Source organism: Pinus tabuliformis, chromosome X (genome assembly GCF_031772625.1).
Source record: "Pinus tabuliformis cultivar Carrire ecotype Pingquan chromosome X, CPIR1, whole genome shotgun sequence".
Taxonomy (NCBI): Eukaryota; Viridiplantae; Streptophyta; class Pinopsida; order Pinales; family Pinaceae; genus Pinus; species Pinus tabuliformis.
Genome location: NC_142308.1, coordinates 529,928,688 through 530,072,866, shown reverse-complemented (window position 1 = coordinate 530,072,866; position 144,179 = coordinate 529,928,688). Strand labels below are relative to the sequence as shown.

The 144,179-nt window shown below is 40.8% G+C and overlaps 1 protein-coding gene across 2 annotated transcripts; it reads right to left on the bottom strand.

Moving 5' to 3' along the window:
• Positions 1-64,509: 64,509 nt before the first annotated feature.
• On the bottom strand, positions 64,510-125,504 carry LOC149141054 (uncharacterized). Of its 2 annotated transcripts, XM_089450197.1 has the most exons (11): positions 125,288-125,504; positions 124,368-124,709; positions 123,606-124,195; positions 123,305-123,397; positions 122,921-123,025; positions 122,601-122,753; positions 122,407-122,505; positions 122,089-122,217; positions 76,184-76,363; positions 65,058-65,174; positions 64,510-64,853 (listed from the first exon to the last, which is right to left on the bottom strand). In XM_089450197.1, exons 2-11 carry the CDS (start codon positions 124,402-124,404, stop codon positions 64,689-64,691), a joined length of 1,668 nt encoding a protein of 555 aa, XP_089306323.1. In that variant the 5' UTR covers positions 124,405-124,709; positions 125,288-125,504; the 3' UTR covers positions 64,510-64,688. The 2 variants fall into 2 exon arrangements, with proteins under 2 accessions (XP_089306323.1, XP_089306322.1); XM_089450196.1 differs by having other exon boundaries at positions 123,606-124,709; positions 125,288-125,503.
• Positions 125,505-144,179: the final 18,675 nt, after the last annotated feature.

The window sequence follows — 144,179 nt, the reverse complement described above, 5'->3', positions numbered from 1 at the left end:
CTCAAAATTTCCCCTACTGGAGGTCTCTACATGAGTGGATGCCTCCACTCGGTCTCCTCTCAACTTCTCCAATTGTGGTTGCTCCAAAATTGTTCGACACTTCTTCTAAGGCTGCTTCTTCTCTGCTTGAGTGGATCTCTCCACTTGGTCTCCTCTCAGCTTCTCCAATTGTGGTTGCTCCACAATTTCCTGAAGTTACTTCTGAGGCTTCTTTTGGGGTTGCATGTTGATAGGTGTTAGGGTCCTACAATAATAGGATTCATAATTTTGAATTGGCTATGGTTAGTCTTGTGATATTGTACATACTTTTGCTTTCTACAAAATGTTTTCCCATATTAAAAATAAAAAATGTAAAGAGGGTAATTCCTAAAAGAATAATCAAAGGACTAAAAGAAAGAAAAAGATCAAAAAAGTATAAGATATGAACCCGCAAAAAGAGATCAAAATAGATTCTGAAAGTGTGTAAATTCAAATGCCACTCCTTTTACTTTACTTTGCAAAATAATATTCTGTGAAGCTTGTCAAAAATGCCACAATTCCATGATGGTCAAAGTAGTTTAAACTTGATTCATTCATGCTTTAAATTTCATGTTAATAGATAGAGAATAAAGATCTAGCCAAACTATTTAAGCTTAGCAGATCAGTAGTTAGGTAGAGAATAATAATGAGCTCATCAATTTAATCTAAGCCATTGGAAGTTATAAGCTTAGAATTAGATAGTTTGTTTATCAAAGAAAAATAAATGAAGGGTCAACAAGCTCAAATGCACCCAATGGATGAAGAGAAACTGCTAGGGTAAATAAAGAGTAGGTAGAAGAAGCTTTGAAAAAGCACAAGGTTGCTAGCTCAAATGCACCTTCATCATACTTGATCCTATGTTTCATGTGCAGGAGGAATTATTAAAGGCAAAGGTCAATTCACTAAAGCTTATTCACTAATTTCCCCTCATTTCACTAAACCCCTTTATTAATTTCCCTTCATTTTCCCCTTCATTATTTTTCATTTTCAAAAGAGGTATTTTCCCTTGTAAAAATATCCCCTCCCCTTCATTCCACTTTCCCCCTTATTTCATTCCATTTCCCCTTCCCAAAACCCCTTTCCCTAGTGTGAAAACCATTCCCATCACAAATAATACCCCCCCCTTATTAATTTCCCTTTTTCCCTTAAAAACCCACTAAAACCCCTTTATCCTAAGTTTGAAAGGTTAAATGTGTCGGGCCCCATTAAAAACCCTCCCTGATACCCTTTAAACTTAACCCCTATGTTATTTTCTAACCCATAGTCCCGTTGTATATATTTAACCCCCCATTTTTATAATTCCCTGATACCCTATTAACCCATCTCATATATCAAAATCCCCTAATTACTTTCTAATTAATTACATTTCATTGTAATTAAACTCAACCCCACTCCCCAACTCCGCCCTCGCAACTCCACCGCGTGATAGCCCTCCAATCTCCCACCTCCAGATCTGACGGCCCATATCCATATCGCGTGCTCCCATCGTCCGACACTTAAAATCCCAAAAGCACGCGAGATTCGCAGTTTTGGCCGATCACTATTTCGCTACGTGGCAGCACCACATTGTATCGCGTGCTCTCGAAAAATACCGCCCTCCACCCAAAAGCGGTGCGATATGGCATAAAACCACCTCCCCGTGTAAAATCAAATCGCTCATTGTTCATTCGTTAATCCTGTGCCAAAATTTAACCATTGTTAGTTAAAAGCCGAAAAAGCCCCCTTTTCACTCTTTTCACTGATTTTTCGTTGCAAACGCCTCTGTCAACCAATTCCAATGCCCAGAAACCCTGTTCAACTATTTTCAACCCATTTACAACCTGAAGACCCTACAGATTCCAAATTGAAGCAACACACAGACAATTCAAGCTTCAGAAACCTCTGCTACTACCATACAACCCTGATTGCACACCAAATCTTCGTTTTCCAGGTATTCTTGAAAGAACCAGAACGTCCCTCTATTTAAAGCTTTGCATAGTAATTAATGAAAGGTTAATTAATTAAATTAATTAAAAGACCTTTCCAAACTAGAATAAACCCACTGTGCATCCAAAGGCCCTTTTTCTGCAGATTATATTCACCCTTCCTACTATTCCAAAGCCCCTAAGCTTACTCCTAAGCCACAGAAAGAATAATTCAATAGAATAAACCAAATTATGGCTTCCCAAAGAATTCTGAGTGAAAAACCCTTGCAAACCCCTCACCTGGACATTGACCACCTCCCATTGGCAGACATAGATTTCCAAATTAAAGACACATCTACCTCTAGCCACCTATTAAAGCTCCACTATTGGAGTAAAGATAAATTCCTAAACCAAAATGATGACATTCATCTATGGGAATCAAATTTTCCCAAATACTTGTTCCCACAGGTATACATGTTCCCAGAAATCATCCACTTTTGCCAAGCTTGCTATATCCCAAGTCAAAGAGCCATAGTCTCTCCTGACCAACAAATTTTATTTACAATCACTGTTGAGTCCATAAATCAAATGCTGCAGATCCATCCAAGCCCAAATGAAACCCCCTCTTCCATTGAAGCCTTACTTGAATTATACTCTGGACCTTCCCAAGAGGGCTCAAATGTTTTAGACTTTCATCCTAAAAGAGTCTCATACTCCTACAGACAGTCCTCCATACTCTGCCACCATTTTCTCTGAAAAATCCAGAAAAATTGTAACCATGTTGTCTTGTATCCTAGGGTATACTACTGATGAGTTTGTAGATGAACCTGTACTAGATTTCCTCTCTATTTTTTGCCCAGGAAAGCCTCCAGCTGCAATTTTCAATTTTGCCCAGTTCTTGGCAGATAGAATCCATGATCAATTGATCAGACTGTCAAATGAAATAGTATTCAAATACTCTTCAATATTGTTCCACATGTTCCTGTATTTCCAGTCAGACAAGTTTCCAGTTAGCATCCAAAAGTTGGACACTAAGGGCCATCCAAGATCTCTCATCTTTTGGACACCCTTAATCCAAAAATATTCCATTGTTTTCAGTTATAAAGAGTGTAGAGCTTTGAAATTACACCTCTCCTACACATTTTCCCAGACTTTTTTCCCTCACCAGCACTCCATAAGCTATCAGAGATCATTGCATATTGATTCTAAAAGAGCATTTAAGTGGTTTTCTGACTATGTTTTTGTGTTTTTTGTTTGAACTAGATTTTGCTCATTAGCTGTGGAATCCAGTCACTTTCCGCAACTGATTCAACTTTCCGCAGCTGTTTTTGTTAAACTCTAGGTTGCAGGTGTCATCAGGCAAAACAAGCCACATGGGCAAGTTAGAAATGACCTGGACATGGATCAGGTCCTATTGGTTTAGCCGGATTCATCAAGGAAATTTGTGGTCAACGGTGGTCAAGCGGTGGTCAAACAGAGGAATCCTACAAGAACAGGACTCTGTCTTCAAGCACGTGAAGGATTCGTGGTCGTTCCTAGATCTTGGAGTCATGTCGACAGCTGTAGACTGCCCCACGATGCGAATCCAATAGCCACAGTTGATAGATTTAATAATCTCGGCAACCATTATGCTAAATCCATGGATGTTGTCTTTTATGTGTCCTATGTTCACGTAGCTTTATAGGAAAACAGTTATGTAACCTTTGTTATAAATAATGTGTTTCTATACGCGTAGAGTTAGTCTTTTTGGAATGTAATTTTGCTGTTCAAAGTTCATTGTGCCATGACACTAGTCTTATTGTTGTAACTGTGTTTTGAAATATACAAGAAGACTCTGTTTCCACATGATTGCGTGAACGTAATTTTGGATTGATAGCCTGTTGACCGAGGCTGTGTAGAGGGCCCCTGTACGCTGAGGTTTCGTTTTCGTTTTTGTTGTACAGTTTCTATGTATCGTTTCTTTATTTTCACTGCACATGTTTCATAGTTATTCACCTGTGTATATATTTCCTCTGCTATGGTACTAACATTTCATGCCTGTTTATGATTTTACAAGCTTTTTATATTGTTGTTAACACTGATCAGTGTGTGTATGTTTCAGGATACAATAGGCTCGGGCATTTGCATATAATTTTCACAATAACTAGTGACATGGAATTAGCCTCTCTGTTGACTTTGCTTTTCTTAGTTTTTTTTAATTCTAGTTATGCTTTGATTCCAGTCTTGTTCACTTGCTTTAGTTAGTTTAGATATCAGATTTCTCGTGTCATTGATGATTATCTCCGAAAGTCGTAGCTTAGACTAACTGGCGAGGAATCCGATTATGAATGTTATGATTTGATTTTAGTTTTACTTTTCTGTAATTAGATATCAGATTGCTCATGTCATTGACGATTATCTCCGAAAGCCATAGCTTAGACTAACTGGCGCGGAATCGGATTATGAATTTTGTGATTTGATTTTAGTTTTACTTTTCTGCGATTAGATATCAGATTTCTCATGTCATTGACGATTATCTCCGAAAGCCATAGCTTAGACTAACTGGCGAGGAATTAGATTATGAACATTATGATTTGATTTTAGTTTTACTTTTCTGCAATTAGATATCAGATTGCTCATGTCATTGACGATTATCTCCGAAAGCCATAGCTTAGACTAACTGGCGAGGAATCAGGTTATGAATGTTGTGATTTGATTTTAGTTTTACTTTTCTGCAATTAGACATCAACTTGCTCATATCATTGACGATTATCTCCGGAAGCCATAGCTTAGACTAATTGACGAGAAATCAGATTATGAATGATGTAATTTGATTTTAGTTTTACTTTCTTTGCAATTTTTTATTTCTTTGAGTGCAGTAGCTTAATTCATTTTTCTGTATTTAGACAGCAGCAGAGAAAATAGTTTCACGATCAGTAGTTCATTATTTGCTTGTTTTAAATAGCAGCACATTTTTCATTATTGTTCAAGTATTACTGTCATCACTAGTATATTCTAAGACCTTCTGAAGTGTTAAGTGTTGGAAACCATTATAGAGGACATAATTGCCTAAAATCTATATCCATACTTGCCTTCTAAACACTTAGGAATAGGATTTTCATTCACATCAGGAGATAAACGAAGATAAAAACCCCCAAAAAAAAATAAAAATTGAAAACGACAAAAAGGTAAGAAAGAGGTTGTCTTGCACATATAGTGCACCACACTTCCTCAGTTACGACTCCCGCATTGATAATTAATGTAGCAATTTAGGACACACTAAATTGACCAAACTTTTTGGCACCGTTGCCGGTAAAGTGTAACTAGGTAGCCAATTTCTTAAAAAAAGGGGAAAATTTGATAACTTCTTGAAGTATGCTCTCCTCTTGCACCTAGTGTGATCTGGAGGATCAGAAAAGAGAGTTGTCAGTTCAATAATTTCTTGATTATGCTCTCTTCTTGCACCTAGTGTGACCTGGAAGATCAGAAAGAGAATTATTAGCCCGACTTGAAAAAATAAAAATAAAAATAAAAATGGCATGCATAGAGCAAGAGATTCTAGGGGAAGGTTTATAGCTAGGGCCAAAAGTTCGATTTTCACAACTCTAGCTACTTCAAGGCATAGGCAAGATACACCTCCATCATCTTCGACTCACACTCCCAGCCTTAGGATTCCTGGAATTCAAGGGGCAGCATCTGAATTAGGAGATTCTTCCACACTATCTACTAAATCTGATCTAGAAGAAGAACCTTTCTTCACTTCTACAGGGAAACATATTGTAATCACAGAAGTAGAATCACCTGAAGAAGAGGAGGGAGAAATTCTTCCTCATTTTCCATTAATAGAAGAACCAGAAGAATCTGAGGAAACTATCATGACAGAAAAAGTAGTAGATGGATTCAGAGGAGGGGGTAGAGGTAGAGGTAGAGGAGGAGGAAACAATGGAGGAGGTAGAGGTAACAATGGGGGAAATAGAGATGGAGATAACTCATTTTGATTCCCTATAGCCGATGAGGAAACCCATACAACAATGAGAAACAATTCACCATCTGTCCTCCCAAACTTTTATGGGTTGCGAAGTGAGGATCCTAAAACATTTCTATTTGAGTTTGAAGTCTTGTGCCAAACCTATGACTATATGGAAGACTCTCAAAAACTGAAATTGTTTCCTTCAACATTGAAAGGAGCTGCTTTGAAATGGTTCATGGGATTAGTCACTCAATCTATTAGGACTTGGAATGATATGAAACAAACATTTTTGGATAGATACTTGGATTATTGTATGCACACCAATCATAAGGATGAGGTATTCAAGATGATGTAAAAAGAAGATGAAAACTTGGAGGATCTACTTGAAAGATTTCAATACAACTTAAAGAGAGCAAAAATGAGTAATTTAGATGAGGAAACCTTGAAATCTCTTCTATTGAAATCCATTAAAGAAGAATGGATAGATATTTTAAACATGATGGGGAAGGGAGATATTTCTCAACTTCCACTCAATGACATAGCAGAACTATGTGTCCATCTCTCAGGAAAATCTAAAACTGGAAAAGAGCCTAGAGATCCTTCTCTTATTAGAGCAAACAAATCTGCAACTGGATCAGTAAGTAGGGCAGAGATTGGCAATATGCTTGATGAGTTCAAAACAGATATTCTAGGGAGCCTTAGTGAACAACTAGACACCCTTAAAATACAAAACAAACAAAAATCAGAAGCTGAAGCCTTAGCCATCTTTGTGCAAAATGTAGAAAGAAACATGCTTTAAGGGAATGTCCCTTGGATGCAAAAGTTGTAGACACGTGTGATTTTCTCAGAAAGCCATGAGACCAAGGATTTTCCTTCAATTCCTGGGCTCAAAGTTGTCTTTCAGGAAGATCCAAATTCAGTAGAATCCCTTTGTTTTGTTTCAAGAAGACCATGGCAAGGGCCACAAAATCAAGGATTTAACAATCCTATGAACTTTCAGCTCCCACCAAATTGGAATTCTTGGCAACAACCTTGGCCCCAATCTCAAAATCCATACCAATCATGGGCATAAGGGATGCAAAATCCTTATGGGAGATTTGCTAAATTTTATCATTATCCTCCATCTTTTCAAAATCCACAAATTCCAAATCAAAACCCACAGCTTTCATTACCATTTCCGCAACAACAACCTTCTCAACAAAATCCAAATTCTCAACTCTTGCTTCCATTTCAAGAAAAGACAAATCAACTACCAGCCCAGTCATTGCCAAATCCCAATAACAAAAATCCTCAGAATGCTTACATGGTAGAAGGACAACAATTTCCTACCTATATGATTGTTCCTCTTAATGATGTACAACTCAGGTCTGGTAGAGTTTTAGAAAAACCTTCTATAGATGTTCAAAAGCAAGATACCTCTGAGGACGATCCTCTTAAAGCCAATAAAAGTTCTGAGGAAGCATCTCTTCAAAACACACACATTCAAAAAGAAAAAGAAAAAGAGTCAACCCCCACAACTCATATAGTTGAGTAACCTGCATCTTCATCCACACCTCCTTTCCATGAAAGATTACAAATTGACAAAGGGGTGGAAAAACAAATCTTGTTTCTTGACTATGATTTTCTAAATGAATTAAAGAATGTCTGTATCAAGATTCCCTTGCTACAAGCCATTAGAAAGATTCCTATTCTAGCAAAAACAATAAATGAGTTGAGTCTTAAAAGACCAGGAAGGAAACCAAGAGATACAAGAAGAATCCACCTAGTAGGAAAAATTGCAGATATCATGATGGGAAAAATTACCATGCAGAAATATGTAGATCCAGGTAGTCCAATTGTCAAGACACATATAAATGGGATAGAAATTCCAAATACTTTGATTGACTTAGGGGCTGCTATCAACATTATGAGTAGACAGACTATGGAACGGCTTAAACTTCCTAATCTTCTTTTTACACCCACCTTACTGCAACTTGCAGATAGATCAATAATCAAACCAGATGGTGTATTAGAAGACATTTCAGTCGCCTTAGATTCTTGGGAATATCCAGTAGATTTCATGATTTTGACTCCCAAGAGTAATTTAGGAGGGCACCCACTCATCTTAGGAAGACCTTGGCTAGCCACAGCTGATGCTTTCATTAGTTGTAGATCTGGAGATATGTACATTTCTAATGGTAGTTCGACAAAGAAATTCAATTTGTATCCTCCAGCGAAAGCAGTTACAGAAGTAGGAGACAATGAATGGGTCGATGATGAGGACAATATACAACCTGTCTTTACCATTTCTAAAATTAGTGAAGATAGTCAAATTCTGAACACATTAGAAAATTTTGAAACATCTTCAAAGTATGACTACACACAATTTCAGTTAGACTCTGACATTGAGTATTTCTCTTTACTCTATGGAAGAGTTCGGTAGTTCTACTATTGAGATTTTTCCAGGCAATACATTGAACATCAACAAAAATTTGGAAAAGTCACAACATGAAGAGCTAAGCAAAATCTTGCAAAAACATTCTACTGCATTTGCATGGGAGTATATTGATATGAAAGGTATTGACCCTAAGACTTGCATCCATCATATCTATATCGAGGAAAACAGTAGACCAATCGGACAACCTCAGAGAAGGATGAATCAAAATCTTATGGAGATAGTGAAAGAAGAGCTCCAAAAACTACTCAATGTAAACTTCATTTATCCAATTTCAGATAGTCGATGGGTTTCTCCTTTGGTTATAGTACCCAAAAAGAATGGTAAATGGAGGGTATGCATTGATTACGAGGAATTGAACAAAGCAACTTTGAAGGATCACTTTCATTTTCCCTTTATCAATCAAGTATTAGATACATTAGCAGGCAAAAAGTACTTTTCATTTCTAGATGGTTTCAGTGGTTATAATCAAATTCAGGCAGCACCTGAGGATCAGGATAAGACCACATTTACCTGTCCATGGGAAACTTTTGCTTATCGAGTGCTTCCTTTTGGATTATGTAATGCACCTGCAACATTCCAAAGAGCAGTACTAGGAATTTTTTCTGATCTAATCCATGATTGTGTAGAGGTTTATATGGATGATTTTACAGTTTATGATGATTCGTTTGAAGAGGCATTAGAAAATTTGGAAAAAGTCCTTATAAGATGTAAAGAGACAAACCTTTCATTAAGCCATGAAAAATGCTTTATGATGTTTACTGAAGTTATTGTTTTAGGACATCATATTTCAGGGTATGGGATTAAAGTTGATAGATCAAAAGTTGAAGTCATCTCCAAATTGCCTATTCCAAATTGTCAAAAAGATGTTAGAAGTTTTCTAGGATTTATTGGATACTATAGAAGGTTCATAGAAAACTTCACTAAAATAGCATCTCCACTCTTCAAACTGCTTACAAAAGACTGTGAATTCAAATCGGGTCCTGATTGTCAATCAGCATTTGAAGCTTTGAAAACAAGAATATCTGAAGCGCCTATCTTGAGAGGACCAAATTGGAAACTTCCTTTCCATATTTCTACAGATGCTTCAGATACAGCTTTAGGAGCTGTGTTGGGTCAAAAAGATTATTTCCTTATGCCATTTACTATACCAGTAAAAATTTGACTTCCACTGAGTTGAACTATATTGTAACTAAAAAAGAGTTCTTAGTTGTTGTTCATGCAATCAATAAGTTTAGACATTATATAACAGGATATGAAACTTTTATTCATACTGATCATTCTGCAATTAGATATCTAATGAAAAAACCTATTACTAATGGTAGAGTTACAAGGTGGCTCCTACTTTTACATGAATTCAATATTATTGTGTTGGATAGACCAAGGAAACAAAATACAGTAGCTGATTTCTTGTCTAGGATTCAGAATACTAAAGAAAATTCTCCTGTAGAGGATAAGTTTCCTGATGAATACTTATCTGCAGTAACTACTAAGACCCCTTGGTATGCAGATATAGCTAATTATTTGGTTACAGGGAAACTACCTCCACATTCATTTCCTGGTGAAAGAAGAAAGATTATTCAGGAGAGTTCAAAATATTAATGGATTTCTAACAAATTGTTTAAAACAGGGACAGATCTTGTGATCAGAATATGTGTTAGGGAAGATGAAATGTCTGATATCCTTAAAGCATGTCATGATGAACCATGCAACGGACACTTTGCTGACAAAAGGACAACCTATAAGATCCTCTCTTTAGGATATTGTTGGCCATCCCTCTTCAAAGATGCAAAATGTCAAAAGGTGTGACAGCTGCCAAAGAGTAGGGAAACCTACCCTTTCAAATGAAATGTCATTGCAGCCACAGGTACTCATCGAACCCTTTGAAAAATGGGCTCTAGATTTCATTGGACCTATTAACCCACCATCTAAACAAAGAAAGTATATATTGGTATGTACTGATTATGTCACTAAATGGGTAGAAGCCAAAAAATTATTTTCTGTTACTGAGAATTCAGTTGTTAGTTTTCTTTATGAGGATATTTTTACTCGCTTTGGTGTTCCAAAAGAAATTGTGACAGTCAGGGAAGTCAACTCACATCCAACCTGGTAGAGAAGCTAATGAAAGAATACAAAATCAAGCATAGAAAATCTACTCCTTACCATCCGCAAGCAAATGGTCAAGTGGAGTCTACAAACAAAGTTATTGAAGGCATCATCACCAAGATTGTTCATCTACACAGAAGAGATTGGGCAGAAAGGCTTCCTGAAGCCTTGTGGGCCTACAGAACTACATGGAGAAATACAACAGGACATTCTCCCTATGAACTTGTTTATGGGAAAGAAGTCCTGCTCCCCATTGAGTTCCAAGTCAAAACTTTCAAGATGGCAGTTCAGTTGGGGATGGATCTATCAGAAGCCCAAAAGCATAGAATGGAGCAGTTGAATGATCTAGATGAGATCAGAAAAGAGGCAATCCTAAGAACTGATCTAGTTCAATATCAAAGAGCTAAGTGGCATAACAAATACATCAAGGAGAAGAAGTTCCAAGAAGGAGATTGGGCATTGCTATTTGATTCCAAGTTTAAAGATTTTAAAGGAAAATCTCAAACTCATTGGCTTGGGCCATATGAAATTGACAAAATCTTTAGCAATGGAGCGGTAAGAATCAAAACCATTGATGAACATCAAACTCCTCTTATTGTGAATGGCCATAGATTAAAGATCTATCATAAGCCACTCTCAAAAGAGGAATTTGTCAAAATCTTTCAAGATAGTTCTGCAATAAGACTGGTGAAGAAGAATCATTTTTCTCCACCAGCCTAGCCTTTGTTCTTTTTTGTTTCTATATAAAATAAATAAATAAATGTATAAGCCTGAAAACCAATCACTGACTGGCAGTCTTATACAGAAAATACAGAGCGAAAATCAGAACCTTCTGATGCCCTATATTTTCAAAAAAAAAAAAAATCTCTCTCATTTCACAGTTTCATGACACTCCACTTCATTTCATTCCACTCCACTTCATTCATTTCATTTCATTCCGCCAATAAAAGTTTTTTTTTCATGACCATCTTCATTCATTCAGTCATCATTTATCCATCTCCATTCATTCATATGATCACTGTTCCAGTTTCCGCAGTTGAACCCAGTTTCCACAGCTAGAAGCAGATTCCGCAGCCATCACTCTTTTTTTCAACACTGATAGTCAAATGTTAGTTAAAATATCATGAAAATCAGATGCAGGTATAACCAAGCACATATTTTGAAGACATGAGGCACTTATAAGCATCAACAAGGAGCAGCTGATCAAAGGTTAATGGACGAAAAGTGGCAAAAATTCCAAGGTATGAGTAAGATTTATTTCAAATAGCATTTAGAGCACATTTTATATAGTTTTGAAACCACGGCTCCATTATATGCAATGATTGGCATTGATAGCTCCATAACCGTTCCACGACCTTTATATGATTCCTCCACAAACCTTGCATTTATTTTCAAACGGCCTCATGATCAAGCCTCCGGATTTAACTCATGTATGGTTGTACTTTGATACTCCATCTGTAATTATGGGGACGTGGTTGATTTGATCACGGCTCTTCTCCGCCGCACAAATTCCACAGCCATTTCGTGAGCATGTTTACGTCTACTTCGTAGCCATCCAGTTTAAAATTCTGTCGGGCTCACTTTACTCCCCTACTATTCTATTGAAGTCACGTTTGCATTCCTACCTTGTTCACATAAGTCTCCGCTCCATGAACTCACTCCCACTACCTGTTCTCTGTTTTCCATTTACATTCACTGGTTTTTCTCCATAAATCTTGACCAGTTCCCGCTAACCCAGTCGTCTCACCTCCGTTTATCCAATACCCACGCAGACATACTTTAAAGCAAGGGAAAGAATGGGTCCTCTGTTGAGAGCAGAACTGGAAGGGCCCAAATTTATGGAAGGGTATCCACAAGTGAAAAGCATGCTAAGGAAGGCCCGGTGGCTACAATTTATTCAGAAATTCAGAGGCTACAACAAGGAAGTTACGAAGACTTTTGCGAGGTCCTTTGACGGAGTGGAAGCTGAGGTAGGAGACCTTAAATTCTCAATCACAGAGGCATCCATAGCAGCTGCAACCGAACTCCCACAGGAGGGAGAACGGTGGTTCAAAAATAAGAGCTTTGACAAGAGAGCATGGAGGGTTATCCTACGAAATCCAAGTATGGATGTAACCATCTTTAATCGAGGAATCCCTATCTCTGCTTTACAAGAAAAGTGGGCTAGTTTGTTGTTAATAATCCAGAAATTCATTACCTGTGAGGGACGATTCGGGTCAATGCACATGTACCACACCCGGTTGCTGATGAATTATCTAGAAAACCAAACTATTAATTTGCCCTACTTCTTGTTAAATAGCCTAAAGAAAATGTCCACCACCATCCAAAATAATCTGGGGGACGTAGAACCCCATTTGTATCATCACGGCCTTGTGAAAATTTTGATAGTAAAAACAATTAAAAGAAAAAAGGACACATGGGAGCAGTTTTTAATTAGAAATTTCTTTAAAGATCCACAAGAAACCCCTGAAAGCAACACATTAAGGAGAAGCAGAAGAAAGAAAACAAGTGATAGAATTCAGGACACTCCTACTAACATAGTTGAAGAAACTAGTAGGGAAGAAAAACTATCTGAAAGTAGGAAGGAAAGAACTGAGCGTAAGAAGCCAAGAAAATCAAAAGGGAAAATAAATATTGAGGTCTATCAAACCCTAGAACCTTCCTCAGAAGAGGACCACCAAATACTGTCTGAAAGACTAGTTTACCTTCAGGAACAGTCAGCTGCAGCAAAGAAGAAAGGCAAAGAAAAACAGAGTTCTAGCCCACAAAATTTGAGGAGAAGTTCCAGACTTAAAGGGAAATTGAGGAAAATACAAATTAAAGGGCCCCACTTTATTGATTTAGGAGGGGAAACACTGGAAAAACCTTCAGCAATCCCTCCTGGCCGTGGCCCCCACCATACTCCTATTTCTCAGCCAGATTTTGACATGAGTCCTTCTCGGCCAGATTTTGAGATCAGTCCTTCTCAACAGGATTTTGGGGTCAGCCCAAGAAAGACTACACCTGAGATAGACCCGAACCAGCAAGAAATGTATGATTATATAGAATCCTTGGAGAAAACGGCCACAGATCTAGGCACTTCATCTGCCCAGCCTAATACAGCTCAAGAAGCTCAAATCCAATCACTAAAACAGGAAGTTTTTGAGCTGGAGGTCTTAAATAGACACATTAAAAGAGAAAATGAAACATTGAAAGAACAGAGCGGGCTAGATAAGATTATTCACGACAACACCATGTTGCATCTTGGGCTATGGCAGAAGAAGAATAGAAAATTAAAGAAAAAGAACAGAAGGTTGAATAGGGCTCTCATCAACCTCAAATTCAGGTGTCTAATGAGGAAGCTGAGGATGATAGTGGTCCCAAGAAAGAAGAAAAGAAGGTTGGATGTATTGGCAGAGGTCTCAGAACACATGAACTGAAAGGAGGATGATCAAAATTTTGGTTGCATGGGGACATGCAACACCTTCACAGTGGGGGTATGTAGAGCTTTGAAATTACACCTCTCCTACACATTTTCCCAAACTTTTTTCCCTCACCAACACTCCATAAGCTATCAGAGATCATTGCATATTGATTGCAAAAGAGCATTTAAGTGGTTTTCTGACTATGTTTTTGTGTTTGCTGTTTGAACTAGATTTTTCTCATTAGCTGCGAAATCCAGTCACTTTCAGCAGCTAGTTCAACTTTCCGCACAGCTGTTTTTGTTAAACTCTAGATTGCAAGTGTCATCAAGAAAAACAAGCCACATGGGCAAGTTAGAAATGACCTGGACATGGATTAGGTCCTATTGGTTTAGCCGGATTCATCAAGGAAAGTTGTGGTCAACGGTGGCCAAGCAGTGGTCAAACAGAGGAATCCTACAACAACAGGACTCTGTCTTCAAGCACGTGAAGGATTCGCGGTCGTTCCTAGATCCTTGGGATCATGTTGACAGTTGTAGACTGCCCCACGATGTGAATCCAACAGCCACAGTTGATAGATTTAATAATCTCGGCAACCATTATGCTAAATCCATGGACGTTGTCTTTTACGTGTCCTCTGTTCACATAGTTTTACAGGAAAACAGTTATGTAACCTTTGTTATAAATAACATGTTTCTATACGCATAGAGTTAGTCTTTTTGGAATGTAATTTTTCTGTTCAAAGTTCACTGTGCCGTGACACTAGTCTTATTGTTGTAACTGTGTTTTGAAATATACAAGAAGACTCTGTTTCTACATGATTGCGTGAACGTAATTTTGGATTGATAGCCTGTTGACCGAGGCTGTGCAGAGGGCCCCTGTACATTGAGGTTTTGTTTTCGTTTTTGTTGTACAGTTTCTATGTATCGTTTCTTTATTTTCACTGCACATGTTTCATAGTTATTCACCTGTGTATATATTTCCTCTGCTATGGTACTAACATTTCATGCCTGTTTATGATTTTACAAGCTTTGTATATTGTTGTTAACGTTGATCAGTGTGTGTATGTTTCAGGATAGAATAGGCCCGGGCAGTTGCATATAATTTTCACAATAACTAGTGACATGGAATTAGCCTCTCTGCTGACTTTGCTTTTCTTAGTTTTTTTTAATTTCAGTTATGCTTTGATTCCAGTCTTGTTCACTTGCTTTAGTAGTTAGTTTAGATATCAGATTTCTCATGTCATTGACGATTATCTCCGAAAGCCATAGCTTAGACTAACTGGCGAGGAATCTGATTATGAATGTTGTGATTTGATTTTAGTTTTACTTTTCTGCGATTAGATATCAGATTGCTCATGTCATTGACGATTATCTCCGAAAGCCATAGCTTAGACTAAGTGGCGAGGAATCGGATTATGAATGTTGTGATTTGATTTTAGTTTTGCTTTTCTGCAATTAGATATCAGATTGCTCATGTCATTGACGATTATCTCCGAAAGCCATAGCTTAGACTAACTGGCGAGGAATCGGATTATGAATGTTGTGATTTGATTTTAGTTTTACTTTTCTGCAATTAGATATCAGATTGCTCATCTCATTGACGATTATCTCCGAAAGCCATAGCTTAGACTAACTGGCGAGGAATCGGATTATGAATGTTGTGATTTGATTTTAGTTTTACTTTTCTGCAATTATACATCAACTTGCTCATATCATTGACGATTATCTCCGAAATCCATAGCTTAGACTAACTGGCGATTGGATTATGAATGATGTAATTTGATTTTAGTTTTACTTTCTTTGCAATTTTTTATTTCTTTGAGTGCAGTAGCTTAATTCATTTTTCTGTATTTAGACAACATCAGAGAAAATAGTTTCATGATCAGTAGTTCATTATTTACTTGTTTTAAATACCAGCACATTTTTCATTCTTGTTCAAGTATTACTGTCATCACTAGTATATTCTAAGACCTTCTGAAGTGTTAAGTGCTGGAAACCATTATAGAGGACATAATTGCCTAAAATCTATATCCATACTTGCCTTCTAAAGACTTAGGAATAGGATTTCCATTCACATTAGGAGATAAACGAAGATAAAAACCCCCAAAACAAAATAAAAATTGAAAACGACAAAAAGGTAAGAAAGAGGCTGTCTTGCACATATAGAGGCTGTCTTCATCAGTTTACGACTCCCGGATTGATAATTAATGTAGCAATTTATGACACACTAAATTGACCAAACATAGAGTTCATTGATTCCTTTGCTCATCCAGTTGTACACATGCTAACCAGTAGCAATCAACCCAGAATCAATGACAAGATAAAAAGAGTTTTGCAGTTGTCTAAGAACAGTAGAGTAGGAGACTGGTATCTATACCAGGACCACATTGAAATCAGGATATATGGATGCCAGCTCACTCTTTACAAGCTGCCCAAATACCTCCCCATGAGGATATTTTCATTAGAGCATTTCAGAGAGATCATAAACTCATATGAGATCAATTTTCTGTCAGCTAGGAAGAAAACACAGTTCAAAATAAAAAACCAACTGGGCCCTTTTATTTGTAATAATAGGGAAGTTGGACAAGAAGCAGATAAAATTTTACAGCAAATGAAGTTCAGCAACAGTTTTATGTGGCAGTATGACCCTAATGGATTCATAAACAAGTTAAGACTCAAGTTCAAATTAAGCCCTTTTATGCATGAGTCCAGGCCAGACATTGAAAGATATGCCAACCAGTCAGAGTGGTTGGAAAATACCTTAATAGATGTGGAAAATACCTTATTAGATGTGGAAAAGCAGATAGATACTAGTTCCTTTCTGCAGGTTCCAACCCTACAGGAACATATGGGTATTATTCCCATTCTACAGACTCCAACCATGTAGGACAGAAATGTAAAAAGAACCAGGGAAGAAGGTTCTAGCTCTAAAATGGATACTACAGATGACATGTTTGAAATTAGTTACAGGAAGAAGCCCAAGCCTAATCTTGAAACTGAGTGAGAAGACACCATTGAGATAGTTGAAATCATTGATACTGACACAGTTGTTGAAAAGAGTAAAGCTCGAGCAGTTTCAGAGGAAACTCATCAACCTTCCAACTCAAATACTCAAATTATTGAAAAACGGATTACTATTGAAGTCTCTTCATCCAGCAAACCAATGGATAAAGAGAAAGATATAAAAGAGAAGTATAAGGAAATCAAGTTGAGAAATGAGGCATTGAAGGCTGAAACATATGCCCAGTACTTCAAACAGACTCCTAGCAATCAGAAGAGGTTGATGTCAGCTTTTGACATTAAAACTGGTAAAATGCAAATGACCTTTTTGCAACCTACAGTCCAGCAGCCTAAAACATTAGTAGATTATAGGAAGACAGAGTTTTAAGTTTTGGTCAGGGATGTTCACCCTATTGATCAAATTGAATTTCATAAGCAAGCAGGTGAAATGATTTACTCGAAAATGACTAATAAAGAAATAGTTGTGCAGAAACTTCAAAGTTCTCTAGATAACATCACAGCACAGTTTAAGCTAGAAAGGCATCCTCACAAGCCAAGGATAACAGAATCAAGTCACTAGAGAACTTGGTGATTGAGATTGGATATAATCCAAATGACATACAGGTAGCAAAAAAGCTCATAAAGAAGAAAAATGAAGACATTTCTACTTTGAAGAAACAACTAAAGTTGCCTCCTTATGAACATCTACAGACCAAGGAGGTCCTAGAGAGTCAAACCCAGCAGGATAAAATGATGGATCTCATTCTTCACCTAAATGCTCAATTGAAAGAAATGGAGAATGAATTGGATAGTTTATGTTATGGAACCAGCTCAAGAAAAGATAGAAAAGATAGATCAACGCCTTAGAATTCAGCCTCTTCGAGGGGGCAACCTCCTTTACATTACATAAATGAACAATTCTTGGATGATACAAATGACAAAACCTCCTTTCTATACATAGGAGTCTAAGGAGTCACAATATAATCCAACCGACCTAACAATAATAATATAAAGCCACAAAAATAACAATAGAGAGATTCTATGGGGCACAGAAATAACAATATTGGGGTAATAGGGGCACAACAATATAAATAAGGGGTATAACTACAATAGTAATGGAGTAATCACTAGTATTATAGGGACCCAACATGCCCCTCTCCTTCAAAAAAGTGTTGTCCTCAACGCTTGAGTAGTTCTGGATACTTCTGCATAAAATTCTCATCCTCCCATGTGGAATCTTCAGCGGATAAGTTCTTCCACTTGATAAGATACTCTGAAATTGATCGATTTCGTAGCTGTCGAGTTCTTGTTTCTGTGACTGCTTCCAGTTCCAATATAATTTTTCCTTCCTCGTCAAGTTTTGGCAATATTGTTTGAACTGGGAGCTTGTCGCCTATAACCTTCTTTAAACATGAAACATGGAAAACTGGGTGCAATCGAGAAGCTGCAGGAAGCTCCAATTTGTATGCCATAGTACCAATCTTTTGCAACACCTTGTACAGACCATAATACTTTGGTGATAATTTATTATCCTTCTTAGCTTGCTTTAGGGACAATTGATTATATGGTTGTAGCCGTAGGAATACCCAATCACCTACATCAAAACTTCTTTCACTGCGATGTTGATTTGCCTGTTGTTTCATTCTATTTTGTGCCAACATGAGGTTATCCTTTAAGAGTTGGAGGACTTGTTGTTGATGTTCGATGTGATGTTCCACTGCCTGAACCTTAGAATTTTCTCTTAAATATGATGTGATGGATGGTGGTTGATACCCATAAAGTGCCATAAATGGGGTCATTTTTGTTGCTGTATAGAAGGAAGTGTTATACCACCATTCAGCCAGAGGCAACCATTTGACCCATTGTGTTTGTTTATCAGATACAAAGCAACGAAGATATCCTTCCAAACATTTGTTTACTATCTCAGTTTGCCCATCAGATTGAGGATGATAAGATGAGCTATGAGCTAACTGAGTACCAAGACAAGAAAATAATTCTGTCCAAAAATTTCCAGTGAAAATGGGATCTCTGTCACTTACAATAATCTTTGGGTTTCCATGTAGCTTTTGAACTGTTTCCATAAATGCAGTAGAAACTGTACTGCCTTTAAATGGATGTGATAATGCACAAAAGTGTGCATACCTGGTAAGTATGTCAACTACCACCATGATAACACTCTTTCCCTCATACTTGGGTAAACCTGTGATAAAATCCATTGAAACCTCCTCCCAATGTTGGCTTGGAATGGATAAAGGTTGTAATAGACCCGGTGTCTTAATTGTTTCAACTTTATTTTGTTGGCAAACCAAACATTCCGCCACAAACTTTTGAATATCTGATTTAAGGCCATCCCAAAAAAATTCCTTCTTAACCCTGTGGTAAGTTTTTAAAAATCCTGAGTGCCCTCCTAAGGGAGAAGTGTGCAATTCCATAAGAATCTTTTGTTTTAGCTGGGAATTCTTACAGAGGTATAAGCGATCTTTGTACCATAACGAATCATTTTTCCAGCTAAATGTATCAGAAGCACTGGAATATTGTTGTAACTTTCGAATAAGTGCCCACACTTCTTCATCATTCTTCCATTCCTCCCTTGCTTCGTTTATCCAATCTGGTTGGATAATAGAAATGGCACACAACAATGCTTCCATATCCTCATCCTTTCTTGAGAGTGCATCTGCCACCACATTTTGCTTCCCTTTTTTGTAGATGATTTCAAAGTCATAACCCAACATCTTTGTGACCCACTTTTGTTGCTCTTCAGAGGATAATCTTTGTTCTAAAAAGTATTTAAGGCTATCATGATCCGTTTTTACCTTGAAGTGTCTTCCCATTAGGTAGGGTCGCCATTTCTTAAGTGCATGGAGTATTGCCAACATTTCCTTCTCATAAATAGCTTTTCTTAAAAACTTTCCCTTGATTGGACGACTTTCAAAAGCAATGGGTCTTTCATCTTGCATTAGAACAGCACCAATTCCATTTCCTGAAGCATCACATTCCACAATAAAGGTTTTTGTGAAGTCTGTTGTAGCTAAGACCGGTGCTTGGCACATTGCCTCTTTAAGATGTTCAAAGGCCTTTGTTGCTTCCGGAGTCCATGAAAATGAATCTTTCTTCAATAATGTTGTTAGAGGTGCTGCTATTCTCCCATAATTCTTAACAAACTTGCGATAATACCTTGTCAACCCAAGAAATCCTCGCATATGCTTTATGGATGTGGGGATTTTCCATTCCTTAATGGCTTTAATTTTGTTAGGGTCTACCTTAACTCCTTCATGAGATACAATATGACCCAAATATTCCACCTCCTGGACTCCAAAGAAACATTTGGATCTTTTTGCATATAATTGTTTCTCCTCTAATAGTTGTAGCACCCTGTCAACATGTTCAACATGATCCTTCCAAGACTTGTTGTAGATTAGTATATCATCAAAAAATACTAACACAAATTTTCTAAGGAATGGTTTGAAAATTGAATTCATCAAACCTTGAAATGTTGAAGGTGCATTGGTAAGGCAAAAAGGCATGACCAAAAATTCATAATGACCCTCATGAGTTCTAAATGTTGTTTTTGGAATGTCTTCAATCTTCATTCTGATTTGATGATATCCCGAATGAAGATCCAACTTGGTGAAGTAAATTGATCCATGCAATTCATTCAGTAATTCATCAATGACAGGAATGGGGAACTTATCTTTAATAGTGAGCTTGTTGAGCTCCCTATAATCCGAACACATGCGCCATGATCCATCCTTCTTGTGCACCAATACTACTGGAGCTGAGAAAGAACTTTGACTCGGTTGAATTATACCAGCCTCTAGCATTTCTGCAACCATATGTTCAATTTCACTTTTTTGGACATAGGGATATCTGTACGGCCTGATGTTTGGAGGAACACTTCCTGGAATCAGATGAATAGCATGATCATGATCACGCATAGGTGGGAGACCTTTGGGAGTCTCAAATACCTTGGAATGATTGTCCAGGACTTTTTGGAGATCTGGAGAAATAGATGATTCCAATGTGGAAACATCTAGCGAACATAATTGTGCAATTACACCTCTTTGCTCCTTTTTTAGAAGCTTTGTCATGCCATTAGAGCTGATTATCTTTCCTGGTTTCCCTGCAATACCCCTTAATTCAACTTCCTTTCCTTCCGTAGAAAATTTGATGAAAATTTCTTGAAAATTAAAAGCTATTGTACCCAAGGATTGTAGCCATTGGACTCCTAGTACAACATCAGCACCTCCCATTGGAATGGAAAGCATTGGGCTAGTCAATACATATTCTCCCATGGATAGCTTGATATTATGGCACTTTCCAGAGCAATTTATTGTTCCTCCATTTGCAATCATCACTTGACACTCTGGTGCTGGATATAGGAAGCAATTCAATTCTTTTGCTACCCTACAATGAATAAAATTGTGGGTGCTTCCTGAATCAATCAACACTATTACCTTTTTCTTCTTGATTTGTCCTTCTATCTTGATGGTTTGAGGAGTGGTAATTCCCGCCAATGCATTACAAGATATGGTCGGATTTATTTGTTCTTCATCTAAGCTTTGTTCCTGGAGTATATCCTCTTCTTTTGACCTTTCTTGCTCCTTTTCTTCTTCCTCTTCACAATCTATGTAGAATAATTTCTTCTCAGCACACTTATGACCTTTTGTGTATTTGCTATCACAATTGTAACAAAGCCCTTTTGCTCTTTTTTCTTCGAATTGTTGTGGTGTCAACCTTGTAGTTTGTGGAAGACTAGGGGCAACAACACTTCTGTCTTTATAGTTGTGAATGGTATGCTTCCTAGTTGCCATAATTTTGCTTTCCATTTTTCTTGCTAACCTGAATGCCTTCTCTAATGAATCAGGTTCCCAAAGGCGAACATCATGTTGGATATTATCCTTTAAAGACCCTATGAACACATCAATCCTATGCTCCTCTGGAATATCTTTTACCCTTATGTTCAATTTTTGGAACTCCTCAATGTGCTCCATTATTGAACCCTTTTGTTTGAGACTTATCAATTGGCTTAAAAAAGTGTTGCTTTTTGTATCCTCATAATGTGCTATCAATTCTTCCGTAAAAATTGCCCAAGTGATAAATTGTTTACGAGAACAAAGCCATTGATACCATACAAACTGATTTGGTTCCAAATATACAGTTGTCATACGTACCTTTTGTGCGTTTTGCACATTATTGAGATCGAAGAATTGCTCCATCTGTAATATCCATGTGGCGGGATCCTTGCCATCAAACTTGCTCATATCTATTTTTGGAATATGGTGATTCTTCGATCCAACATTAGCATCTATGGAATCATGATTAACATTTCTTTTGTTCTCATCATGAGTTTCCTTTACTACCTTTTCACCATTAGTAAGTATTTCTTGTAGAAAATTTGTCAAATCTGTCTTCAAATCTGCCATGCCTGTCTTCAAATTTGTGTTCAAATCTATCTTCAAATTGTCCATCTTAGCTTCCATGCCATTCATCTTAGCTTCCATGCCATTTATCTTAGCTTCTGTTAACTTTTGTGAGCGTGACATTTGTTGCACTTGTTCTTGTAATTTTGATATATCATGTAGCATTTCTTCCTCTTCTTCATGAGTCATGCTAGAGCTTTCAGGTTCCTTACTAGGTGTTTGCATTTTCTTTCCTCGGGGCATCAGTTATCGATAATAATGCTCTACTATGCCCTTTGAATTCCTTCAAAATAAATTTTCAAACCAAACTTAAGCAAAAAATTTAAAAAATTTACACACCTTTTTTTCACTTTGTAGGAGCTTGATATTGCTTCTGATGTATCTCTGTAATTTCCAATCATCTAGTTCTGAATTTGTGACCTGTAGTAGCTCTCTGTGTCCTCTTTCCAATGCCACCGGTCTGATCCAAATTGGATTCTCCAAGAAAGGGTTATGCACAATCTCCCAAGATGACCTGATTATAGACCTTGCCAGAAGAGCGAAATTGTATGAAGTTCCACGTCTACAATTTTTGATCTTTGGTTCTGAAAAAGATATACAAGAAACTACAGTCCGTCCTATTTCTGTACCTTCTTACGAAATTTCAATCCGATTCCCAGAGAGAAAGTTATGACGATTTTCCCCAGGTCACCTGTTTTGAATGTAATTCAGGAGTCTACAAAAAGACCAACTTCCTCAGATCATATCTCCGCAAATATCGCGCGAAAGCTCTGAAATTCGGACCCAAGGTTCAACGCGATTTCTTCTCAAATGGGTTTTTTTTGCGACTTCTGAAACGTCACAGAAAAAAAGTTATAGCGAAAATGCCACGATGACCTGTTTGGAGCAGCGAAACCCTAGAATCCAAAGCTCTGATACCAAATGTTATGGAACCAGCTCAAGAAAAGATAGATCAACACCTTAGAATTCAGCCTCTTCGAGGGGGCAACCTCCTTTATATTACATAAATGAACAATTCTTGGATGATACAAATGACAAAACCTCCTTTCTATACATAGGAGTCTAAGGAGTCACAATATAATAGAGCCGACCTAACAATAATAATATAAAGCCACAAAAATAACAATAGAGGGATTCTATGGGGCACAGAAATAACAATATGGGGGTAATAGGGGCACAACAATATAAATAAGGGGTATAACTACAATAGTAATGGGGTAATCACTAGTATTATAGGGACCCAACAGTTTAATACAGCTGAAACATGCCAGCATTGAGACAACCACTGCCACTGCTATCCCTACAGTCACTACAACAGTTCCTTCAACTTTGGTAGCTTCATTGGCCCCAACAGCTCCACCAGCTACAACACTTCCCCTTGCATCAATAACTACATCAGCAACAGTTTTAACAACAGCAGCAGCTCATCCAAGTGATGAAGCAAGTAAACTGGTCAAATCCATGGAGGACATGTCCATTCAAACCACTGAAATAAATAGACTTAAAGAACGGATAAAAATTCTAGAGGATGAAAAGAACTGGCTCAAATCATGCATAAAAATGAAGTACAGAAGTCAAATGGGTTGACTGAGAGGATAGAGAACTTAGAAAATAGATTAACATTGAAGGAGCCACTTGCCCAAGCAAAAGAGTAGTTATGGGCCAATATCATTGACTCTGTCAATGATATTTGGCCATCTATACAAGTTATCTTTGAACAAAATGATTTAGTCAAAGAGGCTAGTGAAGCAATTCAAAGGGTTAAGGCCGAACTTGGAAATATGCCAGAAGAAGCTTCAAGAATAATCCAATTCCTTAACTCAAATAATAAATATGAATTGCAGGAACTTGGCATAGCTGACAGAACTGGCACTATACTAGAGGTGAAGAAGGTAATCACCAAGAGGAACTTGATGACACAGCTTGAGGCCAAATGCCAAACCATGGAGCCATCTATAGGCAGGTTTGTGGTCAAATTTGATGCTTTGAGGCAGAAAGGTCTATCTAATCCATTGCTAATAAATGACAGGTTAATGCCACATGAAGACTATGACAAGAGAATCAAATAAGTGGCAAAGGAGCAAGCCAATAATTCCTCTATGAAAGAGATGCCTACAAGAAAGGTTCTTTACCAGACTTTTGAGAACCTCTTTTACCTACAGCATGAGGTAAAACATCTTTTTGTAAACAAGCCCACCTTTGCAAAATACACAGAAGCTGATGAAGTCTACAGAAGAATGGTAAATATTAAATTACCAGATACAGAGACTTGGGAAGAATTAAATGATTTACTGTGAAAATGCAAGGTAAATAGTGGATACAGGGCAGTGAAAGAAAAGCAGAAAATCAGCTAAGTCAAAGAGTATCAGATGAAAGAGTATCAGTCAAAAGGCAAAGTAAAAAAACAACCAGCGTAGAGCAACAGCAAAGGAGAAAAAACAACAAAAGATCAAAGCATAAGATATCAAAGCCAAGTAAACAGGGACAGCTTGCAGCAGTTACATAGATGTCTTTATCTTCTTGCATGAATATATTTCTTTCTCCTTGAATAAATCCTAAAAAATAGTTTAGGATATGTTCTAACTATTTTGGTATAAATACTTCATAATTCGAAGTATAGAGGGTGGATTGCTAAACATTTATATAGTTGTATTGATCTGAAACCTAAGGGTTCATTGTATCATTTTTCAAGTCAGCAGACTCGACTGAGTAATAAAGGCATTGCATTACAGGATTCATGTGTTGGGCCACTTCAGTGAAGTATTTTCTGTTTGTCAAATTGTTGTCTTCTTAAGTGTTTCACATACTTGCATGTTATCTAAATTGAATGAAATAACTGGAATATTATTACAGAATTGTTTAAGTACACTCTGTCTTGAACAGTTTTTCGTTTTCATGTTTTCTTCTGATATCCAAAGTAGGGAATCCTTCATTTTTTCCTAGTTTCAGCTGACTTCTATTATTTCCCTCATTATCCGGTTTGGGGAATTCTTAACTGCTCCTTGACCCTAATTAAAAACCACTTCACCATCCAGCCTAAAAGATATGAATTTACTCAGCTACCTTGCCCTGTGAACACTATCTTTAGAACCTGATTCACTCCTATTTTCTTGACACTTGACCCCATAGCTGATCCGAATGGAAAATGGCATCAACCCATGGTACTCATCCACCCATATTATTCATCGACCCATGGAATTTACCCATGGTATTGTAAATGGCATCCGCCCGTGGTATTGTAAACTCCACCCATGGTATTCATTCACCCATGGAACTGAACCGTGGTATTGTAACTGAAAAATACTATAAGTAACAAGTCACATTTTGTAAAAGGACAGATTGTCCGCCACAATGTAGCCTTTACAGTCCAGAGGCATGTAGCAACCACATCTCTTCTCAGAAATAAGCTACCATCGCCCTAGCTAGTTTATTTCCATTTCTGGTTGTAAGCATATTTCAGTATTTTCCATTAATGAAATGAAGTATTATTTCCGCTGCATCTTTGTGTATCTGGTTATCTCTGCATTTTGTTGCATTCATGTTTAAATACAGATCAGTGGGTTTTAATAAAAAGTTTCTTTGTGGTTTTTTTATTGGGCATTCTCCTATTTTTCTTCTGGAAATGCAAGTTTTCAGATCTTGGGGGTCTCTCCTCCCAAGATCCATTTCAATCTTTTAGATCTTGGGGGCCTCCTCCTAAGATCCGGATCAGTGGTATCAGAGCAGGTTATGATTCCATGGGTGGCGACTTTGCAGATCAGATCTGAAACATTTGGTACAAATTTTACAAAAACAAATACCCAATATGGATTCCTCTTGAAAAATCACCCAATTTCAAAAAAAAAATGGGTCGAATCGGAGTTCGGATGTGGGAGATATCGCTGATTTAAAATCAGCTATTTTATCAGAATTTTTGTGACGGCGGAACTGTTGCAGCATGAATCTGAGATCTCAGAGTGTCCAGATAAGGATTTCCAACTCATGGGAAGATGCAAAATGATCTTTCTGCTTCCAAAAACAGGTTATAATAAATATTCTGAGTTATATTGACTGAGTTATGCCCATTTTAATTCTGGAGCAGCATTCGGAGTGGGTTCCCATTGGAGACGTGCCCTCCCACCCCACTTTAGTAGGCACCTGCTTCACATTCATCAGTTTCAACATAGCAGCATTCAGCTTGGGTTATTTGGATACATGCCCTCCCACCCCAGGCTATGTAGGCACCTGCTACTTCATCAGCAACCAACATCATGGTTATGGGGCAACCGCATAAAATCCTTGTCATCGAAGTCCATTTGCTAGGTCGCACACTGTCAGAATCACAGTTGGTCACAAGCATTACAGGGTATCTCTAACCTCAGATCTTTGTTTATCAGGCTTTTGGGTTAACCACATAAAACCCTTATCTTCAGTGGCTCTTCATATTCAACAAAGGCTTTGCAGGAGGGAACTTTACGCAATGGGGACCATTGCTTCTTGAGGAGGGAGGAATGATCCGAATGGAAAACGGCATCAACCCATGGTACTCATCCACCCATATTATTCATCGACCCATGGAATTTACCCATGGTATTGTAAATGGAATCCGCCCGTGGTATTGTAAAATCCACCCATGGTATTCATTCACCCATGGAATTGAACTGTGGTATTGTAACTGAAAAATACTATAAGTAACAAGTCACATTTTGTAAAAGGACAGATTGTCCGCCACAATGTAGCCTTTACAGTCCAGAGGCATGTAGCGACCACATCTCTTCTCATAGATAAGCTACCATCGCCCTAGCTAGTTTATTTCCATTTCTGGTTGTAAGCATATTTCAGTATTTTCCATTAATGAAATGAAGTATTGTTTCCACTGCATCTTTGTGTATCTGGTTATCTCTGTATTTTGTTGCATTCATGTTTAAATCCAGATCAGTGGGTTTTAATAAAAAGTTTCTTTGTGGTTTTTTTATTGAGCATTCTCCTATTTTTCTTGTGGCAATGCAAGTTTTCAGATCTTGGGGGTCTCTCCTCCCAAGATCCATTTCAATCTTTTAGATCTTGGGGGCCTCCTCCCAAGATCTGGATCAATAGCCCAATGGTAAAAGACATCCCTCTATCCATCTAAGTCAGTAATTCCACCACCAAATTAAATTCAAAACCCAATCAAGCTTAAATAACTAGCCTAAAATCAATTAACTCAACAAAGTTAAATCATAAAGAGAGAGCCCTCTCTGAGCATTAGGAAGGCTAGATCCTAATCTCAAAAGTAGGTTTGTGGTTACCTCTAATTTTTATTTTGAGACAATATAACAACCTTAGGGAAATTTTAGAGTGATAACAATAGGTAATTTACTCTCCCTCTCTACCACCAAGTCTCTAACATTTGCCTTGCTCCTCAAGGCTTTCAAGGCTTTTCATGCATCTTGAACCTCAAGATCATACAGGCTCTTGACCCGTGAACCGATATGTTTCACCTGTCTCGTGGTGATGTGTCTAAGGAAAACCTTTCCCTTACTAAAAACCACATCATAACCACGGTCTTCCAATACCGCGACTGAAACAAGATTCTTCTTTAGTCCTTGAACATACATCACATTTATGATCCTGTGAGGGGAGCCAGACTCCCTCTGAAAGGTAACTATACCGATCTCGTTATCTTTATACCTCTCGTCATCTCCAAACTCTATGCTTTGCTTGAGGTCTTTCTCCTCAAAATCACTAAAGAGATCTCTATTCCCCGTCATATGGAATGAGGCACCGCTGTCAAGATACCACACGCCTCCCCTGGCAATGTCGACCATGCATGCAATGAGAATGAAATCAAGTTTGAATTGTGAAGCTAGAGCTTCACGTATTGCCGCTACTGTCAACTCCTTCTTGCTTGCTTTCTTCTGTGGGCAGTTCTTGGCATAGTGCTCATTCTCATGACAGTGAAATCACATGATTTTCAACAAGTCCATCTTCTTTCCACCCCCCTCGCCTTGGGACTTCTTTCCCTTGGCCTTATTTTCCTTACTCGCTAAGGAAAAATCCTCTTCCACTTCCTTGGAAGAGGTCCCATCTCTAGTGTTCCTCCTTATCTCCTCATGCATCAAATCCGACCACAGTCATTCCCAATCTGGCAGCTTCTCCCGACCATTGACAAAGTCTTGAACTATGTCAACTCTTTGGGATTCCTAGAAGAGAAATACTCACCATATCATCCTTAGCAATCGTGATTCCAACACTTCCAAGTTCATCACTACATTAAGTGAACTTGGTCAAGTAATTTGGAATTGAGTTGCCTGCCTCCATCTTGATTTTTCGAAGTTTATCTTTTAGTGCCAACTTCCTTTGGTCGCTGATATTCTGGAAAATTTCTTTCAATGCTTTCCACATACAATGTAGATTTTCCTTCCCATGGAGACTCGAGACAACGTGGTCTTGAACTCCCTCAAGGATTATCCACCTCGCCCTTGCCACACCCTTCTTCCATTCAGCCAGATTCTGAGCATATGATGTTGGTGCCTTAGAAATGTCCTGATCAATGAATTCCTTAAAGCCATTATCCTCCAAAATGGCCTCCATCCTGTCCTTCCAGGCTATATAATTCAAGTTGCTATCCAAGGCATACTCAAGTCGCAAACCGTAGAACTTCATCTATCGATCCTGAAGTATGTATTGCAAATTCGAATTTCACTAGTAACCCAATACTCAAAAACTTCGAAATCTCCTCTATTATACTATTCTCAGCTCTGATACCATGTATATAATTTCTATAAATCTAGCTCTTGATACCATGTAGAAAATCTTGTATATTGACAAGATTATGTAATCTACTTCTACTCTTTACAGTGGAAGCCCATAAATATCGATGAAAATAATAATCGAAAAGAGGAAGAAAATCAATGGCACATAACACAATAAATATTTGGGGAAAGCCACAGCTCAAAACCCGACTATCCGTATTGCATTAATTAGAAATCCAAGATGATAATACAATGCTTGTTCTCACAAGAACAATCCCAACACTATGTAAAATCAATCTCCAACACACAAGCAAGCTCTTGGCCAACACTTATCCAGTTCTCCTGCTCTCTAAGTCCCTATTTTCTTGTGCATTTATGGTTGATTAGCCCATCTTAAAGGAAAACCAGTGCATCCAAAACTGCACAATCCCTTCAAGGATCAGTTCCTAATTGCATGCACTATTTGTACAAATCAGAAAATTATACAACAAATAGTACACTGCCCTGCACTCTAGTCTCAACTGGGTCTTTCTCAAAATCGACATTAATTAGTTTATGATGAGGGAATCTTCAGTTAACTAGAGTAGCACTAGTTAATGCATTAGTGCACCAACTAATTGTTAACTCACTATTAGTTCCTCAAACAGTTTCCGACTAATTTAAATGGACTTAACTCAGTAAACTGGGTTAACTAATCACAACTCATACTTAACTCATCTTGGACCCCTACAATATAGGGAGAACATATATATGGCTTCAGAAAGACTTCCAACTTGAAATTCCTAATTTAACTAAGTCAAATCACTCTAGTTAACTATTACAAGTTTCTATGAGAATAAAATTTGATTTTAATTCTCAGTTTAATTCAAGGACAAATTAAACTCGAATTTTTTTATTCTATTTTTATCATTTCTTGTTGCTATTTTCAACACTCCCTCTCAACAAGAAAGGATTCAACTCGATCCCGATCCTAAACCTTTGGAATGTTCTGCATGCAACACTTTCTCTAGTGTTGTTGCTCAAGCAACTCCAAAAAGAAAAAAAACATCCAACCTTAATCAGAATGATGCCTCTGTCATCAAAGTCTCTGACTGCTATTGCTTCTGTCGACTGAAAACTCTTCACTTCTGTTGACTCTTCCCTTCTGCACTGTTGTCAACCCCTCTCTACGCTTCTTCAATATATGATTGATCTAGCCTCTGTCACTTTGATATCTGACTACATCAATCCCGTTTATTCTTCCCGCTACTATGTACTATGGGATCCATTAGCAAGTGACGATCCATGAGATAAAAACCACTCAATGGACCATGCCCAATTTCATCCCTCTTGTGATCATCACTTCACATCGCCCCACCTCACACTTGGAGGTATGGATGCATTGATCCCTCTGCCCACCTGGCTCGAAATTTCCCCCTAATGGAGGTCTCTGCATGAGTGGATGCCTCCACTTGATCTCCTCTTAGCTTCTCCAATTGTGGTTGCTCCAAAATTGTCTAATACTGCTTCTTCTCTGCTTGAGTGGATCTCTCCACTCGGTCTCCTCTCAGCTTTTCGAATTGTGGCTGCTCCACAATTTCCTGAAGTTGCTTCTGAGGCTTTTTCTGGGGTTGCATGTTGAGAGGTAATTTACTGTCCCTCTCAACCACCAAGTCTCTAACATTTTCTTTGCTCCTCAAGGCTTTGCATGCATCGTGAACCTCAAGATCATACAAGTTCTTGACCCGTGAACCGATATGTTTCACCTATCTCGTGGTGATGTGTCTAAGGAAAACCTTTCCCTTATAAAATTCACATCATAGGCACGGTCTTCAAATACTGCGACTGAAACAAGATTCTTCTTTAGTCTTGGAACATACATCACATCTGTGAACCTGTGAGGGGAGCCAGACTCCCTTTGAAATATTATCGTAACGATCCTGGTAGCGCTACACCTCTCGTCATCTCCAAACTCTATGCTCTACTTCAGGTATTTCTCCTCAAAATCACTAAAGAGATCTCTATCCCCGTCATATGGAATGAGGCGCCGTTGTCAAGATACCACATGCCTCCCATGGCAGTGTCAGTCATGCATGCAATGAGAGTGAAATCTAGTACAAATTATGAAGCTAGAGCTTCACCTATTGCCGCTAATGTCAGCTCCTTTCTTGCTTTCTTCTGTGGACAGTTCTTGGCACAGTGTCCATGCTTGTGACAGTGAAAACACTTGATTTTCATCAATTCCATCTTCTTTCCGCCTCCTCTCCTCGGAATTCTTTTCCTTTGCATTCTTTTCCTTACTCGCTAAGGCAAAATCCTCTTCCACTTCCTTGGAAGAGGTCCCAACTCTGGTGTTCCTCCTTATCTCCTCCTGCATCAAATCCGACCACAGTCGTTCCCAATTTAGCAGCTTCTCCCAACCACTGATAGAGTCCTAATAACTATGCCAAATCTTTGGGAGTCCTAGAAGAGACTCACCATATCATCCTCAGCAACCATGATTCCAATATTTCCAAGTTCATCACGACATTTAGTGAACTTGGTCAAGTAATTTGGAATTGAGTTTCCCGCCTCCATCTTGATTTTTTGAAGTTTATCTTTCAATGCCAACTTTCTTTGGTCACTGTTATTCTGGAAAAGGTCCTTCAATTCTTTCCACATAGAATGCGGAGTTTCCCTCCAATGGAGACTCGAGACAATGTGGTCTCGAACTCCCTCAAGGCTTATCCGCCTCACCCTTGCCACAAACTTCTTCCATTCGGCCAGAGTCTAAGCATCCGATGTTGGTGGCTTAGGAATGTCTTGATCAATGAATTCTTAAAGCTATTATCCTCCAAAACGGCCTCCATCCTATCCTTCCAAGACATATAATTTGAGTTGTCATCCAAGGCATATTGGAGTCGCAAACCGTAGAACGCCATCTGTCGATCCTGAAATATGTATTGCAAATTCGACTTTCACCTCTAACCCAAAACTCTAAAAATTTGAAATCTCCTCTAGTATATTGTTCTCGGCTCTGATACCATGTAGAAAATCTTGTAGATTCACAATCTCATGTAATCTACTAAAACAAGAGACAAGAATCTACTTCTACTCTTTACAAAGGAAGCCCATAAAGATCGATGAAAACAATAATCGACAAGAGGAAGAAAATCAATGGCACATAACACAATAAATATTCGGGGAAAACCACAGCTCAAAACCCCACTATTTGTATTGCATTAATCAAAAATCCAAGGTGATAATACAATGCTTGTTCTCACAAGAATAATCCTAGCACTTAGTAAAATCAATCTCCAACTCACAAGAAATCTCTTGTCCAACACTTAGCTGATTCTCCTGCTCTCCAATTCCCTATTTCCTTGTGCAATTCCTATGGTTGATTAGCCCATCTTAAAGGGAAACTAGTGCATCCAAAATTGTGCAATCCTTTCAAGGATCAATTCTTGATTGCATGCACTATCTATACAACTCAAAAAATTATACAACAAATAGTACATTGTCCCTGCACTCTAGTTTCAACTGGGCCTTTCTCATAATCGACATGCATGAGTTTTTTATTAGGAAATCTTCATTTAACTGGTGTAGCACTAGTTAATGCATTAGTGCACCAACTGATTCTTAACTCACTATTAGTTCCTCAAATAGTTTGCAACTAATTTAACTGAAATAAAATCAGTAAACTGGGTTAACTAATTACCACTCGTATTTAACTCATCTGAGAGCCCTATAATATAGGGAGATGACTTCAACATAATTCCAACTCGAAATTCCTAAGTTAACTAAGTCAAATCACTCTAGTTAACTATTACAAGTTGCTATGAGAATAAAATTCAAATTTAATTCTCAACTTAATTCAAGGACAAATTAAACTAGAATTTTTTTATTCTATTTTTATCATTTATTCTTGTTATTTTTAACACTCTGTTGGGTCCCTATAATACTAGTGATTACCCCATTACTATTGTAGTTATACCCCTTATTTATATTGTTGTGCCCCTATTACCCCCATGTTGTTATTTCTGTGGCCCCTGGAATCCCTCTATTGTTATTTTTGTGGCTTTATATTATTATTGTTAGGTCGGCTGGATTATATTGTGACTCCTTAGACTCCTATATATAGAAAGGATGTTTTTTCATTTGAATCATCGAAGAATTGTTCATTTATGTAATGTAAAGGAGGTTTCCCCCTCGAAGAGGCTCAATTCTAAGGCGTTGATCTATCTTTTCTATCTTTTCTTGAGCTGGTTTCATAACATTTGGTATCAGAGCTTTGGATTCTAGGGTTTCGCTGCTCCAAACAGGTCATCATGGCATTTTCACTATAACTCTTTTTCTGTGGCGTTTCAGAAGTCGCAAAAAAAAACCCATTTGAGAAGAAATCGCGCTGAACCTTGGGTGCGAATTTCAGAGCTTTTCGCGCGATATTTGCGGAGATATGATCTGAGGAAGTTGATCTTTTTGCAGACTCCTGAATTACATTCAAAACAGGTGACCTGGGGAAAATCGTCATAACTTTCTCTCTGGGGATCGAATTGAAATTTCGTAAGAAGGTACAGAAAGAGGACGGACTGTAGTTTCTTATATGCATGTTTCAGATCCAAAGGTCAAAACAGTGAATCGTGGCACGTCGTACAAGTTCGCTCTACTGAACTAGTCTATAAGCAAGTCACTGTGGGAGATTTCACATAACTCTTCCTTGGAGAATCCAATTTGGGTCAGACTTGTGGCATTGGAAAGAGGACACAGAGGGCTACTACAGCTCACAAATTCAGAAGTAGATGAATGGAAAGTATAGAAATACATCAGAGGCAATATCGAGCTCCTACAAAGTGAAAAAGGTGTGTAGATTTTCTTAAATTTTTGCTTAAGCTTGGTTTGAAAATTTATTTTGAAGGAATTCAAAGGGAATAGTAGAGCATTATTATCGGTAATTGATTCCCCGAGGAAAGAAAATGCAAACACCTAGTAAGGAACCTGAAAGCTCTAGCATGACTCATGAAGAAGAGGAAGAAATGCAACATGATATATCAAAATTACAAGACCAAGTGCAACAACTGTCCCTTGCACAAAAAGGAACAGAATCTAAGATGGATGGTTTAAAGAAAGATGTAGAAGCTAAGATGGATGGTTTAAAGAAAGGTGTAGAAGCTAAGATGGACTGTTTAAAGAAAGGCGTAGAAGCTAAGATGATTGACATGGAAGCTAAGATGGATGATTTGAAGATAGATTTGAAGACAGACATGGACGAATTGAAGATAAATATGAATAAGTTGCTACAAGAAATGGTCCCTAAGGGTGAAAGGGTACTAAAGGAAACTCATGATGAGAACAAAAGAAATGTTAATCATGATTCCATAGACGCTAATGTTGGATCGAAGACTCACCATATTCCAAAAATCGATATGAGGAAGTTTGATGGCAAGGATCCCGCCACATGGATATTACAGATGGAGCAGTTCTTCGATCTCAATAATGTGCAAAACACACAAAAGGTACGTATGGCAACTGTATATTTGGAACCAAATCAGTTTGTATGGTATCAATGGCTTTGCTCTCGTAAACAATTTATCACTTGGGCAATTTTTACGGAAGAATTGATAGCACATTATGAAGATACAAAAAGCAACACTTTTTTTAGCCAATTGATAAGTCTCAAACAAAAGGGTTCAGTAATGGAGCACATTGAGGAGTTCCAAAAATTGAACATAAGGGTAAAAGATATTCCAGAGGAGCATAGGATTGATGTGTTCATAGGGTCTTTAAAGGATAATATCCAACATGATGTTCGCCTTTGGGAACCTGATTCATTAGAGAAGGCATTCAGGTTAGCAAGAAAAATGGAAAGCAAAATTATGGCAACCAGGAAGCATACCATTCACAACTATAAAGACGGAAGTGTTGTTGCCCCTAGTCTTCCACAACCTATAAGGTTGACACCACAACAATTGGAAGAAAAAAGAGCAAAAGGGCTTTGTTACAGTTGTGATAGCAAATACACTAAAGGTCATAAGTGTGCTGAGAAGAAATTATTCTACATAGATTGTGAAGAGGAAGAAGAAAAGGAGCAAGAAAGGTCAAAAGAAGAAGATATACTCCAGGAACAAAGCCTAGATGAAGAACAAATAAATCCGACCATATCTTGTAATGCATTGGTGGGAATTACCACTCCTCAAACCATCAAGATAGAAGGACAAATCAAGAAGAAAAAGGTAATAGTGTTGATTGATTCAGGAAGCACCCACAATTTTATTCATTGTAGGGTAGCAAAAGAATTGAATTGCTTCCTATATCCAGCACCAGAGTGTCAAGTGATGATTGCAAATGGAGGAACAATAAATTGCTCTGGAAAGTGCCATAATATCAAGCTATCCATGGGAGAATATGTATTGACTAGCCCAATGCTTTCCATTCCAATGGGAGGTGCTGATGTTGTACTAGGAGTCCAATGGCTACAATCCTTGGGTACAATAGCTTTTAATTTTCAAGAACTTTTCATCAAATTTTCTACGGAAGGAAAGGAAGTTGAATTAAGGGGTATTGCAGGGAAACCAGGAAAGATAATCAGCTCTAATGGTATGACAAAGCTTCTAAAAAAGGAGCAAAGAGGTGTAATTGCACAATTATGTTCGCTAGATGTTTCCACATCGGAATCATCTATTTCTCCAGATCTCCAAAAAGTCCTGGACAATCATTCCAAGGTATTTGAGACTCCCAAAGGTCTCCCACCTATGCGTGATCATGATCATGCTATTCATCTGATTCCAGGAAGTGTTCCTCCAAACATCAGGCCGTACAGATATCCCTATGTCCAAAAAAGTGAAATTGAACGTATGGTTGCAGAAATGCTAGAGGCTGGTATAATTCAACCAAGTCAAAGTTCTTTCTCTGCTCCAGTAGTATTGGTGCACAAGAAGGATGGATCATGGCGCATGTGTTCGGATTATAGGGAGCTCAACAAGCTCACTATTAAAGATAAGTTCCCCATTCCTGTCATTGATGAATTACTGGATGAATTGCATGGATCAATTTACTTCACCAAGTTGGATCTTCGTTCAGGATATCATCAAATCAGAATGAAGATTGAAGACATTCCGAAAACGGCATTTAGAACTCATGAGGGTCATTATGAATTTTTGGTCATGCCTTTTGGCCTTACCAATGCACCTTCAACATTTCAAGGTTTGATGAATTCAATTTTCAAACCATTCCTTAGAAAATTTGTGTTAGTATTTTTTGATGATATACTAATCTACAGCAAGTCTTGGAAGGATCATGTTGAACATGTTGACAAGGTGCTACAACTATTGGAGGAGAAACAATTATATGCAAAAAGATCCAAATGTTTCTTTGGAGTCCAGGAGGTGGAATATTTGGGTCATATTGTATCTCATGAAGGAGTTAAGGTAGACCCTAGCAAAATTAAAGCCATTAAGGAATGGAAAATCCCCACATCCATAAAGCATCTGCGAGGATTTCTTGGGTTGACAGGGTATTATCGCAAGTTTGTTAAGAATTATGGGAGAATAGCAGCACCTCTAACAACATTATTGAAGAAAGATGCATTTTCATGGACTCTGGAAGCAACAAAGGCCTTTGAACATCTTAAAGAGGCAATGTGCCAAGCACCGGTCTTAGCTACACCGGACTTCACAAAAACCTTTATTGTGGAATGTGATGCTTCAGGAAATGGAATTGGTGTTGTTCTAATGCAAGATGAAAGACCCATTGCTTTTGAAAGTCGTCCAATCAAGGGAAAGTTTTTAAGCAAAGCTATTTATGAGAAGGAAATGTTGGCAATACTCCATGCACTTAAGAAATGGCGACCCTACCTAATGGGAAGACACTTCAAGGTAAAAACGGATCATGATAGCCTTAAATACTTTTTAGAACAAAGATTATCCTCTGAAGAGCAACAAAAGTGGGTCACAAAGATGTTGGGTTATGACTTTGAAATCATCTACAAAAAAGGGAAGCAAAATGTGGTGGCAGATGCACTCTCAAGAAAGGATGAGGATGTGGAAGCATTGTTGTGCGCCATTTCTATTATCCAACCAGATTGGATAAACGAAGCAAGGGAGGAATGGAAGAATGATGAAGAAGTGTGGGCACTTATTCGAAAGCTACAACAAGATTCCAGTACGTCTGATACATTTAGCTGGAAAAATGATTCGTTATGGTACAAAGATCGCTTATACCTCTGTAAGAATTCCCAGCTAAAACAAAAGATTCTTATGGAATTGCACACTTCTCCCTTAGGAGGGCACTCAGGATTTTTAAAAACTTACCACAGGGTTAAGAAGGAATTTTTTTGGGATGGCCTTAAATCAGATATTCAAAAGTTTGTGGTGGAATGTTTGGTTTGCCAACAAAATAAAGTTGAAACAATTAAGACACCGAGTCTATTACAACCTTTATCCATTCCAAGCCAACGTTGGGAGGAGGTTTCAATGGATTTTATCACAGGTTTACCCAAGTCTGAGGGAAAGAGTGTCATCATGGTGGTAGTTGACAGACTTACCAAGTATGCACACTTTTGTGCATTATCACATCCATTTAAAGCCAGTACAGTTTCTACTGCATTTATGGAAACAATTCAAAAGCTACATGGAAACCCAAAGATTATTGTAAGTGACAGAGATCCCATTTTCACTGGAAATTTTTGGACAGAATTATTTTCTTGTCTTGGTACTCAGTTAGCTCATAGCTCATCTTATCATCCTCAATCTGATGGGCAAACTGAGATAGTAAACAAATGTTTGGAAGGATATCTTCGTTGCTTTGTATCTGATAAACAGACACAATGGGTCAAATGGTTGCCTCTGGCTGAATGGTGGTATAACACTTCCTTCCATACAGCAACAAAAATGACCCCATTTATGGCACTTTATGGGTATCAACCACCATCCATCACATCATATTTAAGAGAAAATTCTAAGGTTCAGGCAGTGGAACATCACATCGAACATCAACAACAAGTCCTCCAACTCTTAAAGGATAACCTCGTGTTGGCACAAAATAGAATGAAACAACAGGCAGATCAACATCGCAGTGAAAGAAGTTTTGATGTAGGTGATTGGGTATTCCTACGGCTACAACCATATAAGCAAATGTCCCTAAAGCAAGCTAAGAAGGATAATAAATTATCACCAAAGTATTATGGTCCATACAAGGTGTTGCAAAAGATTGGTACTATGGCATACAAATTGGAGCTTCCTGCAGCTTCTCGATTGCACCCAGTTTTCCATGTTTCATGTTTAAAGAAGGTTATAGGCGACAAGCTCCCAGTTCAAACAATATTGTCAGAACTTGACGAGGAAGGAAAAATTATATTGGAACCGGAAGCAGTCACAGAAACAAGAACTCGACAGCTACGAAATCGATCAATTTCAGAGTATCTTATCAAGTGGAAGAACTTATCCGCTGAAGATTCCACATGGGAGGATGAGAATTTTATGCAGAAGTATCCAGAACTACTCAAGCGTTGAGGACAACACTTTTTTGAATGAGAGGGGCATGTTGGGTCCCTATAATACTAGTGATTACCCCATTACTATTGTAGTTATACCCCTTATTTATATTGTTGTGCCCCTATTACCCCCATGTTGTTATTTCTGTGCCCCATGGAATCCCTCTATTGTTATTTTTGTGGCTTTATATTATTATTGTTAGGTCGGCTGGATTATATTGTGACTCCTTAGACTCCTATATATAGTAAGGATGTTTTGTCATTTGAATCATCGAAGAATTGTTCATTTATGTAATGTAAAGGAGGTTTCCCCCTCGAAGAGGCTGAATTCTAAGGCGTTGATCTATCTTTTCTATCTTTTCTTGAGCTGGTTTCATAACACATTCCCTCTCAACAAGAAAGTAATTCAACTCGATCTCGATCCTGAACCTTTGGAATGTTCTGCATGCAACACTTCTCTCTAGTGTTATTACTCCAGCAACTCCAGAAACAAAACAAAAAACATTCAACCTGAATCAGAATGATGCCTCTGTCATCAAAGTCTCTAACTGTTATCGCTTCTGTCAACTGAAAACTATGTGCTTCTGTTGACTCTGCCTTTATGCATTCTTTTCAACCCCTCTCTACATTTCTTCAGTATCTGACTGCTCTAGCCTATGTCACATTGGTCTCTCACTGCATCAATCCCATTGATTCCTCTTGCTACTATGTACTTTGGGATCTCGTAGCGAGTAACGATCCATGAGTTAAAAACCACTCAATGGGCCCTACCCAATTTCATCCCTCTTGGGACTATCACTTCACATCGCCCCACCTCAAACCTAGAGGTATGGATGCATGTGATCCCTCTACCCACCTGGTTTGAAATTTTCTCCTACTAGAGGTCTCTGCATGAGTGGATGCCTCCACTCGGTCTCCTCTCAGCGTCTCCAATTGTGGTTGCTCCACAATTGTCTGAGACTTCTTCTGAGACTGCTTCTTCTCTGCTTGAGTGGATCTCTCCACTCGATCTCCTCTCATCTTCTCCAATTGTGGCTGCTCCACAATTTCTTGAATTTTCTTCTGAGGCTTCTCTTGGGGTTGCATGTTGGGAGGTAATTTACTCTCCCTCTCAACCACCAAGTCTCTAACATTTGACTTGATCCTGAAGGCTTTGCATGCATCTTGAACTTTAAGAGAATACAGGTTCTTGACCCGTGAAACAATATGTTTCACCTGTCTCATGGTGATGTGTCTAAGGAAAACATTTCCCTTACTAAAAACCACATCATAGCCATGGTCTTCCAATACCGTGACTGAAACAACATTCTTCTTTAGCCCTGGAACATACATCACATCTGTGATCCTGTGAGTGGAGTCAGACTCCCTCTGAAAGGTAACTGTACCGATCCCGGTAACTCTATACCTCTCATCATCTCCAAGCTCTATGCTCTGTTTGAGGTCTTTCTCTTCAAAATCACTAAAGATATCTCTATTCCTCGTCATATGAAATGAGGCACTACTAACAAGATACCATGTGCCTCCCATGGCAGTGTCAGCCATGCATGCAATGAGAGTGAAATAAAGTTCGAATTGTGAAGCTAGAGCTTCCCCTGTTGCTGCTACTGTGGACTCCTTGCTTGCTTTCTTCTATGGGAAATTCTTGGCATAGTGCTTGTGCTCATGACAGTGAAAACACTTGATTTTCATTAAGTCCATCTTTTTTCCGCCCTCCTCGCCTTGGGACTTCTTTCCCTTTGCCTTCTTTTCCTTACTCGCTAAGGAAAAATCCTCTTCCACTTCCTTGGAAGAGGTCCCATATCTAGTGTTCCTCCTGGTCTCCTCCTGCATCAAATCGACCATAGTCGTTCCCAATATGGCAGCTTCTCCTAACCATTGACAGAGTCCTGATAACTATGCCAACTCTTTGGGAGTCCTAGAAGAGAAAGACTCACCATATCATCCTCAAAAACCATGATTCCAACACTTCCAAGTTCATCACGACATTGAGTGAACTTGGTCAAGTAATTTAGAATTGAGTTGACCGCCTCCATCTTGATTTTTCAAAGTTTATCTTTCAGTGTCAACTTCCTTTGGTCACTATTATTCTGGAAAAGTTCCTTCAATGTTATCCACATAGCATGCAGAATTTCCTTCCCATGGAGACTCGAGACAATGAGGTCTTGAACTCCCTCAAGGATTATCCACCTCGTCGTTGCCACACACTTCGTCCATTCAGCCAGATTCTGAGCATCCGATATTGGCGGCTTAGGAAGGTCATGATCAATTAATTCCTTCAAGCAATTATCCTCCAAAACGGCCTCCATCGTGTCCTTCCATGCCATATAATTCAAGCTTCCATCCAAGGCATACTCAAGCCGCAAACCGTAGAACACCATCTATCAGTCCTTATTGCGAATTCGAATTTCACCAATAACCCAAAATCAAAAACTTCGAAATATCCTCTAGTATATTGTTCTCAACTCTGATACCATGTAGATAATTTCTACAAATCTAGCTTTGATACCATGTAGAAAATCCTGTAGATTCACAAGTTCGTGTAATCTACTAAAACAAGAGACAAGAATATACTTCTACTCTTTACAGCAGAAGCCCATAAAGATTGATGAAAACAATAATCGACAAGAGGAAGAACATAAATTTCACATAACACAATAAATATCTGGGGAAAGCCACAGCTCAAAAACTCATTATTTGTATTGCATTAATCATAAATCCAAGATGATAACACAATTCTTATTCTCACAAGAACAATCCCAGCACTCTGTAAAATCAATCTCCAACCACAAGCAAGCTCTTGGCCAACACTTAGCCAATTCTCCTGCTCTCCAAGTCCCTATTCCTTTGTGCAATTCCTATGGTTGATTAGAACTATTTGATGATTCTGAGCACATTGTTAGTGTTTGGCTCATTTCAAAGGCCAATTCTTCTAATGTGCATTTGTAGCATCCAACAAGATGCAGTTTTGCTAATATATTACAAATCTATTAGTTCTTATGAAAAAAGATTTTTTTTTTAAATGTAAAACTTACAATTAATGAGCCTCACATAAACACTAAATAAATATCAATGGCATGCCAAATATAGCCCAAATAAAAATGGCAAATTACAACAATGCAGCTGTGAGATAATTAACTACTATTGTCCAAATTTAGTCATTTGTCAGGTGAAGAATAGCATGTGAAGCCTATAGAGATTATTAAGTAAAACAGTGTCATATTTTCCCTTTTCTAGCATAATCCAAGGCAAATAGTATTTATTTTTGTAGCTTTTATAGGTACTTTTGCACGGGCCTAAGTGTCTAGGTGTGTAAAATTCGCGTAACATCTCCTTAAAACACTTGCTCAAGTTTGAGTAAGTTGCTATTGTAACTTAGCCTTACTAACAAGAAGCACATAATTAATTATGTTGGCTTTTGAGCTAAAGAAACTTAGTTAAAGTAATTTAATTTAATCACTATGTTTTAATATTAACCGCTTATCCCAAGTGAGGCGAGATCTAGTCTCGACCACCAATAACTTTGGAGAATAGGGTTAGGGATTTAGCTCAATGTAAAGTTATGAAAGAAACACTGAGAGGCGAAATATGACATACAACAACACAAGATATTGAAACAACATCTCAGTGGTGAGTGGAGGACGATTTCCATTCTAATGTGTTGGACCTTAGTGATGTGCAAAAGTGCAGCATAAGACATCCAGATCAGCCAATGAGATCGAGGATGGATCTAGGGCTTGATCTGTTGGATCAAATCTAGGGTACGTTGTAACAATAATTTTCTCAATGGAGCTATCATCCAAGGACAGGAGCCCAAGTAGGTTTTTATTGAGATATTAATGAAGAACTAATTTTATTTAGAAAAGCCTTTATGTGTCACTTGTGATCAAGATTGGTTGTATTTTGCATTTGCTAAATAATTTCATTAAGAACCTAGTGCATTTATTCAATAGATCTATAATCTACAAGGTTAATAAAATGTCAAGTGTTATGTTCATGGAAAACTTAACATAGTATTAGAGTGTAAACTTTGAAAAGTTGACCTCAAGGTGTTGAAAAATCTTGGGAAAATTAGGTGTAGTGTGATTCCTCGTTACTTGATAACAATTTGTAGAGCCTTTTTACCTTTTCTTGTTAGCTTAATCTTCTTCTTCTTATTATTAATCCATTTGTGTGTGCTTCATCAAACTGCTACCAAAACATAAGAACAAGAACACAAGATGTTGGCTCTCTGCTAGGGCCAAAACCTCTCTTCTCTTGAGAGGAAAACCCTTTCATGAATTTCTCTTATTGAAGCTTCTATTGATCAATGCCAGACCCTAGACTCTTGACAAGAATATCCTCCAAGAACAAGTCAATTCTTTCCTTCTTCTTGCATTTTGTTCCCCGACACTTCGTCCTCGTTCTTTCGGCATTTCGTTCTTCCGGAAACTAGTGATAGTCCTTATTATGCTAGCTCTAGAAGAGATACATATCTTTGATACTTAGTGAATTATTTCACCTATAAGTATACCTTCCTTCTCTTGTTCAACCGAGCTCCTTCTTGATGTGTAGTTGCAGACTTGTTATGACTGTAGTGCAGCCCTAGTTTCTCACACGTGTGGGAGGATTCCTTCCATATTCTTATGATAGAGTCTTCCTTTCTTCCTCGCTTGAGTGAGCCTCTTCTTCGCTTGAGAGACAGACCTTATAGGCCTACTTTGATAGCCCAAACAATGAGAGATATGTGGCTGTGATAGTGCTGCTGTAATGACAGCAAATAGCCCTCCTTTTCTCGCACGTGTGACTGTAATAAGCTCTAGAACATACCTCTAAGGCTCGGTGTTTTTTACTTCTTCCTCGTTGTCCTTGGAGACCCTTTTCTCGTCCTTTTATTACCATTTTCTTGCCTCCTTACTTCGCTGATTTCAGAGCTCCTTGATTGCATTGTACTGGAGTGGACAACCTCTATTTATAGAGAATTGTCCCTCCTTTTAGGCCAACTTGTTTAACTATTTGTAGGTTGACTTGTTGAGTAGACTTTGGATGGTTTATATGCTTGAAGGAGCTTCTTTGATGGTGCCTTTGCATAGGAGGAGACTTGACTTTGCTTGGAGGTATTCTCTTGACTTTAATACATTTTCATACATGGTGTAACATGCCCTTAAGGCATTCAACATTTCCTTTTGACTATTTGACCCACCTATAGCAATTAACATACCTATTTCAATGAGCAAGAAACTCATTGACATATATTATAAAAATAAAATTTATTTTCTTGAATAAATACAAATATAAAAAGTACATTTACGAAGACCGAACCTAGTTACACTTCCTTCAACACTCCCTCTTAACTAGGGAGGTATTCATACAACATTACAAGGTGTTTGGTTATTATCAATCTTGAAGAATTCACATAAGAGAAAACGGGTTTGCAATCCATCTGTTATAGAATCATATCAATCAGCATTATCATAGTGCAAGGCCTTGACTAACAGCTCCATCTCTTCATGAGATCATGAGCTATAATGCTCGCAAGACCAATGATTTATAGACACCTTCATCATTGTCTCTCAAGGTACATACCCACCCGGGTGTTCTCTGTGTATGACCTTCTAGGACTATTCTTATCTTGGGTTCCCATCCCTCGAAGAATAGCGTTCCTCTTGCCTACTCTTGTCTTGGATGCCCTACACATCCCCAAAGAGTATCAGATGCCAGATGATTACCTAACCCTCCCATTCTTGGTACCTACCAATTTGTTGCTTTCCTTGCAAAAATACATTGATATATATTCAGAAGGGGACATATACTTACTTGATAGATTTTTGAGATGTAATGGATTTGCTTCCTCCTTGAAGACTTGATGGCTTGCCTTCCTTGGTTCTTGATGTTCTGAAAGTTGCCTTCTCCAAGTGACTTTCTTCAAGTACATTTGATTGATGGCTTGGCTTGTGGTGTAGGTCCCTTCTTGATCTATTCTTCTTTGTAGGTGCCTTTGTACAAAAGGCTTCTCCTTTTGCTTTGTAGGCTTTCTTGATGAAAGATAGATGGTAGGCCTTCTTGTCCTTGAAGTGATTGATACTTCTTGGCTTGATGCTTCAACTTTGTAGATGTCTTTCCTTGATGAGTGTTCTTGAGTTTCCCTTTCCTTGATGTGTCACCTTAGCTCTGAAACCATGTTGAAGAATCTTGGGCAAATTAGGTGTAGTGTGATTCTTCGTTACTTGATAACAATTTGTGGAGCCTTTTTTACCTTTTATTTTTATATTAATCTTCTTCTTATTATTATTAATGCATGTGTGTGTGCTTCACCAAACTACTACCAAAACATAAGAACAAAAACACAAGATGTTGGCTCTCTGCCCGGGCCAAAACCTCTCCTCCTGAGAGGAAAACCCTTTCATGAATTTCTCTTATTGAATATTTTATTGATCAATGCCAAACCCTGGACCCTTGACAAGAATATCCTCCAATCACAAGTCAAGTCCTCCCTTCTTCCGACACTTTGTTCCCCGGCACTTCATCCTCCTTCTTTGATCACTTCGTTCTTCCGGCAACTGGTGATAATCCTTGTTATGATATCTCTAAAAGAGATACATATCATTGATACTTAGTGAAGTCTTTCATCTACAAGGATACATTCCTTCTCTTGTCCAACCGAGCTCCTTCTTGATGTGTAGTTGCAGACTTGTTATGAATGTAGTGCAACCCTAGTTTCTCGCACTTTTGGGAGGATTCCTTTGAGATTCCTATGATAGAGTCTTCCTTTCTTCCTCGCTTGAGTGAGCCTCTTCTTCGCTTGAGAGAGAGGCCTTATAAGCCTACTTTGATAGCCCAAACAATGAGAGATATGTGATTGTGATAGTGTTGCTGTAATGACCGCAGATAGCCCTCCTTTTCTCGCACGTGTCACTGTAATAAGCTCTAGAACAGACCTCTAAGGCTCGGTGTTTCTTCCTTCTTCCTCGTTGTCCTTGGAGACCAACAATGTAAACATTGAAATGGGAACTGATACTGTTACCCATTTCGTAGAGATAGCACAAAAGTGACCTGATTTTGAAAATGGGTGATGCAGAATGAACATGTTTTTTTAGAGCATAGTTTTTGGAAGGAATGTCATGGGAAGGATAGTTTTATGTACATTACGCTTTAGAATGGTAGTGATTTTCATGCTGATTTTGAAAAGTGAGTATTCTGCATCACCCCCTTTTTTTAAAAGCAATGTTTTTTGGCTTTAAATTTTCTAATGTATAAAATGTAAATAATTATTTTGTAAATTTGATCATTTTTGAAGTGGTCGTTTTCTTCACATTTTCTTGTTTTTTATTTTAATTTTAACCTTTTTTTTTAGTGAGGTTTTAATTGTTTTGCATTTTTTAATTAGAAGATCAATATTTAGAATTTTCGATACTCTACATATTTATACATCCTTAATTAATTTTTCAATCCACATGAAATAATTGTTTCTAAAAAACAATATCTTTTAACAGTGGACATAAAAATAACCATTTTTAACATAAATATAACTAAAAAACTACACGTTTTGATAATTTTTTGCTAGAATTGACATGTCAAAATCACAATTTTTATACGATAATTTTAACTAAAAATGATTAAATGATAGCTTTTTTTATGAATTTCATGTCAAAAAAATAATAATAATCACTTTTTTTTTCAAAAAATAATGATTAACTTAAAAATCAATGCGAAAATCACTTATTACAAATATTGAACGGATAACAACCCGAGTTGAGTGTTTATTCTTCTCATAAAATGTCAAAGTCAAAACATTGCAAAGCTTGATTTACAAGCATAACTTAAATTTAATCAACAATGTCACGTAATCCAAATTCTTCGTCCTCTAGAGTTTCATCATTGTCTTCTTCCACAATATTTTCTACTTCCTTTTGCTCATTTTCCTCTTCTAATGGATCTTTGATGTCTGCAAATCTCCCAATGTATGTCTTTCCAAACATTCCATGTAATGGTGGTTGGGGTTCCTTTTCCTTTCTTGCGACACGTGATTCACTAAAGTCCCCTTTCTTCAACCCAATTTCTTGCATTGCATCTGGAAGAAATTGAAGAGCATTAATTCTTTGCTGAATGAAATTGCACTGTAGTGGATATTTTTCAATTGCAATGCAATTTCTTCTTTTTTGAAGGCAACATGCTAGTGTTGTACCTAATTATCAAGCACAAAAGAAATAATGAACTAAATTTGTACAATGACATATTAATTAAAAAATAACATATTGAAATTCAATTCCATATAATAAAACTTACCTGAACCCGAAAATAAATCCAGAACCCAATCCCCTTCAATAATTGTGGTTTTTGATAAATGTTAACTATCTCTCATTTTGCTTCTTTGTCTTCATATGTTAGTTTTCTCACAACAGCATCATAAGTCAGTGTTTGGCTATGACTCTTTCTGTCTACGCGATCAAAAATCATAGACATATGGCTATCATCTTTTGCCCAACTATCAATATGAATGAACTCACAATCATTTATAAATTGTTAATCTTCATTATTAAGAAGATTGGACTTTTGCCTGTAACATGAAATAGTAAAAGTTCAATTAACTTGTACATAAATGAATTTTTCAACATTAATCAAATATACATTTTAAACATCTTACCATGTAAGCTGCATCGTTGAATTTGCTTTCCCCTTGAAGCTTGACAATATCATTGCCAATTGTGTGTCTGAATGAAATGTCACAAATCTCCATAATGGTGATGACGTGACTTCTACAAATCCCGCAACCACTTTACTAAGAGCTTGATAAGTATAAGGGTCACTATCATAGTCAATGTTTGGAATATTGAAACCATGGGGAATATCTGCAATGACCACCTGCCATCGCCCACGCCCGGCCCATCCACTCGTTCCCCCTCTCGCCTGCCCTCGCCCACGCCCGGCCCACCCACTCGTTCCCCCTCTCACCTGCCCTCGCCCACGCCCGGCCCACCCACTCTTTCCACCCCACCCCCTCACCCGCCCTCGCCCCGCCCCTCACCCCCTCACTGGCCCCCTCACCCGCCCTCTCACCGACCCCCTCACACACCCACCCACCCCCTCACTCGCCCTCGCCCTCGCCCACCCCTTCACCCACTCACCTACCCCCTCACCCGCCCCACCCCCTCAGCAGCCCTCGCCCGCACCCTCACCCGCCCTCACCCGCGCCACCCCCTCACCTGCCCTCGCCCACCCCACCCCCTCGCCCTCCGTGGCCCGCCCCACCCCCTCACCCGCCCTTGCCCACGCCCACGCCCACCCTAACCCCTCACCCGCCCACGCCCACGGCTGGGGCGCTCCACCTCGGCAGCCCGCCCGACTGGTGGCTGGGTGATTCTAGGAATCGCCCAGCCACTAGCCGAGCGGGCGGGCGGGCCACTAGGGTGGCGCCAGCCCAGGCCGCGCCACCCTGGTGGCCCGCCCGCCCGCCTGGCTGGTGGCTAGGTGATTCCGGGAATCACGTAGCCACCAGCACTAGGCGGCTGCCCGGCTAGTGGCTGGGTGATTCCAAGAATCACCTAGCCACCAACCGCCCATCCGGCTGGTGCTGGGTGATTCCCGGAATCACCCAGCCACCAGCCAGGCGACTGCCTGGTGGCTTGGTGATTCCAAGAATCACCTAGCCTGCGGCCGCGTAGAGGCTGGGTGATTCCTATAATCACCTACCCACTGCCCGCCTGGTGGCTGGGTGATTCCCAGAATCACCCACCCACCACCCCCCTGGTGGTTGGGTGATTCCGGGAATCACCCAGCCACCAGGTGGCCACCAGCCGGGCGACCACCTGACTGGTGGCTGGGTGATTTCGGGAATCACCCAGCCGAGCCGGGCAGTGGCTGGGTGATTCCCAAAATCACCCAGCCACCAACGGCTGGGCAATTCTCGCCAGGCGGGCGGCTGGTGGCTGGGTGATTCCGGGAATCACCCAGCCACCAGCCAGGCGGGTGGGCAAGCCACCATGGTGGCGCAGCCTGTGCTGACGCTACCCTTGTGGCCCGCCAACCCGCCCAGCTGGTGGCTGGGCGATTCCGAGAATCGCCCAACCACCAGCCGGGCGAGCGGGCGATGGCGACTAGTGGCTGGGCGATTCCGGGAATCACCCAGACACCAGCCGGGCAGGTGGGCGGACCACCGGGGTGGCGCCACCCCAGGCCACACCACCCCGACGGCCGGCCCGGCTGGTGGCTGGGTGATTCTCAGAATCACCCGCTCACCCACCCTCGCCCACGCCCACGGCCACCCCACCCCCTCAGCCACCCTCGCTCGCACCCTCACCAGCCCTCGCCCATGTCCTCGCCTGTGCCACCCCCTGACCTGCCCTCGCCCACACCCTTGCCCACCCCACCCCCTCACCCGGCGTCGCCCGCCCCACCCCCTCACCCACCCTTGCCCACTCCCACGCCCACCCTACCCCCTCACTCGCCCATGCCCACGACTAGGGCACACCACCTCGGCGGCCTGCCCACCTGCCCGGCTGGTGACTAGGCAATTCGGGAATCGCCCAGCCACCAACCGGGCAAGCGGGGGCCCAACGGGGTGGCGCCCAGGCCGCGCCACCCCGGCAGCCCGCCCGCCCGCCCGCCCAGCTGGTGGCTGGGTGATTCCGGGAATCACCCAGCCACCAGGCGGCCGCCCGGCTGGTGGCTAGGTGATTCCGAGAATCACCCAGCCACCAGGCAGCCGCCCGGCTGGTGGCTGGGTGATTCCCGGAATCACCCAGCCACCAAGCGACCGGGCAGCTGGTGGCTGGGTGATTCCCGGAATCACCCAGCCACCAAGCGACCGGGCAGCTGGTGGCTGGGTGATTCCGGGAATCACCCAACCACCAGGCGGCCGCCCGGTTGGTGGTTGGGTGATTCCCGGAATCACACAGCCACCAGGCGGGCGCCCGACTGGTGGCTAGGTGATTCCCGCCGGGCAGGCGAGCGGGTGGGCCGCGGGGTGGCGCGGCCTGGGCTAGCGGGACAATGGTGGCCCGCCCGCCCGCCCGGCTGGGCAGGCGGGCGGACCACCGGGGTGGCGCCAGCCCAGGCCGCGCCACCTTGGCAGCCCGCCCCCCCCCCCCCCGGCTGGTGGCTGGGTGGTTCTCGGAATCACCCGCTCACCCTACCCCCTCGCCCGCCCACGCCCACGGCTGGGGTGCGCCACCTCAGCGACCCGCCCACCCGCCCGGCTGGTGGCTTGGTGATTCCGGGAATCACCCAACCACCAGTCGGGCGGTCGGGCAGGCCACCGGGGTGGCGCCAGCCTAGGCCGCACCACCCCAGCGGCCCGCCCGCCCGCCCGGCTAGTGGCTGGGTGTTTCCCGGAATCACCCAGCCACTAGCCCGACGCGCGACTGGTCATTAGGTGATTCCGGGAATCGAATCACCCAGCCACCAGTCGGGCGCCTAACTGGTGGCTGGGTGATTCCTACCAGGCGGGCAGCTAGTGGCTGGGTGATTCCGGGAATCACCCAACGACCAGCAGGGGGGGTCGAGCCGCCAGGGTGGCGCGGCCTGGGCTAGCGCCACCTCGGTGGCCTGCCCCCCCGCCCGGCTGGTGGCAGGGTGATTCCGGGAATCGCCCAGCCACCAGCCGGGTGGGCGGCTAGTGGCGGCTGGTGGCTGGGCGATTCAGGGAGTCGCCCAGCCACCAGCCGGGCGGGTGGGCGGGCCACCGGGGTGGCGCCATCCCAGGCCGTGCCACCCCGGCGGCCCGCCTGGTGGCTGGGTGATTCCGGGAATCACCCAACCTGCAGCCGCCTAGAGGCTGGGTGATTCCCATAATCACCCATCCACCACCCGCCGCACCTGCCCTCGCCCACCCCACCCCCTCAGTCGTCCTCACCCACCCTTGCCCACTCCCACGCCCACCCTACCCCCTCACGTGCCCATGCCCACGGCTGGGGCGCGCCACCTCCGCGGCCTACCCGCCTGCCCAGCCGGTGGCTGGGTGATTCCGAGAATCACCCAGCGACCAGCCGGGCAGCCACCTGGTGGCTAGGTGATTCCCGGAATCACCTAGCCACAGCCGTCTGGTGGCTGGGTGATTCCAGGAATCACCCAGCCGCCGCCCTGCTGATGGCTGGGTGATTCCCTAAATCACCCAGCCACCACGCGGCCATGGCTAGGTGATTCCTGGAATCACCCAACCACCAGGCGGCCGCCCGGCTGGTGGCTGGGTGATTCCGGGAATCACCCTGCCACCAAGCGGCAGCCCGACTGGTGGCTGGGTGATTCCGGAAATCACCCTGCCACCTGCCCGACTGGTGGCTAGGTGATTCCGGGAATCACCCAGTCACTAGGCGGCCGCCCGGCTGGTGGCTGGGTGATTCCCAGAATCACGCAGCCACCAGGCGGCCGCCCGGATGGTGGCTAGGTGATTCCCACCAGGCGGGCGGCTGGTCACTAGGTGATTCTGGGAATCACCCAACCACAAGCCGGGCGGGCGAGCAGGCGCGCCGTCGGGGTGGCGCGGCCTGGGCAGACGCCTCGGACCACCCCAGCAGCCCGCCCGCCCGCCCGGCTGGTGGCGGCTGGTGGCTGGGCGAGCGAGCGGACCACCGGGTGGCGCTAGCCCTGGCCATGCCACCACAGCAGCCCGCCCGCCCGGTTGGTGGTTGGGCGATTCCGGGAATCGCCCAGCCACCAGCCGAGCGGGCGGGCGGCTGGGCCACGCCACCTCGATGGCCCGCCCGGCTGGTGGCTAGGTGATTCTCGGAATCACCCAGCCACCAGCCGCCGGAATCACCCAGCCACCAGGTGGCCACCCGGCTGGTGGCTAGGTGATTCCCGGAATAAGCCAGCTTGCAGTCGCCTGGTGGCTGGGTGATTCCCGGAATCACCCAGCCACCAAGCAGCCGCCCGTCTGGTGGCTGGGTGATTCTGGGAATCACCCAGCCACCAACCACCAGGAAGCCGCCCGGCTGGTGGCTGGGTGATTCCGGGAATCACCCAATGACCAGCCAGGCGGGCGGCCCGCCGGGGTGCTGCAACCTCGGCTGGCGCCACCCCGGTGGCCTGCCCGCCCACCCGCGGGCCACCGAGTGGCGCCAGCCCAAGTTGCGCCACCCGCCGGCCCGCCCAGCCGCCCGGCTGGTGGCTGGGTGATTCTCAAAATTACCCAGCCACCAATCAGGCAGCTGGTGGCTGGGTGATTCTCAGAATTACCCAGCCACCAGTCAGGCGACTGTTGGCTGGGTGATTCAGGGAATCACCCAGCCACCAATTGCCTGCCCGGCCGGTGGCTGGGTGATTCTAGGAATCACCCAGCCACTAAGCGGATGCCCGCCCGGCTGGTGGCTAGGTGATTTTGGGAATCACCCAGCCACTAAGCGGCCGCCCGGCTGGTGGGTGGGTGATTCTGAAATCACCCAGCCACGAGCCGGGCTGCCGCCTAGGTGATTCCGGGAATCACCCAGCCACCAGTCGGGCACCCGGCTGGTGGCTGGGTGATTCCGGGAGTAACCCAGCCACCAGCCGGACGGGCGGGCACAGGTGGCTGGTGTCTGGGCGATTCCTGAAATCGCCCAGCCACCAACCGGGCGGGCAGGCGAACCGCCAGGGTGGCGCGAATCACCTAGCCACCAGTCGGGCGGGCGGGCGGGCGGGCCGCCGGGGTGGCACGGCCTGGGCTGGTGGCCCCCCGGCCCGCCCAGTTTGTGGCTGGGCAATTCTGGGAATCGCCCAGCCGCCTGCGTCGCTGGTGGCTGGGCGATTCCGGGAATCACTTAGCCACCACCCAGGCTGGCAGGCGGGCCGCCGGGGGTGGCCCGCCTGCCCGCCCAGCTGGTGGCTGGACAATTCTGGGTGGGCCGTTGGGGTGGCGTGGCCTGGGCTAGCGGCACCCCGGTGGCCAGCCTGCCTGCCTGCCCGCCCGACTGGTGGCTGGGCGATTCTGAGAATCGCCCAGCCACCAGTGGCCCGCCCCGCTGGTGGCTGGGCGATTCCAGGAATCATCCAACCACCAGCCGAGCGGGCGGGCGGGTCGACGGGGTGGCGCAGCCCACCCCGACGACCCAGCCGCCCACCCGGCTAGTGGCTGGGCCATTCTGGGAATTTCCCAACCACCAGCCACCAGTCGTGCCACCCCGGCGACCTGCCCGCCTACCCAGCTAGTAGCTAGGCAATTCCCAGAATTTCCGAGCCACCAGCCGGGTGGGCATGTTGGCTGCCACCCCGGCGGCCAAGATGCCCACCCGGCTGGTGGCTAGGCAATTCCCGGAATCATTTTTCTTTTGTATCTAGCATGTTATGGTTGAAAACATGTTGAATTTATACTTTGGAAAGAAAAATAATATCCTACCAAAAACATTAATGTGTTTTTTTCCTCATAAACAACTTTTTTTGGCACATAAAAATTTGGTTTTACTAGAATTTTTTAGAAAGTTTGAAAATTGACCCTTAAAAAAAAAATCATTGTTCCAATATCATCACTTTCGTTTTGAAGCTATATTTTGCACAAAAATTTCGTAGTAAATTTCGTTGTCACTGCCATTTTTAAAACATGTTCAAAATTGACCCCTAAAAAATAAAATCATCGTTCCAGTATACACACTTTTCATTTTTAGCACTGTTTTTGATGTTTTTTCGAGTTTTTTGGCCAGAGTTCCCATTTTGAGTTTATAGTTCCCGTTTCAAAATTTACATTGTTGACCCTTTTCTTGTACTTTTATTGCCTCCTTACTTCGTTGATTTCAGAGCTCCTTGATTGCATTGTATTGGAGTGGACATCCTCTATTTATAGAGGATTGTCCCTCCTTTTAGGCCGACTTGTTTAACTGTTTGTAGGCCGACTTGTTGAGTAGACTTTGGATGGTTTCTATGCTTGAAGGAGCTTCTTTGATGGTGCCTTTGCATAGGAGGAGACTTGACTTTGCTTGGAGGTATTCTCTTGACTTTAATACATATTCATACATGGTGTAACATGCCCTTAAGGCCTTCAACATTTCCTTTTGACTATTTGACTCACCTATAGCACTTAACATGTGCTAGACCTATTTCAATGAGCAAGAAACTCATTGACATATATTATAAAAATAATATTTATTTTCTTGAATAAATACAAATATCAAAAGTACATTTATGAAGACCGAACCTAGTTACATTTCCTTCAACACAAGGTGCCATGTTCATCGGGGCCAGGTTTAGACACGATCATATGAGGCATAAAAGTTTTTTCTAGGTCGAGAATAAGTGGGCCATACAAAGGTCATACATTTTATGGTGGCCCGGGAAATTGTTTTGCGGGAAAACAAAAAAATGGGTTGTATAGTGGTCGAGAATTAAGGAAATAAAAAATAAAAAGGCGGTCCAATGGGCTGCAAAGGGACCTATAAACCTAACCGTAAAGGAACTATAAGGGTCGTTGACTGCCTAAGACTACCATACTCAACCCCCAAGAGGTCAGCGAGGTAACAACAACATATTCCTCAACAAGTTGTGGGCGAACAGTCTACGCACAAGCAACCAACCGCCACAAATGTTGGGTGCAAGGGACTACGCTGGCAATCAAACGGCACCCAAGGAAAGGTATAGGACAATGGTTAAGCCTAGTGGAAGCACAGTCAGTGTAAAAACAATAATCAATCAGTCAATAGATGTCACCACAAGGAATCGAGCAGTGTCAAAGCTGACAACGTAGGGAAGTGTGTCATCGTAGAAATCATAAACAGGGGAGCAGTGAGGGGTCTACAGTCGAAAAGTAGATATCCACATTCAATCTGGTTGGGCGGGCATTCATTAGCTCGCAAAGACAAGTGGCTACAAGTAGGAGTCGAAACCAACATATGTGTGGTGTGAAAATCAAGATTGGGCCCATAGAGGTGTCAGGTGACGTAGGATTACAAGCACAATTGAGGATGGCAAACATATAGGGAAGTCGGGTTGACAGACCATGCACGGGAAGGTTGGGCCACAATGCCATTATGATTTGAGGAGGCAATAGGAGAACGCAACAAACATGCTAAGGATGCATAACAACACTAAGAAGTGGGTTGGACTGATCGTTAGCAGAGTCACTGACATCCAGATGTTGAGAAATATGGGGCAGAGAGTTAGAGTATTTATTAACTTGATTTCTCTTTATTCCTTGACATTTTCTTCTGATTTATATTAGGACATTTTTCATCATTATTTAGTTATTTTCATCATCAATACAAATGCCAATAAGAAGATCACAATGCAAACACAAGAACACCAGATGCAGACTGCTAGGCAGGGCCAAAACCTCTCCTAAAGAGGAAAACCCACAAAAATATCTTCTTATAGAATGAATTCACTGAAGACTTCCAAGACCTTGACCCAAGACCAAACCTTCCAAGAGATGAACCAGCCAAACCCCAAACAATATCTCTCCAAATTATGGATTGAGGAAACCCTAGGTTCACCAACAAACTCGACCAAACTTCCTCGCTAGCTTTCTCAAAATTTCGCTCCTCTAATTCATTGAATCAAACCTTCACTTCTTCGCTAGGATCATAAGTAATTCATTGGATGTGTGTCTATTCAAATGAGAGTGGCCTTTTCTTTTAAAGGCATCATGTGGGGTGAATTAGGCCTCTCTAGGCTGACTTGAGAAAATTTGGCCAACTCATCTCTTGGAGGCTTCTAGACTTGACATAACACGGTAATATTTTTTCTATATTAATACATGAGCCCTCCAAGGGCTAGTACATCATGACTTTGACTCTTTGACCTTTCACCAAGACCCCTAGAGCACTTAATGGGTGCTTTGACCTAAGATAAAATAGTTAAGGGAAAGAAACCCATTTCACAATAAATAATCTTCTTTTACAAATAATTCTTTTCTTTTTCTTTTTGACAAATACATCAATTAATGACATATACAGCTATGAAGATGGACACTAGTTCCATTTCATCACTCCCTCTTAGCTAGGGCGGTATTCATAATTGACGACAAGTACAAGGACAGTACTTTCATTGAATTATTCTCATAAGAAGACTCAGATTGGTAAGCCATCTTAAGCGTCAACATTATGATTAATATACAACCAGCGTTGTCAACTTAGTAAGGCCTTGACTAATAATATACATCTCTCAATTTATCAGAGCACAATGTTGGGAGGCTTTACATGGGACATCACACTACTTCTCAAGGCACATACCCCATCGGATGTTCACAAGATATGTCCTTTTAGGACTATTCTTATCTTGGATTCCCAATCCTCAAAGAATATTGGTCCTCTTCGACCACTCTTGTCTTGGATACCCTGTCAAATCCTCAAAGAGTGCCGGTCACCAAACTACTTCCTATCTTGGATTCCAAATCCTCAAGGAGTATTTGTCTCATATGCTTACCCAATCCTCTGAATGTCATTCTCTCCTCATGGCCTTCACTAAGACTTACGGTTGTTAGTCTTGGTCTAGTGCATGACACATGAAGCTGAGAACCATATCTGTTTCTCCCTCTCAACTAGGGATAAGTGTCCATCATTAGTTACTATGATAGTATCTCTCAAGGATTTATCATCATCACCACACGTGCAAGATTTATTTTAACATCACAGAGCCCTCTATATACAACATCATAATCAAGACAGGGTCCATCATCAATCTGCATTTGTTGCATCTTCACGAACCAATTATCATAGAGCTCAAACATGGCTCCCTCTGAATATCAGGAAAGTGAACTATCATAACTTATTGAGCCATCTGCAACTTGCTATCACATCGGTTATCGCAATGTACATCGTCTCCTTTGGTCCAACTGCCAAGGGAGAAACCCAATGGAATCACATCATCACTGTCACACATTCTTCATATAGAAAGATCATGCATAGCCTATCAAAAAATCATGGTTTTTTTTCAATATTAATAGTCTTCAACGAAACATCAACAAATCTCAATCAGTGATCTAGCCCTGCTCCTCATTTCGAGGATGAGGTCCATCGTGTTGCAACTGAACCAACAAGCTTCTAAGAAGCCTATTCTAAAAATAGAGAGAGTAGACAGCAACAACAATACCATCATGGTCATTCTTCCCAAGATGAAGAAATCAATCCATGACATCACAAAGGAGGATCCATAAATTATCATTATTATTGGCTTACAACAAGATCTATTCTATCAGCTAGCTGATTGATATATCGGGTTCATGAATCCTTTCGTATGTTGCTACTAATTCTTATCTTCTAGGCATCCACAATCCCACGATTATACCATGAATCTATTTTTATACATCAAAGTTCCCAAGTATCCAAGGGTCCTTACAGTTCCCTCTTCCAGCATGCCTTCCAAAATAGAGGATTTGCTCATCCTTTTTCCTTTACTTCTTGTACCAGCAGTATTCATTGACAAGTACACCCAAGCAAAGTATACAATAAAAGCATGATGTCAATATGTCAATCTAGGGTTACCATGAGACTTGAGGATGTATTCCTAGGATTTTCAAGTGCCAACCCTAGACCATGGGACTCATATACAATTTATCATCGTTATCTATTCATAATAGTTATGAGCCCTAGATTGCTCACAAAGCCTAAAGACCAAGGGTTAGCGTTTCTATGAGGGAACAAGGTTAGGGCTTCCATATGACTAGGGTTTTACCAATATCAACAAATTTAACAACTAACCCTATATCCATACACTCAACCTACAATATTTCATGTTGGATCCTTAATAAAAATATGCCAACATAACTCAATGTTACATACCTTTCTCATAGTGACCTATTATTCCGGATGCCATGGTCGCTTCATCGTTTTTTCCTCTAAGGCGTGCATTAGTTCAATATATTCTTTATTGTATTAATTTTCTTACCTCTTCTTGCTTCTTCTTCTCCTACTTGCGCATTAGTGATGCACAGATCTAAGGAACTATCTGCAACAATATTTCAAGAACTTCTTGAACTTTCCAAGATGTTGACAGTCACTTATCTTGTTGTCAGCTACTGATTTAATGATAACCCTTTGATCTTTAGAGAAGAGTTGACAACAAACAAAACCTTCCTTAGATTGTTATCTCTTCAAAATTAATAAACCTTTGCTTCTCTGCTTGCAACTTTTTTAATATGCACAGGTCCCACAGAGTTGACTGCTACGAGTGGAACAATATTTCTTATATCTAGGAGTTTTCTTCAAAATGTTGACTTATAATGATTGTCAACAATCCCAAAACTATTTTTGTATTGATTCATTGTCACAATGATGTGACCTTACCACTGCCTTTTCAATGTTTCCACAGGTCAGCTCACTGAATGTAGATTAGGCTCGGACTATGTGTGTGTGTGTGTGTGCTTACTATGTCTATTCATGCACAGGTTCTTTGCACATTCGTGGATCTCATATCACAGGTCAGTGATATTACACAAGGGACAGTAGCTCGGAAATAGGCCTAATGTGTCTTTAATTGTTTCGATCTTGATGCACAAAGTTAAAATAGAAGTATTGGCTCCTCTTTCTTGGTGACAAAGGTTCAAATTGTGTCCTTTTGGAGTGTGTCTATGCCCAAAACAAGAGGATATGTAGGCTTCATTCCACGACTGAAATTACATTTTCTAGTCCACACCTGCTCAGAATTTTGATGAAGAGTAGCTCAGACTTCATGCACAGGTATAGAGAGGATTTCGGTGCTTAGAATGTAGCTTGTGTTTTGCACAAATATGGATCTCGTTTCTCAATGTGACTCAGAACTTCGACACCTATATGATTTCAGATCTCCTAGGACTGACCTTGAAACATGAAATTGACTATCCACAAGTATGCTCAAAATCGTGATAGCTTGATCTTTACATATGTTTGAACCACAACAATTATGCTCAGATTGACCCTTCAACAGAGCCAACAATACTCATTGTGTTTGGATTTGGATTTCTTTATGCACAAGTGTAGACTTAGAATTTCGATTCTTTTGTAGATTGACCTTCACAGGCCAGCAATGTGACACTTATGTATAGAACAATGCCATAGAATTTTGAACCATTTACAGAAGATTCGTCTCCTTTCTAGGGTTATTGTGGATGACAATACATGGGCCTTTGATGCCTTCAAAACTTAGAAAAATTCTTCAATGAAACTTCTAAATAAATTGTTGATCTATAAACATACCTGGTATAGGAGTTGCTTAGAAAAAATTGGCGTTTAGCAGGCCTTGAGACACCTCTTTTGACCTTTGCTCCTCCATCAAGATATGCGACCTTCCTCGGGCTACTAAACTAGTTCCCCAATCCCTCCAAATGCAAGATGTTGTACCCTCACTCTGCTAAAGTAGGTATGCAGCCTAGTTACGGAAATTAGGGCTAGTGATGGTGCCAAAATCTTCGATCTTCTTGTCAATGAATGTGGCTTAGAAGGGGGCTATTGTATTAGCCTTTAGGTCTCCTTGAAAAGGGTTGAAATGTCCTCAAAGTACTCTCGCTAGCCTTACAATGCCTGTGACCTTACCTCTGCAAATAGGGCTAGTAATTATGCCCAGAACTTTGATCTAGTTACCTCCACATATTTGGTCTAGGATCTTCTTTCCTACCCTTTATTCAAAGCCCTAGCTATGATACCATGTTGAGAAATCTAGGGCGAAGAGTTAGTATTTATTAACTTGATATCTCTTTAATCCTCATTTTCTTGTGATTTATATTAGAACATTTTTCATCATTATTTAGTTTTGTTCATCATCAAGACAAATGCCAATAAGAAGATCACAATACAAACACAAGAACACCAGATGTAGGTTGCTAACCAGGGCCAAAACCTCTCCTAGAGAGGAAAAACCACAAAAATATCTTCTTATATAATCAATTCAATGAAAACTTCCAAGACCTTGACCCAAGACCAAACCTTCCAAGAGATGAGCCAGTCGAACCCCAAACAATATCTCTGCGAATTCTGGACTAAGGAAATCCTAGGTTCTCCAACAAACTTGCACGTGTGGGCAGGCAGAGACAAAAATTCACTTCCTTTACTTCCTCATTAGTTTCCTCAAAATTCGCTCCTCTAATTCACTGAATTAGACCTACGCTTCTTCGCTTGGATCAATGTGTGTCTCTTCAAATGTGAGCGAGCTTTTCTTTCTTAATACATGAGCCCTGCGAGGGCTAGCACATCATGACTTTGATTGTTTAACCTTTCACTAAGACCCCTAGGGCACTCAATGGGTGCTTTGACCTAGGACAAAATAATTGTGGGCAAGAAACCCATTTCATAATAAATAAACTTTTTTTACAAATAATTTTATTTTCTTTTTCTTTTTTACAAATACATCAATTACATCAAGTCGTGACATATAAAATTATGAAGACCGACACTAGTTACATTTCAAAACCCGATAGACTAACAACATGGTTTTCAAAACTAGCCAGGTTGAACTGGAAATCAACCAAATTGATCAATCAAATGCCTGAGCTTGCTAATCAGAGCAATAACCCCGATCCATGGCCAGTTAGCGCTGGTTAGGTACCAAATAGGCTATAGTTTGGTACCTAACTGGCCCTAACCGGCTGAGTTGTAAAAAACAAGCCATCTTGGAATAAGCACACACTAATTATGTAATTATAAAGCAAAAGACTTATTGTTGGTGAGAGGGATAGCAAGTCTAAATTGTTTACTTTGAAGGTGCTTGCGCGGCTCCATAGGTATCTATATTTCTTTTTTGGAACCGTTGTGTGAGGAACCATGTTTTTTGGTCACTTCCAAGGTGCTCCCTTGATGCTCCCTATACACTTCCTAGAGGATTTCAGGATCAAAAGGATTGTGAGGATTTCAGGATCAATAGGATTGTAGCATTTCATTAAATTATATCACGTATGAGGGCATGTGATTGGCATTTGAATCAAGCGCACCTAGCCTTATATGTACCGCATTGTTGGTGGTGTTGATTGTTGAACTCCTTTATCATGGCCTTAGCAAAAATGTTATTGTAGAGAAACTCAACAAGTTATTATCAAGCAAATCATGTTAATGTGGAACCCTATGTTTGATGAGTGATCATGTTGATTAGTGATTTGTAGTAGGCTAGTGGCCTAGCAGCTTGAGTTTTAGCATTGTTTTTGGACTCTTGAGGCCATTTAGAGCCTCATTGTTTATGTATTTTGTTGATGATATGTAATGCACTCTAAGTCATTTTAATATATGCACCCTTACATGGTATATACATGAACAGACTTTGCATATTTTGTCTTTAATGATTTGGACACATGGTTTGTAATCTTCAAAATATTATTTTATATCAAAAACTAATTATTTTGTGTTTTTTTCAATTCTGGTTTACTAAGTCTGGTTCAATCTAGTTTGATCTTGTTCTTGTTCAAAACACGGTTAGATACGCAGTGAGTTCAAACCCAGTCTTGGTTTTTAAAACCATGGATGAGAACAAAGTGCCAAAAAAGTGTGGGCTTGCAACAATGACTATAGATTTGGGTGGCAGGCCAGAGCTGTGATCAAGGTCATCAAGAATTTAACATGAAAAATAATAAAAGTAGTAGTAGTGCCAATGTGATTGGGGAGGTTAGCACTTGGAGAGAGGGAGACCATACCAATCATGGGTGTGACAACAGATTTGGGTGCCTAAAGCACCAAGCAAAACCTTTCAAAAGAGTTTCAACTTGGAAAGATGGTTGCAACCAATTTGAGGTTTGAGGATATGTTGGAGGGTACCTATAACTTTATTCCTTAGAAGGCAAAAGTTTCACTGATTCTCATGAAGAATGGCATATGGGAGTTTGTTAACACCAAACTCACCTTGCCTGAAAATGTTACAAATTTGGTCATCCATAGTCAAAAGGATGTGTAATCTAGAAGAATTATCTTGGATGCAATGAAAGATCATGTGATTTTTCCCCTGTCCAAGAAGAATAGAAGGGAGATGTCGAAGGCTCTAACGAAGTTATACCAAAGCAATAATGGCAACACGAAAATGTTGTGGAGAGAAAAGTTCAAGAACACGAAGATGACCAAATCAAACACAATGACTACTTACCTCACCAAGATCAGACAAGTTCATAATGAGTTGGCTACAGTTGGGAAAGTCGTGGTAGGTGGAGAGATGGTAAGGACGGCCTCGAATGGCTTCACCAAGCCATGAGCTACTTCAATCAAGGAAATCATGGCAAAAGTGAAACGTCTTGAATGGGATAGACTCGGGGATGATTTCTTCCAAGAGGATATTCAGGAGGAATTTCTATCAGGAGACCAGCGCAAGAGTGATGATGAGAATCTAATGCTTGCCAGTCAAACAATGAGGAGGAAAGGAAAAGGTTCCAGCAACATGAGTGAGGAGTCAAACTCACAACCAAAGGAGGAGGATTTGACTCATTAGGGAAATGTTGAGGTCTAAAATGGGCCTCTTAAGAAATATTATAAAATAATATTAGAAATAATAAAATAAGATTAGATTACCTCATCAAGTTTTGGAGGGAGAAAAAAAAAACAAAAACAAAACTACTTTTTCAACTCGTATTTTCAATTCATCTCCCTACGAGATGGGTACTCGGATGCAAAATTGAACTTTGCATCCAACAAGTGCTCCCGCTCAAAATTTGAGTAAAATCGTAGGGAGATGAGTTGAAAATACGAGTTGAAAAGTAGGTTTATTATTTTTTTTATTTTTTCACTCCAATAATGGTGAATCATCCCCCACTGTTGGCATCATCATATTCAACCCTATTGATTCTTATTAAGTTGATTTTTGTTGTACAATTTTGCTTTGAGGCCCACTTTTTACCTCAAAATTTTTCTAATGAAGGTCGCATTTTACCTACCATAAGACAAGAGATTGTGCTTCAAAGTGTCTAGAGAAGAAGAAGGGTGGAAAGGTAATGTAGTCACCCATAGCTACATCGAAAAGACCTCAAGAAGAGGTTTCCAAGAAGTTTGAAAGTAAATCACACTTGTTTAGTACCTTTCATCAAGCAATGTACCAGTTGGTGTGTGGCTACTATATAGAGAAGCCACACAACATATGACAAGGGCACAAGAGTTGTTTGACAGCCTAATTGATTGGGACTCAGAATTGCATGTGGAGCTTGGTGTTGATACCAAACATGCATTGAAGTGGGTTGGAACAGTGATATTCTAGTTCAATTCAGGGGGCAAGTTGGTAGTTAAGGATGTGCCATGGATGCCAAAACTCAAGTGGAGTTTGCTCTCAGTATATATTATAGAGAAGAAGGGGCTTTGTGTAGCGTTCAAGGATGAATAGGCATATATCAAACCCATGGGATCTAGCTCTAGCAAGGGCCACATCATTGGAGTTAGAGAGAGCAATTGTTATAGGATAAAGGGCCAACTTATTCAAACAATGGCAAGAAGTAGAGCAATGACAAAGAATAAGGAGTGGGTAGCTCCAAAGGTTGAGCGGTTTAGAGGCAGTCAGCCTTCAGGTTCAAGCGGGGAGGAGTGATCAACATATCCTTCCAAGTTGGTCAAGGTCTTGGTATGAGATGACCTTACCGGATGTTTAGGAACAGGATGCTTCTAGGAACAAACTGAAAGGGAGCAGGTCTTTACAAATGATTCCAAACTCGGTGGCAGGGAAGGATTCTAGTTCAAAGGAAACAACCATAGCAACATATGTGGTTCTAGGACCTAAGCTAGTTCCAGGTGGCAGAAGTACCTCCCTTGCTCAGAGGGAGTGTTGACGTCTATAGCTTGGGAAAGTACTTCTACAAAGGCCTAAATGTCTAGACGTGCAGAAGTCGCCCAAAGTCTCCTTAGGGCTCTTTCTCAAGTTTAAAGAGTTGTTATTGTAACTTAGCCTAAGTCTAACTAAGGAGAAACACAACTAATTATGTTGCCTATTGAGCTAAAGAAACTTAGGAAAAGAAAAATAATTTATTTTAGTGATTATGTTTTAATCTCAACCATTGATCTCAAGTGAGGTGAGTTTAAACTCGACCGTCAATCGCTTCTGAGACAAGGGTTAGGGATTTAGCTCAATGTAAAGTTATAAAAGCAAGGCCAAAGACAGGAGAAAGACACACCATACAGCAGCACAAGACATTGAGAGAGGTGTCTCAATGGTGAGTGGAGAACCACTTCCATTCTAGTGTGCCTAGTCCAAAGAAAGTATAAATGCAGATCGGCCAAGGAGATTGACAAAGATCTAGGGTCTGATCTGCTGGATCAGATCCAAGGTACATTGTAACTGTAATTTTCTCAGTGGGGCCATTATCCTAGGACAGGAATCTGAGTAGGATCTGATTGAGATATTAAAGAAGAAATAATTATAATGGGCAGAATCTGTATGTGTCACTTGTGATGGAGATTGGTTGTATTTTGTTTCTGCTAAATGATTCAATCAAAATCCTACTTGTGCATTTATTCAGTAAATCTGTAATCTGCTAGGTTCAACAGTCTTGGGTGCTAGGTTCAAGGAAAATTAACAAAGAGGGATCAGAGTCAGGTAGTTTTTCAAGCATTAAAACATTAAAAAAAAAAAATAGGTCATATATGAGACCACTGTATTTTTCACAGATTTGTTAAGGCACGTCAACAAAGATCTCACTCTCTTCAACATATTCATCAGATTATCAGTACAACTGCATCCTTATCTAGAGCTGTTACAATTAATCAGCCATCAGTATATATTAGCAGAATAATGATCCAAGAAAATTACAGGTCTAACGGAAAAAAGTGGCCCTGTATATTAACAAATTGGAAGTTTATAAATATATTGTATTCTATGAAAAACACAGAAACAACAGGCTTTTTTGAAGAGTGACAAGTCCCTGGAGTGCAGTTCCATTAACTCCAGCGCGATCCTGTTACATACGAGTTGACTTTGGTATTGGTTTGGGGGGTAATATGTCCCTGATTACGGCAATCAAAGAATGGGTGTTACCATTAATTAAAAATAAAAAGAAAAAGCAATAGAAGAGAGCCCAAGAACTAGGAATCCAATCCCTGATTTGTTTAAGCTTTATTAATGTTAAACAGAATAGTCATCTGGCACACATAGCTTCCTGACTTCAGGCATGTTTGATTTTGATAACAAAGAGCAAAGTAGGAATTTTCAGGATCAAAGAACGCAGCTCAGTCGCATTAATAGGAAATAAAGAGAAACTCTTAAGAACTAAAAGCAGTCAGCGATTTAAGAGACATTTGAAGTAATATATCTAAGACCACTCATACAAAAAAAAGTGACTGATTCAGGTTATTGTGACCTAATTTATGGAGCCATGAATCTCCAACCAAAAACAGTCCATTGTGGATTTCTACAGAACCAAATTTGATTACATGTTCTTGTAGATACATTAAACTGGAGCGGATTCAGAATAAAAAAGTGTTCTCCAAACAAAATCATTAGATTTCCTCTGTATATAAAATTAAGGGGCGACATGTTTACAATACAAAGGCAATCATGACTAGTCTACGGATTTTATTCTCAATTCTTCTGCTATATGCAACAAGTGATTGATATCTACATATGGATAATGTTGCAGTAGCTTAAGATTCATCGTAAAATCGCCACCCAATAAGCGGCTTCTTATGCACATCAGCATAGCACAGCAAACGCGAAGCAGGATTTCCTACAGAGGTAGAATCACCAAATGTACCAGCATCATGAGAAAAGTGTAAAACATACTGAAAGGAAAAATGAAGCAAGTGTTTACAGAATCATCCCTGATCATCCACTTCACCAGACGAGAATTGATAGAAAAGGCTTCATAAAACAAATAATGAGATGAGAAAAAAGTCACATTAAACATCTACCATAGTTTCCAAATTCATACCAGAGGACCATCTGGATTGCTTAGAAGTGAGTCCCAAATACGTATACTATCAGGAAATTTGAACTCTTGAGTCAGTAGTAGAGTTATCCACCTAAATGCATAAAACTGAGGGTTCACCTGTAAATCAGATTCCAACATTTATATATCAATAGTAAGTCTTATTAGTCAATAAAAAGGAGTCGCATTCCACTTAATTTCAACTTAATATACAAAACCTAAGCTGCTGCAAACTCTGGTGGAGATATTGTGGAGTCTTTAGTGAGGATATCAGTCTAAATGCAAGAACTTCTAGCTTCCCAGTCAATTGAAAGACCCACCTATCTTAGTTTGAAAGAAGACTAAGGCAACCCAGAAATCAAACCCAAAAGATAAAGGCAAGGCTAAAAATAATGGTGTAACAGCATCATGATTCTTAAACGTTATTAATAGAATTTGGGAGCTTATGAATTTGAGGCATAATGGTGTGAATATTATTGAATTTGAATTTACTCATCAAATCAAGTGTAGTAGCAAACAGTCGATAGTATGGAATAGAAGAGAGAAAGTTTAATTAGTCGCATCCATATTTAAATTCTTCAATCACATTCATATATTTGGAAAATACGTTCAACATTCATTGCATTGGCCAATAAATAACTTATTGCTCTTCTAGCAAAGGATGATTAGGTCCAACAACATATACAAGCCTAGCTATCGAGGTATTTTACTGTGAAGCATAGGCATGAGGATTAAGACATGTGCTGCCTTTTGGCTTAAAATATACTCAAATAAGCACATGTAAGAATACTGTATGTATTTGAAAGGATTTGCTGAACCATTCGCATCAACAATGGCATACTATTACTTGGCTTGCCCTTAAACAGGCCCCAAAGGTCACTGGTGCAAATAAATTTGTTTGAGGTCCTCTGCTGCATCATTCCTGAGGATCACCTTTTTAAAATGCAGTTACATGAGTCCGGGCCATTCTGGTGGGATTTTCATGGAGGAATGGTGAACCCATTTACATCTACAAGACTAAGACTTGTATAATGTGGTAAGGCACACTTCTGACCTTGTCCAGCACTTGAACAAAAGGTGGAATGAAGGCTTTAGCACTGCATTGGTTCAGGCAGTATCAATGTATCCGGAAATCACATCCTTGTTTTAAGCACAAATTTTGGGGATGGCTTCTGCTCCATCAGTGATTGGTTGTCAAGAGTAGGCTTCATAGAACTGGTGTGACACATATTGTTTGTATTTTGTGGCAAAGATAAACACTTGAGCATGTTTTTTGGTAATGTTAAGTTGTCAAAATTCTTGGGCATGGTTTCATGCTGAATATCACTTCTTCACTGCCCCACTTTCGTGTAAGGGCCTCTTCTAAGTGACACTTGGAGGCTATGTTACCGGATCCGCTGGTCGAGGGTCCAGGATCCACAGATCCATGTATCTGATCCAGATGCGGCTAGAACCGGCAAAAATATGCCTTAGCAGAGGATCCATGAAATTCGGAATCGTATCCAGACGCCCAGAAATGGATCCCGATGACAGAGCCGGACGCTTCACAAAAAATCAACGGATTTCAAAAATTAAAAGCCAGTTTTTACAATTCAGGTTTTTTCTTGTCTTGATTTGTGTCTTGGTCAGCCACAACAGTGAAGCAGTGAAGCAACAGCGGACGAGGAAGTGACGGTTTGTAAGTTGGATTCATTTTTCTTTGCATTTCTCCACTGAATTTTTGGCTTTGAAGGTTGAGTTTTCACGGACATGGGGTTTTGAAAATTTGAGTTTGATTGAATCAAGGTTGCAAAATAGGAATCAGTAAATCTAGAAATATGAACTTTAAAGAGAACCTATCAGAGATTTACAAACTCAAAACATATCCCCATAATATTCCAAGCCACCAACCTATTGCTCCAAGCTTCAAAGCTAGATCAAAAATATCACTGTGATTTTTCTCTCCAAATTGTTGTTGCTTCAGGTCTTCACATGCACAATGGGATTATCATTTATGGCTTTTGGAAGTGGTAGGTTAGTGGAAGAATGTTAATAAGCAATGATGTTTGACTTGGCTAAGACTCACACATCTGGTCAAGTCTTCCAAGTCTTACCTAGGCCAAGCACTCGCCTAAGGATTGCAAACTTGCCAACCATCATATTTGCCTAGATATGCCAATCTCAGCCTAAACTCACAAGTATATACTCAGCAACCCCCACAACTATTCAAAGGTTGTTTTTCTATGGCTTCACTAATGTTGAAGACAGTTCCCAGTGTGCTGTGCCTTGCAAAAAAAGTTGCCCAAGCAAAGTTATGGTCTGAAAAATTGGACTGTATTCTTCCAAGCAGTTCATGAATTCCAAATCTTCAAAAAATCTCTTAAAAACACTTGTGTTTGGTCATCAAATGCAAACCAAATGTTTCACAGCAGAAAACCTTCCCTTTCTTAAAAAGCAGCAGAAAAAACAGCATAGAATGATGAGGAAGTGTCATTCCCATTTAAATGGATGTCGGCCAAGTATTTCATACGGACACAGCAAGTTATTAGAAAAGCTCACCTTTGAACAAAACTTAATAGGTCTGGTCATTGTTGCTGAGTATCGTCAAAATTTTCAACTTGGCTTGCTAAGCTGACAAGCCCAGTTAATTTGCCAAGTTTCAGCAAGTTCTGTTGCTATAGTCCTTATTGATTGAAATCATTTAACATACAGATACAATTCCAAGATTTGTAATTATTGATCTGAATTATTCAACATTCCCCCAGCCTCCTCATATTCTAAATTCTTTAAACTTAGCACTCAAACAAGCTACTTACTCTTTACAACCCTCCCAACTTTTAATCATCCAAATTGACTACAGATTTCTAACACCCTATCTAACCCATAGTTTTAAAGACCGGAACCGCATTTTGAATTGGCTTCCTATCTAACCGGGATTTGAAATGGAACTGAATCAAACCGGATTCAATAAACTATAATTGAAAAAAATATATAAAATAATTAATTTTTAATGAAAAAATTACTAGTACTGTGTAAGGCCACATTCATTCACTCCTATGGAAAAAACTCAATCAGGATCAGGGTTGCATTTTCTAATGTTCATTCACTGATCATCAAACTTAGCCATGCACTATAGATATGTCATGCAAGAAATTGAAAGATAATTCTTTGTTAAACCAAGAACATATGAAACATCATTCAACTCTAAAACATCACTTGAAGGAATGCAGAAAGAGATAGAGCCCACCCTGTTAAATGAGTAAGTGGCATCATTGCCCAGCTCCACCTGCATGCCATCCTCTTGTTCTTGAAGCTTGCAAAAAGCATTATTGTTGGTCACGTGTCTGGATGCTCCATTCATGTCAGTGGAAAGGCACAATACCATGGTCTCAAGTCTGGATACTAACTCATCTGTTTTGATGGAAGTGTCTGCACCCTTGAGTCCTTACAAATTGCTTCTGTGGTTTCTTGGCTTTCTTCCCCTTAGGACACTGAGATGCATAGCCGGGCACTTAGTGGCACTTGAAACAGTTAATGTGGCTCAAGTTTTTCTTCCCTTGGTTCAAAGAACTTGATTCTTCCTCTTTGCCCTTTTGACCCCTCCCAGATCCTCCTTTCTTACCTCCTCTCCTCACCTTCCTGATGAGGGATAGGTTATGGATCTTTTCCACTCTAGCTGAAACTATCTCTGACTTGGTTTCCTCTTGGATGAAAGCAACCTGAAGCTTCTCAAAGTTGGGAAGCTTGTCACGAACCCAAACACCCCAAACAAACAAGTCTAATGATAAAGAGAACCCATTTAGTGCTAAGGGCACCAAATCCTCACCCATGATCTTCAATCCTATGGCAACAAGCTGATCTCCCAGCACAGTGATCTTCATCAAGTAGTTAGTCTTCATGTCACTCATGTGTGTGGCAGAAAGCTTGTTCTTCAGAAGTATCTTGTGGTAGCTTTCATGATCTGTGTATAGAATGATCAAGGGTTTCCTCTTGGATGAAATCAACCTGAAGCTTCTCAAAGTTGGGAAGCTTGTCACGAGCCCAAACACCCCAAGGGCCCAAACAAACAAGTCTAATGATGAAGAGAACCCATTTAGTGCTAAGGGCGCCAAATCCTCACCCATGATCTTCAATCCTATGGCAACAAGCTGATCTCCCGGCACAGTGATCTTCATCAAGTAGTTAGCCACCATGTTTGTGTCACTCATGTGCGTGGCAGAAAGCTTGTTCTTCAGAAGTATCTTGTGGTAGCTTTCATGATCAGTGTATAGAGTGATCAAGGCATCATAAATCTCCTTTGCCATCATCTTCTCCAATGTGAGGGATCCAATGGCTCTTCACAGAATCAAGGATGATTTTCTTAGTTTTGGCTGCCTTTTTGTTGTGTTTGGCCAATTGTGCAAGATTGGTAGGCATTGTGACCTTCCCCTCAACAAAACACCAAAAGATCAACCCCCTCCAACAGCATCTATGTTCTGCACTTCCAAGGAGTGAAGTTTGTAGTGTCTTATATCGGTCAAACTCTGTAAGACCTAGATTGGCCATCCCTGCAACTCTTAGGACATACCTTAACCAAATAGATTATTCAGAAAGCATTTCAGATCAGCAACCTATCACAGGTGCAGATCAAGTCTCTCAGGCATAAACAACACTCCAATCCCTGGAGCAACTAGTGCATCACACTCAACAACCTATCACATGTCCCAATGCCTATCTTAGGCACAGATCAGTGTCAATCATTGAAGCTAGGGCATCACACCCACTGAAATCCTCCGACAGCATCCTCTCACAGGGAACAACCTACTCCATACATGGATCCTGGAAGTTCAGATAACTTGTTCTGATACTATGTTAAATTTTGAGCACATGGTGCACAGATATGTACTTAGAAACTAAACTGTAAACTATTGACTCCTCTCAAAACACCAATGTCTGACCAATAAATCTATATACACAGACAATCTGAAAATACAAACCAGTTTTTTATGGACCCGGTCGGTCAGGACTGGTTAGGTACCATACCAGCCAGCTTGGTACCTAACTGGTCCTTGGACTGGATTATTTGGTCCGGTTAGCAAGCAAGAGGATCTGACATGCCAGTTTGGCTGATTTCCACTTCAACCCTGCCAGTTTTTAAAACTGTGATCTAACCCCCCTTTCTAGTAGCCCCCCTTAAACCATCAATTTGAAGCAAAGAGGAAGCAAAGTTTAAACATAGACCAACAATCACTAAATGCCGTGAAAGAAATTGAATCATACAGGCTTAAAAGGGAATATTTCAACTGACTGGAACTTTGGATTATTCTTCATAGCACTGATACTCCGCTTCATATCTACAAAAGGGAACGAGGTCTAACTACACATCCTAGAACGTCATGCCTTCATTAAATTTAAAAGCTCGGAACCTCAACAGTAAATGTCTCAGACTACAGACCTCATTATATTTTCTAAATAAATTTAGGCCAGGCTTTTTGAAATGTTTCTTTATTCTTGATATTTTTATGTTTAACAATGCTGTGTAGATAGCCACTTTTAACCCTTTTATTATTGCTCCTCTTAAAATCTTGAAAAAGCATAAGCTACCCTCAAAAAATAACACTATGACAATGTGATCACTAGCCCTTATATTTTATCAAAAAAAGGAAGAGCCTGATTTCCTAGTGTTGCATGGGTGCAGATATGGGTGTGTGTTAAAATTCGCAACTAGGGCCAAACTCCATGTGGGTCATCTTATTTATGGCAGCTGATATTTTTCTTGGATCCCTCTCATCGAGAGGTGTAGGATTGATCTAAAGATCATCCGATTCCGATAAGTATTCATGGAGTTATGAATTTATTTGTGTTATAAGACAATTCGTCAAAGTCGGCCAGCGACCAAATAAACCCCTCATGTGCTCAATGTTTTAGTATAAAAGGAGATGACTTGAGAGTCATTTTACACAAAATTCTCTCTTGATTTCTCTCCACTTGTCTTGAGTTTTAGTGTGAGAGAAATCTAGGAGGAAGAAGCTCTAACGCTGCCCTATGGAGAAGCCCTAACGCTGCCCTATGGAGAAGAGAAATCTCTAACCGCAGCAAGGGATAGGCTTGATGTAGCAAGCCACAGTCCCTTATACACCTACAGGTCTACGTTAAGGCTAATAAGGAGGGCATAAGGGCTAGTTGTGACTGCTGGGGTATAACAAGCCAACGTGTGGTTTAGGAATGCTGGGGAAGGGTGATCATAGCCTTGGGACAGAAGTTGTGAAGGCTGTCCAAACAGCTGTTAGAATACCCTTACCAGTCCAGCAATGTGGCAATCAGAGAATCCCCTAACAGTGAATTGATGTAAGTGCAGCAACATGATATAATAAGGCGTGACAGCATTGTGATAAACGTGCAGCATGGAAGGGACAGCAACAAGACATAGTGCTGCAATAGCAATTGGGACAGCAGCAAGACATGGTGCTGCAATAGCAATTGGGACAGCAGTATTGTAAGCAAGGTGCGGCAAGCACATGGTGGCAAAACAAGGTGCAGCAATGGCACATGATGGTACATGATGCAGTACAGTGATGGGTACTGTCATGATTGATGAAGCATGATAAGATGCAGCATTGTGATGATGGGTGCAGCATGGTGCAACACGGTGAGGTGCAGCATGATGACGAGATGCAGCGCAATGATACGTGAAGGAGTCACCTTGGAGAATCAGTTGATGTAGCATGTCTTCAACTGATCTCATGTATCATCTTCTTAGAGATGATCTATGCTCTTATCTAAATAAGTCAAAGTGTTGACTTCTGTTGTAAATGTACTCTCTCTCTCTCGCTCTCTCTCTGTTGAAGTATTGAAGAACATATAAGAAGAATCAGTGTTGCGGGGGAGCGCCCCCCCCCCCTCGAACCCGCTCCCGAAGCGCGCTCCGGGCCGGAGCGGCTCGGGAGCGGGTCGGGAGCGCGCTCCCGTAAAAAAATTTGCACTCCCTGGTCTGTGAGGGAGCGCTTCAGGGAGCGATCGCTCCCGCGCTCCCGGAGCGCTTTTTAATGCCCGGGAGCGATCGGGGAGCGATCGCTCCCTGATCGCTCCCGGGCATTAAAAAACGCTCCGGGAGCGAATTTTAAAGAACCGGGAGCGGTTCGGCGGAAAAAAATTCCGCCGGACCCGAAAAAACAAAAAAATTTAACTAATTTTTTTTGGTTTATAAGCCCAATGGGCCAAAAAAAAATCATTTCAATGAGATTGAGCTTGAGCTTGAGAGCTGAGGAAGAGCAAAGGAGCAAGGAGCAAGGAGCCAGAGCTGAGGAGCGAGGAGCAAGTGCCAAGGAGCGAGGAGGAAACTTGCAGAGGTAAGTAACTTAATCATTTAGTTAGTTTAGCTGGTTAGGTAGTTAATTTGGTTAGTTTCATTTACCTGTTTGAGTTTAAAGATCATTAATTTAAATTAAATTAATAAATTAAATGAATTAATCCCAATAAACTAAATTAATTTGCAGATTCAAGACTCAAACCCTACAAACATCAAACACGATGGACCTGAGGATTTTTATTGGCATTTTCCTCTTCCTGGTCCCCTTTCTGGTTATTATGGTGGTGGAGAGTAGGAAACGGAGGGGGCCTGAAACTGAAGAGGTGGATGAAGAAGCCGGAGGAAGTCAAATGGGTGAAAACCCCAGTGAGGAGGATGTGGAGGAGGGTGAACATGAGGGTCAAAAAACTAAACAAGACCAAACTCCATTGTGGAAATATGTTCACAGGGCTGAAACAGGGAGAGGGAGTGGAACCACTAAATTTCATTGCCCCCATTGCAACACTGACTACACAGGCTCATACACCCGTGCTAGAAGACACCTCTGCGGGAAAAGGCCATGGGATGGAGAGAAACAAATAGGAATCAAAACTTGTGACAAGGTGTCAACAGCAGATAGAGCCAAATACATAAAGGAAGAGGAGGACGCCCAATACAGAGCAAAAAGATCAAGGGGTTTCTTTGAACCAAGCTCACAAAGAACTCCTTCAGCATCCTCCCAAGGCAGTGGATATGGACATGGAGGCACAGGGTCATCATCTTTACGCCGTAGAACCATATCAGATTTCCTTGATGAGGGGTGTAGGAATGATGTGGATTCAAAAGTTTACAGGTTCCTCTATGCATGTGGGATACCATTCAATGTTCTACGCTCACCTTATTGGCACGAAATGGTTTCTGCCATAAATGATGCCCCTAAAGGATACAAGAGCCCTGGGTATGACAAGGCAAGAACTGTTGGCCTTGATCATGAAAAAGCAAAAATATCACATTCTTTGAATAAAATGACAAGTTCTTGGACTGACAATGGGGTGTCCATTGTATCTGATGGATGGACAAATGTAAAAGGCAAGCCATTGATAAGTGTTCTTGCCGTGTCTGTTAGTGGTCCCATCTTTCTAGCTGCACATGATTACTCAGACAAGTTCAAGACCGCTATCAACATTGCAGAAGCATTGCTTGAAACAATTGAGCGTATTGGCCCATACAATGTCATCCAAGTCATCACTGATAATGCTCCTAATTGTAAGGCAGCAGGAGCAATTATTGAGGATAAATACCCGAACATATTTTGGTCTGGATGTTTGGTTCACACATTGAACCTTCTGTTGCATGATATTGTCAAAAACAAAAATGAACAATACCAATGGATTGGTGATTTGTACAAGAAAGGAAAAAAAATGATAAAATTTATTACAAATCATAGCAATACCCATGGCCTTTTCCACAATCACTCGAGATTGGAGTTGCTGAAAATTGCGAGGACTAGATTTGGTAGCTATTACCTCACCTTCAGGCGCCTTTTGAAGGTAAGAGAGGCATTAGCTAGCATGGTATCAAGTCCACATTGGCAGGTGTTAAAGGAAAGGGCTACAAATGTAGCTGCATTGCAGGTTTTGAAACGGTGGAGGAGGCCGCTCTTGATGGGCAGTTTTGGACAACTGTGAGACAGGTATTGGATTTCACCAAGCCAATTTATAACATGATTCGGTTTGCAGATACAGACAAACCAGTGATTGGCGAGGTGTATGAGCAAATGGATACCATGTTGGGGGAAATAAAAGACATTGTTCATAACAAAGATCCCGACCTGTACAAACTGATTCACGATTGTGTGTGTGAACGGTGGAATAGGCTTAACCTTCCACTACATTGCTTGGCGTATATCCTTACGCCAAAATACTACTCAGATTCTTGGTTGGGCAAACCTGCAGCAGGGGGTGGTGTTAGGACCAAACCCCATTTAGATCGAGAGGTAACTAGAGGATATCTGGAAGCATTAGAAAAGTTGGTGCCTGACAGGGAGGAATGTGCAGCTGTGCGCCTTGAAATAGGCAGATACTTCACTGGCAGTGGTTTGTATGGTAACTTCCATGCAATGGATGACAAAGATAAATTTGATTCTCTCACATGGTGGGAAACATATGGCGGCCACGGACTTTTGCGAAAATTGGCAATAAAAGTTCTTTCACAGGTTGTAAATTCTTCTTCTGCAGAGAGGTGTTGGAGCACCTACAGTTATATACATAATGTGAAAAGAAAAGGCTCAACGAAAACCGAGCAGAAAGCTTGGTTTATGTGCACTACAACTTGAGGTTGTTGAGCCATTACTGTGATCGGGCTAATGAAGATCCCACATATAAAATTTGGGACAATCACCCTGAGGACGACAATTTGGAGGATGGCATTGTACATATGGAAGAACTAGAAGAGGAGCTTGTACGGGATGAAGCTGAAGCAGCTGCAGCAGCCATGCCACCTCCACCTCCACCATCCAGTAGCAGTTCTCGGGGCCCGAGTCTTGTTCCATTGCTATCGCCACCTCCATCGACACCCTCGCGTGGAGGCTCTAGTTCTGGTCGTCAGTCTGGGCGGGAGACTCCTAGAAGACCACCACGACCTACTTATACTCCTGGAGACTCTCGTGGCAAGGGCCACTTGTAGATTTACAGTTTACTTGTCTTTTTTAGTTTCTATTAGACTTGTCACTTTAGTTTTCATAACTGTTCAGTGTTGAGTTTTGAGTCCTTGACTCTTGACTCTTGACTCTTTCATATCATTATGACATTATGATATTTTTTGTAAACATTATATCACTGTGACAATGAAAATTTGAAGTTTGAAGTTGGGCCTTGGCAATTATAACTCATTGGTAATGATTGTGAATTATGAATATGATGCTTTGTGAAAGACTAAAGTTGTTTCATTTCATCTCATTATTCATGTTTCATTTTATAAATTTTTAACATTTCATATCATGTTAACAGTTAGAAGTTAGGACTTAGAAATATCTTCGATATTACTTCTTGTAATGGTTAAACTTGGCTTACAAGTACAACTTGTTACTTTGGTGATCAATGATGATAAATGTTATTGAATTTTCAATTCTGAAAGCTTGAAGTTGAAACTTTAATATTGAATTTGATGAATCATGATTTATAAGACTCAATATGTTGCAGTTGTAATATGTATTTTAATTTTACTAAGGTTGATGACGATTATAATTTCTAGATGATTGATGTGATATGGTTCAATGATCAATTTATGTTTTTTTATGTTTTTTATGTCTATTTCATCATTCTACATGTTTTTGTTGACATATATGTATCAAAAATTAAAAAATATAAAAAATATATATATTTTTAAAAAATCGCTCCGGGATTCGCTCCCAAACCGGGAGCTTCTGAAAATGGTCGCTCCCGCTCCCGCTTCCGCTCCCGCTCCCCGCTTCCACTCCCGCTCCCAAGTAACATTGAGAAGAATTGATCAAGAGTTTCCCCACATTGGGGTTTGTCCCTAGCTAGCACCACATCTTGTGTCCTCTTGTCTTGGCTTGTCTTCTGCAATTTATTTTTATGTTCTATCTGAGGTTTACTTTAATGTTGATGTGATTGCTAATCTGGAAAAGATATTGAGCTAACTGTGAAAATTGAAATAAATTGCTCTAGCATAGAACATACCTAAAATTAACAGTGTGGCAATGCAGTAATTTTCCATTACAGAGAATAGGTTGCTTGGAACACGAGTGCAGGAGGTATGGGTGCAGCCAAAGGGGTAATAGAAGAACCCGTGCAACTATATGAATCTTAGTTGATGTATTGAATTAATAAATTTAGTTCCCTCAGCCAAATTTTCTTATTACCTTCGTAGTAACATCAAGGTGGCGCCACAACTCTTCATCATGCTTCTTCAGAAGTGCTGTCAATTTTGCCATTGTAGAACGAATACCTACAACACTATTATCCAACTGTTGACAGAAGTGATCCCGAAAATCACTTAGCAACTGAACAAAACAGAAAAATGTATCTGCTTCTGCATTGACCTGCATAGAAATAAGCCAAAGAACAAAGAGATCAATATTGGATCTAGCCTCAATCTAAATTTCACACTCTATGAGTTTGTTCCAAAAATAGATTACAGTCACAAACATTAGCAAACCGTACTGCTGTTGTATACATGATTTTATATTATAATTTATTCTATGTGCAAGATCTAAGAACGAACTGCAGCAATATCTTGTGCAAGCTAAGTTCTAGAAAAATGAAACATGCCAAAATAATACTAAGGGTTGCCTCTGTTTATTTGAAATATTTAGGTAACAAAATGAATCCTGCAAGCCATTGAGTTTCTAAAAGTTCAGTTCTAGTACAATTCTAGCCGTGCATGAATTATTTAGGAAATTTATAACACATTAAACAAAATAGTTTCATTGTGCATTAGAAAATTCATGTTCTTTTAAACTTTACTTGCCTTTTCTTGATTAGTATATATCTTATATGTTTAAAAAGGAAATACGAACAGTTGTCAACTTGCAAACATTTTTACGTCTAATGCAACAGGCATATGACAATAGAATCATAAAGAGACAGCCAAACACAAGAGACACAAAAATTTTACCCTGTGAAAACCCTAACTAGGGAAAAAACTATGTTACATGAGTTTCTAGAACGTGGGAACATTGGGAACTTGGGTGCAAGTGTCGGGAATGGCTAGAGGTTTCCCCAAAATGTAGAGGAAACAGCTAATCGGGAGTGATAATATTATATCATAAAAACTAAAAAAATATATATATATATATAATCAAAATTAATATTGAGTCAAAATATTCAAATATTAAAATCAATTTAAATATATAATCTCTCTTATATATAAATATATTATCTGGGTGTCTCTCTCCCTGAGTCTCTCCCTTTTATATATATAAAATATTAAAATGTCAAGTTCATAATCTGGCTTAAAAATACAAAGGAACAGTTTTACATATGTTTCTCTAGTTATTCTTCAGAGAAAAAGTAAAGCAACTCTAATGTTTAAGCATTCACTGCCACACACAATCTTCTACGATATTTATACATAAACAACAAAAGAAATATTGTTTGATCTAAGACTTTCGTGATCCATATTGATAAGAGAATGTCTTTCGGATTAATCACATTATTGAATTTTGGTCAACGTTTCAAACCAACTAATGTGGTTCATCGTCAGGACAACATTGGACCACATTAGTTGGTTTGAAACGTCGACCAAAATTCAATAATGTGATTAATCCGGAAGACATTCTCTTATCAAAAGAAATACTCATCAGCATCACATCCAAGATAATGCCCTTACATCGAGGTGCCACACGCTTCCTTAACCCATCAAGAGATTAATCAAGTTTCTCAATTAAGGATATCGTTGTTAAGGATGTCTTTGGCATTTCTTCCTACGAAGGTTTCAACATAGGCTCATGTTTTGTGGGAAGTTTAGCATATTTCTCTACAGGCTTTGTATTCCCCAACCCCAGGGAACGTTGGAACTCCAAAAAACGAGTCTTCAAAGCTCCCGGAACTTTCCCCAACTCCCATTGCAACTCCCGCTGAAAAGGGAGCGTTACCATACAGTTCCAAAGCTCCCGAGAGTGCGGAAACCATTGCAAAGGATTTCCCACCTCTCGGGAGTGGTTCCAGTGTAACAAAGGGAAAAACCCAACAACTTTTTCTTAGAGAAATTATTCAATTCAACAAGAGATACATTCTGATCTTTTGCAGTCAAATAATGTCAAACTGCCTGGTAAACAAGCCCATGTCAAACTGTTAAAATCTGAAAGTTCTATGCAGAAACTTAAAATTATTTGTAGAAAGATGAATGTAATTTGCAGAAAATTGAATGTGTCTGCAGAAAACTAAATGCACTTTGCAGAAAACTAAATGTTCTATGTTGTTACAATTACTTAGAATGTCGATTTCTTCTTCAAAACTTTTCAAATCACCAATTGTAGATGAACATAAACTAAGGATCATATGAAGATAGCCAAGCATAAATATGAGACACTGAGATTTAGGTCCAATGAGTAGGGCAAAACCTCTCAAGGGGAAAACCCAAATGATTCTTCTTCTATTAGATTTCTTCAATTGTTCAGCAGAGTATAGAGAGAGAGAGAATGAGAATGAATAAAGTCACCAATGTCTGATCAACTTGCAGTTGAATTTCTCTTGCTCGTAGCTTGACAATCTCCTCCTTCTCTTGATCACATCTTGTCTTTCATACTTGCTCTAGCTCTTCCCTTGCTCTTGCTCTTCATTTTCTCTCACACTTCTCTTGCACACACTCGACATTTTCTCTCCTTCTTCTCAATGAACATGCTACACTCAACTCTCACTTGCTCTTGCTTAAATAGATGAGAAAAGAGAGGAGTTACAAAATGAATTCATGCATTGAGCCAATAATAGGAGAATCAAATTCCATTAGGGAAGAGTTACTTGAAGAGAAGTGTAACTCATCCCAAGATTAGAGAGAGAGGTACACTTGTCTTGAGGAGTTACAATTCGAATTAGGGAGAGAGAGGGTTACACTTGACATGAGAATATTTGGTGAGAGTTAAAAATTGAATTGAGTAAGGGACTTACAAATGCATTTAATGAGTTACACTTTTGCCATACATCGAATTAGTAAGGGAGAGTTACATTCTCTTAAGTGTGGAGTTAATATTTTTTTCCAAGAGAGAGAGGTTTAATTTGCCAAGTAAGAAATTCTCAATTTAACTGACTTATTCCATGAGACTATTGAGAATTCATTTTTATTAATCCATTAAAAGTGAATGAATTTAGAATATTTTATAAAAATAGTATCATAATAATAATAATACTGGTAAGGATAAAATATTAATTATTGACTTGTATAATCATGATTGATTTGATTTTAAAGTGGATTCCATAAGTTGAGACCATCCTTGATCATTTAGACATGACTTTCTATTTTTGGAAAGTCACTTCCAAATTGAGATGTGACTTACTATTTTTGGAAAGTCATATTAGAATTGTCATAAATGAGATTGTATGATAGGTTGTTCAGACAGAGTTGAAAGATGTGATTTCTTGTTAATTTTAGTTAACAATGGTATGTTCTATGCTTAGCACAATTTACTTCAATGTTCCTTAGTAGCCCAATAACAATTTCCAATAGCATCACAATAATTACATTAACGATAAAAGCACATAGAACTTGAAACAAAATGCAGAAGACAAGCCAAGACAAGAGAACACTAGATTTGGCAGATGCGAAGGAAAATCCCCAATGTGGGGAAAACCCTTTGATCGAATTTTCTTATTATTATATCAAATGTTCAGCAGAGAGAGTACAAAAGTCAAATTGACTTGCCCAATTCAAAGTCAAAACAGCCCTGTCAATTTTTGCAGTCAACCTTCAACCCTAACCTGAAAGTCAACGTTGGTCATAATAGCACTAAATCATCCTCAAAACAAGTCCGTCTTCCCTACTCAAACTCGGCTTGATCAGGAGGTCAAATTCAGCGCAAAATAGCTCGGTCAAACTCAGTCAAAGGAGAGAGAAACTATTGTAATTTTATGCGGTCAAACTACAGTCAACCCTGAAGTTAGCATTGGTCAAACTGCCTAGATTCCCTTGATTTATGCGCCCAAAAATGCAGCCTAAAATGACAAAAAAGATCCTCCAAAAATCGCAGTCAAAGCTGGTCAACAAACGCTTGGTTAGCACTAGTCAAACTTGGTTTACTTCATGAAATTTTTGGTCCTGCAACTTAGCCCAGAAAACTCGTCCTTATTGTCACACGTGTGAGAGAGAAGTGTGCCCAATGTTGTACGAACCAATGAGAGGAGAGAGAATGTGTGAGTGATGAAGATGCCAAATTTATGACAGTGACCTTGATGCATGACAGTGATCTTATGACAAGTGATGTAATGACTCATGACAGCGATATATATTCAAAAAAAATATCTATGTTACCTACAGTGACTTGGAGGCAGCCACATCACTAATGTAATTGATGATGAAAGTCGTATCTCTCATTCTCATTATACTTTGTATCTCAACTGAACATTGATGACTATCTAATAGAAGAAGAAGAATTGTTTTATGGGTTTCCCCCCCTAGTGGGGTTTTGCCCTAGTCTTTGACCTAAATCCTGGTGTCTCTATTTGTATGTTTTTCTTCTAATGTTCCTTACTATTCTTCTGCATTATTGATGTTAATGTTCTCTCTACATAATTGCTAATGGTGATATGATGTTATGGGGTGAATGTAATTTGAAATAATGTTTAAAAATGCAATTATCTACAACAGAGAACAAACTAGAACTAAAATTAACATGGGATTAGAGTTGGGCTAAAGAAAAGTCATTGAGATCACCCCCATATAGACACCTACGATGGATTTCATGAACAAGCATAGTGAAAGGGATGAAGTTGTTGGAGACCTAAAAGAATGATAAGATTTGAAGAAAACCCTAGGGAGCCTTTGTTCTTACAAATAAAGGTTAGGGTTTGGAAGAAACCCTAGGAGTTCTATAGCATTGGAACTCTAGTGTAATTTCAAAATTTTCATGATATAATATGATTTGTGAGAAGCTATTGAGTCATTCAAGTACCTATGTTAGATTCAAAGCAGCCCTAGATGGGCCTATGTCCCTATAGGAGATGATGTGATGCAGATCCAATGGTCTTCTTCAACATTGATAATTAGGGTTGATTGTCGATGAAGGAGATTAAGGATACAGGCGGTGTTCAAGAGGAAGCATCTCTTCTTTTGCAGATGACATTGACATATGGTCGATGGAAACTGGTGCCGCATGGCTAAGGAGGCAAGATCAAGAGGGAGTTGATAGCTTCCTACAATTCTCATTAAATATAAGTACTTTCAAAACTTTGTTATTTCTTTATGACATTGTTCTTGGTTTATTGATTTTCTTAGACTATTGTTTATTCTTCCTGCATAAGTAATTGAATGCTTCTTTCACTAACTTCTAAGATGAGGGTGTGATCAAGGAAAGCAGATCCATCTTGAAGATCAAGATGCAAAGTAATATGCATGAAGAGTTAGCTCTTAGAGGGAGTTGGTGGAGGAAAAATGAAGGAGCCACTCTCATATCTAGAGAAGAAAGACAGTCTTGCCTCATCATCAAATAAACTTTCATTATGTTTATTTACCTTTCTATTATTACTCTTACTCTTGTTTTCGGGTCAACAGGTACATCTGATGAATGTAAGGACCAAGTCCTATATATCAAGATTGAGGAGGATGTAGAGCAACCCCATGATTAGAGTGGCAATGGACAAGAGCTCAAACCTTGTAGGAAGGATTGCAGTCTCCCAGGTCGATAACTATGATTAAAGAGGCTTCCTATTCAAAGCGAATAGACTGTCAGTTTGGATATAACATCTTTGAGAACAATATATCCTTTATGCAAGGACCATTCTAGATGACAAAGATGCAACAGTGTTAGATGCTTCTGTGATAAAAAGTTCAACAGTGATACGGAATTTGCTTTGAGAGGGATAGGACTATGTTAAGATCCTAGCACTTGTTGCCATATGCACTATTATCAGATGTATGCGAAGTTGGCGTCCTCCATGATACTTAAGGAAGAAGCATAATTGGGGCTACCTAAGGGCTTTGAGGCATAGTTTTCAAAACCGGCCTTGCTAACTGGTTAACGGTCTAACCGGCCAGTTAGCAGGCCCACCGGTCGAAACTGGCCAAAAAACCCGATCAGAGGGGGCACTTCTCCAGTTTTTGCCCTAAACCGGTCGGTTTAGGACAGAACCGGCCGGTTTGATACAAACCGGCTGGTTTGATACAAACCGGCCGGTTTAGAACAAAACCGGCTGGTTCTGTCCTAAACCAGCCGGTTAGGAGGCACGCCCACCGTGAGCCCAAAAAGCAACTTTTTGACTGTGTTTTAGGGGTTTTGGGGGGGAACTAAGGGTGCTTTCCCTCCAAAAACACCCTCTCCCTATCATTTCTCTCACACATCTCATTTGGAGTGTTTGTGAGTTTGCTTGGGAGCTTGGAGAGTGTTGAGTTTTTGCTGGAGTAGTGGAACAGCAGAGTTTAAGCTAAGTTGTAGTCATCATGCCTCTAAAAGCCACAGATACTGCATGGGCTCATTGTCATATGATTGATGGCAAAATGATCTGTAAATATTGCCAAAAATCCATTCAAAGAGGGGGTATTAACAGGTTCAAGCAACACTTGGCTGGGATAGGAGGCCATGTAAAGCCATGTGGAGCACCAAATGAAATAATAGGGCATATGAGGGCAAAATACCTTCAGAAGTCTAAGGCTCAAGTCACTGAACCAATAGAGAAGTTTGTGACTGCAAAGTTTGGGAGTCGAGACTCAACCAACTGAGTTTGATCATGCTGACTCATGAGAAGCTTCAAGTGATAATGTTGATCACTATTATAGTATTATCATATATGTAGACTTGAGTCTTGTAGTAGGCCACTGGCCCCATAGTTTGTAGGCTTTGTTTTTGCACTCTAGAGGCCAATTAGAGCCTCATTTCTTATGTATTTTGTCGATGATATGTATTGCACTCGGTGCCATTTTGATATATTTACCTTTACATGGTATATAAATGAGCAATCTTTGCATATTTTGTCTCTATTGGCATGGAATCATGGTTTTAAATCTTAAAAATAGTTTTTTTCATTAAAAAATAATTATTTAATGTATTTTTCTAAAACCGGTTCGTTTAGACCAAACCAGTCCCGGTTAGACCGGTTCCGGTCAATAAACCGGTTCATTAGGTGGACCGGTCCGGTCACCAGTTCCAGTTTTAAAAACACTGCTTTGAGATGCATGAGTAGGAGACTCATGATTGCGAATTGAAGCGAGTCCTGTGGGCTTGGTACACTTAGATTAATGAACATATGATGCAGACTCTCTTCAAGGTTGAAGGTATGTTTTTGATATTTGGTTTTACATGCTAATTACCTATTTCTGACAAGATTAGATCATCTTAGCATTAAGTACCAGAGGGAGTCAACCTCTGATCCTAGGTCATCCATTTCTCGAGATTAGACGTATAACAAAGAGATGATGTGGACTTCCTTGTCAAAGGAAGTATGTTGTCCGAGACTTGGCATGATGAATTATACTGAAGCAGTTGAGAAATTCCTCTTTAGCTTTAGTTTTGATGGATCCTTGCTTTACAACATGTAGAGCTTGGGCATGCATATTGAGATACTACATAGTTGGTATTGAGATACCTACATGATACTATAAGTCTTGGATTAAGACAATGTTGTGACTATAGAGATATCTCGATGCTAAGTGAACCATGCATGTTGCTTCAACATGGGTCTTGCTTTGATTTCCTGGATGAGTAGGCAATAGACTTCCGGTGCACTCTATCCAGCAATGGTCGATGACTCGATCATATTGCGAGCAGTGTGACTTCTAATAGAGCATTGCAGCTCCAACACAGTGGGAGCAATGAGGCTCTAACTGAGAGGGAGCAATGAAACTCCGACAGTGATTTGTTGTGGAATTGAAGCAGTGAGGCTTATAGATGGGCAAGTTGTTGACATTCTCACCAAGCCTTTGCCGAAAGGGAAGTTGTTGGTCTTCAAAGATCAACTTGGAGTTGTGGAGAAAGTATCCCTTCCGAGAAGGGATCTTGGCTAATCACGAACATTGAACTCTAGGAGCTCTTGGGGATGTGGGGTACTCCTTGGAGCTATAAGGTTTGGAGGATCCTTAACTTTTGATAAGTTGATCTCCCCTAGTTAAGTCCAAGACTAGATGGAGTACATAACCCAGCATGCATCCTACCTACAAGAGGGGCTTGTTGGGATCGTCACTCACTTGGCCAACGAGTGAGAAGACTTACATGGATCTTTACCTATGGCAGACACGTCTGGTAAATTGATCTCCCTAAATCTGGGATGCATGGTGTTCAACCACTTGATCACTAAGGATCATGTTGGATATGACATAGGGTATGGAGGATCTTTACCAAGCAATGGTAAATCAATCTCCCCTATGGTCGATGAGGATCAAGCGATGGACATAAGATGGAGGAACTTTACCAAGGAGTGGTAAATTGATCTCCCCTATTGTCATTGGACATAGGGTTTGAAGGATCTTTACCCCAGTGGTAAATTGATCTCCCCTATTGTCATGTGGATCATTCTTCATCTATGGATTGAGTCATCATAGTTCAGTTGAGATGAGGTCATGGAACTTGACCTAAAGACCCATACGGTTTGGATGATCTTTAGTATTTACCAAGGTCATTTATGATTGTCATGGGCTTGTGTTAATTTTAGATAACAATGGTATGTTATATGCTTAGCACAATTTACTTGTATGTTCCTTTAGCAACCCAATGACAATTTCCAATAATTTCTAGTAGCAATCACATTGACAGTAAATGCAAATAGAACATAAAAACATATGCAGAAGACAAGCCAAGACAAGAGGACACCAGATTGGCAGATGCAAGGGCAAAATAATAATGTGGGGAAAACCCTTTAATCAAATCTTCTTATTATTATTCAATAGTTCAGTAGAGAGAGAGTACAAAAGTCAAATAGATTAACCCAAAACAAAGTCAAATCAGCCCTGTCAAATTCTGCAGTCAAACTTCAGCGCTAACCAGAAAGTCAACGCTAGTCAAATCAGTAGCAAGTCGCCTCCTTTGAAACTCGATCAACGGCAGATTAATTCGGCCTCCATCAAGGGTCAAATTCAACCCAAAACAATCCCACAAATGTTGGTCAAACAACAGTCAGCCCTGCGGTCAACACTAGTTGAATAATCCCAAACACCTCGATTTCTGTGCCAATTAATGCGGCCTCAAGAGAGAAAAATTTTGCCTCCAAAACGCAGTCAAATCAGCAAGGGCCAACGCTGGTCAACAGTCTGAAAAACTCAGTTTTGTTTCAACCCATAAAACTATCCTCCTAGTCGCACGTGTGAGAGAGAGAGAGAAGATCCCCAAGTTGTATGAACCAATCTATTGAAGAGAGAGAAGAATTGTTGAGTGAATGATGTCCAAATGAGGAGAAAGGACTCTTCTATTTATACACTTTGATGTGGGTGAAGAGACACATATATTGGGTTTCTTGAGCCTACATTACGCTGAGGCCAACCTTAAGAATTTGTACATGTGAGAGAATAAATTCAAAATCCAAATGAGAAGATCTTTATATCAAACTTTGACCTCTCGAAAAGAGGAATCCAATGCAATAATTATCTCCATCATATGAGTTGTCCGAAGGTGGAATTTGGCCCTAGTTGCCAATTTTAACACTCCCTCTCAACCAGGGAGAATTCCACCTGCCAATCCATCTGTCGTCATCATGTACCATCTCTGTCAACACTACTCTACTCTGCTCTGCTTTTCTTTCCTGAACCATGAAGCAAATAATGAAGAAGTGATCAAGAGTGAGTCACAAGACCTTACCACTCTCCACTGACAAAATTCAGTCCTTGATCCCAGATCAAGTTGTTGAACACCATGCATCCTAGTCATAGGGAGTACGGAAATACACGATGCATCCATCGGTAGTGCTATGGTCCCTAACCACTTTTCCCAACTCATTGGTCAGATGAGAGGTACTTCCCATGGGTCCCAGACTCTCCACTGACAAAAGGCAGTCCTTGATCCCAGATCAAGTTGTTGAACACCATGCATCCTAGTCATAGGGAGTACGGCTGTATATGATGCATCAATCGATAGTGCTATGGTCCCTAACAACTTTTCCCAACTCATTGGTCAAATGAGAGGTACTTCCCATGGGTCCCAGACGCCATGGGTAGAATGTATGTTGGGGCATTGACAGGAGAAGGTGAACCACTCATCCTGTTCATATGCCATAGGAGAAGGTGAACCACTCATCCACTCATCCTATGCATATGTCAATCGTAGGGGAAGGTGAACCACTCACCCTACACACATGTCAACCATCATGGGGTATCACAGGGGAAGGTGAACCACTCACCCTGTACATAGTGCACCATTAGGGGAAGGTGAACCACTCACCCTGTACATAGCGCACCATTAGGGGAAGGTGAACCACTCACCCTATGGCCGCTCATAGCTCCAAGAAGTACCCCAAGCCCCCAGGAGCTCCCAGAGCTCAGTGTCCAACTCGTGTGAGACCCTCATAGGAGGGTCTTTCCACAACTCCAAGTCTCTTTCGAAAGGTTAAGAATTTGACCTTCCCTAAGGGCTTTGTGAGAATGTCTACAACCTGCTCATCCATCCTGATGTGTTAGACCCTTGTTGCGGATAAAGTGGTACTTGATATGAATGTGCTTGGAGCGATCGTGGAATACGGGATTCTCTGAAAGGCGAATCCCACTCTGGTTGTTGCAGAAGATCATGATGGTATCCAACACATGCTCAAATAGCTCACTGAAGAGCTTCCTCAACCAAACAACTTCACAACAGGCCACACTCGGAGTGATGTATTCGGCCTCAGCAATGCTTAAAGCAAACTATTTCTACTTCCTACTCATCCAAGATATTGAAGTAGACCCCAAAGAGAAGCAACAACCAGATGTGCTCTTACAATCCACCACACTGCCAGCCCAGTCAGCATTTGTATATCCATGTAGCCTCAAATTCCCAGTAGTGTATCTCAGTCCATAATGGATTGTGCCTCGGCGATATCTCAAGAGATTCTTAGCAGCAATCCAATGAATGTGATGAGGCTCAACCATAAATTGACTCAACGTGTTCACAGCGAAGCATATGTCAAGACATGAGTTTACCAAGAACATCAAGGCCCCCACAAGTTGACGATATTAGGAAGGGTTCGCTAATCCAGGGCTAGCAACACTTCCACATAGCTTTTTGAAGTTGAGTTCCATCGAAGTAGGCATGGACTTGCAATCCACCATCCCACATCTCTCTAGAAGCTTCACAGTATATTTTCATAGGAAAACCTCAACTAGCTTTTCCCTAACCTCCAGCCCTAGGAAGTAGTGCATCAGTCCTAGGTCCTTCATTTCGAATTCAAAAGCCAACTCTCTCTTACATTGATGAATGAGAGGGTCTGCACCTGTCAGAAAAAGATCATCCACATAAAGAACTAGAATGGGAGGCCTATCCTTTTCAACCTTGAAGTATAGGTTCAGGTCAGCTTCACTCCTTGTAAAACCCAACTTCATAAGATAGCTATCTATCCTCTCATACCAAGCCCTGGGGATTGCTTAAACCCATAGAGGGCTTTCTTCAACCTGCATACATGTCTTACAATCTTGAACTTCGAACCCCCCGGGTTGTTCTACATAGACTTCCTCCTTAAGTGAGCCATGCAAGAAGGCAGTTTTGACATCCATTTGGTATAGGCTCCATCCTTGAGAGGCAGCAAGGGTTATGATCGAATGGATAGTGGTATATCGGGCAACCGGTGCAAATATCTCATCATAGTCCACTCCTTCCTTTTGAGAGAAGCCTCGAGCAACAAACCTGGCCTTGAACTTTTCGACACTCCCATCAACTCCATGTTTGATTTTGTAAAGCCATTTTGAAGTGACCATTGACTTGTCCTTGGGTCTAGGAACCACATCTCAGACATCATTCTTCCTGATCGACTCATATTCCTCATTCACCACACCCTTCCAAAGTTGGTGCTTCACGACTTCTTCAAATGTACATGGCTCAGATTGTACTATGGTACTCATCGCAGCTAGGTATCCTTGGTACCTATTCAGCTTCTTGCTTTCACGAAATGTCCCCCTTGGTGCAACATGTCTCTCGGCATCTTCAAGAGTATCTTTGAGTCACAAAGGTCTTTTTCTTGAAGTAGAGGGCTCACTAGGAGGTGGATCAATGGGATCCATTGCACCTTCAATATTGAGCATCGGATCATCTGTCGAAGATTCATCCTGATTTCATGCATCATCATCATTGTCCTTCCTAGGGATAGGAAGATCTCGAACTTTCCCAAGGGCAGAATCTTCATCGAAAATGACATCATGACTTATTTCCACTTCTCTTTGACCAAGCACATAGATTCTATATGCCTTCGAAATTTCACTGTAGCCCACAAACATTCCTTTCTTCCCATATGCATCTAACTTGTTTCTTTTCTCTTTTGACACATCAAAATATACGAGACAACCAAAAATTCTAAAATGAGAAACATCAAGTTTCTTACCGATGATAACTTCTTTGAGTGTCTTGAAATACAATGCTTGATGCGGGCATCTATTTTGAACATACACAGCGATGTTGGCAGTTTCTCCCCATAAGAACTTCGATAGGCCTTGGTCATGAAGCATGGCACGGGTGGATTCTATGATTGTTCAATTCTTCCTTTTGGCAACACCATTTTTCTCAAGAGTATATGCAGTAGTGGTCTCCCTCTTAATGCCAACTTCTCTACAATAGTCATTGAATTCATTTGACTTATATTCGGTTCCATTATCGGTCCTCAATATTTTGATCTTCTTCCCTGTTTGATTCTCGACCAAGGCTTTGAAAGAGCAGAACCATTTGAACACTTGGTCCTTCTTTAAGAAATAGATCCCTGTTTTGCGAGAGAAGTCATCCACAAAAATTGCATACTACAAATATCCTCCCAAAGATGTTACAGGCAACATACCTGATAGATCAGAATGGATCAACTGAAGAATATTGGTTGTTTGAATTTCACTTGAGGGGAATGGTCCCCTTGTATGTTTTCCAGCTGCACAACCCTGACAAACTCCTTCGTGATCTATGTTGAATTCAGGCATACCTATGACCATCTTCCTTACATCAGGTAAGGCTTTGTAATGAAGGTGAGCAAATCTTCGGTGCCATAATTCGGATTGAAGAGAAGTATCACAAGTCATTGCTCCCAACGGACTTCCTCCAACCTAATAGAGACCTTCAACCCTAAATCCAAGTGTAAATGCATCTTTCGGGTTCCTTTGCCAAACATGTACCTTCCCATCAATGAATTTCACGTTGAAACCTTTATCTTCCATCGCAGAAATAGAGACCAGGTTCCTTTTCAGAGTGGGTACATACAACACTTCTTGTAAATGAAGGGTTTGACCTTGATTTAAGTGAAGAGTGACAATCCTAATTCCTTTCACGGGATAAGTGGCATTATCCTCAAGTATGATCTCCATATTTATCTTCTTTTCAACTAAGTTTGAGAGGACCTCCTTGTACCTAATGAAGTGCCTTGAGGCACCACTACCAATCAACCAATGATCCAATGTATCCGAAGGAGAGGCAGTGGTGAGAGCAAAAATAAGATAAAATTATTTTTGCTTATCTACAACATTAATTTCTTCATACCTGGAGTTCCTCGATTTCTTGGGAGGACGCCCATTTCCATATCAAGCAGCGGGAACATTCCTCTTTCCTTTGTTGTTGAACCTGTTGTTCCTTTAGTTGCCATTGCCTTTATAGTTTGTTGTGGTTATTGTTGTCATCATCCCTTGGAGTATCCTTCTTGTGAGGACACTCTCTAGCAAAGTGGCCAAACCTGTTGCAATTGAAGCATCTTCCTTTTCTTCCTTTTTTGAATCCTAGCTTAAATCCCTGACCTTGTCTTCTAAGCCCAGCATTGTTCTTCCTTTTAGCATGAGTGGAGAAGGCGATAGGATTGTTTCCACTTGAGGGCTTGTCTCCTTCCATCATCCTTATTTCTTGAGTGCATCTAGCCAATAATTCATCAAATCCCGAAATTCTGTCATTGTTGAGGATGGTAGTGTTAAACACATCCCATTCTCTTGAAAGGCCTCTAAGTGCAATAAGAGTGAGCTCCCTGTCACCAACAATTTCTCCAATAGATGGGAGATCATTCTTGATTTCGGTAATCCTCATGAAGTAGGATTGAATGGATTCTCCTCTATCCATCTTGATGTCTTTCAACTTGTTCTTGAGAAAGAGAACTTGATTTGCATTATTTACTTTGAACATCCCAACCAGCTTGTCATACATCTACTTAGATGTTTCCAAATTAGAAATATAGGCAACCAAAGGCTTGTCAATAGAATCAACAATAATTTTCATAGCTTTGACCTCACCTTTCTTGTACTTTGTTTTTGCAACAGCGGGTGCACTTGAAGGAGGCTCCACCATTCTTCCTTTGACATTGTCCATAGCATCATTTTCTTCCAAAGTCAAATCCAGAGACATTTTCCATGAATGATAGTCAGATTTGTCCTTAAGCTTGTCCTCGGATTTGAAGTAAGATGTAGTCATCATTGAGGCTAACTTCAAATTCTTGTCCAAAAGACTCCCTTAGTGATTGTTTTCCTCACTCTTGCTTGGGCTTTGTCTTCACCTGAGCTCTGATACCATGTTAATTTTAGATAACAATGGTTTGTTCTATGCTTAGCACAATTTACTTCAATGTTCCTTTAGCAGCCCAATGACAATTTCCAATAATTCCAGTAGCAATCACATTAACCATTAATCACATTGACAGAAGCCAAGACAAGAGGACACCAGATTGGTGGATACCAGGGAAAAACCCCAATGTGGGCAAAACCCTTTGATCAAACCTTTTTATTATTATTCAATAGTTCAGCTGAAAGAGAGAAAGTACAAAAGTCAAATAGATTAGCCCAATACAAAGTCAAATCAGCCATGTCAAATTCTGCAGTCAAGCTTCAGACCAAGAAGACAACGTTGGTCAAATCAGCAGCAAGTCACCTCCTTTGAAGCTCGGTCAAAGGAAAATTAATTCGGCCACCATCAAGGGCCAAATTCAACCCAAAACAGTCCCACAAATACTGGTCAAACTCGGTCAAACAGCAGTCAGCGCTATGGTCAACACTAGTCAAACAGTCCCAAACACCTCAATTTTTGTGCCAATTAATGTGGCCTCAAGAGCAAAATTCTGCCTCCAAAATACATTCAAAATTCAGTCAAATTAGCAAGGGTCAACGTTGGTCAATAGTCTGAAAAACGTGGTTCTGTTTCAACCCAAAAAATTGTCCTCCTAGTCGCATGTGTGAGAGAGAGAAGATGCCCAAGTTGTATGAACCAATTTGTTGAAGGGAGAAGAATTGTTGAGTGAATGATCTCCAAATGAGGAGAGAGGTCTCTTCTTTTATACACTTTGATGTGGGTGAAGAGACACATCTATCGGGCTTCTTGAGCCTACATTACGCTAAGGCCGACCTTAACAATTTGTACATGTGAGAGAATAAATTCAAAATCACACTTCTTCTTGTCCAAATGACATGATCTTTATATCAAACTTGGACCTCTCGAAAAGAAGAATCCAATGCAATAATCATCTCCATCATATGAGCTATCCCAAGGTGGAATTTGGCCCTAGTTGCCAATTTTAACAACTTGCTTGTGGTAGATCGATCTCCCCTACCATTGATTGTGGATTATTCTTCTTCTATGACACAAGATGAGATGGGATGATCTTCCCTCATATTGAGACATGCACATCCGATATGAGACTCATGGTACAACGAGAAATTCCTCCCTAGCTAAGAGGAAGTGTTCAAATTTGGGGCAGCTTCCGAATGAATTTCACCAAGAGAGATACAATTACCCCAAGGAAAGGCCATCTTGCTCCAAAGAAAATTCAAATTGGACAAAAGAAATATTATTATTTGATGTATCAAATTTACTTGGGCAAGGAATCTTCAAAACATGTGGATAATATATTTAAATATTTAAAAGCAAATTTGAATTTATATTTCCTTCCAAAAATACACGTCAGCCTCATATATGTTTAAGTCGGCATGACCCTTCACATGGAGGATCAACTATAAATTTGGCACCTATCCTCCCATTTGGCACAATCAACTCAGCCTATTTGAGGCATCCTTCCACAGAGCTATTATGGCTTCTCTTCTGTGGCCTATCTCTATCTCTTCTACGGCCTATTGGTCCTCTCTTCTGCAACCTATCAAGGCATTCATCTGCAGCCTAACTCAGTCTCGATTTGGCATCCTCTGAACCTTCTTTATGGATCATATGAGGCCTTCTCTAAGGATCATCTTCAGCCTACTGTTTGGCATCTCTGTGGTAAGTTCACTCAAGCTTATGCACCCTATTCTCTATGATGTATTTGGCCTATCTTCCGAAGTGTATGCTGCCTACTCTTTATGATGTATGTGGCCTATCTTCTGAGATGTAGGCAGCCTATTATGTGCCCTATCTTCAGTGGTGTATGTGACCGATCTTTGTATTACATACGACCTTTCTTTTGTGATTTTGTATGCGGTCTCTCTCTGAGAAGATGGGACTGTTCCAGCGAAGTGAAGTAGCCTCTTGATGAGGCCCTAATAGTTCTAACCCTCTATGGTTAGGGCATTGATCATGTGGCCTTCAAGGCCTATGCTTATGCAGCCTGATAGGAGATCTAAGCAGCCTTCTTGAGGAGGGTTTATGTGCCCTTCTGTTCTTGTGAAAGTAAAGATTGGACAGTGATTCTGGTTCTTGTGACAGAGATGTTTGAGTTGTGCCACTTATACATATATCAGTGATGTTTGGACAGTCATGTTTAGCAGTCATATAACTGTAATGTTTAGCAGTGATATGGCAGCTACGTATAGCAGTGATATAGCAATGATATTTGGCAGCAAAGACATGATACTTGGCAGTGTCACTCGCCCTTGTGACAGTTATGAATGGCAGTGTTATTGGCTCTTTTGACAGTAATGATTGGGCAGTAACTCTTGATGTTTGGGCAGTGTTTCCTGTGCTTATGACAGTGACTACCTTTGCTTACGACAATGATGTGAAGTATGGAAATATGGCAACATTCTTATAACAGTGCTGGATGATAGTGATACTTGTACTTATGGCAATGACCTTGACCTTGATGTATGACAGTGATCTTGATATATGACAGTGATATTATGACAAGTGATGTAGTGACTTATGACAATGATGTATATATCTGACACAAAGATCTATGTTACCTACAGTGACTTGGAGGCAACCACATCACTAATGTGATTGATGATGAAATTTCTATGTCTCATTCTCATTGTACTTTGTATCTCAGCTGAGCATTGATGAATATCTAATAGAAGAAGAAGAATTGTTTTATGGGTTCCCCTTAGTGGGGTTTGGACATAATCACTGACCTAAATCCTGGTGTCTCTATTGTGTATGTTTTTCTTCAATGTTCCTTACTATACCACTGCATTATTGATGTTAACGTTCTCTCTACATAATTACTAATGATGATATGATGTTATGGGGTGAATGTAATGTGAAATAATGTTGAAAAAGTTTCAAAATGCAATTATCTACAACACAGAACAAACTAGCCCTAAAGTTGACAAAAGAAAAACTGATTTGAAGGAGAAATCCTTGTGTATGTGTTTTATTGCTTCTGTCATTCATTTTTTCAGCAAGTGTGTGAATTTATTGCTTCTGTTAAATAAATTATGTTTTGAGTTACTTAATGAGAAAACATTGGGACAGCTAAGCTTAAAAAATTTATATGGTGTCAAAGAAATTTCCCTAATTAAGATTCTCAAATGTTTACAATAGTAAATCAATTGCCGAAAGAAGGACTAGCAATTATAGGATTTCAATATTTCTTTTAAGACTAATTTCCAGATCTGGGAGTTTGTACATTAGATCTCAGAGATGGCCTTAGCTGGCCTCAAATTAAAGGAAAAGACTAAATGGCACCTCATTTCCTACAAGGAAAGTAAGAGTTATGTTCTTATTGGAAGAAAATGATCTCTGAGATATTGTCAAGGATGGTGTGCCTTTGCCTACACATCCATAATAGTTGGCAACCCACAAGAAGAAAGAAGTGAAGACCAAGCAAACGATCAAGGAAACCATAAACGATCATTTGATCCCTCACATACTGAGAAGAAGAGGGCAAAGGAAATGCTTGATGCCTTAGTAAGCCTATACTAGAGTGAGAACATAAACAAACAAACAAAAATCATATTGCAAAACAAAGTTCAAACTTAGATCCATAGAGATGACAAGATCAAATTCAGTCACTAATTACCTTATGAAGGACATGCAAATTCATGATCAACTTGCAATAGTTGGGGAGAAGAATGCAGCCACAGAGCTACTAAACATGGCACTAAATGGATTCCCAGCTTCATAGGAACCATTTGTTCAAGGTATTTGTGTTCGTGAGTACATTCTCAACTTTGAAAAGGTATTGGATGACTATATCGAGAAGACTTAATGGAGTCAAAGACTAACAAGAAGGGTGGTGACAAGAACCTAACCCTATTTGGTTAGATATATAAAGGCAAGGGTAAGGTAAAGAGTAAGGAATCAGCCTTACAACTAGGAAAGAACTTGAGCAATATCAAGTTCTTCATTTGTCATAAGCAAGGTCATTATCTATCATTGTGTTAAAATGAGCAAAAGGGTAAAGGGAAGCAACAATAAAAGCAGGTAGCAACCTCTACAAAAACTTAGATGAACGAGTTTGTTGCCAAGTTCAAGGAGGATTTGTCGATGATATCTTGTTTTTCTACTAGGATAGTTCCTAGGAATGCATAGTGTTGACCACTCTGTGTCAATGACCCCATAGCAGTTCATCCCTTTTTTCGCAAAAGGGATCTATCATGTTAGAGTGTTCACGCCTTTCAGATTTCATCATCAGTCAACAATTTTGTTAAAGATGTAAACCCATTCTACATGGTAATAATGTAAATGATCTTAATAAGACCATCATGTATGTAACATCCTAGGTAAGCATAGTATTCCGATGACGATTTCCACCTTAGGAGGTTTTTTGTCTCACTGATTCATCTGTGTCTCTAGACAAAAATGATCAACAGAGTTTTTCCCTCCAACCTCACCCCAAAGCTAGGGTGGATTTTGTCGTCAAGATATTAAGTGAGTCCTAGTGTTTTTTATCGAGTCTTTGTAAAAGTAATTTGGGAATAATCCTGGCTAATTGGCTAGATTATTTTATTACAGATTACTTGGTCTACTAGATCATAATTTGTGTTGCAGAAATGGGTAAATGTCGAGACTGCATAGCGAACGAGTTTTCCCCCTTCATGTATTAAATTGTAAAATCTTCATGTAAAAAATATTTAGTGCATGGTCCCTCATAACTAGACACCATGGCTAAATATTAGAGGGTTAGAAAAATTATTAATCCCCTCATCAGTCAATTAATTAAATTTTCTGACAAAATTAAATTAAACCCTAAGCCGGAAATTTAATTAATTGTGTGTCCTAGGTAAGATTAAATTCTCGAAATGCGGAATTCGTGGATTTTAAAGAAGATAATTTTTTGAGGTCCTCGACCATGGGAATATTGAGGAAATCAAGCAAATTTGGACCCTTGGGCCTTGGTGGTTAAGTCAAAGTCAGTTTTTTGAGGAAATTAACTCAAAATAATTAATTAAATGAAAATTTTGTTTTTTCCTCAAAAAATAAATAATTTCGACAGTGATGATTAAATATTAATTAAATCTTTATGAACAGTCGAGATTAATTTGACAGGGATCAAGCGAACTAGCCGTTGGAGAATTTATCTATAAATTAGAGGTCGGTGTCAGTGTATTTTTTCATCCGATCTTTGAATCATGTACTAAGCTCTCAAGCTCTCTTGTCTATTTTTTGGAATAAATGCAAAAGTTTTTGGGGTTTCAACTTGCGGTGATGTTCCTCTTCATGAATTTATGGTAACATTGTTTTAATTTCTGCTTAATATTGTGTGAAAACTATCAATCACTAGCTCTCTTAGAACAATCTAAATACAGCTACCTTATTCAATTCGTTGGATCTAGGGTAACATTTTTAATTTTGATTGAATTAGTAAGTATTTCTATTTTCTTCATAATTTTATTGTTATTCTATTTCTCTACTTGGTTTGATTGTTGATCTAGTGTTTGCAAAAGATATCTCAGGTTTCAATTAAGCGTTTGGGGATAGTCGTCAGTTGGACCAGCGAACTCTAGGGCAAGATAACATTAGTGATTCGTCTAACTATGATAACTACTTATGATGTCTTTTTATAATTATTAGGATTAACTTCTTATTATTATTATCGTGTGTTCTTCAATCATCAAATAGCTACCAAAACAAGAAGATCAACAAGATACAAGTACACAGGATGTAGGCTCCAAGCCAGGGCAAAACATCTCCTCCTGAGAGGAAAACCCTTCAATCTCTTCTTATAGATTCTTTATTGACAAATACCAAGACCTTTGACCGACAATGAAATCCCTCCAAGACCAAGATCAGCTTCTCAATAAAGTGTTTGCTTCACTGCTTTCCAAACCCAACAAAATCTCTTATGGCAACACTTCTTCGACCTCTAGCCACAGATTTTCGGCCCTAACTACAAATCAACAACTTTGCCCCCTGGCAACAACTACTACTTCGCATGTGTGGACAAGAACTGCTTCTTCTTTGCCTCCAGCTACCGCGCTTGACCTAATTTGACTTCTGGATCTAGAAGGGGACTTTGTTGGCCCTTCTTTCAGCCCTTTTTCATCATATCAAATCCTCACAAGGAAACCCTAGCTTGACTGCAGAAGCCTAGCAAAAAGCTGCAGAATTTCAGCCTCCTACTTCACACATGTGGAGAGAAAGAAAGGGAGAGAGACCCAAAACACTTCTTCTTCTTCTTCTACCTTCTTCGCTATCCTTTTTTGCTTCTTCCTTCGCTTGAAAGGGAGAGGATTGATTGAATCCAAATGAGATTGAACAGCCTCCTATATATCAGCTCCCTAGGGTACGAGTTCAAGCTTCTAGGCCGACTTGACAAGCTGGCAAGCCGACCTGGCCTTAGAGGGCTCAATAAATACAAAAATAATTCTTTTACAATTTACAAGATGTCCGATGGGGTCTTCATATTATGACAATGTCCCTATTTGACTTCTTGACCTAGGACAATCCTAGAAGCACTTTCAATTAATGCTTGACCTATAAAACAAATTTCTTGGGGAAGAAACCCAAGATCAATAATAATAATAAACATTTTTCTTTCTTTTACAAAATTCAAGAATCAAAAGTACATTTCATATTTATGAAGACCGAACCTAGTTATACTTTCTTCAACACTCCCTCTTAACTAGCAAGGTATTCATAAATGGTACATGGCTATTCTCAATACTGAAGAGATCTCATAAGAAGAGTCGAACTAGTAATCCATCTGTATAGCATCATTATAACCAACATTGTCACATAGCAAGGCCTTGAGTAACAACTCTATCTCTCAATAGATCAGAGCACAATGTTGGTGAGACCAATGATTATAGACACCTCCATCATTGTCTCTCAAGGTACATACCCACCCAAGTGTTCACCGAGTATGACCTTCTAGGACTATTCTTATCTTGGGTCCCCAACCCTCAAAGAATATTGGTCCTCTTGCCTACTCTTATCTTGGATGCCCTACCACATCCTCAAAGAGTATTGGTTGCCAGATGATTACTCAATCCTCCATTCTTTCTTCCAAAATGAAGACAAGAATGATGTGTTTATCTCTCCCTCTCAATTAGGGAAGATATGTCAACCAAGATAAAATACACAAGCTTCTTATTGGGAAGAGATTTTGTCAAAATATCAACAGATTGATCATCGGTGGTGATATACTCTAGCTTCAGCACACCATCTTGTACCAGCTTTCAAATGTAGTGGTACTTGTTGTTTATGTGCTTCATTTTTCTATGAAATATCGGGTCCTCAATTAGTCTTATACAGTTGGTATTATCATAATGTATTAAGGTAGGGTCCAACGGTCCTGCAAACAGATCAGATAACATCTTTCTTAACCAGACCGCTTCCCTGCTTACTTCACAGGCTGCAATGTACTCAGCCTCAGCACTACTCAAAGCCACTGTCTCTTGCTTTCTGCTCACCCAAGAGACCGTGGAGGATCCCAGGCTAAAACATGTTGGAATTTTTAAGTTTAACCCATTAGAAATTCTTCCGGTACTATCTGATTTATTTCTTCCTACTTGTTCAATTAATTAACAAGTTCTTTACCATGTAAATACTAAAAATAAATACAAGCACAGTATTAACACATACAGATCATCAACCTAAAGTAAACAAGCACACAAGTGACATCGTTGTTTTTTCACTAATGTCCCCGGAAAAACCCAATGCGGGAAAATTGGTGCAGCTATTCAGAGGGTTTTATTATTATGCAGTTTCATAATACAACCTAGGTGTCAGAAATGGCTCACCCAACAGAGAATGCCCTCGGTGGTAGTACCTCTCAGTCGGAGACAGATATTCCGGCTAAATCACCGAATGAACGATCCCACAGCAACAATGCAGCTTTTGTTGCTCTGCGTCACTCTGATAGGGATTGTGTCACCCTATCCAGCTCTCCAGCTCTAGTCTGTCCCACAAAAAATCTCCCAGCGCTGCCTCTAGGCCCTGCGTCAGCCTCTCTGGCCCAGAGTCAGCCTCTCTAGGCCAGCGTCAGCTTCTCTGGGCTCTGCGTCAGCCTCTGGAGCCTCTACATCTCACATGCTGGCCCTCTCTGGCTCTGCGCAGCTCCTGGCTGCCTCTGTGTGGCCTCTAGCTGGCTCTGCGTCAACCTCTCCCGTCTTTTGTGTTGATCCTCTCGGTACTAACTCTACCTCTCTACTATGTATTCACTACCCCTCAGCTTCAACTCTGATCACTCACTCAATTTCCTCAGCAAAACCTGCCCCAGAAAATCGAGTTCTTGATCTCTCTTGGTGTATTCTCCAACTGACCCTCAAGCCTCCTCTTATACTTTTCTCGTTGGTCCATCAACGACCGAGATTAAATCTCTAACCAACGGTTAAGATTAGATTTGGCTTAATCCATGACTTTTGGACCATTCTAACACAGTTTTACATTAATACCCATTAATATTTTATTTTTACTAAGCTTAGACTTAGGAACTCCATTAAAAATATTAATTATTTTAATATCTCCCAAACCGGTTAGATTCTGCGCAAACCATTTCTAGGTCTTGGATATCTCATGTGCTTTAGCTTCACCAATTTTTGTGGCTAGAACACATCCGATGCTACCCCAAATCAACACTCCCTCTTAGTGAGGACTGTGCTCTAGTAATACTCCTCACTGAGTATCACCTTGATCATCCAGCATCGGTCCCTGCGCTGATGCTAGGCCTCCCAACCCAACATCCTCTGCACTGTTGCATCCTGTACTGCTGCCCATGACCCTGCCACTGCCACTGCTGCATCGATATGGCAGCTCCCTCTGCATCTGTGTTGCTGCCCATGGCCTTGCCACTACCATTGCTGTGTATGCACTGCATCCCCTCTCATCATGCTCATCATGTTGCCCATAGCACTGCCACTGTTAACCACTGCACTGCAACTCAGTTACTGAGAAGTAAGTAATTGATCCTCCCAACTCTGACATCTCTGTCAGGCTAGAAACACTCTCGATGTTGAAGCTCCCTTTGTCGCTGACAAGTGCTCCCTCTACTGACCTCTGCGTTGCTGCAACAACTCCATGCATCTCGCACTGTTGCCTCACGCTATCCTGGGACTCCTACACTGTAGCACCCTCTGTCACTCCATCCACATCCGTCTCTACCGACATCCGCCAGTCTTGCTACTTCTCTTCAGGGCTCCCGTAGCAAGGTATAATCCAAGAGGTTGGGTACCTCAAGGATCCTGCCCCTCATCGTCTGTAGTCTATCTGACTACAGCTCGATGTCTCCCCACTTCCTCTCAAGTGGTGCATGAGCACTCATGGCACAGTCGTCATCTGTCTCCACTTCTTTCTCCGCCCTTGCTGGCGCTACCTTGGTCTCAGAAGCCTCTCCCTTGCTCTTCTTCCTTGGACACTGGTTCACATAGTGACCCAATTCGCCACAGTGGAAGCACTTGACCTTGGAGGGGTCCTTCTTCTTCTGTTTCTCCTGCTTTCCCGCTTCTAAAGCAGCATCCTCCTCTTCCTCCTTGATTCTGACCCCTTTCCGCTACTCCCTGCCTTGGTCACCCTTCTGATCTCTTCTTAACAAAGAGCCACCCACAGTTCCTCCCAATTTGGAAGGCTTGACCTGCTTAGTATGCTCTGGACAAATACCTCCCAATCCTCTGAGACTGTGTTCAATGCAGTCCTCACCATTAGTTCCTGATCCAGCGTGGCCCCTATGGAAGTTAGTTGATCACGGATCTCCTTCAATCCACCGAGGAAGACATCTATCTGCTCTCCTTCTGCATCTGGTATGACTGCAACTGATTTTCAAGTAACATCTTCCTTTGTACAGAAGTATGCTGATACAATTTCTTCAGGGCCTCCCACATCTCATTTGCCGTCTCCTTCTCGACAATATGCGGCACCACATGATCCTTGACCCCATCAAGGATGATGCACTTTGCTCTAGCCATTGCCTCCTCGTACTTCTCATTTTCAGCTCGGTCAATTGGGATTGCTATCGTTTTCAAGGCGAAGTGCTTGATGCGATACCTCTCTAGAATGGACAAGATCATGGCCTTCCAGACTACGAAGTTGAAAGCTCCGTCTAGTCTATCCTAATCTCTCAGCCCATCCATTGCCATCTCGCTGCTCCTCTTTCGAGTCTCTCAACTTCTCGCCTGGAAGTTCTTGGTTTGACTTCCTCTGAGCCTCGATTTCCCTCCCGGAAACCCCTCTGCCAATGTCAAGATGCCCCACTCCAATCGTTTGTGCAACTGCACCACTGATCTAGATTTCTTGGCTAGAAATCCTCAGCAGCAACTCCCTCCTCCTTGGTCTTGCCCTATTAGGTATTGTTCTAACCACAGTACCCCACCAGCTTCACTCCGCAACTTACCCACAACCTCCAAAGCCTCAGCAATCTAAAGGTCTAAGCCTCTAAGCTCTGCGCAATCCCGACACCGCAAAATATGCACCTCCTGGCCACAGCGTCGATCCTTCCTGACTGAGAAAGATGACCAGGCACTGCGTAGGTCAGGTCTACTCCTCTCTGCCTCAGCGTTGATCCTCCTCCTGGCTTGAACTGATGACGTAGGCCCTCTGCATCACCCCTTCTTTGTTGCTTTCTACTAGGAACAGCTTCTGTCACTCAGGACAGTTATTTTCGCTGCTACTGCTCTGCTCGGCTGATGCCTTCAGTTATCCTGTGATCTGCAATCACACACTAATACCATGATGGAATTTCTAAGTTTAACCGGTTACAAATTCTTCCTGTACTATTTGATTTATTTCTTCCTACTTATTCAATTACTTAACAAGTTATTTACCATGTAAATACTGAAAATAAATACAAGTACAGTATTAACACATACATATCATCGACTCAAAGTAAACAAGCACAAGTGACACCGTTGTTTTTGGACTAATGTCTCTAGAAAAACCCAATGCGGGAAAATCGGTGCAGTTATTCAGAGGATTTTATTATTATGCAGTTTCAGAATACAACCTAGGTGCCAGAAATGGCTCGCCCAACAGAGAATGCCCTCGGCAGTAGTACCTCTCAGTCGGAGACAGATATTCTAGCTAAATCATCGGATGAACAATCCCATAGCAACAATGCAGCTTTTGCTGCTCTACGTCACTCTGATAGGGACTGCGTCACCCTATCCAACTCTCTAGCTCCAGTCTATCTCGCAAAAAATCTCCCAGCGCTGCCTCTAGGCCTTGTGTCAGCCTCTCTGGGCCAGCGTCAACCTCTCTAGGCTCTGCATCAACCTTTGGAGCCTCTGCGTCTCACACGTTGGCCCTCTCTGGCTCTGCACAGCTCTTGGCTGCCTCTGCATGGCCTCTAGCTGGCTCTGTGTCAACCTCTCCCAGCTTCTACGTTGATCCTCCCGGTACTAACTCTACCTCTTTTTTATGTATTCACTACCTCCTATAGTGCTTCTTCCATCCTTCTCGCCGCCTCCCCAACAGGAGTTAGTAAATCCTTCTAGATGAACATCTTTTCCTTTTTTGTACTTCAGGCAATAGTGGACGGTTCCCTGCAGATATCTCAATATATGCTTGACAGCTATCCAATGATCATGTCTAGGATCTATTTGAAACTGACTGAGAACATTCACTGCAAAACATATGTTTGGCCGAGTATTCACTAGATACATCAAGGAGCCAATCAGTTGTTTATACTTAGTAGGATCCACTTGATTGGATTCAGAGTTCCTTAACATTTTCAAGTTTATTAATAACATCTTCCAGAGAAAATTTTATGGATCACAGAAGTCTTAGCTCAAAAATTTTCAAGTTTGTGATCATCGGAGATGTCATGGGTTTGCATTCCATCATATCAAACCTTTTCAATAGCTCGATCACAAACTTTCCTTGTCCCAGGTCGATTTCATTCGATTCCTGCCAGACTTCCAATCCCAAATAATAATGTGTAATTCCTAGATCCTTCATATCAAATTTGGCTGCCAGCGAATTCTTACATTCTTGAATTCTTTCTTCAACACCAGTTATTAGAAGATCATCTACATATAGAAGAATGATGATATGTTCATCATTCTCTACTTTGATGTAGAGATTGGGATCTGCCATGCTTTTCCTGAAATCCAACCTTTGCAAGTATGCATCCATTCTAGCATACCATGCCCTAGGAGCTTGCTTAAGGCCATAAAGTGCCTTCTTCAATCTGCAAACATGAGTTCCTCTATTCTTTTCTTCGAATCCCAATGGTTGTTCTCTGCAGACTTCTTCATCTATGGTACCATTCAAGAATGTTGTTTTGACATCCATTTGATGTACCTTCCATCCCATTGATGCTGCTAGAGATATCAGAGATCAGATCGTGCTATACCTTGTTGTGGGAGCAAAGGTCTCTTCATAGTCAATGCCTTCTTCCTGAGAGAAGCCTCGAGCCACAAATCTAGCCTTGAATTTATCTATGCTTCCATCTACAGCATGCTTGATCTTATACAGCCACTTAGAGGTTACCACTAATTTGTTTTCTTCATAATAGATTGGTATTCCTCATTCATTGCATTCTTCCATTCTTGGTGTTTGGTTGCTTCTTTGAAAGTGGAAGGTTCATAATCAATGAGCTTCGACATGTATGCTACATATCCTGAGTATCTTTTCAGTTTCTTGCTCTCCCTGAATCTTCCTCTTGCGGTGTGACCTTCTGCTTCTTGAAGTGTAGAAGTTAACTAGTTAGGTCTCTTTCTTCTTTCAGGGAGAGAGATCGGTTCACTGGGACCTTCTTCTTCATGATGAGAGACTTCTTCTTCCTTAGTAACTTCTTCCTCAAACATAGGAAGATCCTCCTCATCAGAATCGGATGGGAGATCTTTGGATTTCTTGAAGGCAATGCTCTCATCAAAAATTACATCTTTGCTTACTTCTATTTGATGTCCTTCCTTTATGTAGATCCTATACGCCTCGGAAGAGTTGCTATATCCAACGAATATACCTTTCTTACTTGCGAGATCTAGCTTCTTTCTTTTGTCCTTGGGAATGTGAATATATACAGGTTACACAAGTATCCGGAGATGATCAATATTTGGTTGCTTCCCTGTGAAGACTTCTTCTAGAGTTATATTGCCAAGTGACCTGTGAGGACTTCTATTTTGGATGTATACTGCAGTCTTCGTTGCTTCTCCCCGCAAAAACTTCCGTAGATCTTGATCATGGAGCATAGCCTTGACACTTTCTTCTATAGCTCTATTCTTTCGTTTAGCTACTCCATTTTGCTCGAGATTGTATGGATATATAAGCTCCCTCTTAATCCCCGCCTCCTTACAAAAAGCAATGAGTTCTTTGGAAGTATACTCGCCTCCATTATCTGACCTTAGAATCTTTATCTTTCTTTCTATAATATTTTCTACCTCTGCCTTGAATTCTTGAAATTTTATAAATACTTCGTCCTTAGATTTAAGTAGCTAAACCCAAGTTTTATGTGAATGATCATCGATGAAAGTAACATAATATAGATGACCTCCAAGTGATTTAGACATAGGACCACATACATCAAAGTGGATGAGATTTAGAATCTCTTGAGCTCTAGAAGTACTATGGGCAAATGGTTTCTTTGCATTCTTTCCCAGGGCACAACCTTTGCAGATTCCTTCATGGTCTTCTTTGAGATTTAGTATTCCATTTACAATGGAGTTTAGAGTTGGCAAGATCTTGTAATGAAGATGGCCCAATCTTCTATGCCAAATTTCACACAGACTTATCTCAATGTGGACAATTGCTTGACTTAGAGGAGATGAGCGTCTGTAGAGTCTTCCTTCTCGAACTCCAATGGTTCTAGCTTTTTCAATGCTTGAATCTTTAGCCCAAACCACTACTTTACCATCTATAAAAGCAACTTTATCTCCTTTTTCTTCTAATGATGAAATAGAAATAAGATTTTTGCACAAACCTGGAACATATAGAATGTTGTTGAGATGAATGTTACCTCCTCCTTCTAGCTCAATTGATGTAGATCCAATGCCTTTTACTGGATAGCTCTTGTTGTCACCAAGCTCCACAGAGTATGAAGACTTCCCTTTGGATAGGGTTTTGAGTTGCTTGTGATATCCAGTCATGTGTCTTGAAGCTCCACTATCTATCACCCATATACTTTCATCTTGAAATGTTTCGGTGAGGGCTGAGAACAATCCTTCATTCTTTAAAGATTTGAGATCTTTGGAAGAGAGGAGACTATTCCATATTGCCTTGAAACTTTTCTTGATGAGACTTGCTAATGATGAACACTTCTTTTCAAGCCTTTTCATAATAGAGTTGACCTTCTTCATGCCCTGTACAAACCATAGCTCTGAGACCATGTTGAAGAATCTAGGGCAAGATAACATTAATGATTCTTCTAACTATGATAATTGCTTGTGATGTCTTTTTAATCATTAGGATTAACTTCTTATTATTATTATCGTGTGTTCTTCAATCATCAAACAGCTACCAAAACAAGAAGATCAACAAGATACAAGTACACAGGATGTAGGCTCCAAGCTAGGGAAAAACCTCTCCTCGTGAGAGGAGAGGCCCTTCAATCTCTTCTTATAGATTTTTTATTGACGAATACCAAGACCTTTGACCAACACTGAGGCCCTTCCAAGACCAAGATCAACGTCTCAATAATGTGCTTGCTTTACTATTTTTCAAACCTAGCAAAATCTCTTCCAATAACACTTCTTTGACCTCCAGCCACAGATTTTCGGCCCTAACTGCAAATCAACAACTTCGGTCCCCCGGCAACAGCTGCTACTTCGCACTTGTGGACAAGAACTACTTCTTTGCCTCTAGCTACCTCGCTTGACCTAATTTGACTTTTGGATCTAGAAGGGGACTTTGTTGGCCCTTCTTTCAACCCTTTTTCATGAGATCAAATCCTCACAAGGAAACCCTAGCTTGACTGCAAAAACCCTAGTGAAAACCTGCATACTTTCAACCTCCTTCTTCGCACATGTGGAGAGAAAGAAAGGGAGAAAGACCCAAAACACTTCTTCTTCTTCTCCTGCCTTCTTTGCTATCCTTTTTTGCTTCTTCCTTCGCTTAAGAGAGAGAGGATTGATTGATTCCAAATGGGGTCGAACTGCCTCCTATATATAGGCTTCCCAGGATACGAGTTCCAGCTTCTAGGCCGACTTGGTCTTGGAGGGCTCAGTAAAATACAAAAATAATTATTTTTACAAGATGCCCGATGGGGTCTTCATATTATGACAATGTCCCTATTTGACTTCTTGACCTAGGACAATCCTAAAAGCACTTTGAATTAGTGTTTGACCTATAAAATAAATTTCTTGGGCAAGAAACCCAAGCTCGATAATAATAATAATCTTTTTTCTTTCTTTTACAATATACAAGAATCAAAAGTACATTTCATATTTATGAAGACCGAACCTAGTTATACTTTCTTCAACAATAATAACTTCAATATTATCTAAAGATTAAATTTTTTTATGCATGATGTTTTTGGGCTAGTACCTCTCTAAAAAAATCAAAATCTTTTAAATATTTTGTGGAAAATTTGATAAATCTGGCTAGTAAGAGCCTTGGATTTTCAGATCTGGGAGCGGAGTTGGACTCATACTCCTCAGGTATGATAGATCTGCAACCTTTGTGCATAGATTTGTAAATATCTTGTAAAGATCTGAAGTTTTTTCTAACTTGAGTTTTTGGGATTTTCTCTATTTTTGTACATATTGGGTATTGGATTTTTCTCTTTTCACTTGTGCAGGAATAAATCTGAGAAATTAGCCAAAGGAATATTCAGATTTGAGTCAGATCTAAACCCTGGAGGGAAAGATTTGGGCTCAAAGATTGTTTGTAGGAATAGATCTGAGAAATCAACCAAGGAAATCTTCAGATCTGAACCAGATCTAGACCCTGGAGGACAAGATCTGGGCTCAAAAATATGTTTGCGGGGTTAAAAAAATGATTAGATCTTTCATTGAAGCATTCAGATTTGGGGTTTTGATAGTAGTTATTGGAGAACGAATGAAGGCAAGAATATATCAGTTCTGAATTCAAAAAAAAAAAATTGGGCAAAATTTTAAATTGTTTTAAAGGCTTGAGACAGCTCCCTTACCCTTATTTCCGTGTTGTACTGTGACCTCCTCTAATGTAGCTTTAGCGCAGCCCTGAAACCCTCATCCTCCCTACTCTTGGCCTCCATAACCCGGTCTCTCCTTTTTTTGGGCTGTCCCAATCCTCCTAGCAACCCTCTTCAGAAATCTTGTAGCAGCTTGTTCACCTTTCCATCTCATGCTGCCTCAACGCAGCATTAATTTACCTTCTTTGACAAGGCCTTTTGGCTCCTAAAATCATCAAATTTTTCACCTGAATCACTGTGATACAAGTCTGAAAAATATTCTGAATTTGAGGAAAAATTTTGTGGGAAAAAGGATAAAAATTTCTGAGTTGAATTATTTTCGAAACTCAAGAAAATTTTGGACAGAGATTTTGTTAAGTTTAGGTATGTTCTATGCTTAGAGCAATTTATTTCAATTTTCATAGTTAGCTCAATATATTTTCTAGATTAGCAATCACGTCAGCATTAAAGTAAATTGCAGATAGAGCATAAACATAAAACGCAAAAGACAAGCCAAGACAAGAGGACACAAGATGTGGTGCTATCCATGGACAAACCCCAATGTGGGGAAACCCTTGATCAATTCCTCTTTAATGTTCTTTAATAGTTCAGCAGAGAGAGAGAGATAGTACATTTACAACAGAAGTCAACACTTTGACTTATCTAGATAAGAGTAGAGATCATCTCTAGGAAGATGATACATGAGATCAGTTGAAGACATGTTGCTTCAATTGATTCTCCAAGGTGACTCCTTCACCTGTCACTGTGTTGCATCTTGTCATCATGCTGCACCTCACCATATTGCACCATGTTGCACCCATCATCACAATGTTGCATCTCGTCATGCTTTACTAATCATGACTGTACCCATTGTTGTATTGCATCTCCTCTTGTTGCACTGAGTTGAGCTCTTCATTGCACTATGTTGCACCCAAATGCATGTTGCAATACCTCAGCATCCTGTTGATGCTTCCATCACATCATGTTGCACTATGTATCACTATGTTGCACCCTTGTTACTGTGCACTAGTTGCACTATCATACAACTATAGTATACCATGTTGTTGCTTCCATCATAACATGTTGCACTATGTATCACTGTGTTGCACCCCTGTCACTATGCACTATGTTGCACTATCATACAGTTGTAGTATACCATGTTACTACTTCCATCACAACATGCTTCACCCCTTTTCATTCATCCATGTTGTCTTCAGCACCTTACTGTCCCATGTTGCCCACACACCTTATTCCATTATGTTGTACCTAAATATCACTGCGGTGCACCGAAGTCAAACTTTAATCCTCCATGTTGCTGGCTATGGCCTACGGCCTAGCCCAGCAGCAAGACAACCCAGTTATCTTTAAATCTTCTCTTGCACACTCAGCAATTAAGGTACATGAGACCCCTCCTAAGACTGTCATCTAGAATAGTGTTAAGGTCTTCACCATAACTTCAACTTGACTGCCTTTAGGGCAGCTTCAATATAACAGCATACATGACTATTACCTAGAACCATGACAGCATAAAGGGCAGCTATATCCATGACAGCGTTTAGGTCTCTCTTCTAAGTTTGTGTTTTAGGTGGCATCTTCTTTAGGCAGCGTAGCTTCTTCTTACCCAAGACAACAACTATGTCTAGGGCATCTCCTTTCCCTTTATTCCTGTGGCTAGGGCATTCTGCCTTCATGACTGTGTTAGGGACAATGTTAGGTTCTTTATGACTCTGCCTTGATCTTGTAGAGAACAATAATTTGGGCATCTCTTAGCATTGCATTTCCCACAATGTTCTTCCAATTATGACAGCATATTAAGATCAGATCAAGGTTCTCTTCTTGCTGTGTTTGAGGGTTTCTTTTAGGACAATGTTAGGGCTAGTAGGGCTTCTCTATACCAGCGTTGAACCCTATCCTTGTTGCGATATAAGAGCCTCCTTTTTGGGCAGCGAAGATTCTTCTCCATGAATGTAGATGAGGGCAACGTATAGATCTCTTCATCTAGGGCTAGGGAAAACCTCCTAGATCAACGTATTCTCTTAGGGATTCTTCCTTCCATTAAAACCCAAACGAATGGAGAGGAAGCGATCACAAGAGAGTTGTGAACGTGTCTAAATGACTTTCAAGGCACCTCTATTTATACTAAAACGTTGAGCACATGTGGGGAGCACATGTGGGGTTTATCTGGTTGTTGGCCAACCTTGACGAATTGTCCCATAACACAAATAAATTCATATCTCCATGAATACTTATCGGAATCAGATGATCTTTAGATCAATCCTACACCTCTCGATGAGAGGGATCCAAGAAAAATATCAATTGCCATTAATAAGATGGCCCACATATAGTTTGGCCCTAGTTGCCAATTTTAACACCGCCTCTCAACTAGGGAGAACTCCATCCGCTGATCCATCTGCCAGAGTGTACTATCTCTGCTATCAATGCCCTGCACTACTCTGCTCTGCTCTACTGAGCTCTGCTTTGCTCTGCTCTACTCTGTTCTGCTGAGCTCTGCTCTACTGAACCATGAAGAAGAAGAAATGATCGAGAATGTCTCATACCATTCTCTACTGACCCGAAGTCATTTTTATTGATCCCAAATCAATATCACAAGAGAGTGTCTCAAACCACTCATACTGATCCCAGATCAATGGAGGTCATCCTAGCATAAGGAGTACGGTAGATACAACGATGCGTCCATCGATAGTACTACTATGGTCCCTAACCCCATTTCCTTGCTCATTGATCAGATGAGAGGTACTTCCCACGAGTCACAAACTAAATGGGTAGGATGCCTCGACAGGAGAACCAATCATCCTGTCCCTAAGTCGCCTCAGGTATCACAGGGGAAGGTTGAGCCATTCACCCTGTACACTACACCATTAGGAGAGGGTGAGTCGCCCTATGGTCACATGTTGCTCCAGTAGTACCCCAAGCCCCCAGAGCTCCCAGAGCTCAATGCATGCAACATGCAGGACCCTCATAAGAGGGTCTCTCAACGACTCCAAGTCGTTCGGGAAAGTCACAAATTTGACCTTTCCCTAGGGCTTTGACAGAATGTCTGCGACTTGTACATCAGTCTCAATGCGATGGAACCTCCTCGCTCATCGACGTACCATATCCCTGATAAGGTAGTATCTGATGTCTATCTGCTAGAGCAATCATAGAATATGGGACTCCTCAACAATCGAATCCCCCCTGGTTGACATAGAAGATCACGGTGGTATCCATCATGTGTACAAACAGCTCACTGAAGAGCTTCCACAACCAGGCAGCTTCATACAAGATCATACTCGTAGCTATGTATTCGGTCTCGGCAGTGCTTATAGCAACCGACTTCTGCTTCCTGCTCATCCATGATATCGAAGCAGAATCCAAAGAGAACCAGTACTCAAAAGTGCTCTTGCAATCCTCCACACTGCCTGCCTAGTTTGCATTCAAATAATCATGCAGCTTCACATTTCCGGCAGTGTATCTCAATTCATGAGAGATTGTGCCCCGCAAATATCTCAGAAGATTCTTGGCACCAATCCAATGAGGCTCAACCATATATGAGCTCATCATGCAAACTACAAAACATATGTCCAGACAGAAGTTCACCAAGAACATCAACGCGGATGAGTTTATGAAACTCAGAGGCATTTCCCAAATCTGGTCCGACATCACTACCATATAACTTCTAAAAGTTAAGATCCTCGAGGTAGTCACGGGGTTGTAGTTTACCATTCCACATTTGGAATCCAACTCCCTCTTACTTCTGCAAATGAGAAGGTCTGCACCTGTCAGAAATAGGTCCTCCTCAGAAGGGGTCGGTATGAGAGGTCTATCATCCACAACCTTTGGGCAATGGTTTGGATTGATTTCAATCCTAATGAATCTCAACGTCATCAGACAGCTATCAATCCTCTCATACTACACCCGGGGTGTTTTGCTTCAAGCCATACAGGGATTTCTTCCACCTGTATACATGAGATTCTTCATCATGAATCTCAAACTCCTCGGGTTGTTCCAAACCTGTGGACCTGCTACATGAGGGGAATGGTCCCCTTGTAAGATTTTCCTTCAGTACATCTCAAACATGTACCTTCATGCTCTTCTTGAATTTAGGCACCCCTGTCACCATCTGACTCACATCAAGTAGGGCCCCATAAGTAGACCTCCAGTGTTATAGATGAGATATGTCAATTGACATGATCCCCAATGGACCATCCTACAACTTGATACAAAATTGCCAACCCTGAACCCATGAGAAAAAGCATCTTTCAAAATTCTATTTTCAAACACGTACCTTTCCATCGATGAACGCCACCCTGAAACCTTTGACTTCCATTGTCGAAATGGACACCAGGTTCTTCTTGTGATCAGCTACATAAGAGAGATTATGTAAAAGAATCGAGTTACCCTCATTCATTCCCTACACGCTTCCCGGGATAGGTGGCATCGGCTCCAAGTATAATCCCACGATTGTTTCCATCTCTACTAAATTATAGAGATCGCCCTTCTATCTGATGAAGTGCCTTAAAGCATTATAATCAATAAGCCATATTCCCACAAAATCTGAAGGAAGGGGCCAATACAAGATAACGCTTCTTTATCTTATCAGAAACAACATTTGATTCTTCATACCTGGGGTTCCTTGCTTTCTTTGAAGAGTCGGTCGTTTCCTTGATGACCTGCATTACCTGTCATTCCTCCGATCATTGAAGATGTCCCTGGAATGATTGTTATCTTCATCAAGAGATGTGTCCCTGCCATTCGGATACTCCTTCGCATAATAGTCGAACTTATTGCAAGCAAGGCATCTGTCTTTTCTTCCACCCTTAGATCCGGACTTTCCAATGAAGTGATCTTTAGGTAGGCCATCAGAGGCTTGCACTGCGCCATTCTGATAATATTATCTGCTTCAATTTCACCTTTGGTGAATTTGACGAGGGATGAGAAATCCATTGATCCTTTTGTCCTTTTCCAACTGTCTTCGGTGATTGCTCTTTCACTCTTGCTTGGGCTTTGTTTTCACCTCAGCTCCGATACCATGTTAAGTTTAGGTATGTTCTATGCTTAGAGCAATTTATTTCAATTTTCATAGTTAGCTCAATATCTTTTCCAGATTAGCAATCACATCAGCATTAAAGTAAACTGCAGATAGAACATAAACATAAATCGCGGAAGACAAGCCAAGACAAGAGAACAGAAAATGTGGTGCTAGCCAGGGACAAACCCCAATGTGGGGAAACCCTTGATCAATTCTTCTTTTATGTTCTTCAATAGTTCAGCAGAGAGAGAGAGAGAGAGAGAGAGATAGTACATTTACAACAAAAGTCGACGCTTTGACTTATCTAGATAAGCGTAGAGATCATCTCTAGGAAATGATACATGAGATCAGTTGAAGACATGCTACTTCAACTAATTCTCCAAGGTGACTCATAAGCTGTCATTGTGCTGCATCTCGTCATCATGCTACACCTCACCGCGCTGCACCATGCTGCACCCATCATCTCATCATGCTTTACTAATCATGACTGTACCCATCACTGTACTGCATCTCCTCTTGCTGCACTATGTTGAGCTCTTCATTGCACTATGCTGCACCCAAATGCATGCTGCAATACCTCAGCATCCTGTTGCTGCTTCCATCACATCATGCTGCACTATGTATCACTGTGTTGCACCCCTGTTACTGTGCACTATGTTGCACTATCATACAGCTGTAGTATACCATGTTGTTGCTTCCATCACAACATGCTGCACTATGTATCACTGTGCTGCACCCCTGTTACTGTGCACTATGCTGCACTATCATACAGCTGTAGTATACCATGTTGCTGCTTCCATCACAACATGCTGCACCCCTTTTCATTCATCCATGCTGTCTTCAGCACCTTACTGTCCCATGCTGCCCACGCACCTTATTCCATTGTGCTGTACCTAAATATCACTGCACTGCACTGCAGTCGAACCTTAATCCTCCATGCTGCTGGCTATGGCCTGCGGCCTAGCCCAGCAGCAAGACAACCCAGCTATCTTTAAATCTTCTCTTGCACACTCAGCAATTAAGGTACATGAGACCCCTCCTAAGACTGTGGTCTAGAACAGTGTTAAGGTCTTCACCATAACTTCAACTTGACTGCGTTTAGGGCAGCTTCAATATAACAGCATACATGACTATTACCTAGAACCATGACAGCGTAGAGGGCAGCTAGATCCATGACAGCGTTTAGGTCTCTCTTCTAAGTCTGTGTTTTAGGTGGCATCTTCTTTAGGCAGCGTAGCTTCTTCTTACCCAAGACAACAACTATGTCTAGGGCATCTCCTTTCCCTTTAGTCCTGTGGCTAGGGCATTCTGCCTTCATGACTGTGTTAGGGACAGCATTAGGTTCTTTATGACTGTGCCTTGATCTTGTAGAGAACAACAATTAGGGCATCTCTTAGCCCTGCATTTCCCACACTGTTCTTCCAATTATGACAGCGTATTAAGATCAGATCAAGGTTCTCTTCTTGCTGTGTTTGAGGGTTTCTTTTAGGACAGCGTTAGGGCTGTTAGGGCTTCTCTATACCAGCGTTGAACCCTATCCTTGCTGCAATATAAGAGCCTCCTTTTTGGGCAGCGAAGATTCTTCTCCATGAATGTAGATGAGGGCAGCATATAGATCTCTTCGTCTAGGGCTAGGGCAAACCTCCTAGATCAGCGTTCCTTCCATTAAAACCCAAACGAATGGAGAGGAAGAGATCACAAGAGAGTTGTGAGTGTGTCCAAATGACTTTCAAGGCACCTCTATTTATACTAAAACATTGAGCACAAGTGGGGTTTATTTGGTTGCTAGCCGACCTTGACGAATTGTCCCATAACACAAATAAATTCATATCTCCATGAATACTTATCGGAATCGGATGATCTTTAGATCAATCCCACCTCTCAATGAGAGGGATCCAAAAAAAATATCAGCTGCCATTAATAAGATGGCCCACATGGAGTTTGGCTCTAGTTGCCAATTTTAACAAATTTGTATTTCAGATCTACTCATCACTGGAAAATCACTTCAAGGCCTAGGGCCTCAGGTTTTGTTCCCTAAACCTCCTTTTCTTTCGCTGCCCATACATTGAGTTAACTTAAGAAGTGACATTAAAAACACATTGACAAGATAATCACCGAATATATCTCAGAATTAAGTGACTGTCCCTTGCTTTCTGAAGATTAGTCATAACAGAAATTTGCATCTAATTTCAATATTTCTGAGAAATAATTAATTGAGGACTTTTGGGCATACTTTGCATTGGTTTGGCATCTTAATTTCACTGATAGTTTTCTGCTTTGGCCTCTTAATTTCACTGATAGTTTGCTGCTGTTCTGAATATTAAATTTCTGAAACTTAGGTGTTGAAACATAACTCTGAAGTTGACTGTAATAAAATTTTGAAGGGCTGATCTATCTGTTTGCAGTAGCTATTCTCTGCTGTCACAAGTCCTTTTGATGTTCTTACTATCTCTGAAACATACTCCTGTCAAATTCAATTTCTATTTTTTTTAAGTGGTTTGAGGACATTGATGAAAAGGAACTGTTTGCGGCATTAGTAAAGTTGGGTATATTTATCTTTTGAGTCCCGGATCTGAATGATACACACATAAGCTCACTCCCAAGGAGCATTTCACATACTTGATCTCATAAGCAAAGGAAATTGTTTATTTTGGGCTTTCTTAAAGGCATTTGGCTCACTGTTAGCTTGCTGCCCTTAAGAAATCTTACTGCTGTTCCAGAATTAATTTCTGAAAATTTTAGTGAATTGAATCCATTTGGTAAAGAAGACTGTTTGCATCATATGTAAGCTTGGGAACAAATCATTGGCAGTGGTATTGTTTAATGATTGTCATCTTCTCAATTACATGATCTGAAGCTCACAGCTACTTAATCAAGAAGATAAATCTAAGAAGTGTTGGTACCTATTGGTATTGTTCCATCAATTTATAAATGATAATGGTGCTAGGATCTAGTTCTCTCTAAGCTAAGTAATATTTGAGAGTGACTTTTTCTATTTTGCATATCATATTGAATAGCTCATGATCTTAGATAAAAAATTGGCATTAAGAAATCTAATTATCATTTGCATTATCTTGAAAGAATCCTAAGTGAATAAGTTTTTCTTATCGCCGTCATTGTCATTAATTGGGTATCCATTGTGGATAGTAATCTTTCCTTTGGTCATATTGGTAATCTACTCTTAAGAGCATATGTCTTGTGGTCATCTAATAAGCGAGCAATCACATCTTGGATATTTTGTGTATCTTGTTGGCACTTAAAAATTGGCACTTTGTCTTGTATAAGATTGTCTCTATATTCATTAAGTACTCTTGTCATAAAGGATTAATCAATACTAAGTACTTGAGCCTTAAACAATCTTATCTCAAGACTATTCACTCATCCCTTTGCTAATCACATTTTGCATCTCTTTAGCAGCAATTGTCCATCCTATACTTGGTCCTAAATTTTTTTGCAAGATAGTTGACTGCACAAGGCACTGGTATCAATCATTTAAATATAATCAAATCCTATAAGCCTTGCTAAATCTAAATCAAGTACTTGGTCGCTTCACTGTGCCTCCTGAACTGGTTGGTTCCCAACTAGTTCTCCTTCATTCCATTTCCATAGGGTCTACCCCCCTTAGCCTGTTGTAAGGAGACAACTTAAACAGAGAGATTGGGGATCAGGGTGACAGCCCCCGATCTGAGCCGTTGTCGCGGTGCCTAGACATTATGTGCGACAACACATGGCATATGGACAATGGGGCATCTCATCATATGACATCATCCCATTAGTTATTTTCTAGTGTGATTAAGTAGGACTCAAGGGTATAGACTATGTTTGGCGATGATGCCAAGTATCCAGTAGTGGGAGTTGGTATTGTTCCCTTCAAACTCAAGTTAGTTAACTCTTTAAATTTTGACGATGTCTTGTTTGTTCCAGGGCTTAGAAAGAATTTACTTTTAGTTTCAATTATAGAAGATAAGGGCTATGTTTTCAAATTCAACTAGCAAGTCCTCATCAGCAATTGAGCCCAAATATGGCTCAATAAATAGGAGTTAGAGAAGGTATTTTTTACAAGTTGCAAAATGAACATGTATGTTTGAGCCCTAATTCGTAACAATGATAGCTTGTGTGAGTTGTAGCACAAGAGGATGGGGCACCTGCATCACAAAAAATTTCGTATTCTAAGGGAGATGACCACAAATCTTCTAGACTTCAACATTGAGTATGCAAAGGTTACACTCTTGGCAAGCATGCCAAGGTTGTCTTCCCAACTAGTGAGCATATGTCTAAGCAAATTCCAAACCTTGCACATTTAAATGTTTGTGCAACGATGTCAGTAGCATCAATTTTAGGAAGCATGTATTATGTTTCCTTCATTAATGAATTCTCTAGCAAAACTCAAATATGCTTCTTAACGACCATAGATGAGATCTTTAGCAGCTTTTTGGGAGTTCAAAGCTCTAGCTGAAAACCAGACAAGGAAGAATATCAAAGTCTTGAGATCAAACAATAGGGATGAGTATATCTCCAAGGAGTTCAAGGGTTGTTGCACGAAGGCAACAATCAAGAGGGAGTTGAATGTTCCATACAACACACAACAAAATGGGGTTGCTAAGCAGAAGAGTCGACCCTTCATTGTTAAGGTTGTGATTCATTACCAGGACATACCAAAGTTTCTTTGGACAAAAGCATGCAACACGACATTCTACATCGAAAACCAATATCCTCAGAGCCAATACCCTCTCCCAGAGGCCAAGTCATTGGAGAAGGCACTTACTAATTTGAAGCTAAAGTTAATTTTTGTATCTTTGGTTGTCCAATTTATATCCATGTTCTAATAGGACTATGTTGGATTCTCCCGGCAACAAGGGATTATTTGTTGGTTACAGTGAGACTTCAAAGCCTTAAGTGTCTATATTCCAAAGCAAAAGAAGACGAAGTGAGAAAGGATGTAAATTTTGAGGAAGACTTTACATCCAATAAGTCCCATGAACCTACTCTAGTGATAAAGGATGAGGAGCAGAAAGCTTTCAAGGTTGAGCTACAATCTGAGACTATAACACCTATCCGAGCTACACAAACTAACAGACTCAAACATCGAGGGATGCATAGAAATATGTTGAGGCAGTGTTTCATGGGGACACATCCCCTAGGGTTTTTTTTGGGGGAGGGGCTCCTCACGTTTCCGACGTTCCCAGGATGGAGGGACGACTGGGGAAACATTTCCTCACATCCCCATTTTGGGGAAACTAGGGAGACGTAGGGGGAATCATTTCCCTAATGTAGGGGATGTGTTTCCCCAAAAGGGGTGCTTGTGTACATCCTGTCTCAAAAAGAGTTGGGTGTCCCCCCCCCCCAAATTGTCTTAAAACAAAAATTTAAGAGTGGTAAAGCCTAATATTAAACACTAAGCCCCTACCAATGCTATGCAATTAATGGTAAAGTTAAACTCTTAAATTTTTAACATTACCATCAATTGCTTGGGATGTTTGAGTGGTTCTAACCTCACTGGATTTCACATGAAGAAAGCAAAATATTAGATCCCACTCAAAGTCTAGCAAACTCAATAGTTTTCAGAATTTCAAGATTAAGGGGATTACAACATTTCCATTGAATTCTTAACATATATGAGGGTATGGAACTAGCATTTAATCAAGAGCACCAAGCCCTCTATGTACCTTGATGTTGGTGGCATTGGTTGTAGAACTCCTCTATCATAAACCTGGTAAAATTGTACATATAACTCAAACAAAATATCAATTTTACATGCTAAGTTTTTGTTGATTTTCCACGAAATTTTGATCTGTTTTTATGAACAATCTGGAATAAAAATTTCTTTTCACACAAACTCAAAATTTCTCTACACTAATTGCAACGAAATAGAATAGAAATAATCGCACAAATTCACACAAAAAAAACACACAATTTCTAGGGAACCCAAACCGAGAAAACCCTCGCTTGCTTGAGAATTTTATTGAAGAAAATTAGAGCAATAGATCTCTTACAATACACTTGCTTCAGTAGAGAATACAATGAACTCTCAACCTTACACCAAGCAAGAAACAACCCTGCAAGAATACTGATTTTCCCCCCCAAACTCGTGCATGCTAGCAGCCCGAAATCCTTGCGCTATTTCTCCTAAAAGCACATGCAAATCAACTCCTATTAAAAAGGGGTATTCCCTATTTCTATGTGCACTTCATTGGGAACTACCTCGCCCTCCAATAACTCCAACAAGAACCCTTGCTCGTTCTCTTCACAAGCTTGTGCTCAACAACAATGATAATGCAATTATGTGCCTTCGAGCTCCTTATAAGCAATTTGATTTGCCTATTGTTAGTGAGTTTTCTAAATTAGGAGTTGAACTGGAGCTTTTCTAGTTAACAAATATCAACACACTTAGTCAACTAGATCATCCGAAAATTTAGAAGGCTAACTCCACATAAGCTTTCAGTTCTCAATTTAACTCACACTAGAGGATAGATAACTCGTCCCCCACAAACTCGCACTAGTCAAATTGCTTCTTGAACTTGTCCTCATCACTGGAACTCGTACATGACTAAGAAGATCTCTAGTTTGATTCCTTGAATTAAGGCACAAATCAAGGAATCCATTCCTAAGCTACTTTTCAACAATTTTTTCTACCTTATTTTAATGCTAAAAGGGTGATATTGATGATGAGGATCCCAATATCGGAAATGATTTTGATGATATCTAGGAATTTGTTGAAGCCATAGGGACCATTTAGAACCTCTTTGTTGATGCATTTTGGTTCAAAGATGGATTGCGCTCGATGTTATTTTGGTTATATGCACCCTTGCTACATATTCAAGTTGGATGTATGATTAATGTATTTCATTAATCAAGTTGAATTTGAATCATGTTTATATATATATAACCTGATGTCCCCTTAAATTTGGGGTTGCTCAAAAACATTGATATCACACTTAAGAACCGTCACCCCCTGCCTAGGATAGACGGTTTGCTAGATCAGTTGCAGCAAGAAAAGTATTTCACCAAGCTAGACTTGAAGTCTAGATATCACCAAGTTCAAGTCAAAGAAGAAGATATACGAAAGACCACCTTCAAAACCAGGCAAGGTTTGTATGACTGGTTAGTTATGCCATTTGGCTTACGTAATGCGCCAACTACATTTATGAGATTAATGAATGATTTACTGCATCCTTTTATAGATTCATTTGCTACTGTCTATCTGGATAAAATACTAGTATATAGTGCTACCTGGGAGGAGCATATTTCACATTTGATGCAAGTGTTGGAAACATTGAAGAAGCAACAACTACTATCCATCTCCCCATTCCCGTGTGCCCCCACCCCAAAAACTTGGTAGAACATTGTGTTGAGGCTCCTAGTAGCACATTTAAAGAGAGAAGACATCCAAATAATCATGATAAGACAAAGCATTTTGATATGCAATATCACTTAATAGTCAAAGTGTAATCTTTCTGGCAAATAACATTGCTTATCATGCTAGGACAAAGCATATTGATGTGTGGTACCACTTTGTGAGAGACATGGTTGAAGACACAGAGATATTGCTAGAGAAAGTTGTTGAAAAATGTTGCAGATTCATCGACAAAGTCTATTAGTATTGAGAAGTTCTCTTGATATAGAAAATCAATGGGCATCCTTGCCCAAGATATGTGATAAATTTCCAAGCCATGTTGGTTTGCAAAGAAAACAAGTGGAAGAATGTTGATGTGCAGACATGGTTGAAGACACAAAGATATTGTTGGAGAAGGTTGTTGAAAAATGTTGCAGATTCATTGACAAAGTCAAATAGTATTGAGAAGTTTTGTTGGTATAGAAAATCAATGGCAATTCCTAACCTAGATATGTGATCAATTTACAAGCCTGGTTGGTTTGCAAAGACAACAAGTGAAAGAATGTTGGACATGTGTTATATTCTTTACATGTAGACAGTGCACTCATGCATGAGACATTAGTCGCAACATATGGATTGGGCACTCATGCATGAGGTATTAGGTTTAACATGTGGACTATGCACTAATCCATGAGTATTGGCTGAGAGAATTTGGGGGACTGCTATTGTGCTTTTGTGATTAATCACGGGAAGGGATTAGAGTTGTAATCTAATTTGGTGAACAGTGAAGTTAATATATTGAAGAAGAGAGAGGCGTTGCTCTAAGTTAGGTTGGTTTTTTTGGTTAAGGGTTTCCAAGGTAAATCTTTGTGGATTGTGTGTATGTTCCATTGTTGTTCTCTCTATTTGCTTAAATTTGTATCATTGCTTCACTTAAAAAGGCCTAAAACTTACACTCAAGGTTTTTTTATTAATTCAATTTGAAAACCCCAATAACAATGGACCTTTGTTTCGAAGAAGAGTGATCCAAGTGGATATTCGTGGCCACCCGCCTATTCCACTTGGACCCCCGACACTAATTCCCTTCAGTGTCCTAATTTCCAGTGCAGTTTTCTATTTTCAGCAATTTTTTAGGTCCTTAACTTCCGAAGCCATTTTGAGGCACTAAACCATGTTTTTGTGGAAAATGGGCAAATTTGTAACCTATGGCAAGGGTTTGTAGTTGAAAGTTGTTGTCCTCGACTAAATCTTTCTAATGAGGTATTATATGAACCAAATGAAGATCGTATGCCAAAGTTATGACCCCAGGCAGTTGACGTTCCAACTATCCCCAATGGAGCCCACAAACTTTTAGCACTTCATCTCCTAGGGTTAAGTTTTTGGATGTTTAGGGTTTTCCATTGTTTCTTGATGATAAAAAGCTCTGTGAGCCTCGTTGTAACACAATTCAGAAAGCATGTAACCGCCACATCTCTTCTCAGAGATAAGCTACCATCGCCCAAGCTAGTTTGTTTCCGTTATGTATGTAAACAGTTTTCAGCACTTGCTATTTATTAATTGAAGTTTTGTTTCATTGTATCTTTGTGTTCTTGTTTAAATCTGTATTTCATTTCTTTCTTGCATAAATCCAGGTCAAAGATCCAGCCTCTTCTTCACTCGCAGTTTCCTTGGTTTATACCAGCCATCATGTACATCACCACCACCCATGTTTGGGTGACACTCACAAATGTTTCCAGTCACTTCTGGTTTAAAGAGATCTTCAAAGAAATTAGTAACAAACTGGGTGGATGTTTAGTATCAGATAGAAGAAATGGAGAAGGTGGTGCTTTCACTTGTGCTGGACTCTATGCAGAACAGGATTTTGCAGTGGAGTATACAAAACAGAATCACTTTCGACTTAGATGGCTACCAATAGATACAATAATTAGAATAAAAAAGCATCACCTTCGCCTGCAATATTTGCCATGACTTAAGGCCATTTTCTGGTAAACTGCCCCAAAAAGATTCCCAGACAAGAAAAAGAAAACCCTTCGATCCCTCAAAATGTGAAAAAGGCTTTAAGAAAATCAATAGGAAAAGAAAGCAAAAGTCAAACTTGCTGGGGAACCAGAGCAAAGGGGAAAAGGAAGGTGCTACACAAAAGGATTTACCCTCTCAAACTGTTGAAAAAGAGGCAAACCGGACAAAGCCGCTGTCTCTGGAAATGCTATGCTGAAGCTTTCCAAGCTCTGCTACAGACATTAAGATTGACAGAACGTATAGGCTCCCATAGATTCCCAGATCTGAGAAATTCATGTTGGAACTCTGTCAAAAGCGAAAGAGACAAAGCCCATAGGGATTTCTCCTAGTTGTTATCTCCTGTTTCTCAGTCTCCCACCTTCAAGTATAGCTGAGGTGATTGCTTTTCTAGGTTTGTTAGTATTTAATAGCTACATTATTTTCCTACCAAAACTAAAAAGTATCATTCGTGTACAAAAACATATTAGCTATACAATAATATAACTTAATGTACTGTTGTCTATTTTAAATAAGTATACTTGATGCAATGATCTATGTCAGAAACCCTAAAGAGCGTCCTTATTCTCTTGTTCCTAGTTAAGTACTATTAAAGCATTTATGTACAAATCACCATGTGATGTAGAAAACTAAATCAACTATCGAAACACACCATAGATGGCCAATTCAACTGTTACAAATCTCAAAATATAAGAGACGACATCAAGCATTCTGAATCAGAAAGTTATGAACTATAATTGTTAATGAGTGTAGGGTTTCAAAGTTATCTTTCATCAAAAGATTATTTTTCAATCTCTCTTGACAAAGATGGACACATAGCAAAAGTTCATTCATCTCATTAAATGATCTTTCAAAAAGTAATTGAAAAATAAACTCAAGAAGTAACAAAGACAGTGAATTATCGTTTTGTATCAGGAGGAATACATGTCAATCAAATGACAATAATAAAATGCTGCTTCATAGTGGAACTGTCTGATAGAAATTACAACCATGACAGGACAGAATTATTTTCTTACTGCATTAGTTTCATCTGGATCTGTTTTGAACACATAAAATAATGGTGCTACAACTTCATTCATCCCTTGCACATATCTAATCCCCGGGTTCAACTTTGCGAAAATTAGTAAGATGCGCTTCAATGCTTCCTGTTCAAATGCCCAAATAAATCTCTTAGGAGGATCACAATTTCCATGGAAATACGGTACTCCTAGGACTGCCCATTTGTCGTTTTGACATTAACAGTTCCCTGGGCTTTGTAAACTTCAAAATACCGGTCCTTGCTACAAATGCCTGACCAAATATAATTCAAAACAATAGTAGCACAAGCCACAAACCTGATTTTCAATTGCAAATGTACAATCTCCAGAGAAAAAATGCATATCTGGATGTGTACGTTTTACATCACGTTCAATCTGTTCGACTGTCTCTGTATCCTAAAAAACATTTAAGTCAATTGAAATTAGACAATTGGAGACATCTTCTTAGAAGCTATCTTGAGTTCCAAAAATGCTTCTTAATGTTAATTGACCTGAAAGAACTGGTTCCAGACACTATTCCTCCCAAGGCTCAGTGGATGTTCTCCATGGGTAATTTCAAATCTTCTGAGGAATCCACTTTCATTTTCAGAAGTTTCCTGAGTGCATTGTAGACTGGCTTCCTCCATTCTCCTGGTAACTTCTGACTGACCAAAGGCACATATATAAGAAGTTCAGTATTGCAGATGCATTGGCAAAAATAGAAGGGATTCAATGGAGGAAATAAAATGTGAAAAGAAGCAAAACAGAAAGAGCATTGGCAGAATTCCCTTCACTCTCTATAGTAAATAAACCATTTTTAAAAACTACTTACAGGATTCACGAGAAGCTCTTCTTTAAATATGGCATACTCAGATCGCTTCTTGAGTAACTCAGTCTCCCACAGATCACGATTCCTTGGTAAGTATCCAAAGAGTAGCTAGCCCATTCAGGAAAAGGCAGAAGGCAATTTAGGCATTCCATAGCTATTCATTAAAACAATTAATGCCAACTACCTTCAGAAGTGTGTTCACTAATGGTCTGTTTAATCCAATATTGTAATGATGAGAACACAAGCCCCTTCAAGGAAGGCATAACATTCTAGGCTCCAAACAAGATAAGAATGTAAATATCAACATGCTGCAAGTGGTTCGATAATGAAGTAACGAGGTGCAAATAAATTATACACTAACTTAAGATTGTGGCAAAAAGTTAAAACCTTCCAGACAGTTGGCCGGAGTTCCCCACCATCTGGTATTCCTTGAGAAGCCAATCGTTGCAACTCAGGTAGGCTTATGACCTTCTTGGAAAGCTGGATAAGAAAAGGCAATAAAGCATATAACGTTAGTCTCAATTTGGGGCAGCAATAAGGTTTCCAAATTCCATGCATCCTGTGACAATCATCAAACCAGAAGTTGTAATCCAGTACACAAACAGTAAATGCATCCAGTAAATACTTGAGCCCAGCTAAAATAGATAAAAAGGACAGGAGCTAATGGGAAGGCAGGTCAGATGCTCACCTCGGTGTTAAATTGTGCCCGTCTAAAATCATCCGACAAACTTTTGTTAACCTTCAGATTGGAAAATTGTGGAGGAGATGAATGTCCAGGAATAGAGGGTAAATCTAAATCAGGAGGAGCCCACGAGTCGGCCGGTGGATCATCAATTTGATTTGATGCTGAACTAGCATATTTCTGATTTAAGCTTTCATCCAATTTCAATGTTGTTTCGTCTGTGCTTTCCTCCATTATCTCACAGTTACTTTGAACGCTTGGCTTGTTTACCATATCACCTGGCCAGATAAAATTGGGCTCCTGTATATCTGTGACATTATCGGCACTGCTACCATCAGCAGCACGAAAAACATTTCTCCGGAGTGGATCATCAATAATAGCACCAGCACTTTCCTGTAGCCGGTTTTCTCCCCCAGCATTAGTGTTGCCGTTCTCCTTAGACCTTCGGTTTAAACTAGAATCCGAAGGCCCCGAAGACCACACTGAGCAATTGAGCCACTCAGGCACTCCCTTGACTTTGCCTATCTCTTTCACTTTATCTGTGACCATTTTGCCACGTTGGTGCGGATAAATAAGTCCAGCGTTAAGTGCCTTTCCTGAGGTACGTATATGCAAACACCTTTGATCAATGACAAAACTTGCTGGCATAAATTACCCTGGGCATTCTTTAATGTCTCACAGAAGAACTCCAAACATAATGCCCACTAAATTACAAGCATGGTTGATTTTCTGCATGTCAAATTAAGGGCGGGCGGCATTTTCACTAACCTGTCAATTTTACAAGGCATAGTTCTATTTCAAGCATTGCTCTTCATTTTCAGAGAGCACTGCCCTCCTCATTGAACACGAATCCTGCTGGCCGAACTTCATCGCCGCTTCGTAGCACCATCTTGCTTCTATAATACCAGTCTCTCTGAAATCTCTCCAATTCAAAGACTGCTGAAATCACTAAAAAACCTTTGGTTTCAAAAGCCAATTAAGGCATGCACATCAATCTGCTCATGGATTTTATGAAATCATCCCAGATTTCACCACCGGGACAGGCACTTAGGTATCCCTACTGAGACCAAACAATATTGCCCAACTCAGAGGTCCCCAATTTTCGAAAACCTGCCAAATCAGACCCCAATAAGCTCATCGGCAATCAAAACCTAACTCAACTACAAGGGGCATCCCACATATCGTTTGCTCCACTGAAATTCCATAGCATTTATGCGTACATACTAAAAACTGAAACAAATATTTACCCTAATATAAATGTCTGAGAAATTGACCCTGTCATAACACTTTTGGAAAGCTCATCAAAAGCTGAGCGACCATAACAACAGCAGCAAGAAATGAACATACAGCGCATGCAGAGCTCATGAGAGATCAACAAGGAAGATATAAAAATAAAGACTGTTTACAATGGCAGGTCGAGCACTTGGGAAATCAAATCAATCATCATTTGGGTTCATTTTTTCTGCTGAATTTAGTCGTTTGAATCCTCCTCCTGAGTTTATTCATTTGGGACTATTTTTGGGCAGAACTAGATCGTTGTATGCCATTTTTCCCTGTTTTACTATATCCAAGACAATTTTTCACTAAGCGAGGATTTCCAAGAGAAAAAAAATTAAATTCAATAACAGAATGGCAATTTACAGAACGAGGATCATTTCAGATGTACACGGGAGGAATTAGATTCGAACCTCTGGCAATTGTCTCCACCTTGCTGTGTTGGACGACGACTGGTTGCAAGATTCGCTGGATTTTATGTGCATACTCTTGCACTTTTTTCGTAAGTTTTAAAACATGATGATTAAATCGAATCGACTGTGTCATACCCTTCGCCTTCCATCCCTTTGGGGTTGAGAGGACCCGATGTGACACAACCATTTGTCTCGAACCTTGTCGGTGCGATGATTAATTGGGAAAGAGAACAAATATTGTGGAACCCCTTCAAAAAGTTTTATGAATTTGTATTGTGGATTTTTCCTTAAAGGATCTACAAATGCGAATTAGTGTAATTTTCGTTATTTAAAGTATATGATAGGGAACTATATTATATTTTAAGTAGCTATAATGATTAAGAATATTTTTTTTTAATAATGTTAGAGGGTATTTATATTTTTGAAAATTTTAATGGTTAAATTATTATATATAGGGTGTTTTTGTCTTATAAATAAAAGGTTTCATATTTTAAATGTTTTTCTAGATTTAGTAGGCAAATCGCTGCGTGGATGTGGGTCTCTTATCCTATAAACAAAGGGTCTCATACACCAATTTGGTATCTCGCTCGGTTGATCTTAAAATTGGATAATAATAATAATACATTAATTTGATGTTTGGCTTACTTGTGACTTTAAAATTAAATTATTAGTAATAGTAGTAGTAGTATGTAACTTTAGTCTTGGGTTAGTAGCTTGAGTGGTTGGGAGTATGGTTTATTCTCCTATCAACTCGGGTTTAATTCCAAGGGACAAGTTTGGCTCGTTCTTATAAGACTTGAAGAGTAAGCAACCCCTAGGATAGATTCCACTTCAATGGGATTGGGATGTCTCAACTCTTGCTGAGTCATAAGTTATTGACATATTTGGCTTGGGGGCTATTAGATATACTCTTGGTGTTTGGCAAGGTTAGGACGTCTTAGCTCTTGCTAAATCATAGGTTTTTTTTGTAAATAAGATAAGTTGTATTCCTAAGTATAAGAGGTATTTACATAAGTTGGTTTGTGCGAGACTATGTCTCCAGCACAAGAGCCAACGACCCTGGCTATTGTGACAGTCAAATTGACATAGTTACATTGAGACTTTACAAAATATAAGTTATGTTTGCTTTGAGAATTACAGTGATCAGTACAAGGGAAACAAATAGAAAACAAAATTGTTGTTGACTCCAAAAAGAGACCAAAAGACAGAGTCGAGCCTGGATTGTCAGCATTGAGGGCCTTTATTTTCTGCTCTGAATTCGTTGTCGCTTTCTCTGTCGCGGCCATGGGAGATGTATCAAAAAGGATCTTGATGCACTCATTAAGGGTTGGAGGTGATTGGGTCGTCATCCAGGCTTATGGGCTGCTCCTGGGTGCTTCCCTCCTGCGGCGCCATAGCGAACGGACGGCTAGAGGAGGCTCTCGACATTTCTTTCTTTATGCTTGGAGAGCAGTCTGCTGGCGAATGCATCTTGGCAGTGGACTTCTTCTTTAGGACAGTATATTGAGGAGATTCTTGAGTGATGAAACGGAAATGGTGGACAGCCTCGACAAAAATGACGAATTTGTTGGTGAGGCTGTCAATTTTGTTCTCCACCACCTTGGAGCGCTCTGCCTACTCTTGCAAAACCAGGCCCAGGATGGCCTTCTGATGGGAGATTTTGGGGGTTAGTCAAAATCCCTTTCCCTTAAATAATCGATTCTAAGGCCTATGGGTTATGGCCCACAAAGCCTTACCGGAAGCGTTCTAGGTTTTAAGCCTTTAAACCGTAGACTTATAATTCATTAGAGCTATTACACTATCGGCCCTTTTCACCATCGGAGGCTTTAACTCTCCTCTTATACATATTATGAAATACACGGGAAACCAATGTAAATCCCGCTTAGAACTCACGCATCGGACTTCAAAAATAATACACCTGCTTTAATAACTATCGGCAAGTCCGCAGCCTTAAGCGTTGTTCCACAGAGCTGCTCCAACTTCCGATTTCCGATCAGCCCGATTGGCCTGATCGCCGATTGCGACCACCTCCGATCGCCAATCAATTTATCAGCGATATCGCCATCGGCATATCGGCCTTCCACTGCGCCATGTCCAAGTCCTCTGCCGCTCCGATATGCGATCGTCGATCGCACTTAAGCCGTCAATCTAGACCCTCAATCTGACGGTCACGATTTAAATCGCATTTCACTATCGCTCTGTTACAAGGGCCAGTTCCAATATCCCCGAGGGACTTTCACCGATGCGATATAAAGGTTTCTGCCCCAAGCGACTTGATCTGGATTGTTGATCCTTCAGATCCAATGGTTCCAGGGCATTCTGGCAAGTTTTCCCTTTAACTTTATTTATCCGCCATTTTAAGGAATCATGTGTTAATACATAGCTCCGCCACCGTCTTTGCCATTTACGCATAACTTCCATTTGCATCTTTGGGCCGTCATCGATCCTTTCCGTGATCGATGGTCGATCAACACATCAAAATTGGGATTTAAACCCTCGTACACACATATGAAACAGAGTTGGAAAAGAAACCATTTACACATACATATATATAAAACACAGACAGGCACATAGTCCTAAGGCATTTCAGCCTTAGCAGCAGTGCTCCTATTGACTACATCTTTAACACTAAGGTTTTCAAATCAAGTCTATCTCTCTATTTCTCCTCTCTTCTCTTCTGAACATGCAGGTTCAACACACACACACACATATATAAGGAAGCATTGTTGGATCGGATCACGGAAGGATCTGATCACATCCTTTAACAAAAAGCCCTTAAAGCATTGATAATGCATGCATATGTGGCAGGATATATCTATCTAAAGAACCACTGGATCGGATCACTGGGAAGGATCTGATCATATCCCTTCCTTGATTTACTCAACAAACCCGTATACATGGCAGATTACATTTTTAGATAAGTCTTGGAGAGACTTATCGCTTTCATCTTTTCCTCTCTTTAAATATGTTTTAAAGCAGATTTTCTCCTTGTTTTGCTCCCCTGGTCCACGCTCACTTTCTTTTTCCGCTTTGGATTCCTCCCTTTGTCTAAGGGTATTGGATGCTCCTACATCAGACTCCCGAGGCACAAAAATTTATGACCTCCTGGTCATATGCTTGTCATTGTCCTTAACAATTCTACCCACTGCATTCATCAGTGGAACTGCCTTCATGGTCTTCTGTGAGTTATAACCAAACCTCTACAACAGCAAGTCCTCCTTGCTACCACTTACCTCACCAAGCTCTCCTCTGGACTTGGTCTTTTGGCAAGCTCTATGGTTCTCTCCTCGAACCTTTTGTTGACTAACAATTCTACCCAACACTTCTTTTGTTGGAATTGTTATCTCTAAGACAACTCTACCCACAATCGCACTTGTGGAGCTGCCTCAACAACTTCTACCCAATGCAGTTGGAAGTTGTTCTCAGCTTCTCTTGAGCACTCCTTGCTCTTAGGCTATTGCAAATCTTCTCACCTTCTATTGTCATTCTCTGTGCAACAGTAAGACCATAACTCTTCATACTCTAAACCATTGTACCTCATGCTCCTTCTCTCTGGAATCCTTTTTCACGCAGGAAAACTTTCCCTGCTCTGATACCAAATGATGGGAATGAGATTTTGGGGGTTAGTCAAAATCCCTTTCCCTTAAATAATCGATTCTGAGGCTTGTGGGTTATGGCCCACATATCCTTACCGGGAGCGTTCTAGGCTTTAAGCCTTTAAACCATGGACTTATAATTCATTAGAGCTATTACATTATCGGCCCTTTTCACCATCGGAGGCTTTAACTCTCCTCTTATACATATTATGAAATACATGGGAAACCAATGTAAATCCCACTTAGAACTCATGCATCGAACTTCAAAAATAATACACCCGCTTTAATAACTATCGGCAGGTTCGCAGCCTTAAGCGTTGTTCCACAGAGCTGCTCCAACCTCCGATTTCCGACCAACCCGATTGGCCCAATCACCATAACCCCCGATTGTCGATTACCACAACTCCCGATCATTCTATCGATGATATTTCCATGTCGCTCACTGGCCATCGGCGTTTCCATTGCACCTTCGTTGTCTCCTAACTTCCCGATTTGCGATCAACGACTAGATCGCAACCGTCAATCTTGAAGCTGATCCAACGGTTGCTATTTAATCGGCTATCGCAATCAAAATGGTCCCAATGCTCGTTCCGATAACTCATAGAGAGTTCTGTCGATGCGATAAGACTCTGCCGCCAATGCGATAAAGGATCTGGACTGTTGATCCTTCAGATCCAATGGTCGTTATGCATTCTTTCCGCTTCCTCTTTAACTTAGTCCCAATATACGATTTGATGGATTTCTGTGTTAAACGCAGTTCTACCACAGTCTAGAAACACTCGTATAAACAATATCTCACAATCAATAGATCGCCATCGACCCTACAGTGGTTGATGGTCGATCACATGCATGCATTCACAATTTGGGATTTAAACCCGCGGCACACACACACACACACATATATATATACATATACATATACATATATATATATGTATACATATATGTATATGTATATGTATATATATATATATATATATATATATATATATATATATGTATATATATATACATATATATATATATAAAAGGGACATAATATGCAGACACACTGGAAACACAAAACACATATCTATTATATTACCACAGCATGGTTACAGCTAAGGCATTTCAGCCTTAGTACAATTTCTCCCTTCACTACATTGGGAATACTCTGTCGACACAATTTTACCTATTCGCTCTCTATATCTCTGTGTCCCTCTTCGAACGCGCAAGTTCGTGTATATATATATATATATATATATGGAAGCATTGTTGGATCGGATCACGCAAGGATCCGATCACAGCCTTTAACAAAAAGCCCTTAAAGCATTGATAATGCATGCATATGTGGCAGGATATATCTATCTAAAGAACCACTGGATCGGATCACTGGGAAGGATCCAATCATATCCCTTCCTTGATTTACTCAAAAAACCCGTATACATGGCAAATTACATTTTTAGATAAGTCTTGGAGAGACTTATCGCTTTCATCTTTTCCTCTCTTTAAATCTGTTTTAAAGCATATTTTCTCCTTGTTTTTCTCCCTGGTCCACGCTTGCTTTCTCTTTCTGCTTTGGATTCCTCCCTTTGTCTAAGGGTGTTGGATGCTCCTACATCATCTTCATTTGCCACCAGATGTCGATGGAGTGCGCATAAAGATTTTCTCTAGCTCTGGTGAGAGTGGGGTTGGGGATCCAAGCAAAGTTGACATCCACTTCCTTCGAGGGAACGCCTCTTCTTAAAGCTCTATCCTGAGCCTCTAAGCTCGCAATTCTTTCTTGGGTTTCAAGTTTCATCACCACATAGAAGTTTAGAGTTGTGTGCCTCACTGAGGACTTGGCACGAGTGGTGGGAGGAGAACCCAAGGAGTTCTAGCGTTAAGACTTTCTACTTCAACCGCGCCCCTGATTGGGAGTTGGGCTAGAGCTGCGCTTGAGAGCCATGGGAGAGGAGGGGAGTGATAACATGTTGCACTCAGGGGGAAGATAGATAGACCAAGGGAACAAAATTGGCGGAATGATGGGAAGGATAGGGAGAGAGGTGGTATTTATATGGGTTAGAGAACCTCAGGGGATGAGGAGATGAGGGAAGGGGAGTGAAGATGGAGCGTGAGAGGTACGAGAGTTAGGTGGAGGGGATGGTACCTCACCTGGCTGATTGGAAAGAAGGGCAACAACCTCATTGGAGAGTGGACCCGTGGAGGGTTGTAAAGAACAGTTGTCGAACAGAGGACAGCCCTGGGCATATAATCATCAGAACCGCAGTCCTCCAAATTCCTTGAACCATCATTGATGTGACTGGGGATCCTCGAACAGTTATTGTTCGTTTTTTTGGTTGTCCTTGTCATTGATGACTTCGCAGTGCTGACAGAGATCGTTGTATTCCAGGTCATGCCATGACCTTGATCGCAACCAGAGGTTGCCTGTTGTACCTTTGTTGGCCAACCTATCCGTCAACTTATTCCCTTCTCTTCTGATTGCCTAGAAGTGTAGCCCTTCCATGCTTTCAATGTTGTTTTTTATTCTCTGTAGGATTTTATTTAAACGCCAATTATTTGATACCTTGGCAACGTCCATCCCCTACTAGAGTTTCCTACTGACCTGCATCGCCAGAGTTGAATCACCTTCTATGATGAGAGGGCAAAACTTGAGGCCCTTTGCGATGGTGATTTCGTGTTCCAAAGTGTGTAGTTCAGCGGCGTTATTGGTTGAAGAACCAATGTTGCCCTCGTAAATCCACAAGATTCCCCCCTGAGCGTTCCTGAAGGCCCCCCCGAATCCCACCAAGCCTGGGTTGCCTTTGGCCGCTCCATCGTAGTTAAGCTTAATCGTCCCTTGCTCCGGGGGCGACCATTTGCCAGTAGGTCCCCTGTTTCTGGAAATGGAGGAGGCAACATTGGGTCGAGCAATATGGAGATCCAACATGGTAAGAATTCTCATGTTTAAGTTGCTAGGAGGGTCAATGGGATCCTAAAGAGTAGAGGAGGCCACAGATTCCCGAATTGATTTCTTGACATTAGAGAGGGTGATTTCCTCCTGATGTGAGGTTCCCCGGAATATTCTGGCGTTTCTTTCCTTCCAAAGCGCCCAGCATATGATGCTCGGGACAAGATTCCATGCCCTGTTGATAAGAGGATTGGGGGAGAAGGAGGATCGCCAATTTTCGATGGTGTTAAGAATGGAGGAGGGATCCTGATCCGATGCTTTAAAGACCAAATTTACCCAGTTCCATAGTTTATTTACATAGGGGCATTCATTCAACAAATGATTTGTAGTTTCTTCTTTTTGCTGACATAGGTAGCATCTGGAGGGTCTGATAAATCCCTTTTTTCTGAGATTATCCCAAGTTAGAATTTTCCTGTGCATTGTGAGCCAGAGGAAGATAGAGATTTTTGGCCATTGTCTTCTATCCCATAATGATTTCCATTTGAGCTCTGGTTGAAGTTGATCATGAAGGGCTATGTATCTATACGCTTCCTTTATATTGAAGTGCCCAGCTAGGTTTTGACCCCGTCGGATCTTGTCCTCGGAGGTGTCGTATAGAATTTGTCTCTTTTGGAGTTCACTTGATAGCTCTTGTGTTACAATTAGGTATGTTCTATGCTAGAGCAATATATTTAAATTTTCACAGTTAGCAATCACATTAGCATTACGATAAAATGTAGATAGAACATAAATATAAAATGCAGAAGACAAGCCAAGACAAGAGGACACAAGATATGGCGCGAGCCAGGGACAAACCCCACAATGTGTGGGGAAACCCTTTGATCAAATCTTCTTTTATCTTCAAAGTTTAGCAGAGAAGGAGAGAGAGAGAGAGAGTACATTTACAACAGAAGTCAATACTTTGACTTATCTAGATCTAGCATAGATCATTTCGTATCATGATGAGATTAGTTGAAGACATTCTTCTTCAACTGATTCTCAAGGTGACTCCTTCACCTATCATCGTGCTGCATCCCGTCCATTTGCTGCCCCTTACCGTGTAGCACCATCATGCATCATCATGTTGCTCATGATCTCATACATCATGCTGCCCATACATCATGATGTCCATGATCTACATCATGTTGCCCATGCTCATGATCTCATTTATCATGATGTTGCCCGTTGCATCATTCATCACAGTTGCACCATTGCTGCTCCTTTACCGAGATCATGCTGGTTGTACCTTTTGAAGTTGTTACAGCAGCATCTTTCCAATGATGAGATCTATTTATATCTTCACTGTGCTCTTTGTTAGATAACTTCATTTAGGGCTTCATTATTATAATGACAGTTTCATCATGTTACATAAACACTATATATAAACTGTAGTGATAATTGAGAGATCACTGTTGTGACAATGATTGAGAAGCTCATCCCTAAATTGATGCTGAGACATTACTGCTGAGCTAGCAGGAGCACATATATACTAATATCCTTTTTCATCCATCATAGCCTGCATAATTTCCAGCGTGTATGGTTTCTCTGCCATGTGTATAAAAGATGAGAACATTACGTTGACTGTGTAGATTGTGACTGCCTTTGACTGTGTGTATATATATATTGCCTGAGTGACAGTGTGTATATATTCACTGAGTATATGTAGCTATTGTTGCGATGAAGGACTCTTCATTAACTACGTTGAATCCAGATGTCCTCACGTTGACGCGTGTAATGATTCTGGATGGCATCACGTTGACTGACTTGTCTTCATGCTATGCGTATAAGTTCCTACCCTTACTGCGACTAGGTGGAGGATAGATCTTTATGACCTGCGTATTAATCTTGTGCTCTGCGAAACCCTAGGCTGCGTGTAACCATGAACAACTTCATGTCCAGGGTATGTATCTTATGCCTTGTGTAACCGTAGACGCGTGTGTTCATTTCTATGAGTTGCTGCCCAGCGTATTTATGCCCAGCTTATTGACCAGCGTAACATATGACTGCATGGTTCATTCCCATATGCATATTATACCTTTATGTATTGCTTTCTCCTCATGATCAGCATATAATGGCTGCGGCTCTTCCATATGACAACGAAGCAGATTTATCACGAGACAGTCTTGCGTGTAAGGAACAGCGTATTCCCAGATCTGCGTATCAGTGTAAAACATCAGCGTATTCCCTAGACTATGTATTAATGGTCTCCTTTAACAGCGTATAAGGTCTCTGCGTGCATCCTCATAAGCCTGCGGCTGTGGCTAGGGCATTACAGTAGTTAGGGCATCATAGTGGCAACTTCATGTCCAGCGTATGTTTCTCTTGGTGTCTCACTCCTTCTCCAAAAACCCAAGACGTGGAGAGGAGGAGATCACTCAAGAATTGTGTCTTCAAAAGACATCAAATCCTCATCTATTTATACCAAAAATGTATTGGTTGAATAGACATGACGTTTGGGCTTCTAGAGCCTACATAAGTGTTGGTCGGCTTGATAATAATTACATAAACAAAATAAATTCATATCTCCATAAATACTTATCGGAATCGGATGATCTTTGAATCAATCCTACACCTCTCGACGAGAGGGATCCAATAAAAATATCAGTTGCCATAAATAAGCTGACCCACATGGAGTTTGGCCCTAGTTGCCAATTTAACACTCCCTCTCAACTAGGGAGAACTCCATCCATTGATCCATAAGTTCGACTGTACTATCTCTGCCATCAGTGCCCTGCACTGTTCTGCCCAACTCTGCTCAGCTCTGCTGGCTTTGCTCTACTCTGCTCAGCTCTGCTAGCTTTGCTTTGCTCTGCTAGCTCTGCTCTGCTCAGCTTGCTCAACACTGCTGAACTATGAAGAAGAAGAATTGATCGAGAATGTCTCATACCATTCTCCACTGACCCGAAGTCAGACTCAGAGTGTTTACCACTGGTCCCAGACCAGTCTCAACCGACCCAAAGTTAGCGTCATAGTAGGTACCACTCCTACTACTGGTCCCAGACCAGTATCGCAGTCTCAGAGAGTGTACCACTGGTCCCAGACCAGTCTCAGCGGGCCCGAAGTCAGCGTCATAGAATGTACCACTCTCACTGGTCCTAGACCAGTACTGTTGGTGGGCTCCAGTATTGTAGCAATAATGCTACAACTCCTGGAGCTTCCTATCTCTAATTTTATCAACCCGGTAGTTCGTACAAACTTGGAAGCGACGGTGCTGTATGCACAAGTACTAGCTCTTGTCGCAGCTGTCACTTGGTCAGCTGGCACAAGTCCGCTAGGGCTCAAGCCAACTTCTATATGCTCACAGAAGAAGCTTTATGAATGATGGATGAAAGCTAACTCAAAGGAGACTAATCTATCTGCAGAAAGAAACTGAAAGCCAACAAAGCATGAAAACCCTAGTAAACCCTAATTTGACTAGCTAGACCCTAACTATGCAAAACTGTGAATGAAACAACTACCAATAATGCCATTACTTGCAGTGAACTGAAATACATGAATCTAAGCTACTTGCATCTGAAAAGACATGTTTTTGTATTTTTTCATTAAGTGGTTGGATTTATTGTGATGATGCTTTTGATTAGGGTTTGGTTGTGCAGGAGCGGTTGGAATGGAAGGAAAGCATGGGCAAGGTCAGGATGGCTAGGGGAGGTCCCAGAGGGTCTCTAGCATCAGTCCACAGAAGTCTACCACGTTCGGATGCTCGGCAACCGAGTTTGCAGGCTTCTACAGGAAGTCTGCAGGGGATCCTACAGGAAACTCAGGGATTTCTACAGGAAGTCTGTGCAATTCTACAGGATGTTTGACCGTGGAAGTTTTGGGAGATGGCGAAGTGTTGGAGTGGTGTGGGAGGATAAGTGAAATGGAGATGGAGCTGGTGATGGCTCAGGAGCAGAGAAATCAGATGGAGGAAGAGTGCATGCAGTGGTTTGATGGCTTGGAAGGATGGGATCAACGAAAGGTTAAGTAAATGAAGCTACGTGGCAATGGATGAGTTGGAGGATAAATGAGCTGGACAGGGGCCGAGTGGGTGGATTGAGGAGAGATCAAGAAGAAGAAGAAGGAAGTGGAATGATATGGAGCAGCGTAAATGAAACAAATGACTTATGCACCAAAGCGAGAATTCATTAACCTATGATAACTGTGCCATGAAACCTATGAACAGCAATGGAAAACCAAGAAATGAAACTCGTGCATGGAAGTGAAATGTAGAAGTATGGTTCAATATCAAGAGTGCATGGATGGATCTTCAACGAAAATGTCTATGTTGCAGCTTGCATGGAAGTGAGAAGAACTGCGTTTATTTTTGGTGGTTGGTTATGGACTGCACCCCAATCCCTAAGAGAGATGGCAGTGAGCCTTAACAACCTTTTTCTGAAGCTCCAATGAATTATATCTATCCTCTTCTAACCTAAGCAACTGGAAACAAATTCACCATAAACTAATCCTATCTAAGCTCATGAAAAAGACTAAATTAACAGACTGTAAATTCGAATTGCATGTTAAAGTAAAAACTCAAAGTGCTGGAACGAAATGCAAACAACATTACAACACCGAGGAGATCTATTGCTCTCAGGTTGGGCCCTAACCTGAGATCTATAGCTCCCTTAGAAACTCAGAATGAGATCAAAATCTGCCTGCCTTTATTCATAAACGAAAATCTGATGTCATGCCAAAACGGGCTTACAAAAGGAACAAAAACCGAGCTGTAGCTCGTACTTCCAAATTACAAGAGCAATACAAAAGTTCAAAAAGCTTCTATCCAAGGCTACAGCCTCAGTATTTATGCAAAATGATCATCCAATAGGTGTCCTTGATTTGTGGAGCTCGGCTGTCCAACTGAAGGTTAAACTGCTGATCCTGTAGAACAGTTATAACTGCTGTTCCTGTAGAACAGTTGGCTGCATCTAAGCTCGGTGGGGAGATGGATTGGAGCTCGGAGCTATGGTGGGAATTACGAGGAAGGTCCCCAAGACCGTGGACATCCTCTCCTAAAAACCAGCAGTGCCACCTCATTGTCTCCTTGTCTCCTTTTCCGTGGTCTTTGCTCCCTTTTAATGCCAAAACCTGAAATCATCATGTATTAGTCACGTAGATAGAACGCCTACCCTTCTTCCTACAAACAACACGAATAAACCAAGAAATGAATGCATAAGCAATAAAAAATGAATGGTTTGAGCAGAGCAAGTAGGCCAAATGAGCCCAAATTGTACCAAAAATTGGGGCTCATCATCACCCCCCAGCTAAACTATTTGCTCATCCTTGAGCAACTTTGCCCTGGCTCCTCGTCTTTGGCCGAGAACTAGAGCCCGGAGCATGCTTTTCCTTTCCTGTTTTTGGTGGCCTTGCCTTTTCTACCGTGGGTGGCGCTTCTTCCTTTCCTGTTTTTGGCGGCCCTGCCTTTGCTGCCCCTGGTGGTGACGAAGGTGATGCTTCTTCCCCCTTTCCTATTTCCTTGAGCCGGGCTTCGGAAGGCAATTGGCCTATTTTTCGTGTCCAGGAAGTTATTTTTGGGCTCCCCTTCTCGGGGGTGGCTGATGTTTTAGAGGGGGTTCTTGCACTGGGTGAAGTAGGGACATCCCCTAAAATGGTTTGGCTTTCGGGTGGAGGCTGTGGCTTGCCCGTGGTTATCCTCTTGCTTCTCCTAGCCTCAGATGGTAGAGGGGTCTCCCTCTCTCTCTTCTCCTTCGGCTTTGGAGGTGTACTGAGGGCAGCCAGCGCCGCTGCTGCCTCCTTTTCTAGAATACCAGCCTTCTCTTTCTTGCGTTTTGCTCTCTCAGAGCTCCTTGTAGAGGGCCCCTCCTTTTCAGATTCCGGGCTTCCTGTAGAAGACCCTGCTTTGCCCACTTCCGGGCCTCCTGTAGAAGATTCTTTCTTTCCCGCTTTTGGGCTTCCTGTAGAAGACCCGGCTTTAGCCACTCCCGGGCTTCCTGTAGAAGGCCCTCTCTCTGTCTTCAGGCTTCCTGTAGAAGCCTGTTTTTGCAATTTCGGGCTTCCTGTAGAAGCCTTTGTCTCCGTTTTTGGGCTTCCTGTAGAAGCCTGTTTCCCAACGATTTTCGGGCTTCCTGTAGAAGCCTGTTTCTCACTGATCTTCGGGCTTCCTGTAGAAGCCTTTGTTTTTGTTTTCGGGCTTCCTGTAGAAGCCTGTTTCTGCTTTCCTGTAGACACAGGTGTCTCCACCTCCGTTTGCTTGCTTGCCTGAGTTTTGCTTTTTGCTTTGGTTGCAGGTGCTGTTGAGGTACTTGGGCTGACGTGGACCACCTCAGCTTTGTCCATTCTGCTCTTCATCCTCTTTTCTCTTGCTGACAAGATTGGTGTGCCACCTTTTTCTTTGTCCTCCTTTTCCTCATGCTTCTTCCTTCGTTCTTTCTTCTGTACTGTGGTCGGGGTCTTCTGGCCTTCTTCTCTCTGTCCCTCGGCCACTGCTTCTTGTTCCTCACTGCTGGAGGAGCCCGTTTCTTCGATCAACATTTTAATGTCTCCATCTTTTGTTAAATTCCGGAAAGATTCCCATGAGAGGGGAACCTTATATGAATGCAGTGCATCCTCCACAAGAAGCTTGATCAACCCATGGTGGGCTATCTGATCTGGTATGCCCTCTTTCAGCTTTGTGGCACACTCCATTAGAGACTGCAGTAGGTAATAAGGGATGCTCAGTTTTTGTTCTACAGGAAGATCAATTCGGTGCCTCAATTCAGTGAGCAGCCGAAAGTGATATGCATACACGATGCTGAAACGGCCTTCACAGGTGATATATTTCATGATTTGCAAACTGACTTCATTCCATGGTGGCAACAGGCTCGTTCTTCGTACCCCATTTTTATCCTCCGAGAATTCTTCCTCAGGTGGAAAGAATTCTTTCTTTGCCTGCTGGCTCAGCTTTCTTTCTTCCTTATCCCACGGCAAACCCATAGGAAGTTCTGTGATCCGACTGATACGTTCTGGGGTGAGCTTGAGGCTTAGACCTCTGAAGTTCACTGTGGCCAGTGTCTGGGATTTAGGCTTCAGAGCCTGCAAAAATTCTTCGGCCACTTCATCATCGTAGCCCTGCAGCTTATCACAAAAAGGCATCCATTGTGCTCTGGTGAAGAGCTCTACCACTGCCGGGTTTTCCCTTAATTTGGTTGAATCAGTGGGTTCCCGTCTTATAAACCCACCTGGCATGATGAACACGGTTGTTTTAATTAAAGGTGGCAAATGCAAAAGAGATTTGGTGAATTAAGACAGAGCATGCACATAATCCACAAAATTCAACACAGTCTACTTATACTGACATCCTGTAGAACGACAGCATAGGCACAGCAAACAATAATTCCACCAATATCTTTATGACCCGACTGTGGACGATGGTCTTAACCAGTTGCATGAATAGTTCAGGGTTACCTCTTTAATTGGCCACCTTTTTTCGTGAGGCACCCGCTTCCCTGTAGAAGACTGCGTTCCTGTAGACTGCGTTCCTGTAGAACTGCGTTCCTGTAGACTGCGTTCCTGTAGAAACTGTGTTCCTGTAGGAGCAGTGCGCAATTCTCGGGGAGGACTGTAGTTGGCCCGCGTTCAAGGTGTGCTTCACCGGCGTTCTAGTAGCCAATAGCTCGGCGTATCAAAGTGCGGAGGAGATCAAAATAGCCACCCGAGTTTGAAGTGGTGGTTGATAAATGCATGCGCATGATCTAGCCGATTAGATTTTGAATCGGCGCAATCTGTGGCGCGGGGGATGAGCTGTCCCCGCCGGACCGTTGGGCGACGTCATCCATCATTCGCCTGCGTATTCACTTGCTGCCGCATCCATTCCCACAGATTTGCCGCCGCCTTTTTCTGTTAAACTCATGCTTTTGACGAGAGTGTTCTCACGTGCGTGCCGTTCATTCTCTTTGTCGTGGCCGCCACCCAAACATCCAATTACACTTTAACTAGCCAACGTGGCCAGTCGACTGGCCATACGACCGCTCAACCATTCAATTTTACGCTGTGCAAACAATTTCAAAGTAAAATTCATGCGATTTGATGGAAGGAAGGGTTGAGACACTTACCTGCGTGGCTGCACACGATTTTTTCCAGTTCTTGGACGATGGTGAGTGGATCTACCTGCTGCATGCGACTTACACAGACCCGGAGGCTCGTGGTTACAGGCTGCCAACGATGGAGTGGATGTTTTGCTTGCATGCACCCGCGTTTCATTTCAGATGGCGGTGCTGTGAATGGTATCCACTCGAGCAGGTTGAACTGTTACAGGATTCCCGCGAGGTGTCTCGTAACAATCCTTTCTCCTTGGGTGCATGCTGCACGACGGAGGCTCTGGCTTTTCAATCACGTTCCCGGAGCTCTTGATGCCTGCGGTATGAGATCCCAGCATTTGTTTAACTTTGAAAATGGCTTTCCCGCGAGAACTCATCGATCTTCTTTGTTGGTGCAGGGACTTGGTCACATGTCGACAAGGATGGTGGAGCAAGGTGACAGCAATGTGCAAGGGTGCCAACAGAGGCTTGCATGCATCCAAACCAATCCATAGTCGCTAAATCTCCTTTTAAGATGAATTCTGGGCCGTCCCAAACTTCTACAGGAAGTTTCCTGTAGAACACAGAGCTTCCTGTAGAAAGTTCGGCCTTCCTGTAGAAAGTCTGTATTTTCCTGTAGAAAATCCGCGCCTTCCTGTAGAAAGACTGCATTTTCCTGTAGAGAGACTGCATCTTCCTGTAGAGGATTCAAACCATGATAAAATTGCACATACCTTGAAAAAACATGGGTACCCTTGGAGGAGGTGCTGGTGAGGTTCCTTGACAGCATGATAAGGACCCTTGGCTTTGAGTTGAAGGCTTCCTCTCCTCCATAGAACATCTGCAACCTGCATGCAATTTTACCATATTTTGCTCTCTTTTTTTTTCTTTTTTTTTTTTAAAAGATAACAGGGGCGCCTCAAAGAGGTTTTCACCCTTGCCATATGCCCTGAGCGCCTCAGAGAGGTTTTCACTCAAGGATCTTTTCCAAACCTTTTCTCCTTTTTTTTTTTGAAAGACAATAGGGGCGCCTCAATGAGGTTTTCACCCCTACCACCTGCCTTGGGCGCCTCAGAGAGGTTTTCACCCAAGGATCTTTTTTTTTTTTTTTTTTTTTTTTTTATCCTTCAGGGTATGCCAAAAGCAGAGGCAGAACCCTTCTCTATGACCAATACAGATTTCTCCATAGTTTTGATGAACTCTTGTCTTGAGAGAGGTCTCCTGTAGATCTTCAATCAATGCCCATTGACAAGCATGGGAATGGCTTCCTCATCAATGGTTCGAATGAGGACAGATCCATTGTCATGGCATTTCTCCACTGCATATGGTCCTAGCCATCTGGTTCTCAGCTTCCCCTTGAAATCTTTGTATCTGGAGTCATACAACAAAGCCCAATCTCCCGGCTGAAATTGCTTGTCATGGAGATGTTGGTCATGCCACACCTTTCTCTGAAGTTGAACCACTTCTGAGTGAAGGAGGGCTTGCATTCGGTGCTCATCCAGGCCATTCAGCTGCAGTAGCGTTTCTTGTTGTGCATGGCTGAGATCTAGGTCCAGCTGAGCTGCCATCCTCAAAGTGTTGTATTCAAACTCAATGGACAGCAAAGCTTTCTTCCCATAGACCAGCTCATATGGTGTGAAGCCGGTGGTGGTCTTCCAAGTGGTGTTGTAAGCCCATGTGGCTTCAACCAGGCGATCTACCCAGTCCTTTCTGCTGTTGCTCACCACCTTAGTCAAGATCCCTTCTAATGCTCTATTGGTGACTTCCACCTGCCCATTTGCTTGAGGGTGATAAGGGGTGGAAGTCCTGTGCTTGATCTTGTGATGAGCTAGGAGATCTTCAACCAGGTTGGAGGTGAACTGGCTCCCTTGATCGGTGACCAGCTCTCTTGGATAGCCAAACTTATAGAAGATGTTTTCTCTTAGGAACTCGGCCACCTTTTCTTCTGTTGCTGCTTTGATTGCTTTGGTCTCTGCCCACTTTGTCAAATAGTCAGTACACACAATGATGTAAGTCCTTTGCCTCGAAGAGGGGTTGATTAGGCCCACAAAGTCCATGCCCCACTTCTCAAATGGCTCAAGAGTCACTTGAGGTTGGAGAGGCATCTCATCCCTTTGGGTCGGTTTCCCCATTCTTTGGCATTGGTCACACTGACTGACATATCTTCTGACATCTTGATGAAGTGTGGGCCAATAGTAGTCTGCCTGCAGGATTTTGAAGGCAGTTCTCTTTGCTGCAAAATGTCCTCCACAAGTCCCATCATGACAAGTGAGGAGGATATCAAAGACTTCCTCCTCCCTTACACAACGCCTTAAGATCTGATCGGGGCCAAGCTTGAACAGATTGCCCCCGATCCAAGTAAATGAGGCACTTTTTCTGATGATTCTGCTCTTCTCTCTGGAAGATAGGTGTGGAGGGAACTGTGCTGAAACAAGATAGTTTGCTATATCAGCAAACCATGGAGAGAGTACTGAAATAGCAAACAGATGTTCATCAGGCATCCGGTCATCCACTGTTCCATCCTCATCTGCAGACAAATCCAATCTAGATAAAAAGTCAGCAACAACATTTTCTCTACCTGGTTTGTCAACAATGGTCAAATCAAACTGCTGCAATAAAAGTAACCATCTAATAATACGACCATTCACATCTGGTTTATTCATTAAATATCTAATAGCAGCATGGTCAGTATGTACAAAGGTCTGGTAACCAGTAATATAATGTCGGAACTTGTTCAATGCATGGACCACAGCCAAGAATTCTTTCTCGGTTACAGTGTAATTCAGCTCAGCTTTGGACAAGTTTTTGCTAACAAAGTAAATGGCATATGGAAGTTTTTGCTCAACTTGTCCTAAAGCTGCACTTATGGCTTTGTTCGAGGCATCAGTGTGGATGTGGAAAGGTAGGGCCCAGTTTGGACCTCTCAGGATTGGGGCTGACACCAACTTGTCCTTTAATTCATTTAAAGCCCTCTAACAATCGTCAGTCCAATTAAACTCCACATCTTTTGCCAACAGGCCAAACAATGGCGAGGCTAGCTTGCTGAAATCTTTAATGAATCTCCGGTAGTATCCTACTAATCCCAAGAAACTCCGGACATCCCTTACCTTTTGAGGAGGCGGAACCCTCTTGATGAGAGCAATTTTGTTAGGATCCACCTGCAACCCTTGGCAAGAAATGGTATGGCCTAGCATGGTCCCTTCAGTCATTAGGAATTCACATTTTTCAGGACTAAGGGACAAGTTCATCTCGGTGCATTTGGTTAGGACTTTTCCCAGGTTGGTCAATGCTTCCTGGAAGTTGGCCCCATAAGGAGTAAAGTCATCCATATAGATTTCTACTGCATCATGGACCAGCTCCGAGAAGATGCTCAAAACAGCTCTCTGAAAGGTAGCAGGAGCATTGCATAGCCCAAAGGGAAGGACTCGATAGGCAAAGGTACCCCAAGGACAAGTGAAGGTGGTCTTATCTTGGTCTTCCGGGCTGATTTGGATTTGGTTGTACCCGCTAAACCCATCCAGGAAAGAGAAGAACTTCTTTCCTGCCAGTCCATCCAACACTTGATCTATGAAAGGTAGAGGGAAATGGTCCTTCTTGGTAGCTTTTTTCAGTTCTCGGTAGTCCACACAGATTCTCCATTTCCCATTTTTCTTGGGAACCAACACTAGAGGGGACACCCATTCACTATCTGAGATGGGGTAGATGAATCCGGCATCCAACAGTTTTTGCAATTCTTCCTTGACAATGTCCTTAAGGGCTGGATTCATTCTCCTCTGAGGTTGCCTAACCGGTTTACAATCCTCTTTGATGTATATATGATGGGTACATACCGAAGGATGGACTCCTTTCATTTCCTTATAGCTCCAAGCAAAAGCATCTAGGTGGTTGGCCAACAGACTACACAACTCCTTTTCCTAGGAAGGAGATAGGGAGGAGCTGATCTTCAATGCTTTCTCAGGGCCGAACTCCACATTCTTGACTCTGGGAGTAACAGGGTTGGTTGTACAAAGATCCACTAAGGTGCTGGCTTGGGCATCCTCCACCAATTTCTCTAAGGGTAGTGCACTGGAAGGTGGATTCTGGATCAAGGTCTTGATCAAGTCATCCTCGGTTGGGGGGTCTCTTCTAGTGGTATCTAAGGTGCACAGAGGTGCTGAGTACACCTCGTCTTCCTCTCCTTCTTCCAACCAAAGTGGTAAGTCATGCTTTAAGGAGGGTTGGGCAGGAGGGTATAGGACTAGCTGCTTGGACATGGGACCATTTTTGATGGTCATGTTTCCTGCACGACAACTTATGTAGGCATCTGCAGTAGCTAACCAAGGCCTTCCCAAAATGAGAGGATATCCAGTAAGCTTGGCCTTTGGTTGCAGAACCAGGAAGTCTGCAGGGTATTCCCA

Excerpts from the sequence above, each read along its gene's own strand:
- LOC149141054 (XM_089450196.1), bottom strand. The coding sequence starts at position 124,247 with ATGCCAGCAAGTTTTGTCATTGATCAAAGGTGTTTGCATATACGTACC. Across the intron at positions 123,398-123,605 it reads GGGCACAATTTAACACCGAG|CTTTCCAAGAAGGTCATAAG; the intron begins GTGAGCATCTGA and ends TTTCTTATCCAG. Across the intron at positions 122,754-122,920 it reads AAGAGCTTCTCGTGAATCCT|TCAGAAGTTACCAGGAGAAT; the intron begins GTAAGTAGTTTT and ends GCCTTTGGTCAG.